At 38.7% G+C, this 123,181-nt stretch overlaps 8 protein-coding genes across 9 annotated transcripts; 5 read left to right on the forward strand and 3 right to left on the reverse strand.

The window, feature by feature from the left end:
* The first annotated feature begins 11,165 nt into the window (after nucleotides 1-11,165).
* Nucleotides 11,166-13,286, forward strand: waif2 (Wnt-activated inhibitory factor 2). Its single transcript, XM_039776775.1, has 2 exons — nucleotides 11,166-11,241; nucleotides 11,458-13,286. The coding sequence occupies exon 2, from the start codon at nucleotides 11,652-11,654 to the stop codon at nucleotides 12,429-12,431; it is 780 nt and encodes a 259-aa protein (XP_039632709.1). The 5' UTR covers nucleotides 11,166-11,241; nucleotides 11,458-11,651; the 3' UTR covers nucleotides 12,432-13,286.
* Nucleotides 13,287-28,604: 15,318 nt separating this feature from the next.
* LOC120544331 (olfactory receptor 1M1-like) lies at nucleotides 28,605-29,567 on the forward strand. Its single transcript, XM_039777979.1, has one exon. The coding sequence runs from the start codon at nucleotides 28,605-28,607 to the stop codon at nucleotides 29,565-29,567; it is 963 nt and encodes a 320-aa protein (XP_039633913.1).
* Nucleotides 29,568-31,773: 2,206 nt separating this feature from the next.
* On the forward strand, nucleotides 31,774-33,398 carry LOC120543551 (cytochrome c oxidase assembly factor 4 homolog, mitochondrial). 2 transcript variants are annotated; one of them, XM_039776652.1, is made up of 2 exons: nucleotides 31,774-31,922; nucleotides 32,979-33,398. In XM_039776652.1, exon 2 carries the CDS (start codon nucleotides 33,015-33,017, stop codon nucleotides 33,264-33,266), a length of 252 nt encoding a protein of 83 aa, XP_039632586.1. In that variant the 5' UTR covers nucleotides 31,774-31,922; nucleotides 32,979-33,014; the 3' UTR covers nucleotides 33,267-33,398. The 2 variants fall into 2 exon arrangements, with proteins under 2 accessions (XP_039632586.1, XP_039632587.1); XM_039776653.1 differs by having other exon boundaries at nucleotides 31,775-31,922; nucleotides 32,982-33,398.
* Nucleotides 33,399-36,364: 2,966 nt separating this feature from the next.
* LOC120544333 (olfactory receptor 2AT4-like) lies at nucleotides 36,365-42,566 on the forward strand. The gene is made up of 3 exons (XM_039777982.1): nucleotides 36,365-36,430; nucleotides 36,603-37,593; nucleotides 42,531-42,566. The coding sequence occupies exons 2-3, from the start codon at nucleotides 36,658-36,660 to the stop codon at nucleotides 42,564-42,566; spliced, it is 972 nt and encodes a 323-aa protein (XP_039633916.1). The 5' UTR covers nucleotides 36,365-36,430; nucleotides 36,603-36,657.
* Nucleotides 42,567-44,257: 1,691 nt separating this feature from the next.
* On the reverse strand, nucleotides 44,258-45,284 carry LOC120543563 (olfactory receptor 1-like). The gene has a single exon (XM_039776683.1). The coding sequence runs from the start codon at nucleotides 45,239-45,241 to the stop codon at nucleotides 44,258-44,260; it is 984 nt and encodes a 327-aa protein (XP_039632617.1). The 5' UTR covers nucleotides 45,242-45,284.
* Nucleotides 45,285-49,013: 3,729 nt separating this feature from the next.
* LOC120543564 (olfactory receptor 1-like) lies at nucleotides 49,014-49,988 on the reverse strand. Its single transcript, XM_039776684.1, has one exon. It carries the CDS (start codon nucleotides 49,983-49,985, stop codon nucleotides 49,014-49,016), a length of 972 nt encoding a protein of 323 aa, XP_039632618.1. The 5' UTR covers nucleotides 49,986-49,988.
* Nucleotides 49,989-65,428: 15,440 nt separating this feature from the next.
* LOC120544334 (olfactory receptor 2A12-like) lies at nucleotides 65,429-68,379 on the forward strand. The gene is made up of 5 exons (XM_039777983.1): nucleotides 65,429-65,502; nucleotides 65,623-65,846; nucleotides 67,334-67,511; nucleotides 67,623-67,926; nucleotides 68,086-68,379. Exons 1-5 carry the CDS (start codon nucleotides 65,429-65,431, stop codon nucleotides 68,377-68,379), a joined length of 1,074 nt encoding a protein of 357 aa, XP_039633917.1.
* A 3,992-nt stretch (nucleotides 68,380-72,371) lies between these two features.
* Nucleotides 72,372-106,427, reverse strand: ubl3a (ubiquitin-like 3a). Its single transcript, XM_039777233.1, has 5 exons — nucleotides 105,754-106,427; nucleotides 79,319-79,427; nucleotides 77,590-77,676; nucleotides 75,477-75,554; nucleotides 72,372-74,262 (listed from the first exon to the last, which is right to left on the reverse strand). Exons 1-5 carry the CDS (start codon nucleotides 105,778-105,780, stop codon nucleotides 74,210-74,212), a joined length of 354 nt encoding a protein of 117 aa, XP_039633167.1. The 5' UTR covers nucleotides 105,781-106,427; the 3' UTR covers nucleotides 72,372-74,209.
* Between the last annotated feature and the right edge of the window lie 16,754 nt (nucleotides 106,428-123,181).

Consider the following 123,181-nt stretch of genomic DNA (forward strand, 5'->3'; position numbering starts at 1 on the left):
TCAACAGTACAACCAACCCTGCATGACTTATACACACAGCTGGTAACCATAACAATGAACTCTGATCTTCAGTCCGAAGGTGTGGCTGAAATGTGAAAGAAAGGACCAACACACTGACGGTGAAGTCCTCACCTGACATACATTTTAAGCACTTGATAATACCAGCTGTTTTGTTCTTACAAACATCAACAAACTTCTAATGAGAGATAGTAGCCTGAATGTTTTATACTTATGATAAGAAATGATTTACTATTTTGTATTCTTAAAAATGTAATGATTACAAACTACAATAAACGTAACCTGATACAATTACAACTACATCTAAAAGAGCTAAATATGACATCACTTCAGTCATTTTCTGACTTAACAACGCTCCTCCAGACCCTTAGGAGACATTATACGACTCTTTCACAGGTACTTTCGGGTACTGATTGGTGTCCCTTTGCTTGCCTTCTGGTTTGTGTCTCTAACTTGACTTTTCACTTGTTTTTTTCTTTGGAGCTAAGTTTTTCAGTTTATCTGACCAACAAAGAGCAGATGCCCCAATACTTCAAATCATTGCCACTAGAGCACAAAGGTCAAGCTCAGAAACCCAAAAGACAACACAAAACTAAAACCTAAATGTGGTTATGCTGGAACTGTTCACCTTTAAGCTTTGTCATATTTTTACAGTTTTAATAGTTCCAGGTAGCTGTTTGTGATCATAATTTATTTTCACTTTGGTACTACTATCCCATTGACCTCCCTTTCACTGCTTATCCATCAACCTGCACTTTAAATTCTCCCATGCAGGCCTCTTTGGAGGGTCTCATGTTCACCCTTTATTGGACAAAATATCCCCTCTGACTTCCTTCCATCCTCATAGTTACATGAGCCCCTCACTTCCTTTTCGATAGCTCCGACCCCCTCAGGCTATCCAATGTCTGCATCTGCCTTTAAGTGGATTTGTTCCTTTAGTCAGTTTCCTCAATGCTCGATCTCTCAGCCCCTCTCTCCACAACGGAGGACATCTGATACATGATGCAGACGATGTTAATGTGGCTAGTGCTCATGTTAAAATAAAATCCCCATCAATCTCTCACACAGGCAAGGTTATTACCAACTATTATGGAAATGGCTGACAGTAAATAATAGTCACTTAAGAATGATTGTTAAAGTACAATGACGTATTTAAAACAGTTTGAAAGGACTCGACTGTTCTCAATTTTGGTTGGAGAAAAAATATAAACAATTATTAGATTTTGCTTGCGCTTGCAGACTACAATTGCAACATCTAATTCATTATTAGAAAGAGAGAGAGAGAGAGAGAGAGAGAGAGAGAGAGAGAGAGAGAGAGAGAGAGAGAGAGAGAGATGGGGGCTTGTGGGTCGAATGACAATCACGATCTACGTGTATGACGTGTATGAGGTGTAATTTTAGGTTGACCAGGTGAGGGTCAGCTGGGCTGGCAGACTTACCGGCAATCACTCTCCTAAAACAAGTCTGTTCACCTTGTTGGATCACAGTCACGCACACCTATGATTAAGCAGCCCGAACCATACAAGGTTAGGTTTGAATGGCACTCCAAACTTCTGCATTTTCAGCCCCGCTATCCTCATGCCCCTGGGATGGAACTATTGGTCTGTCATGCAGCCCACCACTTTGGTCCTGACTGAAATAATCTTAACAACTGTTAAGACATTTTGTTGAGATATTCATGGTTCCCAGAGAATGAATCCTACTGACTTTGGTGAACCTCAGACTTTTCCTCTAGCACCACCATGAGGTTGAGTTGACATTGTGAAGTTAGATCACTTGCTATGTAGCAATGTTAGATTACAACACAGAAAGTTCCAAAAGTTACACTTGCGTAGCATCAGCATGATTGCATTGTAATTTTAAGCTTGTTCTTGTTTTGTGTTTGGATCCTGCACATGGTTGGCTTGCTGAAGTTAGCATTTAGCTCAAAGCACCACTGTGCATCCTGACAGAGCTGCTATCATATGTAGACTTAGTCTTGTTTCTTTGTTTGTGAGTTTGGTAAGTTACATTTAACCTTATATCAGCTGGTTCTTGTCTTTTAAATCCTCAGGTCGTATTTACATGAGTGTAGTTTTTATTAAGCATAATTTTAGTTTCATTGTCATCACATTATCTTCCACAATGAGAAGAGATGTTGTTGACAAACTATGGAGGAATCCTCCCATCCCCTGACTAGTGTTTGCTCTCTTGTTATGATGTTCCCTGATATGAAAGCTGAATATTGCTGACATTATTTATCCCACTCCAGGGAACAATAACCCATATGACATACTTCGAACCTCAAAAGCAAATAAAAAATATTGAGGAGAAAGTCGCCATTGGGGAAATTTTTTTATTTACTTAGTTTATATTCTGTGGCGTCAGCATTCCCCGCTGCTGCCTGGGGCACTAAATACGTTGACTTAGAACTGCAACTCTTTTTTTCTTTTTTCATAACTGCCATAAAAGTATATTCATCTGACAAACCAATGATAATATAAGAAGGAGATAGTGTGTGTCTGGTGAAGCAGTAGTTTGGCAGAGTCGGGCTTGGGGTTCTAAAACAGGCTCACATAAAACTGTAGATCTTGCCGACCAGCCACAGGGGTAAAAGCTAAGAATAGGTTTCTCTCTCTCTCTCTCTCTTTTACTCTCCATATAAAAATAATGACCTCCCCTTTTTTAATAACCTCGCCCATAATGAATGTAAGATAATATCTTCCTCCTCCTCCATCTATCCATGCCTCCTTTTCTCTGCAGATGTCCCGTTTTGTTCTCAGACATAATGGCATGAGTATTTTCAGCACTGTGGTGAAACATGGATGGATGATGAAGACATTTCCCTCTATGACTGCTCATGCATGTCCTTCATCAGTTATCCCTCCGTGTAATTTAATGTGATTCTTTATTGCTCTCTGTAGGGAAATGTATTTTTACTTTCACAAGAAGAGTGCAGGATCAGCTGCAGAGCAGGTAGGCATTTGGTGTCGCGTTTAAGGCCACTTCAGCAGGGATAATACTTGCTGGTCCTCCTGTTGATAAGTGGTCTAGTCTAATTGGAGCTAGTTTTAACTACCTTATATACAGTTAGGTTGTTTAGTCCTGGGATTCCCAACCTAGGGATAGTTCACATCCCCTCAAATATTAGATAATTTAACCTCTTTGGTCATTTAAATAAAACCTACTCTACTCTCACAAGAAATGTGACAAGGGCGCCAGACACTACTTTTTATTAATGGGTCACAAGCCAGAAAGGTTGGGAATCTTTGACAATACATATATTTTGTAAGCTTATCATGTTTTTTATTTAAATGCATAATAACCAGTAACTACAGTTGTCAGATAAATGTAGTGGAGGAAAAGTACAATACTGCCTGTGAAATGTATGTAGTGGAGTAGAAGTATAAAGTTAGAGTACATGGAAATACTCTAATAAGTAAGTAAATACCAAATACCTAACATTATAATAAAGTACAGTACTAGAGTAAATGTACTTCATTTCACATCACTGTCTGGTGGCTACTAGCTTTTGCTAACTCTCTGACCACACAGTCCTGGAGATCTCACATCACACATTTATAAATGAGAGGCAAGAGCACTCGACTCTGGTTGCGGGTCATCCATGTCCACAGTGTCCTGCTGCCCTGGATGCAGAGCAGAACAACGGCAGTTTACCCTGGAAAGTTCACCCTGACTGTGGGTTGAAGTGATGAGCCGTCTAGTTGCTGATGGATGGAGGACACTATTCTGATTGCCAGGCCTTGCCAAACATAAATATTGTCTCTTACTGTGCCTCTTCGGGAGAGCCTGACAGCTCCAAGGTTTATTTAAAGACGTTGAGGGAGTGATGTCCGGCTTGCTTGGCCACAATCAGAATGTATTATTCTATAAAATTTTGTTCAAGTCCTTAATTTGTCCTTTTTATTTACTATATTTGGATAGCCTGGTGCTGGTATTTAACAAATAACGAACAAATTTAATCTGATGACCTCTATTGACTCTGGAAACTCCTAACTTTAACCAAACCCAAATCCTCACCCTGCCCCTGACCGAAGTTAATTCTGACCCCAGTGCCCAGTCCTACTGTATACTTAAACAAATAGACACCCTTTGGCCATGTGGTCGCAAGTTGAGTAGTCTATCATCAGCATATTATTTTATTAAAATGTGACCAAAAATACAAAGCAAATGTTTTGTTTATATGGGACCACCATGTTATTAAGCTCAAATGAGTGACTGAGCTTCTTTTTTTTCACCAAAGAAAGATAGAAAACATACAGTACATTATTCATAGTCCAATTATCTAATAGACAAATGAAAGCAATTCTCCTTTTTCCAAAACATTATATCTGTAAAGTGGTACTGAAACAGGATTGTCTACCACTGGAACTGATTAACCACTTCTAACAGGACTGGCAGCAGGCCAGTGTCTTGTCCTGACTCAGACAGTTGGTTCACTTTCCAAGGTGTCACCGATACACTTCACCCCTCAGCAGGAGTGTCTTAACTGCCATGGGGGCCTCTGTGTCGTCGGCCAATGACAACCAGAAGGACAAACAGCGGTCACCTGAACATAAGATATCAACCGTTTTGTAATTCAATCTATATAGAGACATTGCAAGCCAAGTATCCGTATCATTTGTTTGTTACGTGATCGTTAGAAACTTAATGTTATTATGGACTGGGAGGAGACGTAAACTAATCCATCCGACTACTGGAGGAGTCATTAATGTGTAATCCTAACTGTGTAATGCCATAAGGACTTTTGAGGGTTAAAAAAATACATAAAGTCATGAATATCTGTTTACATGCTTATCACCTCATATCACCCCCTGACTCCCTGATAATAGTTATTCATATTTAAGTCCTCACATCGTAAAGGTTTATTTTGTGGCCAAATAAACAAGAATAAACAAAGTAGTAGTAGTAGTAGTAAAGTGGTAGTAGAGGAACTACAAAAAAAAGCTATAATAACCCTGAGGAACTCTTCTGACTCATACATTTTGTAATTCAATCTAAATATCCTCTTAGCAGGTCAGTATCCACATCAACTGATTGTTACATTAACATGACACAGTCAGTGTTCTTTGGCTCTTGGATATTAATCAATAAACTATGACTTGTGCAGGTGAAGTTGAATACATACACAATGAATTCAAAGACCTTTATATCTATTTAGAGAGGAAAATATGTGAATATGTTCTTCACCACTACCCTGTACTATTGGTTTTTAGATCATATTACATTCAGACTCCAAATCTTAAGAGTTTGAGGACTATAGATTACCAATGAGTGATATACCCCCAGTCAAGACTGTAATGTGAAAGATAATTAATGCATCGCTGTGACTATAAGGCTAGAAAGAATCCTTCATCTGCAACCTTGAAATGGAATATTAACTTTCCATTATATGCAGGCAAGTATGATAGTTAATGGAATATGATATTGAATATTATAGTATTTAAAGAAATTGTTTTTATATCACATAATGATATATAAAGAAAAAAACTAACAAATAAAAAGTCATGTTACCACCAGATTTGGTTTGTTTTTAATATTCTTTTTTATCTTGTTGTATTGTTTTACAGTATGTGCCAATGTTGTTTGACTACTTGTTGTCTGACTTTTATGTTTTTAGACATCCCATATGGAATGTGTTTATGTCCTGGATCTAAATCATTGTCATTTGTCAATAAAGTATTGTATATCTTGTTTTTGCATTTCATTTTAAAACACACTGGAAAAATGCTATTCAAATAAAATCATTATTAATATCATTATTCTCATGATACAAATGATCCTATATATAATCCTTCATTTGTCTCTGAAAATCTCAGGATCCAACAAAGAGAATATATTCCACTTTAATTATATGTAATGTTATGACATGGATTCAGTGATTCCTCTGATCATCTATAGTTTTCCATTCACAGAGTGATTAACAGCCACAGCTAACTCCTTTGATTCAGTGACTTGGCTTTGTTTGGCAGGTTGTGTCTATCAGGCTATGGCTCACTCCATTACAAGTCTAAATGACTAATTAATGGTCCCAGGACAGGTGACACCTGCTCCTGAAGATCCATTTACACCCTCATCCCCACAGGGCTCTACATGGACTCCACTGTACTTCCTAACTTCAACCTCCATCCTCATCCCCTCATCTCTTATTCATCTGGTGGTGGAGAACTGTTTAAGGAGCACGTTTGCGGATAGACAGATTGAGAGATGGTTGGACCAGACAAACACGCTGCCTTTGGGACCACAACACATCCCCTGGCACCAGCATAGCAGCAGTATAAGTGTATGTGCCTCTAGCCAGTAATTATCCTGCACATACAAATTTCTTGAAGTCACTTAAATTGCTAACAGTCTCTAAGTCTCTACAGAGAGGGAAATACATGTTCACTTTTATTTAAGGTAGTCCTCAGGTTTAAGTCCTTTTCGTGCAAAACTTAAATGAACATTGCTAATCCATCAAAAGTAAGAAGAAGGGCAGAATGAATCAATTGAAGATGTAACACTGCAAAACTGTGGGAAGGAGAAAGCAGTTTGACATAGTAGTAAAATAGACCAATCTGTTATTTAAAGGTCATGATTTCAGAGTGGGCTTCTAAATGCAGCATGAACATGGGAGAAGTTGGAAAATGACTTAATTGTTTAATGCCTTACATGTCTTTGACAACCAAAACTGCACATCATAAGGGATGACAAGGAACGATCAGGTTGGCTATTAAAACAAGGTTAATGAATGTCGAGTGACGCAGGAAGGATGAGGGAGGAAATCAAAATGTGAGAGGGGAATTTGCAGTGGAGATATATTTTTACACACGCACACAAAATGTCATCTTGCATACATACTGCACAGTACATGCACACACAAAAACAGCATGCCACTGCTAATTTAGCATGTGCACCAGAGCACGACACAGTTGAGAATATGAGGAAAACTCACACACACACACACACACACACACACACACACACACACACACACACACACGCACACACACACACACACACACACACACACACACACACACACACACACATACACACACTATAGTGAGGAGATAGGGATGGGCAGCCTTGAGTAAATCAATTACAAGGTTCAGTGTCAAGTTGAAGGCCACGAGGAGGGCACCATAACAATATCCCAGCAACAGCCTGTGAAAAGTAGCCACCACTATATCAGTTCTCTGTACCGGCAGATAGAGCTGACACTTGTGGAGCAGGCTAAGGGGTCCTGAAAGAAGAAGAGGAGGACTGAGCAGATGACCTTGTTTGTTTGGAAGACAAAATACTATCCCATATGCTGTAATAGGCAAAACAACCTGACAGTAATATGGCCCTCCATGCTTATCAGGAGCACCAGCAGCAGTACCACTCTCCATCATTCTCTATCTCTTTCTGTCTTGTTGCCTCTCTGTCTCGTTCTCTCCCTCTCACAGTGTCTATATTTACACCCACAACATAGCCGTTTTTGTCCACCCATTCCAGATTTAGTGCTCTTGAGCATGACAGCGAACTGCAATCAGCTTATGACTCCCCAGTGCTACGGCCTCTGTTTAATACAAACACTCTGCCTAAATGTCTTCTATGGTTCCTATTGTCCTTTAAAGGAATAGTTTGTCATTTTGAGTAATATGCTTATTTGCTTTCTTGCTGAGATTAGAAGATCAATATCACTCTCATGTCTCTTACACTATAGTGGCAAAAGAATGGATACGTTTGTGCACATAATTAACAGTGGCTGTTTTTTTATGGTTTGGGGCCCCTTGGTTCTTATTAAGACATATGTCAAAGTTATGGCATATACTGATATTTAATTTAGACAACAGTATGCTTTTAACTTTGTGACAGCAGTTTGGGGTATGTCCGTTCATATTTCAACACGAAAATATGCACAAACCAAAGTCCATAAAGAAAAGGTTTTCTAGGTTTTTACAAGGCAGAAGAGTGGAGACTGTTATAGCAGTAGATTATTCCCTATGGTTTTTGAAAAATATGTTAAACAAACATATATGGTTGTAATGTTTGGGGCATCCAGATACTTTCAGTTACGTAGTATACCTGTGTACAGCTTGCGCTGTGAGACTAGCATATAGGCTGGATTTATAGCATTGTGGGACTAAATCAATGAAATAAACACAACAAACATTTTTTACTAAATAGTTTCTATTATACAATTGTAAATGTTCCCTTTCTGTTGAGAATGCAGATACCCATTTTGCTTTATCAGGACAGAGATGTTACTAGATGTCAGTAAGTATGTTTAATGACCAATGACAGCTTTCTCTTACTCTACATCTGCTCCATTAAGTAAACTAGAAATAATCTGGCGTAGCATTTTGTTTCCGCAGCATTTTTAGTTACTGTAAAAGTGAAAGTAGTTAAATCAGGCCCTGGGGTCAGTGGGTTGCAGTGCAAATAATATGGCCAGTACCTTACTGTTACCTCTTATGTTGGTTGCCATTCTCTACTTTAAACTATCCATTATGAATCAGAAATAGAGAATAGAGAATGTTAAAGCAAAGCATGTATATATATATTTTACATATACATTTTTATACACACACACACACACATATATATATATATATATATATATGTAATATCCATTGGGATCCAGCCCACATGTGTTTGCTTGAGTGTGTGTGTTTGTGTGTATATACTGTGTCACTGGAGACTCAGTTAGAGCACCTCTACACTCATATAATCAGGCCTAAAATGTCTTTAGTGCTCCTGATGTTTCCTTTCCAGTAGGAAACATAAACAACAGGCACGGTGGTGCTTGTGGATATCTGCATGTGTGTGTGTTTGTGATCAATCTTCTGCCCTCACTATGCGTGTAAATACATTGCTATGGTGCGAGCTAAACACACTTCCAATAAAGCAGTTGGACTGAAAGCAATAGTGAAACTGTGAAAACAGTATTGGACAACAAATTGAATTATAGTTAAAAGTGAGAAAAAGTTTAAATATAATTAACAAGAGTTAGACCACAGGTAAGCTATTATAAAAATAATTAGTAAATCTAGCAAAGTAGATTCATAACAGTAGAGTACATAGAGTACATAGACTGTCAAATTTCTTGCATTATCCCTCATGCTAGAAAATATACACGTAGAGTCCAGCACAGTAAAAGTAAAATGAGTGAAACACGTAAGTTAGAGCTTTGGGCACCCTTTTTTCCTGATCCCAGGGCTTTTGTTTTGAAACGAAACAGGAAGTGTTAAGTTAAAAATCAACAGCTATATTTGTTTTATTTCTGTGGCATATTCTACAGATATAGACACTGAAGTTGTATAAAGGTCTAATTTTACTAGTATGATGTCATTATGATTATCAACAGATCATGTCATCATCATGTATTTATGTTATAGAAAAAGGTTTTGAAGCGTGTGCTAAATTGTAAATAATAATAAAGCTAGAGGGCTTTTATTTTGAAACGAACCAGGAAATGTAGGGTATAAATATTCATATATATATATATATTTAATGTATGTGACATATTCTACAGATATATACATCAAAACTGTAGTGTAATGTTACTGGTATGATGTCTATCATTATATAATTCCCACTGAATATGTGGATGAGCTGCAGCCACACAGCCTGGTCACGGTTGCTCTAAAGTAATTTTACAATATTCTTTAGAAATCAAACCTGATTTCTCTGGAGATTCGCTACCGCGAGTAAATCTCCTCCGTTTGGCACGACTTTCTGACAGTGCTAATTTGCTGGCATGATGCAAACCTTAATGTGAAACTGAAAACTCCCTATTATTTCTTCTTCTTCTGTTATATTCCCAGCAGATTGAACACTTTGTGTGTTACAGTGAAGATGTATTTCCGGTTGACTGTAGTTCTTCCAAAATAACGACATTAAAAAGAAGTAAAACTGCCAAGTAGTATATATAGTGTAAGATCAAAAATTAAATGAAGGTTTTTAGTATGCACATTTCTGATATGCACGTTTACACAAACGAGGACACCACTCTCCAATTATAATATGGGATCCCAAATGGTTTGATTTAAACTTCCTTTGTTAAAAGGCTATTATGGTTAGGTCATCCTGAAAGTTATTTTGGTGTCCAATGTCTATTAGAAATGGGACCACACGTGACAGAAAGGAATGGATTGTGTTAAGTAGGATTTAGCCTTTCTTTCTTTCCTTAATCAACTATTTCCAGTTGTGCTTTACTCTATGTGATATCCATGGTCTTGAATCTATCTATCTTTATCTTCAACAGACTTTCTTCCTCCACATCTTTATTTCTTTTCCTTTCTCACTTTCCTTCTTTCATTCTGTACTCAGAACTTACTGCACTGCTCTGCCATTTGGAGCTATCCTTGGTGCTGAACCTTTTAATTTCTGTATTTCTTTTTCGCCCTCAGCTCATCTTGTATTTATTGTCAGTTAAAAAGAAAAAGAAAAAAACTAAAGGGCCTTCCTCTTTTCTTTTTCCTACCTTTATTCTTACAATTTGCAAGCTACTTTTTTCATTGCTTCCTTTTGAACAAAGAACAATACAAGTTCCTATAAGCCAAGTACTGTGGTGCTCTGTGGAGCTGTCCATAGTGCTGAACCTCTAGCAGGTGTTACAACTTCTGAGCAGACATTCTTTCTTTATTATTATAATATTGTCAGTGTTTCCACTTAAGATGAAAAATTAATTGAATTTAAGTGATGTGCTGTATCATGCCGCCCTCATATCAAAGCTCCAAGCCACCTTTTTGCTTAATCAGAGTATAATTCATTTCTTCCTAATTACTTATAGCTGACATGTAAAACTCCTTGTTGCTCCATGAGCAGAGACAACATGACACAGCCAGCCACATGTCAGTGCAGAAATGTAGTGGAGCAGAAGTAGAATGTGGCATGAAAAGAAAAGACTAAAGTAAAGTACAAGTACCTCAAATTTGTACTTAAGTACAGTACCTGAGTAAATGTACATTCCACCACTGACTAAAATTAGGATGACTTGGGAGTACGTATTATGGCGTGCATCTCTCTCTCTCTCTCTGTCTCTCTGTCTCTGTCTCTCTCTCTCTCTCTCTCTCTCTCTCTCTCTCTCTTTCTCTCTCTCTCTCTCTCTCTCTCTCAGTGACAGGCGTCAAAAATACCACCAAGGGAGCGCAGCTTTCTTCGCAGCCACACTCGGCTGTTGTCCACCGTACCGATGCGTAAATATCCCAAAGAAAAGAAAAGTCATCTTTACAGATCACCAAGGTGACTGTGGTAAGAGCGTTTTTTCTATTCTGATGGTTCAAAGTAACCGAAGCCGGACTGATTAGACTTTACATGCCTAGGAGGATTGTAGTCGGTCACCTTCTTTGCAAGACGCATCGGCAAAGAGCTTCTTTGAGACTAAAATGAGAGAGAATATGTGGATATTTCACAGTGCCGACAATTCAAAGTGTCTTTTTTCTATTTGGTGGTGTTTGAATTTCGCAGCAGTGGCGTGTTTGTTGTTTTCGCCTGTCAGGACGGATGATACCTGCCCGTCATCATGCATCTGTGCCAGAGACTCCGGGACTGTGACCTGCCGTGATGGGGAGGACACCGAGGTACCTGGAAACATACCGGAGTGGACGTCCACCCTGATACTCAAGGGGAAAAACATTTCAACTTTACAGCGTGGTGCGTTCATGAACAACGGGACGGAATTGGAAATGACGGCACTCTCGCTATCCTATAACGGGATAAAGGCTATTGAGCCTTACGCCTTCCTGGGACTCCCCCGATTGCATATGCTGGATATGAGCCACAATCAACTGGAGTCTATCTCAGCCAGGGCTTTCCACGGGTTACTGGAGCTGCGCTCCCTTTACCTAAATCACTCTATTTTGCCTCCGGCCACAGAGCAGCTCTCACATGCGCTCAGCACTTTGCGCAACCTCCACAGACTGGAGTTGGCGGGAAACATGCTAAAGGCTATTCCCCTATTAGATATGTATAATCTTCACGCGTTAGTGCTGATAAATAACTCAATAGAGAGCATAGGGGGGAGAGATGTAACCATTTTGTACCAGCAAAGGCGCATACGCATCTACTTGTCTTTAAATCCGTTTCGGTGTAACTGTGAACTGGAGGCGTTTTACTACTGGTTGAAAAACTCATCCCAGTGCCCGGATGCAGGGCGACTCCTGTGCAGCGAGCCGGAGGCCAAGAGAGGGGTTCCTGTGGAGAAGCTCCGGGAAGAGGACGTGGATTGTATGAACGAGAACCTTGAGGCGGTTTCATACGTGTTCCTCGGTATAGTGTTGGCTCTGATCGGGGTGGTGTTTCTAATGGTGCTGTATCTCAACCGGAGAGGCATCAAACGGTGGCTCAACAATATTAGAGAGGCGTGCCGAGACCAGATGGAGGTCTACCATTACCGCTACGAGCAGGACTCTGACCCGAGACTGGCCAACGTGGCTGTTTGACCTACTGAAACATCAGGCCAATGCCGAGAGGCGAACTGGAGTACGTTATCAAAGACTAGGGGGGTTCCCAGGCAGTCCTGTTACAACCAAAATCAATAGTTTATACAGCCGGTTTCATCATTTTTCAGCAGCTGGCCAATGAACTGCATGTGGTAGGCTATCCCTCTCACACTAGGATAAGCACAGAGCCAAACAGTTTAATGACTATAAGGGACTAATAAGTGTTCATCTTGCACAACTGAATACTACTATTTCTAACCACTATTGTATCTCCTCAAGAGAGGAATGCTTTCCATGCATCATGTTAACATATTAGTCTACTGCAGCTTGTCAGACTAACTTAGTATTATTTATCTTATTAACCAAGTGACAAATATACAGTAAAGGTATGTACAATTTCTGATTTGAGAAGCTGGAATGAAATAGTGAATTAATGTAATTACCAAAAAAATTGCAGCCCTTGCAAATTGTTGCAAACGAATGGCCTACATTCAGGAAACCCCACAGGGAGAACAAGGTATTCCTGTTTATAATCTACTGAGGGAGTGCATATTGCAAGGGAGAGAGAGACTGGGGCAGGGAAGATGAGGCATGGAAGCTGGTAAGTGCCATGTTCGTGCAAGCAGGCAATGCTGGAGTAAACTGTCATATTTCATCATCAAGAACATAGGCTACGTTACCAACCTTGTCTCTCTGAACAGCCTTTGATCACAGAAAAATAACACCTGTATTATTTGACACCAGGACAGTTTATCAGTGAAGTGGCAAAAGAGGAAATGACAGAATCTAACCATGCATGTGATTGTTGTAGGCATAGAAAATCAACCAAGACATTAATAAAAGGTCAAATAAAAATGGTGAGTTAGCAGTGTTCTTTATGTCTGTACATTTTATCATCACTGTCAGGGAATGTTGACTTCATGCAGCACTGTGCCAAACATTAACACAGGAAGTGTATTAAAAAAGTATTAAAACGTTTTTTTTTTATTTGCTACAAGCAGATAGTGAATGAGTGCATCTGCAAAAAGGTTTACAAAAGCACGCACATTCAGAAGATAAATACTAGGTTCTGGACAGAAGAACATGTAGAAGCCGGAAAAATAGATTCCGCACACTAGCTAATGCTCCCATGAACATACATTTATTGAATTACCACCAAGTGACATTTAGAGCGTCAAGCTCTACTTCAGACAAAGAATAAAATGAGTGCATCCACACCATGTGAAATGTTGAGCACATGTGTTCACATGTAAGTGAACCACAGTAAGATGTCACATCGTCATCGAGCACCTCTGGGCTCACCAGAAAAAGGTTTTGACTATCTCATCTGCTTCTTTTTACAGTCTTTCTCAATCGCTTTGGCACAATCTTTGAATGACTATTAAACTCTGTCAAACTATATGACTATTTATATGAGCATTAGGTCAGTTGTTCACATGACTACAGTCATTTATAATTGCTTTGGCACAAAATGCCCTGAGTAAGCCTTGCAGATCAAAAGTATAATGGACAAGCAGGAAAAGTTTCTGTATTTCAGTTTCTGGAGTAAAGTTTTGGAACAGTCTACAGGTGGAACAAAAGCAATGTCCAAACATAAAGCAATTTAAAAGCGGGTATAAGAACATGACTTTCACGGGTTACAGTGAGAAAGAAGGGGGTTGATTTTCATTAGGTTTTTACTGGGGTTCTGTTTTAGTTTCAGTTTCATTATTATTACTATTATTTGTATTGCTGTTTATTAATTTATTGTTGTTTGTTTTGAGTTTATGAAATATTTTCTTTCCTCATTTATGTGTAAATAAATGGTAAATTTAAAATAGATTTTGGGTATGAGAGAGGGAGATCACATTCGCAATTGGTAAGCGGGTAGATTTTACAAGCACTGAATTGCATGTACACACATGGGGTGGGAATTATTAAGTTTATACTTCTCACTCCTTTATGGATATGTAAACAGAATTGTCAAGTGTTCAAAAGTTATTATTACTGTAAAGCACCCAAGAGTCCAAGGCTGCAGAGGTCTGCATGGGGAGATATAACAGAAAGGCATGGCAATGTTACTGTAATCTCATCAGTACGGTGACGAATAAACCGTGAAGAATCCTGATCGACCTGAGATGTCAGTATCACTCTACAGCACGGAGCTCATGAAAACTCTTAACTCGAGGGCTGCATTACAGTAAGATCACGGGAATTTTCGAAACAAAGGTCAAACATCAAAAGCCGGAAAACAGCAGGAGAGTAGGAATGTGTGTGAGGATATTACAGTATTTTAAAACATGTAACAGAATCTAACTGATGCACATTAGGCAAAGATGTTTATGAAAGCATTAGGGATTTATTGTTATTATTATGATAATTTGTTTCATAAGCAAGTAATTGTTTGCCTTTTTTTCTTATGTAACCTCACATCAGTGGTGGAGGGCAATAGGCAAATGAATGTGTTTGTGCATGGAAACAAGTGGCTGACTATCTGGAATTAGTGTGATTTGACATGCTTTCACTCTCCTGTAAATCATAATAAATGTGATTATTACACCAGATCTAAGACGAGGTGAGCCACTTTAGATTAAAGAACAACATGCAATAGACAAGTAGATAAATAGATAAATAAAAGATAGATAGATAGATAGATAGATAGATAGATAGATAGATAGATAGATAGATAGATAGATAGATAGATAGATAGATAGATAGATAGATAGATAGATAGATAGGAATGGTCATAAACCAAAGTATTAGACAAACTGAAATGTTTACATGAAGATGGCGCTAGATGAAAAGTCAGAGCATCATCAAAGTTGATGTGCAACTACCTATAAATGTCTATTATGTGATATAGGTCAGGGTCACATATTCTCCAAATAGTGAATTATTAAACAGAACTTTTTTTATTATTTGATAATTAAGGGAGAAAGATTAGAGTAACATTTGACCATCAAAATTAAATGAGGACTGCCATCAAATAGGTGAATTGGGCAGAAAACCCAAAACACAGAAATGATAATGTTTATCTCTTACAGACACACAGAATGAACAAAAGCAGAGGATCTTAATTGACGTACCGTCTTAATGATTAATTTTAAGTGCTGGGCTTAATGGTTATGTACTATATTTCATATCTCAAAATATCTGGCCTAAAGAAATCTACAAACAGACACTAAACACACACTTGTGTTTGTCTCTCTGTTTATCACAATTTTAATCTCAGAGAATACATTATTTTAAAGCAATTTGCACCACATGTTTAATTAAATGCACACCACTGTATGTAACTAATAATTAAGGATTTTTCCATTGTTAGTTTTAACAGTCTTCAACCTGCGATCTTCTCTCTCTTTCCCCTGTGTGGTATTTGTCTCTTCAACCAGCAGCCTTTTTTCGTACTTTGGGGGTTTATGGGACATAAATAAAGAAGAAGAAACAACACAATGTTGTGCTGCAGTTGATTAAAAAGATAACATTTGTCTTTTCAAAGTATTCAGGCTTCAACTCTACTCCAGAGCTTTACACTCTCTGTGTACTTCACTTGCCTATGCTACATTTCTTTGTTCCTCTTCCATTTCGCTACATTCTCCTTACAAATAAGTGATTGACAATGACTTCCTCCTTGCCCTGCACGGCCCACCCTCACTCTCCCTGTCTATTCCCCTCTCTCGCTCCCCTTCATCCAGGTAAATGACTTTATCCAGCTGAGTGACTTTGTAAAGGACGCAGGGACAGGGTTTAAGCTGAGCCCAGTAAAAAGAAAAAATGGAAAGAGACAGATAAAGAAAAGGGGAGTAGAGAAAAGATTCATTAAAGTTTTTTAGTCCTTATGCAAAGCAATGACTCATCGTCTTGCTTTATATGTGAATGTCTGGGAGGCCAAAGCCCAAGTGCAAACTATGGGAGATGTCGAAAATGAAAGTGAAAATATTATCTTTACTGTTGAACAGCTGCTGCTATCAAAGAATGAAATCATATCTAAGCATCTAAACTTCAGGCCGCTATCTTTCCTCCATAGAAACACTTTCACCATGGTGTCTCACAGATCAATAGCATGCATCACTAGCTGAATGTGGGAAGTTTGTGATATGACATATGGAAAAGAGTCGGCCAGTTTGTAGTCTGTTTGTAGTCTTGCCCAGTGTCAAATATAGCCCACTCTGCATTTCTTGGGTATGTATGAAAAATCAACTCGCATTTTATCTATTTTACCATCTTATTAACCTGTGCTGTATTAACTCCTCCCTCGTGAGTGATGTAGCCTATTGCATCTTTTTATTACTGCTTGTTACTGCTTTCATGGTTGAACGGTGCAAAAAGATGGAACAGGTCAGTGTTACTTGGCTGTGTTCTGATGCTTGCATGGCTTCTTATATTGAATGGGGATACTGTTGATGTGTAACTGTGCTAATGTCTTGCTGCTTCCTGTAGCTCTGCATGGCGTACTGAGAAAGCTTATTTGTTGCTCTAGCTGTCTGTATGGTGTCTTGTTGACTTCTGTCTGTATAGTGTAACCTGTACTAATGTCTTGTTGTTTCCTGTTGCTCTGGTCTAACATCATCTGGCCAAAGGACTACAGTTGAAAATTAGCCGGCTGGCTAACACTGGCACATTTACAGAAATGTTAATTAATGTGTGTTGTCCTTCATAAAATAAAGAATAAGAATAAGTCTGGTGATTACTGGTTATTGATGCTGAATAGGCCTTGGCTGCCTTCTAAAGATATACTGTAGGAAGGGTTTTGGCATAGTAGGTGAGGAGAAGCAGAGGTGTTTCTGTGGGCAGGAGAAGGCTGAGGGTAAAATCTTTTTGGTTAGACGCTGCTGAAGTAAATTTTTGTCAGTAAAACTTTCAGAATATCAGCTCAGGAAAGTTTGAAATGACTTCTCCGTTGGAAGGGAACTGTGTGCTAGTGTCTTTGTCTGTGTGGAGTGCAGTGAACTGGAAGCAAATGTGATTTTCTATTCCCCCTCTCTCTTATTCTTTTTTTTGTTGCTACCACAAAAAAACAGTATCCAGAACTTTCTTCTTAATCTCAAAGTACACTCTTTTACTCTCAAACACAAATATGTAACACATTGTCACAGCAATCAGAAATGTATTGCAGTTCTGATTCAGTGTTGACAGAAATGTTCATACACAGTGGCTGCTGTAAATGACAGGGGTCAATTGAGGACACCTGATGGTGTACAAAGTGTACTAAATTCTCTGACATTGCTTTTTACTTTTCCACTACACTGGGTGTTATAGTACGTTACACATACAGAGTGACCTTCCCTTGATCACCTAATTATTGAGAATGATTAAAATCTATTTGAAAAGTAAGAAATAATTTTTTGCAGGTGGGTTACTTTCATTACAGTAACATGTCCTCCAATAGTAGGACATGTTACTATGTTAATAGTGTTGGTTTTATTACAATTAGTGCTGGAAATACGTTTTGGGTACTGAAAGAAATGTGTCTCTAGTATAGCCCAGCTGATAATGATATATTGGCCAATAGTATTTTTTTTTTAACAAAGCAAACAATCTTCATTCAGATCCATGACATTCTTCTTTTAAAAAACAATTGTGACCAAGTTACATACTTAGCAAGACATTTTACAGTTGAAAAATCAACGTGTCAGTGCACTCTGGTGGACAAACTACATAATGGTGACACTTTTTGCCAGTTACATCAAAACCTAGTTTGGCATTTCTGTACTGCAATTTGTTGTTACGACACACATACATCAGTACTGATATATATCTGCAATAAGCTAATATTGGCCAATACATGAGTGTCGTTGATTTATCTGTGTACAGCTCTAGTGTTAAAAACTGTTGAGTACCGAACGTTGGCTTGTTTAATGGCTCATTATTAATATGCTCCCCCACAAATTCCCTCTAATTGTTATTGTTAGAGTGCAGGCTTGGGAATCCTTCTTATGGGCTTAATAAGCTTAAATTTGAACAGCAGAAGGTTCAATGGTTTGTTTGTTTGTTTGTTACAGGCAAGGTCATTACCCGGTATTCAGTAGTAATGCCATCATAAATGGAGCTCATTAAAAAGACTCCCAGGAGTCGCAGAGGCAGGAGTGAATCCTTTTGTCTGGGGTCACTGTGCCCTGTTAGATGATAAATGCACCCTCTGGGAATATTATACACTGTGTTAACTTCTGTGAAAGTAAACTTGTATGAAAACATTAGTTTGATCAATAATCATTTTGATAACTGTCACTCTACTGCACCCTACCTCTTATCAGGAGACTGTGGACACCATATGTTATTTTGCTAAAGACTGAAAAACATCACATGCTTTGCTAAGAAAAATGTGTTTAGGTTCCGTTCTATATTGTGTTTGAGTGTACAGCTGATGAACAGATAATGAACAGCTCATGAAACTTAGCCAATCAGATACGGTTTCTTGTTTTCAGACAACTATGAAAGAAAAAATCTGCACTTCTGTCTCTCTTAGGAGTGGACATTTTCCTCCTGAATTCAGGGTTTTGTGCATTATTTTATGTTTTTGAGAGCTTACAGACAATTTTCCATGACACGTCATACATACAAAGCTCACACACAGTATGATTAGATTAGTAAGAAGTCCAACAGAGTCATATCATATCATCAAAGTATTGCGCAAGAAAAGAAAGATAATTATGCAATAATGCATGAATCCCAGTTTACACCTGCACTACTCCAGTCAATATTTCCATTTTCTGGCTACTCTGCAGTGTAATTATAAACCATGGGAACCAATTTACTCAAGTCTGATATTGTGAACTTCTGTCTGGCCTCTAAGCATGTGGATTTTGATCAGCACCAGTCCAGGTCTTAAAGAGGATGACTGCAGTCCTGGCCTGGGTTTCGATTCACCCTGGACTGTGGATAAACACAGTTGGCTGGTCGATCGGCCTTTGACCAGAAGAACAGATTCTGCCTTAACAAGCTGGAAATGTGTCACAGACCTATACACTTATTAAACCTGTTGACTTGTCTGTCAATTTCAAAGCAGAAGTATTCAATGCATGGAATGAGTGTATGAGAGAGATATACTGAGAGAGAGAGGGAGAGTTCTGACCTTGATCCCTCACTGTAGGACAAACATTAATTCCTCAGATTTCACACATTCATTTTCAATTAAGTTCTTTCCAGCGAGGTCACCGGCGCTGATTTTGGATTAGATAATTTGGTTAAAAAGAATAACAAATATCCTTCACATCCCAGGTTAATGGGATGATTGAAAAGGTGACGCTGATGTACAAGACATGATCCAGGCAACATGGCAGTTCTCAAAATAGGAACTAAAAAATCCCACTAAAGCCAATCATGAGTGCTTCTCATATGTATCACAGACAAAGTTACTGATGGCCTTATGGCATTGTACTTCATTAAGATCTGGATCCACTGCAGTTTTTACAAGTTGCTGTCTATGGTACTGAATACTGAATAATCAGCAGTGGCCAAGAGGGACTAATTAAGCGTTTATGGGCTGGAATATCCTCCCAAGGACAAGTTGGAAGTATAACCAGAAATCACTCCATCAATATTTGAATGAATATTAGCTGTGTAAGATGTACAGTTATTGTGGACTAATTATGCCATGCTCAGCAGCAGGATTTCCACCTTATTTTAGAACATTTAAGATATACCATTTTCATTTTTGTATTACTGTATACAGTGACCCTAAGACAATATACAATGTCCAGTTAAGATAAAGGAAAATCATCTAATCTGGTGTCAAAAATACCAATTATGGGTAATGTCTATGGATGTCCTGACTTTCACAGTTCTGCATTCAACAGAAAGTACAAACAGCATTAATAAGCTTGTTTTCTAAACAGAATTATATGCTATATGTCAGACAAACAGCTCAACATTTCTTACTTAGATTGTAAATCGTTGCCTCATTTTCTGTAGTACATTTGAGTAAAAGCCCACCACTGTGGCTTTAATTACAGTGACACCCAAATATATTTCATTACATTATTTTTTTTAATTACTGAAGCAATTCCAAAAATGATAATAAGCCTTATAATATTATATAATATATATAATTGTAATTATTCAGCCTAATTACTAAATGCGTATTGCTCATTAAATCTCATTCCCATCAATCACACCACCATCTACTGCAGCACTGCTAATAGGCTGCCAGTGAGTATGAGTATGGTGATGGGCTGCTTCTCATTCAATGGCTGGGAAAAAAAATTGCATTCTCAGCAGTTTGAATATTTCATGCTGCCCTTCACTTGAGAGAAGCTACTGTTATAACATTGGCCCGTTACCTCAGAGAAAACAGCAGCAGCTCGGACAACCTATCAGTCATTTTCTGAGCATTCGAAGAGCTCTTTCCTCTCGGTAAAGTCTCAAGCCAACTTACAAACTGCATTTAAACATGCAACCACAGTACATCGCAATACAATACTTTCACAATTCTTATGCTCACCCATTCGTATTTGTATTTGAAAATTCATCACAAACAAAGTCTTGGTTTCATGTTTTGAAACATAGCATTGGCTGACAGCATCCTATAATGCTAAACTGATACAGCTCCAACATTAGGTTCTGTGGGCTGTAGTTTACTTAGTTCAAAAGACTGCAACCTTGTTATGTCATTCAGTGGGCATTTGAGAGCACACTACTCCACAGCGCTGTGCAGATGGGTCTGCACCCTTAGCCTTTACCATTAAAATCTGCCAACTACTACCCTCATGTGGCCATTTGGCTACATTGCACCTGGACAAAGTAAACCAGCATGTTTTTATTTCCACATCTAGGAAACTGCAAAGCAAGCTCACATTTAATCTGCACCATGCACGACCTGGTTCACCATCTGTTCACGTATCCCAGTTTTAAGGTTACCTGAAATGGATAATAAAAGTGCTGATTCATCCCTAACTCACTTGCATTATATTTAAGGTGTACAAAAAATGTGGTCACACCACCATTGTGCAGTATGTTTACAATGATGGGAAATATGATGCAAAATCACATTAAAAGACACTACAGCATGTTCTAAAACATTACCACAGAGTTGAATCAACATCTGTCTCTCTGTACTGCAGTAATCTTTAAATACTTTTTACTCCCACTTATTAAAGAAATTAACAATTTCAGGGTAAGACATATATATTAAGATAAGATAGACTTTATTAGGATACATTTGTCTGGGGCATTCGAGAAAACAAAAAAATGTAACTTTAATTTTTAAAATATGAACACATATACAGGTGGACCTCAAAGCTAATCTGATTTCCTGTGTAGAAAATATGAGGCTCTCTTATATTCTAAGGGATTATACAGTACCTCTAAATACAATATAATGAATGTAGAATTGCCTTTGTGGCTGTGATATCATGCTGCGGATGAAAACAACTGTGTCTAATTTCATGAATATGTTAATTAAGTTGTTTTTTTTTTTAAGGTCACTCTATAAAAAGGACTTACTATCCACAGACACAAGGAAACTGGTGGGTCAAACATGTTTGGTCATTAATGGAAATAAAATAATTATAGGTACAGAAGCAGTTTTATTCTGTGCAGCAGAATCCAGTCCTCTTAGCAGGAGGGGAGAGATGGGGATTGATTAAGGCTGATAAAGTTACCTTGTATTAACTTACACCTGTACTATTACTGTTACAGTATAAACATATCTGATGCCATGCCTTGACAGAAACATTACTCATTATTTGATCAAATATTTTAATTGTGATATTTAATTGAGAGTTCAGTGCTTTGTAATTGAGGCACATGAGATTAGTTAGGCTAATCTAGAGTCTACAGTCACAGTCACATTTTTGTATTGGTTACAGGCAAGATCATTAGTGATTACATTTCAAATAAGTCTCAAGAAAATACCCATTACATTAGTCTGTAAAAGTATTGCAAGTTGCAAGTGTTGCTTTTAGAGGAGTTAATGTAGTTTTTTAGGTAAAGAGTGCGGTGGAGCACGTAGAGCTGAGTGCCATCTGTGCTGACTGTCATGTCCCCAGAGAAAGTTAATTATATTTAAAGTTTCACACATCAATTTCACACAGGATCTCTGCAGTGAGAGCACAAGTGTTCATTTTATATCCATTACCTTGGAGTGAAAAGAATTATAAATCAACGCCATGATTAAAGAAATGTAGATCAGCAGTTTGGGTGCAGCCATAAATCACAGGTGCTGCTAGTTAACAGCCGGAGAAGTTTGTTAACATGTTATACTCACATACAACTTTTGGAGAGTTTTGGAGTAAAACATTATATTTTTACAATGAGTACGTGTCTTTCTTTTTGAAACCCCTGCTTTCAAGCCGTTGCCAACTGTTTCCCAAAAGCCTGCACTGTAAGTCGCTATCCATGGTCCTGAAACTCTAAATCCACTGTTGGAGCTCTCATTTCTGCCCATATCAATTCAAGGAGGGTTTCTTGGCCCTGCCTTATCAGGAGCCTATAATCATAGCATCTATTTTTACCCAATAACCTACATAAATCAATGCCCAGCCGAGTAAGTTTGCTCTTGGTGCAAATCATCAAGATGGAGTTTGTCATGGATTTATTGCATTACAGGTTAGCCAAGGTCAGTGTAATATTCAAAGATAGATTGACCTGAACACACAATACAGCTGCATAGCAGGGAACCCAGAAGACATTAATTACATCATTATTTATTGCCTTTCTGTACTTATTTTTCATCTTGTCTGGCACTCTGGCACTTTTCCCCTTGGAATTTACAACTAACATTCATTTTATCATGCAAAAGGACATGATGACCCAAGACAAAAGAATCATGCCTCTAAGAGTCTCTCTAATGAGTCCCAGTTGTTATGGCATTACTGGGGAACAATGCTTAATGACTTTGCCTGTAAACAAACAAACCCTCTACTGTTGAACTTTTTGCCTAATTAATCGCTTCCCTTTATTCATTAAAATGGAAGGGAAACTGGAAATGCAACATTTTAAAGAGACATTAGTGTTACAGCCCTATAAATAAAAAGTAATGTGAACCCAGTCTTCTCATGTTATGTATACAGGAAGTTGATTGATTAGCACACAGTTTTCAAAAACTTCAGTCGTATACACTGCCAGTCGGTCCCGATACTGACCTTATTAATCGGTCAATTATCGGCCAGTTGTGTCTAATCCACATGAAATACAGTTTCTTTGTGGATGTCATTAAAGAATTCTGTGTTTCTATTATTACTCATCAGTCACAGCGGGCCACTGACTCTTTTTAGCACCATTGTTACCTTATGCCTGATGTTACCCTACATAAAAATCACAATAAATTTTCCTCAACGAGGTACATGAATTTTAAATTTGGGGGAAAAGAGAGCACTGGTATCGGATCTACACTTGGTGACAGCAGATGATGGTGACCTAAACTGAAGTACCAAATCAGTACTGGGAGAGAAAAAGTTGGATTAGTTCTTTTCTAATTATTAGCCCTCACAAACTTAGAAACCCACTTGGATTGTTCCTGGTTTTCATAAATGTACATCTACTCTCATGATCACATTAACATCTGGACATGAGGTGAATCCTTAAAGTCACATTTTAAAGATTATTTATTGGGCTTTTCCACGTTTATTTGATAGGACAGATAGGTGAGAAAGGGGAGAAGACATGCAGGAAATTGTCACAGGTCAGATTCAAACCCTGGACCTCTGTGTCAAGGCATAAACCTTTCAGTATATGTGCACCTGCTCTACCCACTGAGCCAAACTGGCCACTGGTGTCCCCTATATCTTTACCATTTTTATACCATATTGCTGTTTAATAACGACATTTCTGAAGCTCATGTGCTATACACCTCACTTTATATACCCAACATTGGATGGTACATTTATTGATTGACTGATTGTGGTTAGCCAGAACGTCATTACTAGCAGCCTTTAATTTATTCAGGTTGTTTAAAAGCATTTAGAATTTTCTGCTGCTGCACACAAGTAACTTTTATGTCTTGTGAGTTGTCAGCCCATTCTTCAATAAATTACGTTCTTTTGGTGATTCTGCAGTACGCTGTTTAGGTCCAATGCTACTGCAGCAAGTTACTGTGAACACAATTTAACAGTTAACACAAGTTAAATGGCACACTTAGAATACTAATTATAAAAAAGCAACTCCAGAAAGGGCTTCAATGGTGTGAAGAGGCGTAGATCGCAGGCCTATCTCTACAGCCCTTCAGAGAAGAGGTCACTATTAGACAATTAGGGATTTATACTTGAACTTTTCAAGAACAATAATGACTCATAATATCAGTGTACACCCATTCCCATTACACTCAAGTTTTAATTGAGAGAGTGCAAAACCTTCTAATGGATACAGCTGAGATTAATTAGGCCTAAGCCTGAACAGTAAAATGTTTGTTTGTTACAGGCAGGGTCATTAGCCAGCATCCTTTGGTAATGACATCACAAATAGGGCTCATTAGCAGGGTTCCCAGGAGTCAAAGAGGCAGGATAGAATCCATTTGTCTAGGGTCACTGTGTCCTGTTTTGTTTGGTGATAAAAGCCCCCTCAGGAAATACTATTCATTGTCAATGTCGTTACACTTTGTTAAGTAATTTATACATTTCAAGTTTATACATTTTTTGAAATGACTATGTTTTTCATTACTAAAAATTGTATACTGTAGTCATTCAATTAGTATTGCATTTTTAATAGTCAGGGTTGAATATGGGAGACCAAAGATGGTTATGAAACAGGTGTATTAGCAAGTAAGTCTACTGTTGTGACAGTAAAATCACAGCTTTGATCATTTTTTTATTACCTAGTTGTGCAATCTATTGTGTTCCAACATTTAGTAATCAAGCCTCAAATTACGTGTAACTGTGTAGTCTAAATAAACTTAAAGTAACTTGTTATTTCAGAAGAGGGGGCCCCATTTTCCCATCCATTTCCCTCCAAATGTGAGACTGTACGCCCTGCTAATAGATGCAGATGAGATTAATTACATTATTTAATTAAAACAGTAAAAGGCCTGCTTGTTACAAGAAGAGTCATTAACCTGCTTTCTCGAATGATGGAATCTCAAACTGAGTTCATTAAAACAACTTTGAAGTGTTAGATGCAGCAAAAAGTCATTTTGTCTGGAGTCATTATGTTTGATGATTGTTTGATGAGTATTGCACCATCAGAGAGGATGATGCTTGAGACTTATTTTGTGTTTCACTCACGTTTACCTCTTTCACATCAATGACCAAAGTTGGACCAGGGTTAATCAACTGGCAATTCAAACCAAGCCGGTCAACAAGGGTTGATCCCTGGTCATGACAATTCAGATACGACTTGGGTCACAACCCGGGGCAATGCATTACAATTATCTTAAGTGATAGAAATACGTGGGGCAGTTTAGACGTCATATTCAGTTCACAGCTAACTTGTCACATACTCCAGTCCAGCTGTACACCACCAGAACTAGTGTTTTGTAGCTATTTCAATTTGTCATTCTACAGTAGAGAGAGAAATAAACCTTATTTTATAATTGTTTCACAGTGATTACATTCTAAAGCACAAATAATAACCATCAAACACTCAACAGATGATTTTGTGGAAACAGTTGCTCTTTTCTCTTCTGCATTTCATTCATTGTAGCAGTAAACAAGGAAGTAGGCTACTCTAGTATGAATTTATGACCATTTTAAGACGAATGGAAAACACTTCTCTTTGATTGATATCATTAAAAGTAAAGTTAGGCGTTGCTGCCAGCTTTCTGACTCATTTAAAAAAAAGACAGAGAGACAAAAGGACAGAGCTTTGTGTCTGTGGCAAAAGAGAGGGAGACAGAGCGGCTGCGCTGTGGACGAGAGAATTAAACAAAACTTATGGGGAATTAATTGAACCACTCCACTCTGCTGTTGTTTAAGCTGCCTGTGAAAACCCAGCGTAAAGCACAGTGAGTGACCAAATATATGTTTGTTTTTTTCAAAGTGTGTGGCGACCTGTGATGACTGTGCTCCTATCCCATTTTCTAACTAATCACAAAATTTGTCCCGCCCTGGTTGTAATCGACCCTGGTCGTTGGGTTTGGGAATAAATCCAATTGCTGTGACTTCACTACGTTTCTCATGAGGTCACTTGTAGCAGTTGCAGAATGGGAAGTAATGAAGAAGAATTGTTGCCCTTGTGAGGTAGGTAGGCAGGTTCAGCTCTGAAGGCTCTGACACACCAACCCTTCGGCCGACCGTCGGCAGAAAAGGCAGTCGGACTGACCTGTCAGCTCCCCAAGGTCAAAAAAGTGCCTCGGAACACACCAAAGTGACACCGACTTGAGCGTACGTTCTGTGCATGCGCAAGACCTAATACGTCTCCATAACAGCAGGCGGCACTAATCTGTATTGTTGCCCAAAAAATTTAAACTGGAAATGACAGAACTTCTCTCTAGACCTAGTAAACACAGAGCATGCTGTTGTCATTGTTTTCATCAGAGAGTGTTGATAGTAGTCAAGAAGGATCGTTGTTGTCATTACTCGCTGAACGGAAGAAAATACGATGGCTAGTAATAAGAAGATACTGGCGTTGTCAGCTACGGTTTTCTTATGCACTTATTCGCTAACCAAGGGCTAGCACTCCACCAATCAGACTGGTCATTGAGTCCAACTGCCCGCTGGCCGATTCAACAAGTCAAATTGGCCAAAATGGATGGCGACGTCTCCTCCGACTGACGACTGCACGGAACACACCGAACAGACTCGAGTCACTGACCTCGCCAGACTGTCCGACGGCCAATAATCGGGTTGGTGTGTCAACGCCTTAGAGGCCCTTGGATTGCCCATCCAATGACTGTGTAGACTCCATAAGGGGCATCTGGAAGGCCAGTGTGCACAGGTTAAGTGGAAATGACATGAGTGTGATTGGATCCACTGGGATCAAGTGGCTAAATTTGGTTAAGTTGAGGTAAGGATCAACCCTTGTAGTGCAGCAGCTGGCCCAAAAATGCTCTGTATTTTGGACTCCTGCCACACTATGGGTCTCTCAAACACATTTTAGCCTATCCAGTAGCCATTAATTTTAGAAACTAACAATGATGTTGTCATCTTTCTAGTCATGATAGATCATTAAGGTCTAGACCAGCACCATTTCTGGTTTACATTAGGACAATTGCAAGACCTGACTGGTCATGAGGTTTCTGACCAGGTTTCATCGATCAGTCAGTTTCTATGTTGGAGTACAGAGAAGTATATAACAAGATGTTATGAGCGGAGTGGTGGGCGTAAGACGGGTTGTAACAAGATTTAGAAATATCTATGTTTGGATTTTGAATATTTATGAGCAAAATACAAAACTTTTTACACATCCTCCCAAAATCATGATGACAGAGAGTTACATCAAGGATAAATCTACCTTTGACTCTTCTGTCTCACTAAAACTGGCCTCCAAGCTAGGACAGTGAAAGCAGGCTTCTGTTTGTGGTCCTGAAAGCATGCAACCAACAATTATATATATATTTGTTTATTAATTCCTTATTAAAAGACCCATTCAAATGAAAATAGATGTGTCACACCCACTCCCAGATCAATTGACACTCTTACACATACACATTATTAGCCTGTCTGATGGAAATAAACGGTTTGTTTAAATAACTGATATTTGTAAAGAGACAAATACAACTGTTCCAAACATTGCTGATGGGGTTTCAGTGTCATAAAGTGTTATTAATTATAATCAGCATGTTTCCTGCTCTTGAGATAAAGATAAATGAGGTGCTAAGAATCACGAAACAATAATAACATGTTTGTTTTGCCTGCAAGATAAGTTAGAAGACATTACAGTACTCTCCACGGGTTAACCTTTAATTTCAGTAAAAGGGCACAGCTCATTATTGTATTGTTGATATATAATTGTTAGTTAGAAGACTATTTGTTATCTCTGGAGATCAACAAATGATGAGTAGGGTATAATTTCCACTGTATACAAGTCAGACATGCAGATATTCAATGGTCACTATTGGAGTCAGCATCATATTGTGTGTTACACATTGTGTAAAACGATCATCAACGAACAGGTGAGCCAAAAGTACACTGTATTCTGTGGCATGGTATATTCATCACTCAGGAGGAAAACATATGGTTTCAATGCCAAATGCATAAGTGTATTTGTGTCCATTTGAAGGAAAAGGATAAGATGCTTTTTTTCACCCTCTTTTTCCAACCAGAGAGCTTTTACGCACTGTGGACTAGACACAGCCCGTTAGCACGCAGCCTGTGGACTTCAACTATGTCTTCTCTCACAACTGTTTCAAATGACTCTGTCATCATTCATCCTCCTGGCTTCTATATCATCGGATTTGAGACATTTCCCTACATCAGTGTCTACATTATCTTTCTCGCGTTTGTCTATGTGGTTACACTAGTGTTCAATATTTTATTGATCTACATAATTGCCTGTGACCACTGCTTACATACTCCAAAATTTCTGGCTGTTGTCAACCTCGCAGTAATTGATATAATGTTAAATACAAGCACTATTCCTAGCATGCTAAAGACATTCCTCTTTATGGACAACTTTGTTCCATTCAATATATGTCTGTTACAAATGTATGTCTACTATGCTACTGCATCTCTGGAGTCATATGCACTTGCTATACTTGCCTATGACAGGTTTATTGCAATATGTTTCCCTCTGCGTCAGAACTTATTCAATACACTGCCGATCATGTCTTGTATTGTAGGCGTGACTTGGGTTTACAGTCTGGGACAACTAGCTTATAGCACGGCGATCATGACTCGTCTGTCTTTTTGCAGTTCTGTGAAAGTGTACAGCTATTTCTGTGACTATGCACCTGTATTTAGACTCGCTTGTAATGATTACACATTGCAGTGGTCGGTAGCTTCAGCTTCTAGTATGGTGAATCTGATGGCCCCGTTTATTTTTATTATTCTGACATATATCAGCATCCTGATTACTGTGTTCAGGATGAAATCAGTAAGCAGTAGGATGAAAGCTCTCGCCACTTGCATTGAGCACATAGTCCTTGTTGCTGTATTCTACATTCCTATGTTCAGCATTTTCTTAATAGGGCTTTATGTGCGAACCATTGACCGAGATCAGCGTGTGCTGAGCCTGTCCCTGTCCTCATGCATCCCACCCTGCATCAATCCTATTGTATATTCTTTAAAAACAAAAGAGATTAAAACCAGAGCCCTGGCCCTGGTCCATAGGCTGAAAACAAGCCCATGACAACTTTCTTTCCTATCCAAAAGCAATCTGTGGAGGGTTTTAACACTCAACAGTCAAGACTGTGGTGTGTGTGTGTGTGTGTGTGTGTGTGCGTGTGCGCGCGCGCGTGTGCGTGTGTGTGTGTGTGTGTGTGAGTGTGTGTGTGAGATAGAGAAAAGGGGTCTTTCTACATATCTGTCATTGTGGAACTGATAAAGCAGGGATGGTACATGTAGATTGTTTCTTAATTTTGTTTTTTATTACATATTCTGCCATTATTTAAACTCTCACCAAATTAAACAAGTGAACAAAATACATTTTGCTGACTTATTTAGACATAAAATATACCTGGCTGTATTTGAATGTAACTGTATGACATTTGTACATTTGACTGCTACCAAATGGCTTTTACTATCGGTTACCTGAAAGATTTGAAAGAAACTCTGAATGGAAGTTAGTGTTTAGTAGGTTAGAGCTTAAAAATGTTATTTGATTAAACAAATAAAAAGGTAGTCTGAGGATACTTGGTAAAAGCAGGTGTAAGTTAAATGAAATGTTTGGGTACATTCAGTGTTTGTGTGAAGTTGTCTCTCCAATTTTAATTGTTTTTATTCCTAATAGGTGCAACTGAGATTAATTAGTCTGATTTATATACTGTACAGTGAAAGGTTTGTTTGTTAGAGTTGAGGTCATTAACCAAATTCTCTGGTGATGGCAACACAAACGGGGCTCATTAGAACTATTTTGTTTTGGCTCTGACTCTGAAACAAGACTGACTAGTAACATCAACAACTTAAAAATTAATTAAAATTGTCTACTTTAGTTTCTTAACCCTCCTGTTGTCCTCGGGTCAAATTTGACCCATTTTCAAAAAATTTCTACATCAGAAATTTGGGTTTCTTTCAACGAAATTTTCACAAAAAAATAGCGTGGATGGTTCCGTACAACGCTCTTCACAAGTTAAATAAATGATCAGTTCACTACTTTCATTGATTGTGGGTGTTTTATTTAATTTTATAGCATGTGAAAAAGAAATGATTAAATAATGTCGAAAAAAGTGACAAAAATGTCAGAAAAAAGCTTCAAAAACTTCAAAAGGCTCAGAAAAAAATGGACATAAAACTTGGAAAAAATGACAAAAACATTGGGGGAAAAGCGACAAAAGTGTTGACAAGACAATTTTCAATTTAGACCCAGAAAAATAAAGAGTTGTGTGGTCGACGGAAGGACAACACAAGGGTTAACAGACCCCTACAAAAGCTACAAACGCTGACTTTTTCCAATCTCTAACTACATTGTTTTGTGAGGTTTTAGTAGACTAAACACATTATCATATGGCGGGCATGGACGTAAACCCTGGTCTTCATGTGTCAAACTCCTGTATGATTTCAGTAATTTCATTGTTTTTAATCAAATGGTTGAAATGTTTAAAATAAAAACAAATAAGTCTACAACTGCAACTGTCTCTCTTTTTTTCCCTTTTGAAGTTTTAATGGCTCAGTTTACTCTGTAAGGGAACCCAATCAAACAAGATGCTTGCTTAAATTATTCCCCATTTAAAAATAGTTAGGGCTATGTTGTCACATTTTTCTTTAAGGTTTCAATCAATATCCCACTTCTAAGCAAGACCCATCAGTCACATCATAGCCTATTGGTCTTCATGTTATCTGAGATAGGCCTACCCACAATGTTTTTTTGGTTAGTTTCTAATTATTAAACAACTCAAAACATTATAAAATAGGCTATCAAATAATGTTTTAATGAGTAGGCCCACCTAAATACACAACATTTGTAACAGGCTTTAAGCATTTATAGTCAGGCTAGATGAACTAAGCCTACAGGCACATTATACATGTATGCATAGAACAGAATAGGCCTTCAACATAATAAGCTCTCAATAAGTGAGAGGACATGGTGAGGCGGCCTGCGTTATTAGCATAGGTTATTATGGATCACACGTAACTTCTAAGAAAGTCCCGCCCTACGAAGCAGCTCGATTGGTTGGGGTTAGGCATTGATGGCCTGTCTGTAGTGGCTTTAATGTGTATCTACACAGCATTTGCGCCATTTAATAATTGCACTATGAACAATATGTTCATTCATATATCCGTTTATAGGTAAACTTCAATTTAATCACCAAATTACTTCATTGTTAGTTTTTTTTCTCGGTATGAAGCGTTTTCTCGGTATGAAGCGGAACTCATGTATGCATCAACGGTACTATTTTACGGTTACACTTTCGTCCTCCGCTCAAATGCGTCTTCCACGGTAAACAACAGCGTTGAGGTTGAATCCAATGTTTGGTCCATATGCAGGGTTATGGAAACTTAATTTCCGTGTCTCGACGGACAGACCCACCCAAAAGAAAATAAACAGGTAAAAACAAGAGAGGGTTATGTGGAAATTTGTGTTAGCTAGCTCCGTTCTCGATCATGTTAGCAAACGTTAACCGATGTGACATTAGGTAACGTCAACGTTATGCTGGTGTTAATGTTAGTCCAGCTAACGTTAAATGACCACGGTAGTTTGACACCGACGAGTATTTTCAAGTTGTAGAAGTATTCTCATCTTTACTGTACTTAAGTAAATTTAGCAAGTGCAACCATTTAAAAATAATTAATTACAAGTAAAAGTCCTGGTTTCAAAATTACACTCAAGTAAAAGTAGCTACGTTACAGACAGAGGTAAACATCTACTTTACTTTACTATCAAATTACTCACTGTGCAAAATGCCCCCTTTCAGAGTGCTATGTATTGGGTTAGTATTATGTATTGGGTTAGTATTGCATAATGCATTAACATGTAGCTAACGTTAAAAACTTGCATGTAGCAACTGGTCGCGGTGGAGCTCATTTCAAATGTTCACGTCATCGTCATATGTTCTGTATGTCTAAATCTGCAAAGGAACTTTGAGTCTGTGGAGTGAAAGTGTGAAGTTGCATAAAATGGAAATACTCAAGTTAGGTACAAGTACCTCAACATTTATATTTACATATACAGTAACGTTACACTACTTGAGTGCACTACTTGAGTGTACTCAAGTGTACTTACTTTACTACTGTTGCATAAAGATGTGTTACATTGCACAAATTATATCATTGTTGATCAAGAACAATAAAAGCCTCACAAAAGCCTTGTCTGATATATAGATGCAAAGTGCATTATGATGCAGGGTAGATTTCCAACACACTCAACCAATCATAAAGATTCAAAAGATGAGAAATTATTATTAATACTGAAATGTAATAGAACATTACTGATAAAATGGAGCAGTACCTTATTAAGTGTTTAAATAGGCCCTCTCAAAATTACTATTAAAATTATATCAAAATTATATTTCACTGTAAATAGGCCTGAAAACAGATGTATGCTGAAGGAACAACTGGAATGTATTATCACCTGTTTATTAATAGCATCCTGTGTTGTTCTCAGCAGACCCCCTGGGTCAGCACTGTGCATTGAAACAGGATGGCGTCCTCTTCACCCCATGACCGCAGCCGTAAAGACGATGATGATGATGACCCTGTTGAACGGATGATATCCCGCACTGGCTGTGCTGAGCTACACTATGCTGTGCAGGAGTGCATGGCTGAACACCAGGACTGGCGTGTGTGCCAGAGCCAGGTCCAGACTTTCAAAGACTGCATGATGAATTTCCAAATTGCCCGGAAAGAACAGCTCATGAAGCAGCTAACCTCCACTGAGTCTGCGCCCAGCTGAACTCCCAACACCACACACACAAACAAACACACACACACTGGCTGGGATGTGTTGACAACATGTGCTTGAGGTGGAAAGACTGTACCTAATTTAATTGTTGTTAATGAAAATAAAGCTACAAAAAAATCTGGATTTTCAAGTGTTTGTGGTGGAGAGCCTAACCGAGAAAAGCTCAATATTGGTTTATATGTTGGCTGATAAGTAACAGAACAGCCAAAGACATGTTTGAAGTCATTTAGAAACCATGCCCTACTGTTGCGCGTTTGGCTGCAATGAAAGACAGGGAAGTGGCAAAAGATTTCACAAGTCCCCCCGTGAACCAAAAAGGCGAAAAGTGACTACTCATTATTGTGTGAGGTAAATGTCAATTTATCTCTTTGACTTATGATAACAAATTACATAGGACAAATATAGTAATGCCATCGTTAATGTGTACCATGCTGTCAAAAAAGTTCTAACACTGCTTAAGAAACGAATGAAGTCTGAAGTTAGCCAAGCCTTATGCTAGCGTTTTTTCGCTAGCACTCCATGTACCTAAATGCTTAGAAATGCTTGTGATATCTTGATAGCTTGTAGAAATCTTGCCATAGTCATGACTTGAATTTAAGCTAGTTTGACTTTAATTGTCATCTGTAACTCAGATGTAATATACTGTGACCATGCAGGCATGTCATTTATGTTGATTTAGATCACCAAATATTATTAATATATAACTTTGCCTCGGTTACTACTAAGTTATTATTGCTAGCGTGATAACGTTATGTTCCTGTCCTACCGCGATTTACACCTGACCAAAACACACTTTTTACCCGTATGCTGTCGGTCGCATTATCATTGTCTTATCGTGTATTTTGACAAAAGACTGAGTAACTTTGTTAAGAGTTCAGTTGCTAGTCAGGACTCAGGAGACTGAAGAGAAAAAGAAAGGTAAACACTGGTCAGAGACTTAATAGGCAACATGGTCACTCAATACAATGGGCATTTTTTAGAGGCCCATTTACGATATAGAAGGTAAATATACACTGGAATATTTCCGTAAGGGCCTTTTACATATTGACAAACATTGATAATAACATGTATATGCCTGTTTATGGCTCAAGATAGCATATTCGACCCATAGGGTTACACTGTAGAGTAATCTGATGATAGTATCCAATATGGTGCCCATGATTTGGGTTGGCCAAAGTGCGTAGTTTCTGTCGCCCCCATGAGGAATTCTAAGTAATGACAATAACACTGTCGGCGCGTCCACATCATGCAGCCTTCTGGGATCGCGCAAGCGCCCCCACCCGTCCTCCACACAGTTGCAAATAGCCAAGAAGGACACGGAGGATTAAAAAAACACGATGGACTCTTCAACGCTTTCATTTTCTCAAAGGCGGAGCAGGATACCCAGGGCTCGGTTTACATCTATCGCCATTTCTAGCCACTGGGGGAACTCATATTAATGTTAAAAAACCTCATAAAGTGAAATGTTCATGCCATGGGACCTTTAATATCAAAAAGTTATGCACTTAAGCTTTAAGGTAGATACAAATTGCTTATACTATTGAATGAAACATTTACTGACTCAATTCCAGTATAAGTATAGGCTTAGTGACTGGGTGGACCAGGTTTAAAAAATCTATCACACCAAAAACTCAACAGCTAAAAATACTGTCCGAGCAACACTGTGAGGGGTCTGTGAGCTACAATGCAATAAATCAAAGCTTTACCATAAACAACATAAGCTAGGGACTTCAAAGCGCAGCAAGTATTTTTGTTTCAGTAAACATTTTACTTGTGAGAAAGGGGACACCACAACAACAATGGTAACCTACATTAAAATTGTGAATGGAAGTCAGTGATGTTTACAATTACAAACTTTGGAACAAAAAATAAATGTAGTCAGTATGATAAGGATGTTGAGCTTAGACTTGTCACCTAATTAAACAAAAGGAGGACATAGGACAGTTGGTGGAGTGTTGAGTCAGACTGGCCTTTGGCAGGTTAGAAAGTTTGCTTTGAAGTTTTGATGATTACAATTGTTAATAGGTGTATAAGAGATTAATTAGTCTTAAATTGAAACAGTTAAAGGGTTGTTTGTTACCGCAAACGTCATTAACCAGCATACTCTGGGGATGTCATCATAAACTGGGCCGATTAAAACTACTTTGTTTTGGCTCACCATGGCCTGTTTAATGATGAATGTACCCTCGTGGGAATATTTTGCAACATACAAGTCATTACATGTGTGTCACTGTGTATTCACTTTGTACAAACATTGATCACAAAATGTCTTGTAAGTTCCTACACTTGTATTGAGCGTATCATGAAAGTGTTACAAGTGTGTGTATATATATATATATATATGTATACATACACACACATATACACACACACACTGTATATATATATATATATATATATATATATATATATATATTTTATAGATCTTCGTCAGTACGGATATGACATGCCATAATGATTTCCTAACCCTAACCCAGCTATCCACTAAAACCATGGCCTGTTTAACGGTAAATGTACCTTTATGGAACACTATGCTGTTTACTCACTTTGTACAAACACTCTTCCCAAAACCTTTTGTAAGTTCTTATATTTTGTAAGTTCTTATATTTTGTAAGTTCTTATACTTTTATATATTCTGTCACAAGAGGTCACTGAAGTCATTGTGATCAGGGTGGCACAATAGTGCTATTTGACTGGACTCTGATTTATGCAGCAGTTTGTACGAAGAAAGTTATAAAGTTGTCATATTTATGAAAATTAAAGTATTGCAGCGCAGTGTTACTGCAACATCATGTCCATGATCCAAAACTCATGTGGGCAACTGACCTACTTTAATTTATTTTGGGACACATCGTATCAGCTTTTTTAAAAGGAGTGTTGTAAGAGGCTCAAACTCATCATCACCCAAAACAATAATCAGATGTTTGTTTTGAGCATAATAAGTTTAATCATAGTAAGCGACAATCCTGCTATTTATGGATCAAATCAAGGTTATTAATAGGCTATTGTTACATGACATCCTCAGTAACAGCTGTGAGTTTTATCTCAAGGGATCAATGAGGAAAGTATATCTTCCACTGTCCACACAAGTCAGACTGCTTTTGGATGCAGCATCAAATAGAGCTGCTGCTAAACAATCATTTAGAGAATATCTGGTAAGCCACATTCACAGATTTTTTAGCATATGTATCTTACTGAAAATATGTGTTATACTGTATACCACTATGTTTAAATGTGCTTATTGAACTGGCATGTAAATTATACATGTGGTTTATAGTCTCTTTAGAAGTATAATGTACAATATGACATGATTTCTCTATTCTTTAGACTGGAAAGTTTTTAAGCAGTGGTCGTCCTCCAACGCAGCCTGTGGACTTCAACTATGTCTTCTCTCAGGACTGTTTTAAATGACTCTCTCATTATTCATCCTCCAGGCTTCTATATCATCGGATTTGAGACATTTCCCTTCATCAGTGTCTACTTCATCTTTCTAGCATTTGTTTATGCGGTTACAGTGCTGTTCAATAGTTTGGTGATCTATGTAATTGCCTTTAATCATTGTTTACACACTCCAAAATTTCTGGCTGTGGTTAACCTGGCAGTAGTTGATGTAATCCTAAACACGTGCACTATTCCCAGCATGCTAAAGATATTCCTCGTTAAGGATAACTTTATTCCGTTCAACCTCTGTCTGTTACAAATGTTTGTCTACTATGCTATAATATCTCTGGAGTCATGTGCACTCGCTATACTTGCCTACGACAGGTTGATTGCAATATGTTTCCCTCTGCGTCACAACTCGATCAACACATTGCGGAGCATGTCTTGTATTGTCGGCCTGACTTGGTCTTTTGCTCTGGGAGTAACCACATTTTCAACATCTATAATGACTCAACTGTCTTTTTGCAATTCTGTCAGAGTGTTCAGCTATTTCTGTGACTATGCACCTGTGTTTAGACTCGCCTGTAATGATTACACAATGCACTGGTCTGCAGCTTCTTTTCTCACTGTTTTGCTCCTTGGAGGACCCTTTACTTTTATTCTTCTGTCTTATGTCAGCATCCTGGTGACCGTGTTTAGGATGAAATCTTTAGACAGTCGGGTGAAAGCTTTGGCCACTTGTGTTGAGCATATCATCCTGGTTGCTGTATTTTACATTCCTCTCTTTACCATTTTTACTGTCGGATTTTATCTGGGTCGGATTGACCCAGACCAGCGGGTGCTGAGCCTGTCGCTGGCCTCTTGCATCCCACCCTGCATCAATCCTATTGTATATTCTTTGAAAACCAAAGATATCAAAATCAGAGCCCTTGCACTGGTAAGAAAAATATGATTAGACTTTGAGGGTAGTTTGTGTAGAAGGTTAAAAAGTCAAGAGCCGGGACTCTTTCTCAAAAAAACCTGATTTTGCAGAAGAAAAAAAATACTTTGGAAAACCAGAGTGCCGGAACTGATTTCAACTCATTTCAAAATGTAATATATTGTTGACTGTAAAAAGAGCTTCCCCAGTATGCCAAACCTAAATTATATATATTAATTACTACTTCACATGTTTTTGTCTTGCCTTTTGAAGACTGAATGCATCAATTGTCTGCAAAGTTAAGGCCTGTGTGCTCTATTTCTTTTAAAAAGATTAAATTCCTGCCTCATCATCCTTAAATGGCTGCAGCAAATCAGTTTCAACTCTACTTTTTGAGAGACTAATAAAACAAGATGTTCAAAAAGAAAAATAATTAAAAGCATCTCTCATTTGAAAGGAGTGGGAGATAGCCAAGCTAAAACTAGAGATGTTCTGATACCGATACCAGTATCGGTATCGGCTCCGATACTGCCTAAAACGCTGGTATCGGTATCGGGAAGTACTGGAGTTTATGCACCGATCCGATACCACGTAATGAAGCCCTAAAGAAAATCTACGTTAAAGTAGTTTATTTATGTTCTTTTTCATTATAACTATAAAAGAAAGTTCTGGGGCATTCCTTGTTTGCGTTTGTTCATGTTTCACAAAGAGTTTAACCTGAGCCAGACCGACAACAAAGAAAGAAATCATATCACATCCATACAGAGATAGTAGTATACAGATGTTAAAACATAATGAAATATATGACACGCTGGTATCGGATCGGTACTCGGTATCGGCCGATACGCAAGTTCAGGTATCGGAATCGGTATCGGGAAGCAAAAAAGTGGTATCGGACCATCTCTAGCTAAAACTACTGGCTTTTTCTCTTGTAGCCCTTTCAATGACATTCAATGAAAACAGCTTCACAAAAACAATATGTATGCATTCATAATTTAGAAATAATATTAGCAGCTAACATTTCATTAATTTTCTAAGCTTATATGTGTCCGTCCAGACAATCAGTCATCAACAATAGAGCACTAAACAGGAGTTTACCAGTTAAATAAAATCTCCACAAAACCGTGTTCCGCAATGGAAATGCAATCATTGACACATGATAGGGTGGTTATTGAAGCAATTTACCACTTGAGTTTTTTTTTAAATATATATATATTAATCAAATCACAAAATTCACACTCATATTGGTCATTAGATTATCTCAGATAACACATTCTCTCTAGTTTTGACAATATACTGTACTGTATATGTTAACCCCAAGCATTATAACATTTAAATGAATATGGTATTTAAATAAACATAATGTCCTATGTACTTGAAGATAGGGACATTTTCACAACATGCCTATAGTAAAGGGAGAATAGCCTTGTGTGTTTACTGTATATCTTTGAGAATAGTGTGGCACCATGTACTACAGTAGATAACTCTTACACATCTTGTAAACATTGATATTAAATAGATTGATGATATCTTATTTAGCCTGTACTCTCATACAATTAAGATATAGTATAACAACACATTACACTGTACTTTAAGCAAATGGAGGACATAGACTAGAGAATGGTAATATGATGAGTGCCTGCCCTCTAATGGGTTTTTGTGTACAGTGCAAGCTGTACCATTTATGACACTCAGTTATTATTCTGTGACAGCACTATGGTCTACTATGGTTGTTCCTAAAACTGTATTATCACTTGTTTATTGTGCTCAGTTCAAGAGGACATGCTTACTTGTGAATTTCAATCAGTTTGATTAACAAAACAAGATGTTAACTTTTTTGGGGAAAATAAATAAAATCATCTCTCATTTGAAAGGAGTGGGAGATAGCCAAGCTAAAACTACTGGCTTTTCTCTTGTGGCCCTTTCAATGACGGTGCACTTTCAATGAAAACAGCTTCACAAAAACAATATGTATGCACACCACCTATTTTCCTGAAGTTTGAATTGTTTTTAAACTTACAGTAATTGCAACTGAGATTAATTAGGATGACTTTTAAATAGTAAAAGGTTTGGTTGTTAAGGGTGCAGTAGGTGAGACTTATAAAACTAACTTTGTCATATTTGCTGAAACAGACCCTATGTTCTAGTAGAACTACATGAATCAGGTAATTAAACCTACAGCGTGTAGTGCGATTTGCAAAAATCCACCGCTCCCTGTTCAGATGCACCAATCAGGGCCAGGGGGGGGTGTCTAACTGCGTGTCAATCACTGCTCATGCACACATTCATTCTCACTTGTGGGGGGAGGGGCTTAGGAGACCGTTTTGGGCTTTATCAGAAAGGGGGGAGGGACTGAGAAGTTGTCGACAAATGTTTTGGCTAAGTCCTGGATCTTCGCAATCCTACCTACGGCCCCTTTAAAGTCAAAGTCATTAACCACCCCCAGTGTGGGTCAATGTTTCATTTAAACCAGGCAACCTGGATGCAGGATTCCAGATACAGGCAAAGAAAGGAATAAGTAAAGTAGGTGACCTCTTTAAAGAAGGGATTCTAATGACCATTGAAGAAATCTCTCTAACATATGACATTCCAAGGAATTTTTTTTTTTAAATATCTCCAAGTGAGGAACTTCATTTCTTCTATGCAAAACCAATTAGTTGGGACCTTAGATGAAGTTATAACAAACAACTGCAATGAGAGGTGTTTGATTTTATTAATATATAACTGGCTTGCATCTGACTCTAAAGAAACATCGATAACCAGACTGGAAACATGGAGGACGGACTTAAAAGAGGACATTTCAGAAAACGATTGGAAAGAAAAACCTGTGACGCATCTCAGAAACAAAGATTTAAAGCTACTCCAATATAATTGGCTGATGCAGACATACATTTAATCCTGTCCAATTAAATAATACAAAAGTAATATACCTGACCTTTGTTTTAAATGCAATTAGTCTAAAGGAACTTGGGGAGTGTGACAAAATTAAAACATTCTTTAGGGAAGGTGATCATTAAAACTCATCTTGTCTGAACATTCCACTTGACCCTAAGGTGATATTGCTGCACCTGTATCCAACAAATCTAAATCTGAAACCCCAACAATATAAATGTATTGATTTCGCTATACTACAGGCAAAAAGGACTATAGCTCTCATATGGAAGAAAAAGGAAGCACCTACTGTTGGTGCTTGGATCAAGAATATGGCACAATGTATGTCCATGGAGAGATTAACATACTGTATATATTTAAAAAAATAAAAATAAAAAATAAAAATTGGGGGTGTATGAGGAAATCTGGAAGCCATTTAACCAATTTGTGAAGGGGGGGAGACACGGGAGCTTCTACAGAGGGAATATGCAGGACAGGATACCTAGGTTCAGGCAGGTGATGAACCCCAGAAGGGGAAAGGAATGAGGCATGTCTTGGAGGGTGATAACAAACATGCAACTCTTATTTGTTTTTGTATTTATGCATATCATGACTTTGCTAGAGGTACCATTGTTCTGTACATGTGATACTGTCATGTAATTTTATTTCTTTTCTTTTTTTTTTTTAGCTCTTATAGTATAACAGATGTTAGGAGAGAAACTTTGGTGTGGGTTGGGTCATGTAAGTAGACTTACTTGTACAGTAAGTAAACACAAATTCAATCAATAAAGACATTGTTAAAAAAATAAAAAGTCATTAACCACCACTCTGGTGATAGCATCACAAATGGACCCACTAGAATAATTTTTCTGTGACAGCACTATATGGTCTACTATGGTTTTTCCTAAAACATTATCATTTGTTTATTGTGCTTATCACAATCATCTTGATCTTGACACTAGCCATTCTACAGCCCTTTTAATACAGAACATTTCTGATGTTTAGCTCGTTAGCTTTTAAAGTAGTCACTCAAATTTGAATATATAAATTATTACTAGTTAGCTATGTAGCTGTTGATGCTAAAATACTGACATAGTAGACACGGCAAGCCATCCTGCCTCTGTTATGGTTTTTATATTTCAACTGTAAGGAATCCAGTAAAATACAAGTGCAAACCACTAGATGGTGCAAGCCTACTAGAATTGTAGACTCCATGTTTTATCTTCAGCCTGTAGGTCTTCATTTCCTTTTTTGTTAAGACTGTTTACATCATATCAACTTATCAGTCATTATTTTACCAAGCTTTAACTTTGCAAAAACTCTGCACATATGTAAGTGGTTACATTTTCCGACCCTCTGCATGGATTTGAACGGAAGTGAATGTAAGACAAAAGTGTAGTGTGACTGCCGCCTTAAAAACAGTTGCACTTTTTGCCTCCACAGAGCAATATTAGCAAAGACTATTCAAAGTAAATATAGGATCATGTGTAGGGAAATTAAAGTGCCAAGCTGTAAAATAAAGAAACATATCAGATAGTATGGGTTACAGTTTTTTTCGATTGCTAAACGACAGTGGGCACAACTGGAGTCACATGTGCAAAACTAAGTCCAGTCTGCACAGCAGCAGTTCATGTGGACCAAACTCTAGTTAATTTTTCATTGCTTGAACACAGTTTTCAAAACTCTACACACTTATCCCATGACTTTAACCACAATGTGCACAACACTGTAGATTTACAGCACTTTGTTCAAATGCTAACACACTGCTGCCAAAACTGTTAACCACACATTCAAAACAGAATAGAGTTCAGTCTGGTGCCTATCAAACACTGCTGATTGGAATTTTAGCTGAAAGCCTAAGCAGGTGTCTTGTTTTAGACTAGTTAGGGAACATATATGGTATTTATATAGAGAAAGCTCAGAAAGCCTTTTTTTGTATACAAACACCAAATAAGAATGAAACAATTATACACTGTACCGTTTGAGAGAAACAGGTATAAGATATTGATATGATTAAAAAAATAATAATAAAAAAGAAGCATAATCAATGAGCCAACAGTAACCAGTAAATAAATCCAATACAGGTTAAACAAAACAAGATAAAAAGGTGTATACATTAACTGGTCTTAACTATTATACCATCATCACCTACATTTTTTAGGAGAACCATCACAGTGAGGGCATGGCCAATCAAACAAAGGAAAAGAAAAAACAAGATTATTGCTATTGTAAGATTTGATCATTTCCAGATGTTAGGGGATACTTTATCATAATAACAAGTAGGGGTGACCCAGAATAGTTCAATACTCGATGCTTTGATCGAAGGAGTCTGATTCGACTGCCAGTCTCACAGTCGAATCTTCTCAGAGGCGTAAAGCCCCAGTCCAGACCAAAGATTCGTGGTGAGACGAGTTGAAACTTGCAGCTACTTGCAACGTGCCGGTCTGTAACGCTCCGAAACCTTCCAGTTCACACCAATGCGACGAGACGATGCAGTGTATCATTTTCATAGCAACGACTCTTTGTACTTCCTTTCTAACTTCCGACTTGCAGGCTTTTTTTGTAGCTGTATATCATCTGTTGCGTCTAAATATGAATGTGGATAATGTTAGTGATAGTGAGATGCTTGCTACAGCTGCTTTTCTAGTGGAGCTAAAATGGCAAAAACAACGTTTTATTTCTCTGATGCCCTGATTTGTTCTAAGGATGCTCGCTCTCTTCAGACACTCTCTAGCTAGTCTCGCATTGCCAGACCTTCCTATACAGTGCTGCGGAGGAGGGTCTGGCTAGTCCACACAGCTTTCCAGGCCGAAAAGACATCTGGCAGAATTTCCAGCGGCACCAGAGCAATCCCAGAGGTGTAACTTTGTGGATATAAACTACTCTCTAGCTCGCTCAACCACATACCGTGCTCGCGGCACTCGTTGAGTTCTGACAGCTGCAACTTTTCCCTGCAACGTTCTAAAACAGTTTTGTCTCATCGCAAATCTTTGGTCTGACTTTGAATTGGGCTTTATGAAACGACGTACATACCATTTTGGCTATATGGGGGTGCTCAATGTAAGATTTTACATAGAACTACTTGTTTTCCTTTTTTCTCCCAATAAGTTAATATGATATAAATATCAACAGATTGCCCCCATGGCCCCCCACCCACATGATTCGAAAATCAGTCGACTATAGTCAAGACTTAACAATTCTGATTCGACTATGAAAATTATTAGTCGGCGACACCCCTAATAACAAATGACAAAAACTCTTTGGTCACAATAAATAGTTTATTCACTGATTTTAGATGTTCATAACTATATTATAGTATATATAATTTGTATATGTTTAGATTTTTTGCAATGGCATAATTACACAAAACCTTTTGTTATTTCACAAAATGTAAGCTGGGTTGGCTGTTGTAGACAACAGTATTGGCTACATTTTCAGTTGAATTTCACAATTAAAATTGTAATGCACACACCACACAAATTCTTTCAGAAAATAAGTTCTCCCTTTAAATATTTCATGTTAGATCCAACTCAACACGAAAGCAGTAGAAAAATGTAATTCATATGCTCATTATGATGTTCTAAAAAATATCATTCATTTGGCATGTTGGGCTTCTACTAAACCTTTGGGGAGGAAAATTATAGTTTACATTGTTTGATTTTATTACTTTTTGTTACAAAAGATCTATTTGATTTATAGATTTGTAGATTTATACATAACACAATGTAACAAACATTTGTGTGATGTTAGAAAGGATCATTTACAGGAAAAGAAAACACCAAAATACATGGTATATAGCATAGACAAATGGTCACATTATGGTTAATTTTTGTGTTGTTATTTTGGATTTCCCCCTGATTTTTAATAACCTTTTCACAGACTCTTTGATTTCTTGTGTCTGCAGAACATAAATGATTGGGTTCAACATGGGAGGAAAGACGGAGGTCAGAGACAAGTTTATGATCCTGGCATTTGGATGTATTTTTTCCATCAGGGTAAATGTGATTAACAGTGGAATGAAATATATTGCTACCAATGAGAGATGAGCTATGCACGTTTTAAAGGCCTTGAGTCCTTGTTGTACTGTGGCCACTTTAGCCAAAGTATAGACAATATATAGGTAACTTAACAGGATAAAAATGAATGGAAGCCAAAAAATAAGAACAGGATACAAACAGCCAATGATATAATTGGGGAAATGGTCATTGCATGCAAGCCTGTATATCTGGCCATGGTCACAGAAATAGCTGTTAATAACGACAGATTTACAGAAGGAAAGTCTTGTAAGAAGGCCAACTGCAATGAGTACAGCAATTATAACAAAGACCCAGAATGAGGCAATCAACGACAGCATAAACCTGTGGGTCACCTTCACTTGATAGTGCAGTGGGAAGATGATAGCTATCAGTCTGTCACAGGAGAGTGCAACCAGATTAAATGACTGCATAGAAAGGCAGGTGTAGCAGAAAAAAAGGAATGTCAAACAGTCGTTGTAGGGGATGTAGGGATGGTTCAACAGAAAGATGTCAAGAAGCTTCGGCACCAAAGCAGAGTTACCAAACAGGTCCACAAATGCCAAATTAAAAACTGCAACATATTTTGGAGTTCTCAGATTATGATCCAAGTATATTACGGCCATTACAACTGTGTTTCCCAACACTGAGACAATAAAAACAAAAAACAGAAAGACATAGTAATGGTTAATATTTGGGAAGCCAGATAAACCAGTTATTATGAAATATGCAGGATGCACAAAAGTGGTGTTTTTCTCAAGAGCTGAGTTGAATAACTCCATTAAAAAAAGAAAAATCCACACCGCAGTGATTTATGTAGAGAAGTGTCCTTTTCTGTGCTTCAGCATCCGCACTGTGCTGTTTTATGTATGAGCTGCTCTCTCTCTCTCTCTCTCTCTCTCTCTCTCTCTCTCTCTCTCTCTCTCTTTCTGGTGACAGAACTCTGTCAAGCTTTACCTGTTTTGACTAAGAGAAGCAGTCTTCTGCCTTTCTGTCAAATAAGATCAATGTCTATTCCCGTGTCTTTTGTATGAGATCATCAGACAAACCCATTTCAATTAATCTTACTGACTCACATTTACTTAGCACAAATCTGTAGATCATCTACAGTATAACATATTTTATCTTTAACATAGTATTTCAGTGACCTTTCAATTACTTTTTTGTTTGAAGTGACTTTAATCAATATATTTACAACAATAATGTATCAAATGACATTGTGAAAGGAGCCGCTTATAGTGATGAACATAAAGAAAATGATCACCTGAATCTACAACTCTACTCAGCTTTACGGAACTTTATAATGGGTTTCAACTTTACTGTTTTGGTTCACTTTCCCGGCTTTCAAAGCATCGTTTTTGGCCGCAGCAGGCAACTGTTTTCATTCAAACTGGTTTAAAACCCCACTGTAGTCTCGCATTGCCAGAGCTGTCTCCACAGCTCTGTGGAGTAAGGTATGGCTCTACCATGCATACATTCCAGGATAGGAGAAAAAACGCTCTGGGTTGTTTGCATTTCTTTAAACCAATGACAATCGTCTTGGGTGGCGCTAAGCTCCAGACACAGCGATGCTGGCTCTGCAAAATGGTGGAACATTTTTTGGTGGAACATTTCCCAGATGTTTAATCGGAAGTTATAAAACTAGTCGACTCTAAAAGTAAGAAAACACGCACTGAAAACCGTCAAAACTGAGCACAATTTAATATATAAGGTTAAAACTTGTATGCTTTTACACTCCATTACCTCACATTACAATTCAGTTTAATATGAAATAATACTCTTGAAAGCACACACCAGCAACACAACTGTAAAGCTGCTCTCTCAGCGTCTTCAAATATACAAATGCAATGTTGCACAATTGTTCGTTAAAATACACAACAATCACACAGTAAGAAGAAGATGTATTTATTGCAGATATTACTCGTAGCAGCAAAGAAAACGATTACAATAAAATGGCTTAAAAAGGAGCCGCCAAACCAAGCTGAATGGCTAACAATTTTAAGAAATATCTACACTATGGAAAAAATTACATATTCGTTAAAACTACAGAGGGAACTTTTCCTTGAAAGATGGGCACCATTAATGACGGTGATGGAGGACTGTTAGAACTAAAACTCTGATTATATCTGCCAGGTGAACCTGTATACAACCCATGTTTTGTTTTAAGTTGATGTTTGTTCTGTTTATGTTGCTTATTTTCAATGTTGTTAAATATTTTTTATTTCTTCTCTTCCTTGTAATCCTGGACATGTTCTCCTGTGGACTTGACCTTGTATGTAAGAGCGTATGAATGTTATGACCCCTTGTAAAGGATATTGCTTCCGAGTGATAGTAACTGCTGTAACAGGAGATCTGAAGAATATTCAAAATAAAAAATAAGTAACAAAAAAAAAAAATACACAACAATCTATCAAAGGCTATTTTTGTGAATATGACAATGTTGGCATTTGTTGATTATGTTTATATTTAAGAACGCTCCAAGGCCCCTATTGTTGCACATAGCTTGCTGGGCGCTCACTTACTGGGCGAGGCAGAGGCACACAGCTGAAAGCATTAGCGACTGTTCAGGAACTGTCAAATATTAGGTCTGAACACTGGACTACTGTCTTGATCAGTGATATCCTTAAAAGACAGACTGAGCTAAAATCCCAGCTAGCAATTGTATTTTGGAGACTGCTAGGTGCAGTCTGAAGTAGCTTGGATGTCAAAATTGGGTTGGATTTGTTTGGTTTTTAACCAAAACCATAGAACATAGATCGTTTACTGGCCCGTGGCACAATTCAAATTTTCTAAATGTCCTATAATTCAGCCCTTGCTGAAAAAGCTAACTCTAGGTCTATATGATCAAAAAGTTAGTAGCCTACTAAAGTTAATTTCTAGCTATGGTTTTGGAAGAAAATGAATGAGAGCGGTATGTACAGTATGAGAGAGTAAAGTCAGGTTCTAAGGCCCATCACATCAATAACCTACTTTTATCAGCTAATAATGTTAACCTTTCCATTCTGGTTTGCCTCTTTTTGAAAACAGAATTTGACACACTTCAGAGCTAACCTGAGCATTGGTTGGCTGTAAGTGGAACATATTTCTACTGATTTCAGTTATACCTCTGGCAGGACTTTCACTACAGGCCATGGTAACTCTAGAGCCTCTCTGTTGGGTCTCACAGGGTTGTGCTTAATCTTTAATGAATAAAATAAAAACTGTGGCCAGTCTCTGTTGTCTTACAAGAAAGTAGTTTATTACAGCTCTGGGACCAGGATGCCAAAACTCCACACATTTGCTGCATAGATTATAGTCATTCAGCTAGATATACAACAAAACAAGGTGACACAGAGGGGCGTGTATTACTATTCTTAGTTACATCTTGTCATTTGCTACCAAAACAAGCATATCTCAAGAAATTGAGAAACCCCAAAGGTCTTCTAATCTTTACAACTAGACAGTCTGAACCTCCTCTGATGTCAAAGGTCGCTATGCCTCTCTTGAGTTATTCGACAGATGATTAACTGTAGCAGTTATTCAGCAATGTACATGTGCAACTTCAGTCATTTTCTACCACAATATTGTTATTGATATGCTGCCTCTTTCACATCTTTAATCACATCACATTATACCTGCATACATATAACACAACCGACACAAAAAGCAACGAAAACGTTTTATAAAAGTCTGGTCTCTTTAAAACCATAGTAATATGGATTAAGGCATGTTGCAATGACATTCAAAAAAGACAGAGCCTCACGATTGATTTAAGTGGCCAAAATTGGACCTATGATAACCTCACTCTGGATAAACATGCCCAAACATTTTAGCAAATCTGCATTGTTTATCTCACAACATTTTCAAATTCAAGCATTCAGCTCCACAGAAGAATATTTTTTCTGTAGCTGCTTTACAATAAAGTTTTTCAGGAAAAGTCGGTATGTCCCTGAATGACCGGAGAGGTTTAAGTAGTGCTGAGTTAGAAAACACAGTTGATTAATTCAGACAAAAAAGCAGACAAGAAAACAAAATGGGTCTCATTCCTTTTAAATATGACATATCCACAAACATAAAGAAGCAAAATATTACACCATTCGATTGCAATAACTCTTTAATAATAATAACAATAATTTATTTTAGGAATAAAATCTGTTTTTTGGGGGGATTTTGCACCAAGAGATGAAAATGAAAACTATATACATATACAGCAGACTCCATCAAGACATGTGCAGAGACAAACTTTGAACTTGTTTGCATTACACAAGCATATAAGCATAAATTAAACCAATTAGCAGAAAACTCTTATTGTAGGTGTGTCATACTGTAGACTGGAGTTATTACGGTATTGTGTTATCTTTAAAATAGTTATTTTATTTCAAGATAAATTATTGTAATGTCAATTTTATGAAATAAATTTATTTAATGTTAATATTTGTGGGATGTCAAAAAAAAAGTATCTAGTATGTACAATAGCTGTTGCTTATTTGAATTTTATCAACAAGTTTTACTTTAATGTACATAATGTCCTAAACACAAAGCCTAAAATAGATACACAAATGGTCACTTTAGGATTCATTTCTTCACCGTAATTTTGGATTTTTTTCTGATTTTTAATATTTTTTTTACAGACTCTTTGATTTCTCGCGTCTGCAGAACATAAATGATTGGGTTCAGCATGGGAGGAAAGACGGAGGTCAGAGCAAGGTTTATGATCCTGGCATTTGGATCTATTTTTGAAGTCATAGTAAATGTGATTATTATTGGGAGAAAATAAATTGTCACTAATGAAAGATGAGCTGTGCAGGTTTTAAAGGCCTTTACTCTTTCCTGAACTGTGGCTACTTTAGACAATGCATAGCCAATATATGAATAACTAAACAAGATAAATGTCAGTGGCAGCCAAAGAATAAGAAGCGGTAACAACACACTAATGACAGAGTTGGGAGTTGTGTCATTGCAGGCCAGCCTGTATATCTGGCCATGGTCACAGAAATAGCTGTTAATAACCACAGACGTACAGAAGGAAAGTCTTGTAAGAAGGCCAACTGCAATAAGCACAACAATAATAACAAAGACCCAGAATGAGGCAATCAACGACAGCATAAACCTGTGGGTCACCTTCACTTGATAGTGCAGTGGGAAGATGATAGCTATCAGTCTGTCATAGGAGAGTGCAACCAGATTAAATGACTGCATAGAAAGGCAGGTGTAGCAGAAAAAAAGGAATGCCAAGCAGTCGTTGTAGGGGATGTAGGGATGGTTAAACAGAAAGATGTCAAGAAGCTTTGGCACCAGAGCAGAACTACCACACAGGTCCACAAAAGCTAAATTAAAAACAGCAACATATTTTGGAGTTCTCAGATTATGATCCAAGTATATTACGGCCATTACAACTGTGTTTCCCAGAACTGAAACAAGATAAACAAAAAAGAGAAAGACATATATATACTTAATATATGGTATGCCAATAAATCCACTTATTATGAAGTATGCAGGACGCACAAAAGTGTTGTTTTTTCCAAGAGCGGAGTTGAAAAAGTCCATTGTAAACAAAATCTCAAATTTACAATATATCATCTGAAGCTCTGTGTTTAGTGATTAAAACTCAGTACTCCACCTCAGCACTATGTTCTGTTAGGGGTAAGCTCTTCTTTCTAGCTCTCTTTCTGATGATGGAGCTCTGACAAGCTTTAACTGTTCTGGCAGTCGATCCATTGAGTCTATTGTATGTAAGCATAAAAAAACATTTTCAATCCATAGAGACAGAGCGCATTTAAGTCCTGCCCACACATGGAGAAAACAATTCATCGCTCTACCTTGACTTTGTAATGTGTGAAGGTGCCTCCTTGTCAATTCCGTCTAACAAACAACAGAAAAATGCCTCAAAGCTGCGGTGTGGTTGAATGCACTAACAACAGAGTAAAGAACCATAACAAAGTTTTTATAAGCTGCCAAACTAAAAAACTGAGCTTTTAGGAAGACAAAAATGTAATACAGGCAATAAAACGTGAGGCATCAGCAGGATGAGATCCTGACACTCAGTATGCCTAACGTGTCCAATGACATTTGTCATCACATGTGTCAGTTCATAGGTGTGATTGGCATAGGACAAAAAAGCAGGAAAATATACAGCGCACCCATGATGCGGTGACAGCCCCTCCCCCCCCAACCTATCCTTTTAGGAAGGCTATATACTGTTTGTTTTTCTTTGAGACATTTTTCATTTAACTGTGTGGTCATTTAGAAGGCTTACTGAATGAATCTGCCAGACTGTCAACCTGCATCCTCAGCATGCGTTCTTTATGAGATGTGTAATAGTACTGTTCAGGCATGAAAACGGGGCAGAGGTGAAAAAGGTGAGAAGGATATCACCCCTCTGGGGGGGTCCGGGGGCATGCTCCCCCGGAAGAAAATTTTAAATATTCCATATTTTAAAGCATCAATCTGATGCATTTTGAGATGCATTTTTTGCCAACCAACAGTGTAATATTTCAATATGCACTCATTAAAGTTAATTTTACTGGCAAAACAGTTGAAGTCCTTCTGACATTACACAATAATAAAAGTCATAATTTTTAAAAACTAAAACGTTTTGAATTAATTTTTACTTCTTCCAACCATATGTTAAATTAAGAGTCAATCTGGATTTACATATTGCAATAATATCATAATCCTACAATGAATCATTGTGAAAACTAAACTTAACTACTTTGGCCAGGTCATCATCAAACAACTAATAGTGGCTAAGACCTACTATACTATTTGAGAATATACAGATTTTTGATGGTTCCTCCAAATACCTGAGGAAAAATGTCTTTAGCACCACATAATAAAATTAACTGTTTTAGTTGAAAAGGAAGCTACAGAAATTGTGGCCAAGGTATTGTATATATACAATTTCACATGATCACATGTTTTACTGTAGTTGTTTTTGAAACTATTTGTCTTAGTCATTGTCACGTTTAACCCTTGTGTTGTATTGCCTTGTCCTTCCGGGTCAAAATTGAAAATTCATTTTTTAGTGCTTTTTTCTGGCCCGCTTTTAGCAAAAAACATTTTTAAAGGTTTTTGTCAAAAAAGCTTTCAAAGCTTTCTTTATTCATGATCAATAAACCGAATTTATATGACATTATACATATTTTTTTTAAGTAAAAAAGCAGAAATTATTAATTATTTTGACTAACAGTTAAGATCAGAGGATGTTGAGTGGATCACAGACTGGTGTATGTTAAAGTTTAGTCAGGATACTGTTTTTTCTTTTCAAATATATATATATATATATATATATATATATATATATATATATATATATATATATATATATATATATATATATAAAATTGAATATAACAAACCAAAATTCAATGCAAGTTATCATTAATTATACCTGCATATAACGTTGTATGGAACCCATAAAACATATCCATGCATCCATGATAATGTTCTGCAATTTGGTTGAAAGCCATATTTTTTACATAAAAAACATTTTCAAAAGGGTCAAATTTGACCCGAGGACAACACAAGTGTTAAAAGTCCATATACATTGAGGATACTCAAACATGTAGCTATTTACCACTTAAAAAATTTTTTGTTGGAACGTGAGGACGCTGACGTGAATATCGCCGCTTCACAATCCGCGAAATTGATATTTTGTTGTGTTTTCTAGTAAATTAAGTTTTAGATGGTGTTTGGTGTTTTCTAGTAAATTAAGTTTTAGATGAGGTGTTGGTCATTCAACACCTTTCTATCCCCTGCTGTGACTTATCAATTCTGGACTCTGTGCTGCTGCCAGACTGTGTAGCGTAGCTACGTTACTCACCGTCGATCAACGGTTAGCTCCACCTGGCTAACGTTAGTTGTCAACCTCCCGACTAACTGTTACCGCAAACTAGTGATCTAGCGAGGATTATCCCTTCAGACCACAGTGGACTTCAGTGGACTCTCCATCCAAACTCCCAACTGGACCTTCGTCTGCCACGACTGCCAGACTCTTTCAAGTACATGTAGCCTACTCCCTGTCTCCGCCGATCACAAACTGGTCAGCTGTCAGTTTAAGCCAGCTAGCTTCTGTTAGCTTCCACCAATGGCTTGCCCAGCACATCTGTGTTCGCTGAGTAGAGCTCTTTTTCCCGGCTTTGAAATTAAGATTCCTACACCAAGACCCACCCTTCAATCACTACTATTGGCCAGACGGCGTCCATTATGCAAGGTAACGTAACCTGATTTGTTCAGGTCTTATCCCCTGACCAATCGGCTATCCTAACCTTAACACCCCCCCTCCTAAATTTTTTTTTTGCGGATTTGCATGATTTACGAGAGTCTCATTTTCAGGTCGGATAAACCGGATTTCCGGATTGATCTGATTCACACCCCTGGTCAGTTTTAGGCTAGTCTCGCACTGCCAGACCTATCTCCACAGCGCTGTGGAGTAAGGTCTGGCCCCTCCACACATACATTCTAGGATAGGAGAAAAAACGCTTTGGTTTGTTTGCATTTCTTTAAACCAATCACAATCATCTTTGGCGATGCTAAGCTCCGGACGCAGCGACAGTGGCTCTACAAAGAAGGAAGGAACATTTCCATCCCGGTAAAGAAAACGCCACATACAATATTAAATGAAGTTAACTGTTATTTAAATTAGCTGGATGCATGTTTAAACGTATTTGCTCTTACCAGTGTATTGCTGTGTGTACTTCATCCATAGCAATCCCCGTGAATCGGTCCCAAAACGTCCAAGTTAGATAGTTAATAAACAAATTCTTTATAAATCTTTTTGCCATTTTCAGCATGTAGCTTGCTAGCTCGAAGTTTTTTGTTGTTTCCCAAAGCGAAGAGATTTTGAGAACGGCAACACAGAGAGAGCGGAAGCGGAGGGACAGATAATTGCCAGGTCAGGCAATTATTCTGGAAATGTACTTCCGCTGATCCAGACTGGTTTTAGGCTTACTATATTTCTGAATGTTAAGCTAAAATCTTTTAACAGTATACAACTTGTGTTATAGTGGAATGTGGATAAATCAGAAAGCAATGCAGTATTATGTTTGCAAGTGCCTTGGCTTGCTAACACATAGTTAAGCTAATTCAACACCATACTCAACAACACTGTGTCTGCTGTGGAATCCTTTAGGTTTCTGGGATGAAAATTATCATCATCATCGTCATGTAATTTAACATGTAGCTTATTATTTACAAAGATCACAGCTGAACAGTCATATGCAAAAACAGTTACAGCTGTTAGCAGAATTGTACGACACACTAATATCTGTTAAAATACTATAATTTACTTTACATTTCATTTTTCAGCTGAAGCTTTTTATGAAGCCGCTTACAATAAGTGCATTCTACCATGAAGATGCCACTCAAGAATTGCAAGAATCATGCAAAATTCATCAAATAGGCAAAACATAACAAATGTTTCTTTCTCTCTCTCTCTCTCTCTCTCTCTCTCTCTCTCTCTCTCTCACACTCTCACTCTCACTCTACGAGTGCACAATATAACAAAGAAATATAAGCAATACAAAACAGCACAGCGGATAGGGACTGTAACATAGCTGCTAGCTTGAAAATGCCTCTCGTAGCTCTTGCTAGTTTGCATTAATTCTGGCAAAGTGGGTGATTGTTTGCCTTTCTGGATGATTTCAAGTTTTTCCTGAAAAGGCAATCTTGAAAGGCGATCTTGAAAATTAAGTCCAGCCACACAGACTTCTTCGCTGACTGCCGTCATCTACTAGGACCCATGTGGAAGGTATACGCGAATGCCCGGAAGATCTGGGGAAATCATCCCACCCACAACTCACACACATCACAATATGATTGGCTAATCCTTAATTGTTTTGTTTTATCTCTATAGTGTTAAACTGGAGGTGAAGTTTCACCATATTGCATAGTTCAAATCCAATGTCCAAGGTAAAATAAATGTATAAGCAAAAGTCTGTGAAGTATATAAGGATATTAAACGCATTTTCTTAAATTCTGGTGATCTCAAAAGTATCACCAAATGAATGGGCACCCCCAACGTAATTGAAAATGACACCTTAAATGTTTTTCTACACTGTTTGGTTCCAAAATTAGACACTTTTGAACATTAGACCTGAGGGACTGGCGGCCATCTTAGTTTTGACCTCTAATGGCTCTCAGAGGTCAAATCTCACTTCCCTCCACATCGGAAAATAATCCTTATGGTATGCTCTAACTATGTTAGAAATGTCATGCTTTTCTCACAAAATGCACAATTGTTATGCTTATCTGCTCTACTAAAGACACCTGTCATTATCAAATGCATGTCCCCATTCACTTGCATTACACGGCCATTCAGTCCAGCTACCTGCCTCGCTAGGGGGAATCACAAAAATTCTGATTGGTCTATTTCCCCGACCATTATATTGAACCACTGTTTGCCAAAAATAAGTAAATCCAAGTTAACAATAATCTAGACAATATTAATATTATTTCAGTGAATAAAAACAGAAAAATAAATACATAAATAATTTGAATACAAAAATTATTTTTCATATTTTTTCTTAGGCCTTTACTTAACATCTTGAAGGCCCAGAGGGTTCCACTCTAATAAATACTATATGTTCATAAAGTCTTTGTTTTGCTTTTTCATACTTTAATTATGATTGTTTGATTCTTACAGTCATCATGAGTAAGAAGTCAACAACTGAACTGTTCTTTACTCTCCTGTTAAAAGTTTCAACAACTCTGCCTAATGAGGCTGTTAATGAGTTGTTTGTTGACAGTGCTCTTGCAAGCTGACGACACATCCAAAACAGTTAGACTTAGTCCCAAACTGCAGGGGATACTCAAGAGAGAAAGGGTGGGGTGAGGGGTAGGGGGTATGTTAGGAACTTTCCATGACCTGGATTATTTTAACAGTTTAGTTGAGCAACTGTATTACTTGTTTGTTAAACTAATCGGAATCATAAGAGGACAGCTCTGCATTAAATCTTCATCAATGGAGCAAACACTTATTTAGAAGTTGTAAAATGTACACTTATTCTATTCCCCAGGTGTCATAACACAACCAAATTCAGTCCATGAACTGATACAAAAATCTATTAATCAATTTTAACATTCTATGAAAACAATATATTTTAAGTTCCATATTGTATTTTGATGGATAAATAAGCCAGAAATGAATTGGCAAAAATAACATTGAAAGTATATTCAGCTGTTTATCCCTAAAATTTGTTTTAATTCAAATCCAAAATAAGTCCTTCTGTCTGTATGCACCAATGATCCTTTAGCTGTTTATAATAAAAACTAGACAATTCTGACATAATATCTTTATATGCAATAAAACTGCACTCAGGTCAGGTGAAAGCAAGAGGGAGATCCTAACTCCTGCCTTGGAGAAAGTGCATTCTAAATTCCTGTAACACACACATTCATAATTCTTATTAATTTCATTTGGCTCAGCGTGCTGTGCCTAAAACAATATCAGAACCTACTCAAGAGATTACTGAAGCTCCAGGGTAACGAGACATATAAACTCAAACTATTACATGGAGTATTATCCACAGGGATTTACTATTAGGATATAATAAGATAGTCGCCAAATTAATGACATTAGCTCCCTGGGTATATTACAGGTGTTTAGAATCTCCCACAGAGACAGATCTCCTCTGAAAATAAATAACAGAGGGCAAAATGGCGAGATCCATCCACTGCCTGCAGGGAACGGTTCATTACACTATTTTACATTCTGCAAAAGAAAAGCTCACAAATTAGCCTCTTGAGGGAACCACCAATATATACAGTAGGGCTGCAACTAATGATTTTATTCGTTATCAATTTATCTTTAAGTTAATTTGTTCAACAAATCAATTGACTGTTTTGTTCTACAATATGTCAGAAAACAAGTAATTATCTTCATAAGTAAATAAGATCAAGAAAATGCACACACCTCAAGCTGGAACCTACATATGCTGGGCATTTTTATTTTAGAAATTACATAAGACAATCAATTAGTAATTTTCTGTCATTAAACCATTAAATCTGTTTTAGAAGGTGCTGACCCCACCTCTCCATCAGCTCCACAAAAATTATACTGAATTGCCTATTTTACAAATTTTTAGCATTTTGTAAAACCTCTTTTGCCCAAAATGTTTTTTCTGTGAAAGGAGCCAATCTGTAGAACTGGCTTCCTACAAATATAAAGACTCTAACAAAATTGTCCACCTTTAAAAAATAAAAAATAAAAAAATGCTTTATCAAAAGCATGGTTCATACAGCAGCAGCAGTGTGATCATGCCATATGAAATGTATAGATGTGTGTATGTGAGGTGTGCATCTGTGTGAGTTTGAGTGAATGTGTTTATTTACTACACTTATTTGTATTTCTGTTAACTGGTTTATGGACCTTTTATTGTATTTACTGTAAAAATTTGACTCCTTTATTATTTTAACTGTTAAAAGCCCTTCTAGGGACAGGTGTTGCGAATTAGCCATGGCTATAAACACTGTGATACAGGCATTGGATTGTTCTTTATGTAATAATCTATGTTTTTTGTATCTGTCCCTATTCGAATAAACAACAAAATAAATAAAATAAATGTAAACATCAGAGTAAACACCAAGGAAAAGGTCGAGAAGAAGATCTTAAGCTAACAAGACCATCACTGCGGCTATGTCATGAGTCATTTACGAGTCGCTCACCAGGATAGTGAAATCAATGCACCAGTCCTGCTGACTCTTAGCCTAGAAATCTAGACGCACCCTAGTGGGAGCAAATTTAATTTGCAGCCAGGGGGGTCAGCAGTCTTCTGGAAGAAAAAATAACAAAGAACGGCACTGAAATCATTCTTAAAAAAGGAAGATGTGTTCGGAGTTTTGACGACCAGATACAGTAAAAGTTTAAAGTTTAACCTATCAACTAGCTCTGCTACCTTCTTCGTTGCTCTGCCTGGTTGTAGCGCTATCCTATTACGTGCAGAGGGAATTTGAAAGACAACCATTTATCCCGCCCCTCGGATTGAGCTCCGTCAATGGTGAGTTCCCAGACCCAACATCTTGATATGGGTCTGGCTTGTCAGGCTAGCTGACTCTTCTAGCCTGGCCGCTTCAGGTTTTAAAATGTAAACATCGGAGTAAACACAAAGGAAAAGGTGAAGATGGCTATCAGCTACGACCTATGACTCCGATCACAACTACGTGGACAAGCAAGACCATTTCCCCTGCTCTACATCAGAGGGGGCACCAAGGCAAGCGTGGAGGAAATTAACACTGACTGTGACTTCTCTGCTGGCCATCCTGCTAGCCAGTGTGCAGGCATCTGTTTCCAGCGGAATGTCGGTAGCAGTGGTGTCCTTTCGCCGAGACTTAGCTGGATCCTGGAGTGCCGACGCCATTTAAGCGGGTGAATCTTTTTCTTTGTGCCGATCTGGCGGCCACATTCTGCTTTATAAGGAATCATGCTGATGGGATAACATTTCACTGAAATTGTACCTCATACGATTTCATTTGAAATTTTACTCATTTTGATGAAATTAGCGCAGTGCCCGTTTGGAGCGTACAAAGTACTACTACGTTGTGTCGGCTCTCGGAAATTCAACAGCATCTAGAGTGGTGAGCCTTCTAAAAACTCTGAGAAGTATATGACGCTCAAAGCCCACCTGTTGAAAACGTTTGAACTGTCGGACGCTGAGAGAGCCAGCAGGCTTTTCTCCCTTCAAGGACTGGGTGACAGCAAACCGTCCAAGCTCATGGACCGTATGCTGGATCTCTTGGGTGAGCACAGACCAGATTTTCTGTTCATCCAGCTTTTCCTGCATCAGCTGCCTTCCCAAGTGAGAGCTGCACTAGCCAACACCACAATCACTGTCGGAGACTGGCTGAAGAGGCTGATACATTTTTCCTGGTGAGTCAGGGAAGTTGTGTGGCCACGCTTTTTCCCGCGCTCATCGCTCCTGTGACGCTGGGCGACTCCACCCTTGACGCTGCAACAACTTCTCGTCGGCAGCAGTCTTCTGCCCCCCAACTGTCTTCAGGCTTGTGTTTTTACCATGCAAAGTTTGGAACCAAGGCAAACAAATGCCGTTCACCATGCAGTTTTGCAGTTTCACCTGTTCTTATACGTGTGCGCTCAGCGGGGCTGACTCCATAAGCCTGTCTAGCATGCTGTCAGCCTCAGATGACTTCCACCGTCTGCTTACCGGTTTCCCAGCCCTCACTCAGCCCACTTTCTCCGCATCTGCTGTGAAGCATGGTGTGGAGCACCATCTCACCACTACTGGTCCGCCTGTCTACGCCCGTGCTCGGCGCCTCGACCCAACCAAGCTTGCCGTGGCAAAGGCTGAGTTCGCGAATATGGAACACCTGGGCATAATCTGCCGATCCAACAGCCCGTGGGTGTCGCCCCTCCACCTCGTCCCCAAACCTGGTGGCGGCTGGTGCCCCTGTGGGGACTACCGGCGGCTTAATGAGGCAACGACACCTGATCGCTACCCAGTCCCGAACATAAAGGATTTTTCAGCACACCTGGCTGGTAAGGTGATATTTTTCCAAAGTGGACCTCGTCCAGGGATATCATCAGGTGCCTGTACACTCACTGGACATTCCCAAAACGGCAGTGATCACGCCGTTTGGTCTTTTTGAGTTCCTGCGCATAAACGCAGCTCAATCTTTTCAACGCCTCATGGACTCTGTTTTGCGGGACCTGCCTTTTCTTTTTGTGTACTTGGATGACATCCTGGTAGCGAGCACGTCCACGTCTCAGCACCTGGCACACCTCCGCACCCTGTTTGAGCGGCTTAGCCAACATGGGCTGATTGTCAACCCTGCCAAGTGCCAGTTTGGTCTCTCCCCCATTGACTTCCTGGGACACAGAGTCACTAAGGACGGTGCAGTCCCTCTCCTATCAAAGGTGGAGGCAGTCACACAGTTCCCACGCCCGCTCACTGTCAAATCCCTGCAAGAGTTCCTCGGCATGGTGAATTTTTACCACCGCTTCATCCCTCGAGCCGCTCAGCTCATACGGCCCTTGCACGAGGCCTTGAAGGTAAACCCAAACACGCTGTGGACTGGACTGAGAGCAGGGACAAGGCTTTTGCTGCCACTAAGGCAGACCTGGCGAACGCAGTACATGCAGTGATAAACGTAATACATATATACATATAATTTACTGTCCTTAGTCACTTCATGTAATTATGACGTTAGACCCTACGGGGTTTGTTGCTGGTCAGCGCCTTTTCCCTGTAGAGTTGTTTTCTTCCTAAAAAATAAACGACACACGCACTCGTGTGCTCAACGTGAGAAATTGCCTCTTGTAAATCTACTTCAATTTCCACACTGTCACTGTTATTCGGTCTATATAGATTAGCATAACAAAAGTAGAAGTTGTGTTGTCAGTTGTCATAATCGTATTAGCAATAGTAGCAGTAATAGCACAGTAGTGGTAGTAGTAGTTGTAGTAGTGACAGTAGAAGTAACAGTGCTGTGGAAGTAGTATTGGTAATAGGTGTTGCTAGCACATTACACTTCCTATGTTGCTTGAATGGCCTTCAAAAGTAAAAAGATCCTAAAGGAATCATCATGAATTATAGAGTAAACTTGATTTTCCTCTATTACAAACAGGTCTGTCAGCCCTCCAGCAGGGTGGCCCAGGAGAATCCTACCACAATGCTACTGTACCTTCACATTTGCCCTCAGGAGAGACCTGAACTGTTTTTCTCCACAAACCAGGCTGTTTCCCAGAGGACAACAGTCTTGCTTAAACATGTTATGACCAAACTGAATAATTGATCCTGAGAGGGTTTAGCCTCCAACACAGAGAGACAGAAATATTTATCACACAAATGATGCAGCTTATTGTTGTACAAGTACTTTTGTTGTTGTGAGCCTTATGTAAGACGTACAGGAGTTTCCACAGGGTTTTCCTTACACTATGCATTCTGACATTTCTGGCCTTTGATAGAGCTGTATTTTCTTCATTATCTTGATTCAGTCTATAGTGGAAATACAAAAAATAAACTTTTGCAGCTTGTGTCCTTTTTTGCAAGGGAGAACTTTGTGTAGCTTCTGTATGGTAATAAAATAGGTGAGGTGGTGGAGTTTCCAGCTTATAAACTCATGCTGCTAAATTGAGACAGTGGTACCCTCGGTCACATTCAGGTCACCTACAGTTCCAGGCCCATCATGACCAATTTGGCAACACTTCATTCTAACTTGTCTTACATAAGCTTACATAATCAACAACAGCAGAGAGCAGAAGCCAACAGGCAAGTGTTATTTACATAAACTTCTGGTGTACTTACAAACTTTCCAATCCATCGTTTTATGAGTGCATAACCTATTTGTACTAGTGTAGAAGTTTGGTATCATTTTGGGTATTATTAGTGGGGTCATTTACGAGATACAAGCCTGGATCCATTAGCCCCTGCGCTAAGCTATTCAGCTGATAACGCTAACTCGTCCAATATTCGACCCAGGTGAAAAAAGCTTCCGGGGGGGTGTTTAAGTCGAGGTCATGGTGCAAAGGACCCTAGGGTGAAATTACTCCGAAACATCACTTTAACACCTCCAGCATGACACTACGTGACACTACACCTGTGGTTAAATTGTACTACTTAATCCTAATTCTTCTTGATCGAGAGTCATTAAATGCTTCTACGTAAGTCATCAAGACTCCTGAAATTTCTTCAAGTCTCTGAATTTTGGCTCTCCAAAATTCTACGACAGGAGACATTGTGTCTCAGTGGTTAGCATTTACATGAAAGCCCTGCCTTCTTGGCACAGAGCCCCTTAACACTCATTGGCAAAGGACATCAATAAACTTCTAGAAGAAAACGTAACTCTAAAAACAAAGTTGTATTTATCAAATGTTGGTAGGCTTGTGCCTATATCTATATCCATGTTCACAGCAAATCGTATTACACAAACTATAAACTTCTCAAACTGCCAACAAAAAATTCTGGCACGCCAGAAATGCATTGGATAACCAGATTGTTGATCCTTCAGGCAACTAATTAGGCACCTCAACCCCCCCCAAAATGAACATCAAATGATAAATGATCTGCCAGGTAGATGTCGGAAATCCACAAGACATCATTACATAACGGCCTTTGGGTATTCTTAATACTGTATGGAGCACATGTTTTAAATTCATTCAGTGATTTAATGTTTAATTTAGGCAACCAAACCTTAGCTTTTTTCCATGTTAACAGTGAACATGATCTATTGCTGAGACAACAAACAAAAAATAATTATTAAATGAAGCAGATTTTGCAAAATCCCCTTAAAGTTGTCCCAAGCTTAAAGAATATGGTTGCAATTACTTAAGTATATCTTGATTCTGTACTCACTGCCAATATGTGCTTCAGGAGGTCTTTGGTCACAGTGATCGATCCACTTCTCCATTCTGGTCCTACAGACTCCCCAGCCCTAGCCCACTGTAAGAAATGGAGGACAAAATCCATGCATTCTAGTTCAACCAAAGACATGATAAATCAGTCAGCCAGTTTAAGTGAATAATCAAAAGTAACAATTTTTAGTATTTCTAGTGGTCATTCATGGAGAACTCCAGGTGACACTGAAAAGTTGGAAATCACAACTCACCTTGACTGAATGTTTGACGACACAGCTTGGCCTTTTTTATTTTCTTCAGCGTTTTGGTCTGACTCAAATAGGCCGAAACAATTTAACAGTTCACTGTGCTGTTAAAAAATGCCTTAAATTATTAAACGGTGAATAGAATCTTGACCACAAGGGGAAAGAAATATATCAGGAAATAGCTTACAGAGAGTATAACAGTATAACGCCAGCTTATTAAGTCATGACTGGCTGTATGCATGTGATGTGATAAGATGTATCTTATAGGTTGGCATTTTCCATTATTTTGACTTGTCATTACATGAAAAGCACAGGTTTAATATTAACATAAATTATTCTGTTCCTGTTGTGCACTTTGCACTTGAGTGGAACATACCTACACCTCCTGTGCATTTATCACAATATGCTATTGTCAAATATCAAGCCAAATGCCATATTTGACATGGACAACGGAGTAGCTAAAACAAGTTTAAGTTGGACATATTTGCGTGAAAAATTATTTAAATGATTTGTTGATTATCAAAACAGTTGCCGATAACTTTTCTATTGATTGACTATGTACTAATCGTTCTTTCGGTTGTTCATGAGCTCTAAGTGGACATGTGGAAACAACATGGACGCTACAAAGATGTGATGTATTTTATTGCTAAGAGCTTAAAAACAGCACGTTTATATCTGTTTTCTACGGAGTCTTTATTTCCAGTTTGAAACGTTAGAAGTGATTTTTCCCAGACTTGTTGTTGCACCAGTAACGTTGACGTTACATTCCCTAGAACCACTAAAATATTGCTTTAATTGACCTGACTTGTTATCAGGGTTAATGCTAATAACGTAAATAACTTTTCTAACTAATTTAGATCACTCTGGAGGGCAACTCACTGTTACAACCTAATACCATATTACAAATTACATGTGAGCAAAAAAAATGTATATGCAATACGTGAATTGATTAAAAAAAGGTTTCTTACCATTTCGTCCGCCATGTTACTGCGTAATATGCCGCCAACTCGACGGTAAGTCGTAGCAATTAAAAAAAAATATATAAAATCTTTTTGTCTTTCCCTGTAGTTGTTCCAACCGGTTTGATTCACCAGGAACTCTTTCTTCTGATTATTCCGAGACCACTGAATGCAGCACAACTTCTGTTTTGTTTTTGTTTTTTGTTTTTTTATCTGCATAAAGTTGGTTAACTAGCTAAATTACAAAAAAGTATCTTAGCTAGTTCAGTCAGCAACCACCTGGTTATCAGCTAATTGGTGATTTACAAAGAGCTTAACATTACAGTTAAATAACTACGCAGGGAATACTTTAAAGTTAGCCCCATCAGTTCTGGATGCTTTATGGCAAAACGTAACGCTAGGCTAGGCTAGCCTAGTAACGTTAGCTACATTTGACAACATGTCAGTCCTAGTCATTGAAGCATTTTTGGAGATCTAGTGTCTCCGAGTATGTTCTTTAGTGCTGCCAGTAACGTTAATGTTAGCAGGCCAGCACTCCTTAACTCTGTTTTTCATCCACCCTCAGTGAAAGACACTTGGATAATTAATATTTCAAGTTTACACTGTTATGTTATATTAAAGTAGCCTATTCATATTTCTTTTACATATTTCATACCTCTTTTTTACACATGCTATTTAGTATAATGTACATACATATTTCTGATATTTGTTTAGCCTATTTCTTATTCTGTTTAAATATTTCTATTTGTTCTGATAATTTCTCTATAGTCCTACTCTAGAATGGAGCAAATGTAAAGAACCAAATTAAAGTATTTTTGATTGATTGATTGATTGATTGATTGATTGATTGATTGATTGATTGATTGATTGATTGATTGATTGATTCAGTCCCGTACTTTCAGGTTATCCTGTCCAAAGGTCGAAAAGGTTGCCTGACCAAAAAACTTTACCATCTGACATTTTGTTGTCGCAATCTTTTGTAGCATATATGCTATTATTCCATGACACTGTATGTATATATTCTTATGTTTTTACACTGTGGGAAGACACAGGCACTCTGAACTTGAACTTAGACCGGCATATTTAACAATATAATATATGTATAATATGTTTTGCAGTGTAGGCCTACATTTATTACTGTCAGTAGTATATTTTGTCCACACTATTAGCCTACTGTCTGTATGTATGCATATCTATACTGTGTATTTTGTGCTGTACTCACTATGTAAATCCTGCTCTGTGTATTTGTTTGTAGTTGGATTTTTGTTTTGTTTTTATCCAAATGAAATGGAAACTAGAAACATTTCTTCACCCTGCCCATTAAAGCAATATCTCATTCTAACTTTTCCACACCAACAGATGTTCCTGTTTATTTTTTGTAGAGGCTAAATATAAAGTAGATAAAGTAGAGCCTACCCTGCATTTTCATATTGTATCTACCATATCATGATGTTACATGGTTTATGGTGCCATGGATGGGAGTTGTAATGACAACAGCACAGCGCCAGGCCCGTATTAAGACAATGTGGTGCCCCTGGGCACTATACCTCAAAGCCCCCCCCCAATCTTTCAACAATTTCAAGTGAATAATCAGTCCCTCCAGAAAAATGCGATTATGCAATCGCATAATTCAATGCATAATCAGCCAAAGTCCGCATATTTATGCGGGGGCCGCATTTTTTCAAATATGCCGCACTTTCGCCGCATAAATTGCCGATTTCCGCGCAAAATATACGATGCTTGCATGATTTCATAATCCCCGCATTTTCGTTGCAAAAAAGTCACATATATCTTAGCAGAAAGTTGAAAAAATGTTGCGTTTACTTCACACAAGAGCAGCCATTTCCCTCTGTTGCCATGGGAACGTTATGAAGTGAAGTAATTACGCGACGTGAAGATCATCGTAAAGCAGGTGTTGGAGGTTGAATTTGACATGTACTTTGAGTCTCTTAAGTTGGTATCCAATAAGGAACCTATCTTAATATCCAATGTCTACTCAAATTTCTTTGTTTAAGTGCTCCTGCTGTCTATATTATTAACGATTTTTGAAAGTCTTTTGTATTTCCCTCTGTTTAGACTATTACTTTTATTTTTACTTTCATATTATATTATTTGTATATATTTTTGTATTTTATTTGTTAACGTATTGTGATGACTGAATATCTGTAAACTATTTTTTTAAATAAAGTAAAAAAGAAAAAGCAGGGTGTTGGGGGAATCACTTTTTTCTCTCTTTTTCATCAAACCGCAGTTTTTGCAAGTTCCCGCAATTTCACCGCATAAAATTGCATAAATATCCCACATATTCCATCGCATTTTTTAAGAAAACGTGCCACATAATCAAGGATTTTTGCCCGCAACAATCACAAAAAAACTATTTTTCTGGAAGGACTGAATAATATAACAATTTACGGAAAATATTGTTAAAGCTTGTGTCATGTGGTGCCCCCCCACTGGTTGTGAATGGTTGGTGCCCTTATGGATAAGGGCACCAACATTTATAAAACTGAGCGGCTGCTGCTTAAGTCACACTGTCAAGGCTGTCCAGGGAGGTAAGCACTGATATGCATCTCAACCACTACTCATTTTATAACACATAGCAATCACAACCGCTGTCAATCATGTGCTGTACTGTACCAGTTGTATTGTCTGCATAATAACTCTGCCTTCAGTATGTTTCAGGTGGATGAGAACTACACGCGTGTATCAGAGTTTGTTATCGTGGGCTTCCCAAGTCTCCAACCGGAATATTTTGACCTAGTGGGGTGGTTTTTCTTCTTCCTTTATGTGACCACAGTGGTGGGCAACCTTCTGCTGGTGGTGTTGTTTTCTTTGGAGCACAGTCTCCAGAAGCCCATGTACATCATCATGGTCAGCCTGGCCCTCGCAGACATTGGTAAGTAGGCGATTGAAACACGGGTCGAATGAAACATTCCAGTTTTCTCCGAGTGCAATTATGATAGACAGACTTCCGGTCAAAACATAGAGCATGTTAACCTCCTTCTATCAGCCAAATATCTTCCTGTTATTTCCTTTTATCACGGAGTTACAGGCGATAAACAAGTTGTGATGGTCAAAAGTAAACTTAATTAGCGGTAAAAAAAAATTGATTATTCATTAATTAATAAATATATAATTTAAAGTTTCAACTGCATGCTTATTCAGTAGACCATTTAGTGTTCTCCACAATCCCAGACTTTCATTTTGCATGCTTGTTTACATGGACGGTTGAAACAGGCTGTAAGTCCATGTATTTTAAGTAAATGCACAAATCTGTGTTTACAATAATTTATGGAGGTGAGACATGGAAAAGCAGTTTTAGAAAGATGAAAATATATTTGGGCCCCACCAGGTAGGGAGTTTTCCCATGTTATCCTATGGAGACTGACGGGCTGTGGGTCGTTAAGGGCACTATTTGGATGTGCAGTGGCCTAACCCACGTAAAAACCTAGTGAAACGACATTTCCCACAATAGAAACGTGATATAAATGGGAAAACTTAACTGTTCTAGCTATAAAAAAAAATGGCATGATATTTCAAAAACCGCTTCACGATGATTTGATTCACAGCAACAATTTATCTAAAATAACACCTTTTGGGAGTACCAAGCATGATATTGAAGTTGTGGGAAGTTTATATGGCTTAAACTGTATGTTTCATTCGCCCCCCCATGCCGTTTCAATCGTCCCGACCAGGAGGGACGAATGAAACATTACGCACGTCCCACTTTTGCTGTAATAATTCCTGAATGGTTTTGTTCAAAGCTGAAAATGCTACTGTATTTGACAGGTGTAGGTTGCTAGTGACAAACTATTAGCTTTTATTGCGATACGATTGCTTTGTAAATTACGTTTAATTAAAATGTGTTTCAACTGTCCCGGCTCTCCCTATGGTTTTCGTTTATGTGTCCAGCCAGACATCATCTGCTTTCAGGGCCTAGTGTATTTGCTACTGCTTTCATAAAAAATATTACTACTATGGCTATTTTGTACCATGCATGTTTGTTTGTTGTTGACATTGAGTATAGTAGAGACAATAAGTAAAATGAGAGAAATAATTAAAATATCAATAATTGAAGTGCAGTCCAAGTTTCTGAGGTCAGAATGAACCAAATATTGGTGTAAAAATAAACATGCCAATTTTGTTTCCAATAACTAGTGTGTGGGATTCCATGCTGTTGAGTGTATGCTCAAAAGTATGTATGTCTGCCCTTTATTTTAAATTAATGCATTAAGTGTGACAATAAATCATAGATTTGAAATGAAAGTGATCCTGAAATTGCATGAATGTAGTCTTCTACATTAAATAGTTATTCATATAGAACAGCAGCTGTCATGACCTGTCTTGTCTTGTCATTTTTCACTATCTGTCTTTTTCCTACAGGCTTTACTACAGTGGTTTTACCCAAACTAATCGCTCGCTACTGGTGGAATAATGGTAGTCTTGGCTTTCATACGTGCCTCTTCCAAAGGCACATGATCCACTATTTTGGCTCCTTGAACTCACTAATTTTACTGATGATGGCCCTGGACCGATATCTGGCCATCTGTTTTCCCTTTAGGTGAAAAACAAGCAATTTGATTAATTTCCCCTCTAAGCTCTGGAATAAGAATAAAAGCAAATTATTCTCTTTTTTCTCTCCTCCTCTTTCTACCTCCCTCTCTCCCCTCAGATACCCGATGTGGATAACAAACCAAACCATGACAGGCCTCACGCTCTTCTGCTGGGTGGTGGCACACATCTTTACTGTCATCAGCACCATCAACTTTACCATGATACCGTTTTGTGGGCCCAACAAAATCAAACAGGCATTCTGCGACACCTTGTCTCTTACAGCTCTAGTGTGTGGGGACCCCAGCCAACTAATCAGTGCCGCCTATGTTTCAGCGATGTTTATTCTTTATGTTCCTTTAGCTTTCATCATCTTTTCCTACATTTGCATCATCATCTCAGTATTGCACATGGCTAGTGGACAGGTGTGGTTCATCTCTTTTTATCCTAAAATAATGGTGTATTTTTACATCTAGTACATTTGTCAGACTAACAGATACTTTCATATGTTCATTTTAAATTTGTAACTTATTTCTGTCTTTTTGTGTTCTCTCTTTTTAACCCTCATCTGCTGTTCTTCTCAGGGCAGAATGAAGACATTCTCTACCTGTGCCACCCATAGCTGTATCATTTCTATCTACTACCTACCACGTTTCTTTGTCTACTCTACACCTTTCTTTCCTAACCTGAAGATGACCCCTGACAAGGGTATAGCAACCACCCTCTTCTACAGTCTTTTCCCTCCACTGGTCAACCCGTTCATCTACTGTCTGAGAACCAAGGAGATCAAGCGAATATTAACAGACTGGGTCTGGAGATGTAAGAGCATTATGCCTTCAAAGCATGGCCAAATTGCAGCTGTCACCAATTCACACTGACAAGTGATCCACGCTTTTGTTGTTTATAAATGCTTGCATTATAATTTATGAGTCAGTATGATAATATGCATGAAAATAGGTTAAGTAGACTGACTATACAAAATAAATGGTTTCAGTGGAAAAACCAATGCATACGTTTGTGTACCTTTGTTTTGTCCTGCTTTTACTCACCTGATCTGTATGTGTACCAAAATGCTTTGATTCCAAAATAAAAAGTAATTCTGCATTTACTAGTGTCAAGTCCTTGTGTTAAAAATGTGAATATATGCCACAACAAAAACAACATGATCCTTTGTAAGTCCTATTATTGCAAACTGAACTGTTAAGATGTGTTTTTGGACTAATAGTCACAGATGACATTTACATAGTTGGAAGCACCATATTGTCTGCTGTGGTTGGACATACTGTAAGAGACAGACACTATTTTAATCCATATTAATCAGAACACAGAGAAAGAGAGAAGCTGCAGACATATTAGATACACCCTGTCCAAACCAAAACAACAGAAAGTAGATTTATTAAAAAAAAGCCTATATACATACAAATATTGCTAAACAAAATGGTAAAGATCTCCAGCTATTTAGGGACAAAAAGGAAGAAAAAAAATCTCCTCTTTGTGCAGAAGTATACTCAACACAAGTGTACCATATAGTAAATGAATGCATACTTATGGCCTTAAACACAGACATGTAACAGCTTTTTGCTTTCTGCACTGCTGAATGATGATTGAGTTTGATTTAAGAAATTACGATTAATATTATGATGACAGAACCTCAGGGAAGCTGTGTTTATAGAAGGACTTAAAGAGTTTCAGTCATCCTAATCTCAAAACAGCTATATCATTGCAGTAAATATGTGTTAAAGAGGGCTATGGATTCACACTATTCTTATTCAGTTCATCCAAATATTACTTTATCATTTTCAACAGAAATGTGCGGAATTTGATTGAGAAACATCTAAATATAGCCCATCTATGATATTCTCTAAATATGAAATTGATTTCTATGCAGGGTTATTTCAAGATTCCTGAGTATTTCTAAAGGAAATAAATGAAATACAAACAAATTTGACGTGCAATCATTTGACTGACAACATGAAGTTGTGAAGATGGAGATAATATAAAAGGACCACCCTAATCACATGATATATTGAGTAATCTTCAGTTACAATTGAGGCAAACATAAGCTACTTTAAATATTAAGCAAAATCGTATAACATACTTTAGCTATTACACAGAGGAATTTAAAAATAAACAACATCACAGATTTCCTCCAAAGCTATAATAAAGGCAATGAACTGTGCAAAAAAGGTGGATAATCAATGTGCTTGGGGAAAAAAATAAATGTATTAATATATATGTAGATAATACGGAGTTTACTTACTCCTCAACAGAAACAACAAAGTACTTTGCCAGAATCATCCACCTAAAATAACATTCGCCACCAAAGCACCCTCTACTGTGCATCTATAGCACTGGTGGTTTTAAATGTTGCTATACCGATATTCTGCCAGAAGATGGCAACATCCTCAAACCTTACAGTGGCCTGTCATGGGTCACACACTGAGCAAAGAAAAGTCTTGCCTCTGTGCTTTTTGGCTTATGTTTGGTGGATTTTACCCCATACTTATATTTGTGCCTATATAATCCATCCAAAGATGAATAATGAATGTGTGAGTGTAGCTCTATGAATGGGATTTCCTCATACATGCCCACCCTGCCTGTCCTATTCTTTTACAGCCAGTTGTTGTAGTCAGACACATGAAACAGTATGGGCTTTGTAAAGAGGTTGTAAATGTCACATCTATTTAAATGACACTGCAAAAATGTTTGTTCATGCAGACTGTTACACTACCTTTGAAACAATAATTTGTCTGTATAAAGAGACTGGAGTATTGTTCAGAGGCCAGGCAGCGTGTGTGTGTGTGTGTGTGTGTGTGTGTGTGTGTGTGTGTGTGTGTGTGTGTGTGTGTGTGTGTGTGTGTGTGTGTGTGTGTGTGTGTGTGTGTGTGTGTGTGTGTGTGTGTATGTGTGTGTGCGTGTACCAGAAGAATAGCTGTATTCATGTCACTGTGTATGCATGACTACAAGGAGGAGAGAAGGTGGGGGGGGGGGGATAAAAACAGGGAGGAGAGGAAAAAACTACACAGACAAGAGAAGTCCAGTCATCATTTTTTTAAAGCAAATCAGAACTCCCCTTATACGATGCTACCATGTCACAAACTTTAATATTTGATTTCTTTAATCTGAAACTGTCCCCACAGTAATGTAACATCTTTAGTTTGTTCAGTGAAAGTATGTGAGGCAAAACACATCTGAAAACGTGCTCTCAAGAGTCCTGAGAAGTAAGTAAGTAAGTTACAGTAAGTTCCACTCCATTCTTCCTGCTGCACTTTGGCCTATTGACTGTTGTGCAAACTGGACAAGTGACTTAACAGCATCACATGGTTGTCACAGAAAAATGATGCAATTTTATTTTATTCTTTCTTGCATTAAGACTATCATCTCTATCATCTTTACTGAATGTTGAGTGAGTGGAAAGTAAGCAATGTCTTCCTCTTTAGACAAGCATTGGTAAGTCTGATTCTTTCCTGTAAATTGACTGTCCACAAGTCCACGAGGTGGCTGTGGCTCAGGTGGTAAGAGCGGTCGCCTTCCGATTGGAAGGTTGATGGTTCGATCGCTGACCCTGCAGTTCCATGTCGAAGTGTCCTTGGGCAAAACACTGAACCCCGAATTTCCCCCGATGCTGCACCATCAGTGTGTAAATTAGCGTGAATGTTTATCTGATACATGAGCCATGTATGGCAGCCTCGGCCACAAGTGTATGAATGTGCATGAATGGTTCCTGCACTATGTTAAAGTGCTTTGAGTAGTTGTTAAGACTAGGAAAGTGCTATATAAATACAGTCCATTGTTAAAGGATCCTTTATTCAAGTAAAAGTGCAATTAAAAGTCCATTCTACTCAAGTAAAAGTACAGAAGTATTATTAGTAAAATGTACGGTAACTGTAAAAAATAATGACCCCATCTTACTGTTATTTTATCATTACATAATTACATTGTTAATACTGATACATTAAGGCATAAGCATAATTTTTCTGAGCTAGTTGTAACTACTTCTACATTAAGATTAAAAAGTGGTAGTAAATCTGGGGGTTGTGAGATGATTATTTGTTCTGCTGAACAAATTTGTATTAATTGTTTTGGGACTTTTCTCAAGTTATTTTTGTGGAATATATTGGATATTTTTGGGACTTTGAATAGCTACTTATATGAAGCTATCTGAGGAACATGAAGGGGAAATGATTTCAAATGCATCACTGGTCAATAAATCTGTACTGTAACTGTAACAAGGGGTTTTACGTGTGTATAAAATCAAACGCAGCCTTAATTCTAACTTCAAACAGCTTATTTCCTGACCTCATCTGCTGACAGTGTCCCAGAAGAATAACAAGAATTATTTCAGCAGGAATACTTCATATCTTTACTGTCAGCTTGTAGAACATAAGCCTGATCTGTCCCTCTATGACATCATGTACTCCCCCATCCCACCTCCATTCTACATAGACATTCGTTTGTGGCTTCCTCTTTATGTAAATGATGCTCTGGCTTAATACAGAGAGTTGCAAACAAGCCTGCTACTTCCTCTGTGTTTGCGTAAGAGATTGCAAGCACATGCACATATACAAATTTGCATCGCCGTCACTGTATATTTTGAGGTTCTTTGAGGCTCTTTTAAGGGGGCTTTTATGAAGTGTTTCTGGCAAATGAGCAAGACAAACGCAACTGTTAATATTATTATATAACAGGACGTGTCCCAGAAGTTAAAATATGATATGCCTATTTCACAGCACACATTTTGACGTACTTGTTGTAGAGAAAACCCAGGTGTTACCATTCAATGGCATCTGATTTAGCTGTCTGCTAAAAATCTTGTCAAAATCAGGTGATGCTCGAGAGTTTTTCAATTTAAGTCATGACAAAAAGGCAGCGCACTTCAATAACCTTTATTTAGTTTACAGATGTATTCCATTTTGAAGTTTGAAGGGGGGAGAGGGAGCATTAGTGCTATTTACAATTGGTTTGAAAACGTTTATCTCTGTACAGATTTGAACCCTGATCAATATAAACAATATTTTTTTTAAGACCTAGTGCTGTTACAAAGCGATTCTTTAAAGCAAAGGGGGAAAAAAAGGATTACATGAAATTATAAACAAATGAAAAAATAATAATAAAAGAGCACAGAAGAATGAAAATAAAAATAGTCTGTCGATGATGAGGGAGGTTTTGCCGCTGTTAAGCACAAGACATTGTCAGCGAGTGACTGTGAACTGGCTAGAAGCTAACCGTACACACAATCATAGACTAAACACCAATATACTGTATATCAACAGGATCTAGAGTCATCATGTTCTATATAAGATTCATATTAAATATATTCTACATGTTACCTTAGTTTGGAGCATTACTTCCATTGGAAAAATATAAAATAAAATAAAACGTTTTATACATTTTTTTAATCTGATAAGGGACCACATGCATCAGTTGTGCAAAATGGACTTATTAATGCAGAGAGAGAAAGAATTAAGGAGAGAGTAGGAAGCGAATTAAGACAAAAAGTTCATTTCCCTGCTTGGACAGCAATCAGTCAGAGAGATCCTGCACAACACGGTTAAAAAAAGGAGCACAATGAGCATATGGTGCACCAGGGAGGGAAGAAAACTGACATGACGTTTTATTAATCACAACACTGGTCGGTCAGTAATATGCGTGGACTGTCAAAACACAGTCACAAATGTCAAGGACAAACAAATAACCAAAACAAAACCACCAACACTGACTGGTTGTTTGTCTATTTGTTTGTTTGTTAGGCTTTGTTTGGCTAAGAATGTGTCGACTGAGAGAGTAGGATGTGTTCGGTATACAGCGCTCTGCAGACATAAAATAATAATGTCTCTCTTGTGGCCTTTAAGGGCACATACAGAGGAGGGCAGTAAAGAGGACACAGGTGCGTATATAGGTTTGTGTTTGTTTAGTTTTTTTGTCCTGCTTTCAGTTCTCTGATCAGGCACGTCTAAGCTTTGTCTACTGCACTGAGGGAGATCCCACAAGCACATATGGTTGGATGTGTGGACAAGATGTCATAGTGTGTGTGTGTGTGTGTGTGTGTGTGTGTGTGTGTGTGTGTGTGTGTGTGTGTGTGTGTGTGTGTGTGTGTGTGTGTGTGTGTGTGTGTGTGTGTGTGTGTGTGTGTGTGTGTGTGTGTGTGTGTGTGTGTGTGTGTGTAGGTGAGTCGTTAGTGGTTAAAATGATCAGCGGTCTGTATTATAAAACAAGGCCACACACAAACTTGGGCACTGCATTAATATGACAACCAGCTAGAATGGGGAGGCAGTTAGAAACTGCCTTTTAACAGACTGGCTGAGGATGGCTAGATAAGGTGTGTGTCTATTGTACGGTATGTGTGTGTGGCAGAAGGCTTAAAAAGGTTTGCATTAAGAACAAAAACACCCACATACAAATCCAGTTCCTTCCACTAATTTTCAGTTATGACAACAAATCAAGTACAACAAAGGAATCAACTCTATCATTAATCAATTTCCTGCTCCCAACTCTGTGCCTTGAATCGGGCTGAGCCTGCTGCCTTTCTATGTGTGTGTGAGAGAGGGGCGGGGAGGTGGGGGAAGAAAAAGCAAAGAGTATGCGTTTGTCCATATGCATATCTGCATTGTGGACAGGCTCCAGGACAGGGGACAAGCTCATTCGGTCCAGGATGTTCAGGGCGAGAATGGATGAGAAGGATGGAGGGCAGGTGGCGGTGGTGTGTATTTACAGAATGACACAGCAGTTACTCTCCCCGGTCTTCTCTCTATTCCTCTGACCTGAAAACACACACACACACACAAACACACACAAATCAATTATCATCATCAAAAACTGATTCTACACAGTCAGACAAGGTCATCATCATCATTCAAGTACACATTCCTGGTAGATTACTTTGTAATGTGAATGCTTTATTTCTACTGTTTAGCTCGCGATTGAAAGACAAAATAGCTCTCAGAGTATCATAAACCACTGTGCAGCATTTTGGTGTCTGATAAGTCTTCAAACTGAACATCCTGGATTGTATTTCACATCTCACCGATACCTGAAGCAACACACCAACTTAAGTTTTTCTGTTAGACTTGTCTAAGACGGTTTCATCAAAACAGAGATAACAAAAACTCTACCACTAAACATCCAGGTGATCTCAGAATTTAGAGATGTGTTTAACATCGTTACTTCCTTGCTACTGACAAAAGAGGGAAAACATGGCTGTATTTGTGGTGTGCTAGCAATGTGGATTGTCTTGTGTTTTTCTAGAACACAGTAACCATTTGAAGAAAAAAGATTCAGATTTTTCCTTAACCTATAACTAAACTTTGCCTTGTAATTGTTCTTCCACAATGCACAGGTTTTCTTCTGAAGTAAACTAAGGTAATTGTTTATTTTACCTTTTTTTTCCTTCATCTTTTTAAAATTATTTACCAGGAATAATACCTATAACATTATCACAACCAGATGTGAAAGATGAAAGGTGTTTAGGACGTATAGCCTCTGCTAATTTGCAGTCCTTGTCCCTGGTCAGGCTTTTACAAAAACAACAACATTAACAACAAAACAAACAGTCGGACCGTTTCCTTGGGCTTATTTTACCCAGAATGCATAGCAAATTGAGCACAGTCAATAACTAGAGTTTGTGCGACCTTAGATGTTCATCTGAACTGACTATTTGTTCGGTTGAAATCAGCCTCTGTCTCTACATACATACATACATACATACATACATACAGTACATACAGTACATACATACATACCTTCCATTACGCAGTCACAAAAAGGAGACTTGTCACCTAATATGATTTATATCTGCTGTTTATTCTACACAATGTGCTGTATCTTGGGGATACACTTAAGGGAGCCAATTATTTGCACCAGTGGCTGTTCCTAAAACAGAAGCCATGTGTAGAGATAAATAATGGCTGGGAGCAGACTGTTTGGAGTTGTTCAGTGTGTGAAAAGGCCTATTGAAAGGAAAGAAGGGGCTGGTTACCTTGGGAATTTGGCTCAGGCAAAGTCTCTCTGGCAACTAAATGCATCACTGTGGTCTTCCCCAAGGGCAGTTTGAGAGCTAGCGGGGGAGAAGTGAAAGAGAGAGAAAGACAGAGAGTTAGAGAGGATGCAAAGGTTATTCAGTGAGCTGCAACATATCTGACTTTACAAAGTAATTCGCCATCATATCATCTTGAACAGCTTTTTAAACTTTTAGAGTACAAATCATGCTAAACTGGAAAGAGTTAAGCTACAAAAGAGAGAAAAGCTAAAATGTTTATTTTTTCCCCTCTGAGTAGCTGATTTGTCACCTGCTCAATTCACTAATAAAATCACTCTCAAGAGAAAAGAAAAGTTTCAAATGCATTTACTTTCAACAGGACTGGGAGCAAAATAATATGTATACAGTTATGTGATCATACGTTATTTTTGTTGTCCAATGTCCCAATCAATGGTTATCAGAATCAGGTATTGATAATTTAATTTCACACACAGGAAGAGTTTTATCTCACGTAATGAATGCAATTGGAACACAGCAATTGCTTTGATCATTTGTGATTTTTATGCATTTGCCGTATAATGACATGCAGCATATCAGAAAATGTATTCTATTTCAAATATATCGTCATATCCTACTATCAACTCCATTACAACGCAAAAAAAACAACCTGAACATAATCTTCACTATGAAGGATTACCTACCTATTTTAAGCTATTAAGCAGTTGATTCTTATACCAAAATGAAATGAATGAAAATCAATGGCTGCCAGGAAAATAGGTAAAATGCATTCTACTCATATATTATATGCTTTGTAATATAACAAGTAACACTAGTCCTACTGTGATATTTGATGAAACTAGAATTACAGCCTCATGGCTGTATGCCTCAGCCCACCAGTTGAGTTGCAGTTTATATCCATATCTGTCCAGACTCATAATATATGGAGTGATGACTTTGAAGGAATGTAATATTGACATGTATGACTCCAGTGAATAATTTCCAGTGAGAAACATGCTGTCTTCACTTAGAGACTATTTTTACAGAGGAATACAGAGAACTGATAGAGAGCTTTGTTACATGGTGCAACGCCAATCACCTGAAGCTCAATATCAACAAAACCAATGAGCTTGTGTTGGGACTACCAGAGGAACAGGAGATCCCCTTTCCTGGTTGACATTCAGGGAGAGAAAGTGAAGAGGGTGGACTCATATAATAACAATAAGTACGTTGGGGTCCAAATCAATAAAACCAAAGTCAAATTCCTTGTATATGTTCACATGCTTGGCCAATAAAGAGTATTCTGATAAAACACAAAATTGTAGCCATGACCGTAGACACTGCTTCAAATATAGATGTTGCTTCAAAAAGAAACTATAAATTCTAATATGTGGATGCTGCAGCACAGAAGATCTATATAATCAACAAAGTTTCAAGGTGGACACTCAAGATTGCGGTCACCTATTCAGTATCCGACCAAATGAGGAATATGGTCACAATCTCCCCTTCTGTTCCTGACGTTGAATAATGTCCAGAACATTATGATGTCACAGTGGAGTTGACCTTTGACCTTATCAAATAAACTGCGAGTTTTGGCTCGACTTGCAGAGGATTCTGTGTCGACTTGCAAACACGTTAAACCAACGATAAGGGAATTATCAGATAGATGGCAGTAATTGGATGAGTAAAAGGGTTAGGGATAGCATGACCCTATTAGCCACACAAAACCCCAGTCCAATCAAAATTGGGTTAAGTAGACTAAAAAGCCTGAAAGGCAGGGAGAAGTGAAGTGGGCTGCCATCCTCTTGCTCTCTTCGCTTTTCATTTTCACGCCCCCCTCCCTTCCTGTCTCTTCTTTGTGCTGCTTAAGGTCTAATGCCAGTCTTGCCCATTTCCTGACCAGTCTCTTTCCCCTCTCTTTCTTTATTTCCTCTCTCCTCCCTCTCTCCATCAAAGCAGGCTTGTCCGGAGCACTGAGGTACCTCTGTTCTGTGGCTCAGGAAAAAGATGAGAACCGCAAAGAACTTTCCAGCAACACACTGCTGTGATTTTGTATGCATGTCTATGAGCACGCAATACTTCTTTTTTGAGAGGTGTACTTTCTGTGTTTTCTCACCTCCTAGTGTTACGTTGCCATGTAGAAACCGGCCCTGGTAGATCAGCCTCAGGATGTTAGGACTGCTGACCTGCTCTTCCTCCCAGTCTGAAAAAAAGGGACAGAGGCAGATGGAAAGAGAGAGTTAAAGAGAGAAATTAACAAGAGGACAAGCTTCATATATTTTCCTGTTCCTGCATCTCATCTCTTCTTTGTTTTCGTCTACATTGTCATTGAAAGTTTGTAATTCTTTGCCACATTATTTTATCTTTTTCCAATGAAACATCATCATTGTATAATCTATAATCTCACAACCTTTTGTTAATGCTACCTGAGGTTGAATATGCTTTAAAAACCACAATAAAGTCGATAACAAGTCAGTTCTTTATTGAACATCGAAAGTTCCCAGGTTTTAGTTGAGCAACTTAGAAAAGGACAGAAGGAATTTAATTGTTAAGAGGTTCTACATAAATACTGTAAACGATGTAGTGAAAAGAAATCCTCATCATTGCATGGTGAAAGAAAGAGCCCACCAACAACCGCACTGAAGATATTTTAAGACATTTAGGGCCTTTATTTTAGATCATTATATACGCACAATGTATAATATGTGGGCTCTGTGGGATGCACTACAGAATGTGAGGAAGAAGGAAAGCAAGAGAAGAACATGAGGTGTGGCCTGGGATGAGCTAAAGTGACAAAAGTGAAGGCATTAAATGAGAGAGAAAACAGCGGGGGGAGTTGCACAGCATCCGCGTCTGGCCACCAGATGTTTGTCTCCAGCTAAATGGAGGGTGTTGGTGCTGACTGAGAGCCTGCTCTTGGTTTCACAGGGTTCAGATCTGTTGTCTGGGAGGAACACTGGGCGCTTCCAAAACTGACCGGACTGAAAGCAAAACTGCTCTTGTCAAGGAGAATCTGAGTCCTTTAAGTATAATTTATAGTTTTCTTTATGCACTGTAGGCTTCTCCAAAGCCGGAATACATTCACAGCACCGTGGGAAAAGGTGTTCAGATTTGAAAGTGGTGTAAGGTCGGCAGTATCAAATTAATTCTAACAGTACTGTAGCAGTAGTTAGGGAGTGGGTAGATTACAGAAAGGAGGTGGCTGTACTGCGATCCCACATTCCTGTATGCAATGATAATCAGACTGAAAGGAGGAGCCCACTCTAATTACCCTACACCAAAGATCGGCACGTTCCCACACTGCTATATAGACCTACATCTAAGTAATTAGCAGTGGGTTTGAATGTGATCTCAGCTCCCTGGATGCACAATATAGCTCCTTAGCTGCCATTATCTTTGTTACAGAAAATACAGCCAGGATTAGTTAGATCACATAGTTTCTGTGCTTCCAAACTTGCACACACTGTATGCTAGCCGTCTACACAAGAAGGCTAGCAACATCAGTAAGGACCCAACCCACCCAGGCCACAGTCTGTTTGTCCCTTTTCCATCGGGGAAGAGATACAGAGCCATCAAACCCCACACAAACATACGGAACAGTTTTCTACCCTGGGCCTTTTCCCAAAGGTATGGTTATGTGACTTCAGACTCATAAGAAAAATAAAATAATAGTGAATATAGTCACATATGAAGTCAATGTCTGAGTGAAGAAAAGTAAATGGCTGAATCACCTCAGGATGATTTTATTGCCTTGAGACTACACATGTAGATGTAACTTATGCTACATCTTCATCAACTGCCACTGCCAGTAACAATCACTGAGGTATCTCAATGGAGCTACTCACCCATTGGCCAGTTGTCATAGACGTGTTTGGCAATGTCCGCTGCTGAGTCATTGGGAGAGAAGAAGAATTCTTTCGTCTTTCCGCTGACTAAAATAAGCCGCAGGTTTATCTGCAACACAGATAAAAAAAAAAAAAATAGATACAGTATATACATTAGAACAGTATATGAGAAACATCAAATGGAACATAACACAAGAAACCGTACCATATGTCACATTAAACACAGTCAAATCAGGAAGCGCACAGGTTCAAGTGAAGTAAGTAATTTAATAGGAAACAGGAGAAGGATATGAGGACCCTGAGCAGTGTCCTTCCGCAGGATTAACTCCCATCTGTCTCTCCAACTTCCTCCTCGCTTTTCTCCCCATCCCTCTAACTCTGTTTCTTCGTCTTTGGATGCCAATTCTGTCAATTACTGACAGTTTGTCACCTCTCAACTTTAGCACTCAAAAGTCAGTTGTTTTTCTTTATCTTGTTCCTCTAGCTGGAGTTCAAACCCCATGTGGTAATTGTTTAAACGTATGCTTTATTATATGATATTCCTTGTAAGACTAAAATAGAGGTTTACACATGTAACTGCAAGTTAGAGGCACTACTACGCATATTTTGTCAACTACTTTTCTCCATTTATACTCAGAGAGCCAACTGCATTTTCCAATGACAGTTTCATTGCCATTTCATTTTTTGTTATAATTTATGAATGAGACTGTGTGTAATTTCAACACAATCAAACTTGGCTCTCACTGTGTAAAACAGGCCACAAAACATGAACAATTAGCTAGAATACTACAGGCTGTAAAAATGTGCAACCTGCCCTGGATAGCTTATCCCGGTAGTCAGTGGTGACAGTATATAACAAATGACCATAGTCAGATACTGAACAGCACCTCTAGAGATGGTTGGGAATTGTCATTATGGGGTCTACTGCATGATTTATAAGATGGGGAGAGGTCTTAAAGATTATTTAGATTACTGAAACCCGTTGAACTGGATTAGTATCACTCACAGAACACTTTCTTCACTGACAGTTGTTTCATTATTATTGCTCACACTTCATAACGATAATGGTCCTGACTCCAGTTGAAAAAACAAACATTTTACAAAATGCTGTGAATAAACGATGAGCAACGACTTGATTATTAAACACCTCACACTGTATGAGTATCAGCACATGAATCTGAATTTCCAAATTATTCCAAACACCAAATCCATCAATAAAGGGAAAACACAACATTTTCCCAGTGCTAAAACGATACTTTTAAACAGTGTCTGAACCTATAGATTTAAAAATATAAAAAAACGACAGGCGGTTTATTGCTAAGGCCACAGGGTCAAAATGAAATCATTTATTAAAAATTTAATAACAATAACTTATAACAATAACTTATTTCACCAGTAAATTCCTGTTAAACAACAAAAACAACCACTGGATGGGAAAAGGGTATTTTACAATAACTTTGAATGCAGCACGAGGCACTTTCCTCTCCATTGAAATACAGACAAACTTTTACACATTTTAGCTGTCAGCATTTTAACCGTGTTTACTCCAGCTGCTAGCTAACGGTAGGCTAACGTTATCTGCTGCCAAGTGTAGGGTTAACTAGCTTGACGTTTAGGAGCATCAGAGAGAAGCGCAGGCATTTCAGTGGCACCTAAATAAGGCTCCAAAATCCGCGTCGCAATCCGGTCCGGTAGATAGCGGTCGTTAAGGCAACGGGGCCGTATTAGCACCGGTCTCGGTTATGTGTGTTTAGCAGTGATACAGTATGCCTTTAAGAGCCAGCGCAAAGGTCTGTGGTGTGTGTTTGCTTTCTACTTTTGAGTGTCTGGCCTGCAGTACATGCAGGGCAAAAGCACGTGTGTGTCATTGTTTCTTAGGTGTCTGTTAGCCCTCTATACTCCCGCTGCCCCACCAAACCCACCTGCTGAGCGACACACACACACGTGTATACGTACACACACAAACACAGAACCGACTGCAGTGATGTAACAGAGCTGACAACAACGGATTGAAACCGAGATCTCTGTAAGCATGTTATCAAATCAGCTTATAGGTTTAAGAATGGAAGCGCCATACAGAGACATATAGGCCACACACATCCTGTACATATACTGTATACAAAACAACACAACATTCATATATTATATACATTTGAACTTCTGTTTTTTTATGTATGCAAAATACCCTGGGCCTTACAAATACACTGTATGTATTTCGATTGACATTTGAATCGTGATTCAAGCTCTACAGATTCAAAATCGATTCATAGAATTCCAAAAATCGATTCATATTTTTTTTATAAATTGTATGTCTACTGCATTCACATGGGAAAAGTAACTACATTTACATACTGTGAATCGTACATACTGTGAGCCTGAAAATCGATATTGAATCGAATAGTGACATTTTCTGAATCGTGCACCCCTAATGCAAACACATGCAGCCAGACAGAGACATACAAATGCTTCTTCATATGTATGGACTTATTGTATTGCATTTTTACTGAAAAAAACACCAGCAACAATAAACTGCAATTTTCTGCTGTGATTCACAAGGGACAGTTTCAACTATACCAATGAAATACAGATAATAAAGTAAGAATTTGCAGAATGCTGATGAGTGACTGGCTGAATAGGAAATGTAAGTTATTACATCTGCAGGTTTTTTTTGTTTTTTAAATAAATACACCCTGAAGACAATACCCGAGAATGACTCTAAATGAGACAGACGAAGATGGAAATAATGAGGAAGAAACACAGAGGAATACCCTTTACATAAGCAAGGTCTTGCTCCATCCTGGCTGAACATCTGATCGTTACCATGGTGTCAACATGGCGACAGCGAGTGGTGGGTGGCTTAACCTGATAACACCTACAAGATAGCTTTACCCCTCCTCCCTTCTCTATCCTGCCCATTTCCTACATTGTCACATCATATTGTCTTCCTCTCCTTGGAGCAATGACTGCATCCCTTCCCTCCATCGCTCTGTCTGTTTGACTCGGTCTCTCTCCCCACTCTGCCAATCTCTCGCTTTGCACAGCATACAGTAAAGGAATGCAAAAGGCCAGAATAACAAGAGGCACTAAGCTAGCTTCAATTAAACAACATCCTTCTTTGCTTTCTCTATTCTTAGAAGTCACTTTCTATTTTAAAAATAGAGACAGGTGACAAAACAAAAGAATAACCTAAATAGAATGAGACTTAACAGATGCAGATATGCTTCCATACAAATTAGAAAGGTCATTGAATGGTTAATGAGTATTCAAATGATGCAAATCAAATGCTATGGCCTTAGCAGTCACCATATTTGACACCTACAGAAAATCTTGGAACAACATGCTACTAGCCAGCACTCTCCACCAGCATTAAAACCTCAAGTAGAGATCAATGCCAAATAACACCAGAGCTGTTCTGGTGGCTCATGGTGGGGCAAAACCTTACTAGGACACTTTATGTTGTTTTCTCCTTGAATTTTTCACACCCAATTTTTCTTATTTTTTACTCACATCACGCTTATTATTTTGATTATGAATTCACCGGAATCAAGGTCTTAACTCTCTCTTGCTCTTTAACCTCTCCCCGAGGGTGCCTGTGCCTTATCCCTTCCGCAGAGGGGCTGATAATGAGGTTCCACAGCCAGCTCAGGGAAGTATATTCAATTACCATCTATTTTCTGGAATAAATACAACAGCCCCAGGTATGGGGGGGGGAAGTGTTTCATGCATTCATGCATAAACATACAGTACATAAATATATCTGCAGGCAAACAGTCAGTTACTCAGCATGTCCTTGCTTACAACCAGTCTCCATCTGAGCTCATGATGTCAGAAATCAGCTGTATGAAGGCTTCAGCAGTTTGCAGAGCTTGTGGAGAAGTGGAAGATACTAGTGAGTATCTCACTTCTTCAATGTGAGCATGTGAAAGTATTTGTAATGCTGAAACATCCTGGCTCAGGGACTTCTATTCCTGGCTATTTCTGTGACACAGCTCCCTGCTTGTCAAGCCTCCACTGCCGACATTCAGACATACTACAATAATGTGACCCTGCTGCCAAGTAGTGGCATGGTGTAAACATTTGAAGTAAGCAAACCCTCTTGGGTAAACACTGTTTGCACATGGTGGAGAGCAGGGAATGCAATGCCATCTATAATTATTCCTAGTACCACTCTCAACTCTTTCTCAAGGCAATAGTGTGTGTGTGTGTGTGTGTGTGTGTGTGTGTGTGTGTGTGTGTGTGTGTGTGTGTGTGTGTGTGTGTGTGTATATACCAGAAGAATAGTTGTATTTATGTCACTGTGTGGACACAGCGTGACTGCAAGGAAGGGGGTGGGGGGTGTGGGGGGACAGGGAGGAGGAGAGAAAAAACACTACACAGGGGCTCACTGCTCTTTAGACCCAGCAGCAGTTTTAAAATTATAGAGTGGGAAGCCTTCCTGTGGGAATATATTAGAGTAACTTTATATGTAGTCTGCACAGTAAGTTTAGCTGCTGCTGTCAGTGTGGATTCCTAACTGTATGAATGAGTTTAAGAGAGGAGGTGGGTGATTAGCCTGACTGGGGTCTGTTTAAAACAAGCCAGCTGGATCCAGCAGCTAGCCTGCTTGAACTTGCCTTTTACGGTAAATCTGGAGAAAATTTGACTGTAAACTCAAAAATGTATCTATGCAGCACATTGATAATACAAATCCCACATGAAATATAAGCCGCTGATTTTATTGATAATTACCAGTAGGCACTTTTCTTTCTGGCACGGCTGTCAACAAACTTTAATGACTATTAACAGCTACAAAATAGGAGACATAATAGGCCATGCTGCGGCTTGTTGGGCTGAATGTGAACAAGCCTAAAGAATACAAAGAAAAAGAGCAGCCTGAAAGACACTCGTCACTTTTTTTTTCTAATTAGCCCAAACTGAGTAAATAAAACAGCTTTGCAAGCTTTTAGTGATTTTGCAAACACATAAAGAGCTACTGCAATTATTAGCCCCCATTAGCACACAAATTCTATCATGGAGCCATTGTTTTCTTTAATTAAAAACACACTGAAAAGGGTGTTTTTAGAAAAACACTGTACATGATGGAACAGCAGGCTGAATGCAGCTTCCTCAGATGTTACAATAGCAAGTGAGCTCACAGGAAAATAAACTCTTTTGACTTGTCAAATAACCTCATTTAGAGTTTGACATATTTAATACAATATTATAAATAAAGTTGTTTTCCTTTGTGTGTGCACAAAAACACAGACAGAGCAGTTACGTAACAGAGGCTGACTGATGATACTGTGAAAAAAAATAACTCAAGGCAAGGATTTGTAATCTCCGTGCGTCTGTGTGTATGCGTTTTACAGTGTTGGGGATACAGCATTACTGCAATCAGTTTTAAGGTATTTTCTTAAACATTTTTTTATCTTTTCTTTTTCCTTCCTCAAAGTGTGTTCTCTTTTATGTTACTTCAAGAGCTAACACATTACTAACTGGAGATAACCATAGCAGCTGATACTACCAGCTGGCTATTTTCATCCTGACAAGGGGCAGAAATACGTCACATTATATGCAGAGGACAGCATCTTCAAAAAAAAAGCTGTGAAGGTTTGATTGCAGTTACATAGAAAGTCTGACAGAACTTCAGAGACCCAGAAAGATATTTTTCTTATTTCCGAATATATCAACAAATGTCTTACACTTCACTTTAGAAACTTGTGGGTGAGGCTACGTCTATGCTTTTGTACAGATTGTAATTTCCTTAAGTGCTATCATATCATAACTATGCTCTTTTCTTGCATGTAATTCATTTGAAATGAATTTTAAAGCAAAGTTAGGATAAGCTTGTAGGCTACCAAAATACAGCTTTGATGTCAAGGCACATAATCCATACAGTATGTGCTTAGCACAAACATCTGCGTCACTGTAGTCAGCTAAGGGATGCAACAGACCTTTTCACTGCACAGTACGCCCTTGACCCGGCTGAAGTTTTATATTATTAACTTTTCCATCTTTATAGGGCACTTATCCATAATGGCTAGTGTGTTATGGTTTGTTTTTACCTACTCACTGACCACTTGTATTACACAACACACACACACAATATGCAAAACATTAGTTAGCCTATCTGTTGTTTCCATGAAGGACAAAGGTTGACAAGAACATTTAACAAATAAATAAACTGTGAAATAGAATAAGGCAACAAGTGAGCTATTCCAAAATCAATTTTCAAAAGAATTTTCAACTGTTATCTGACTGGTCAAGATTTATTCCACCACTGCTGATTATGCCTACAGTCATGCTCTGCTGGTTGTCATGCCAACACTTGTGGTAACCAGGGTGCTAGTTAGTCATCAGTGGCGTTTTGTCCTGTTTTTCTGTCTTTATGCATGTACACTATGTGGAAGCCCTGTTAGACAGTGCTCTTATAATCAAAATAATAATGCACCATTTGATAACAAATCAAGCTGATCATTAGTGTGGTTACAGGTACTTTGTTAAGGCTTGAGGAGCGTCTTTTAAGTTGTCAGTACAATATTAATTGCTATGCTCTGTGTATATTTAATATCATATGCACATTTGTGTCGGAACAGATTTTTCGGTCATGCTTCAGTGAGGTTAAAATTAAACATTTCTAACCTGATTAGCTACAGTAACTCAGTACCAGCAGGCAATATTACATCGGGAAAACACCATTAATAGTAGAGTTTCCTCAAAGACAAGAGCATTTTATCATTTGTCAGAAAACTGTGCATTACTCAAAGCTGGAGGTTAAATGTGACACACACACTGAACGTAGTGCTCTTTTCTTCTATCTGTTAAATCAGCTTGAAAAGAAAAGTTGATTCTTCTTGCAACATCAGCCCGGAAATGACTTAGCAACCATTTCAGCCAAGGCAGATTATCCTCGTTCATATGTTGCTCCTTGACAGTAAATCCAACTGTTTTGATGGATTCCACAGTCCAAGTAGATGGACAACTTGATATCACATCATGTTGTACTTTTGCACTTCCAGGAAAAGTTAGCAGAGATTTGCTCACTCTCTCTCATGCCATGTTTGTATTTTTAGTCGATCATTGCACAAAAAATGAACAGTGCTTGCTTAAAGGCAAACAGGTCTTACACTACAGTACATTGCTCAGCAAAGCATTCACAGACTTTCCATCTTGGCAACAGACACGACCACTCAGCATGAACATTACAAAAATATTTCTATCTTCATAGAATTTTATATCTTTACATTACATTTTTTAGTTTGCACTTTGACAACAATTCCTTTCACAAGTTGATGCTTCAGCTACATGGCTGAAGCTTGAAATGTCAGCTTTAATTTGAGGGTGATAAAGTCATGTGTCTAACAAGCAAACAACTGCTCTTAACAGCAAATAGGATACTGTGTTTTTTGTGTCTGTTGCAGAAAATGCAAATAACCCCTAGGCTGGTACTTCTGGTGCATTCATTCAGGCGTGGCAGCAGGGCCTGAATAATCACTACAGTACAATAATATGTCTTTATCTCTAGACACAATATTAAAATCAATCTTATGACTCTACCATAGTACAACCAGGAATTTTACTTTCATCAACAGAGGCTGTGCAATGAGGGGCTTGATTCTAGAAAGAGGAACACATACAGTATGTGAGAATACTGTTCATAGACTATAGTTCAGCATTCAACACCATTGTGCCCTCCAAGCTCAGAGACCTGGGACTCAGCATTCTCCTGTACTCCCTGTTCACACAGGACTGCATGGCCACACATAGCTCCAACACCATCATAAAGTTCGCAGACGATCGTCATCGGGCTGATCACAGACGGCCTACAGAGAAAAGGTCAGAGCCATCTTGATGCCAAGACTACAACCTCCATCTCAACATCCGTAAAACAAAAAGGAGCTGATTCCAGACTGCAGGAAGCGACAGAAAGAAGGCCACAGCCAAATCTCCATCAATGTGACTACAGTGGAGAGAGTCAGTGGCTTCAGGTTCCTCTGGGTTGACATTAGCAATGATCTAGTCTATATCCTTGACGTTCCACTTCCGGGATTGCTCCAGTGCCGCAGGAAATTCCTCCTGATGCATGTACTTCCGTTTTCTTTGTGTTAGAATTTTAAATTTCGTGAGATTTATGATGACTATTGTTGACTGCTCCTCAGATCTCCACATGGTAAATTGAGACAGCTAGCTAGACTATCTGTCCAATCTGAGTTTTCTCTCGCATGACTATTTTACAGTGGCTCCATGCGGAGCTTAGCGCCGCCCATAACGATTGTGATTAAAGATTGTTTAAAGAAATGGCAATAAACCAGAGCATGTTTTTCTCCCATCCTGGAATGCTGTGGGAACTAGCCAGACCCTCCTCCGCTCCGCAGCGGGTAGATGGGCTGGCAAAGCGAGACTAGCAATGATCTGACCTGGATTCACCATACCAACACCATCCCAAAGACTGCTAGACAGTAGGGATGTAACGATGCATCGTGAATCGGTTAAAATCAATTTAAATGTGTAAAGATTAGAACCGGTTGAGATAAAAAAAAATTTACTGCGATGCAACAGCCTACGCCGTGACCCTAGTTAACATACAGCAGGTAACGTTGGCCTACCATTAGCTGGTAACGTTAACTGGCTCAAACACGGTTAAAATGCTGAGAGTTAAACATTGTAAAGTGTGATTGTATTTCACTGGAAGGGGTTCTAACACCGGCACGTAACGTTACAACAGTCTGCAGCCGAAGACACAGAGGAGACTTTGGGACAGCATGGACACTGCCGCTGTCGCATAAACAACAGTGACCGGAGTGTTGCGTTTGGGTCCGGCTCCATAAGCCTTTGTTGCATTCAATGTTGTTGTAAAATATCCATTTTAGCCCTATATCTTAACTTGCACTATTTTTTTGTGTCTTCGATTTAGATTTTGCATTTACTTGTGTTTTCTTTTACTTATTTAATAAACACTGTTGGAGGTGCCTGAGGCCTAAGATTTTCATTTCCATCAACAACTTCTGTTATTGTTGTGCACATGACTAATAAAGAACCTTGAACCTTGGTGAACTCTGAAGCCATACATGTGATCCTGCTGGCCTTGGATCAAATTCCAGTAAAGTTTTCTTCTCTTTTATGTCTGTTTGTGTATAAAGTGAGCAGCCTGTGCAGTGGACATAAAACACAGACCTCCTTCCTGTTGGACTGTATTAAGGCCATTAATCATTAAAGAGAGGCTCCATTGTAAGAGAGATTGTAAAGGCCAACAACACAGACCTTTATCAGAAGCACTTTCTGGTGCATCATGCTAACTTCCTTCAGCAGAGGCGGCTAATGGCTCCATTACAATTCTAATAGTGTCATAAAATTAAGGTTTATTTCCTTTATTATAGCATCACATATTATGTGGCAGTTTAATTGCACGATGCAAAGAAACCCTCAACTTACGGCTCCTCTGCAAACACTAAAAATACATTATATTCTAGAATTATTAAGGGAAAACTCAATATTTGACATTGAGGATTTTTGTTTTTTAAGGTGTTCTTTTTCAGACTTTAACTCTGATCCTAAAAGTGTTTTTGCATAGTGGATCTGCAGCTGTGAATATTATTATCCACTGATGCATCTATAACTCTCGGTTTTGGATCCAGGAGAGAATGAGCGACAAAACTCCCATCTCCCTTTAGTTGCTCTCACTACTATCAGTCATATGTCTCATTACACCGTTACCCCATCATACCTCATATATCTTTCCAAGCCCTTGTCCGTTTGTACTGTCATTCAAAAAGACTTATCCTTTGATACACTGATGTCCTCATCACAACCATAAAACCCCTCTCCTCCTCTTTTCCCTCCCTCTCAGTCCTGTCACCAGCATGATGGGCAGTTTCCTACTCTCCAGCCGGCACTGTACCTGACAGCTCTCTGCTCTCTGTCCACTTTCTTCATCCCTCCCTTCTCCCCGTTTACGAAAAGATAACCCTTTAATCCATCAGCTGCTTCTGCTGTCTCTAGAAACAGGTAGCGCTCCTTTTCATGCTGTCATATCCCCTCCTTGCTTAACTCGTGCTCTTACCCAGGGCTGCATTCCTCTCTCCTGACAGACGCCAGGTAGGTGCCTTTGATCACAGGCTCTGTGTCTCTGTGATCGGAGCTGTCACAAAGAGGTTGACGCAAGGTTTACTTCGCATGGCTGCCTCCTGCCTCTCCCTCAACTCTACGTCTAGCATTTCGAAATGGCTGTTCAACAACACAGGGACAAATAAGTTAACATGCCAACTCTATTGAGAACTGAAAGAATACTGAAGTAAATTACTGTACATTACCTACTGGCAACCCACACGCTGATGGGACACTGTGTGTGGAAGTTGTGATGAAGATGGTGCAATAGCTGAAGGAAGGCACCACATGCTGCAGTGTTAGCTAGCCTGATAAAGAGATGTTAAGGAACAAGCCCAGCTAAATATTTACACAAAAGCATGACCTCATTCCGATGCTACTTCCCTTTTTCATGGCAAAAACCAGAACAGGAAAACCATGCGAGCTGCATAACAACCATTTATGGAGATATTCAAGTGAAAATCAGGAGCGACAAGAACGGAAAAGATCGTGTCTGCTCCACAGACACTGGTTATTTCTGACTTTTTGGTTTGACTTTGCTTAGTGTCAGGGCTCTGACATTTGAGGTCACAACAATCGTCCACACACCACCACCACAAGTTTCACCACCACCACATCTTTACCGACTCAACACAAGGAGTAAAGACGCTTCATAATTGGCCATAGAGTATGAGAAGTAGATGGACATGTAGTAAAGTGAGATAGAATGTCACTTGGCAGAAAAAAAAGATGACAGCTTTACTTTCGCACGTCAGACCTCAGCTGGGGGAGCTCCGCTGTCCTCATCTCATCAAAAAGAACAAAACTCCAATAAATACTTTCAGAGGGAGAGAGGAAACATAACACAGGCCAAGACAGTGGCATGACACCAAAAGAAAAAAAGAAGTGGAGTGCTATCACACACACCACCTCCAAAGTGCTGATGCTGTACAGACGCCATGCTAGTGATGGCGAGGTCTGAGACTATAGGAGGACAGAGGAAACGCTGACACTTTTGGAGGCAAACCCGTGGGACCGACAGGGGAAATGAGAGAGCGAGAGAGAGGGAACTCAAAGAGGATTCAAAGAGGGAACAACGAAGGTCAGAGAGAGGCGGCGAGAAGAGTAAGCGTGAAAGTGAAATCCACTTAGTTCCTTCGGTCATCCACTAACTATTTGGTGTTTTGCATTCACGCACATTTGCTCATATATGAACACACATGCACTTTGCGTGAACACTCAAAATGCCTGCTGGGAGGTGGACTGCTGAGGAGCTCTGCTTTTGAAGCTGTGGGCCGAGACGTGAAATTGCTCTTATATGCTTCAATCGATTTCCCTCTGCACTTCCCTCTGTCAGCGTCTAGACCGGGTGTCCCTCTCTCCCTAACACAAGGCAAGAGATGAGATAGAGAATGGGATGACAGTGACATAAAGATGTATCTGTGGTTGTCATTATCGGTTGACAATTTGATACAGGTAGTGAAATTATGTTTTCTCTTGTTGGTTGACCAAGAAGTCTGAAGGTTAGCACAAGAAAGCACCTCTGGAGCTGATAAGGATTGCAGCAAGGTAGATGTTTGCCAACATGGAGATTTAAACCCACATGCTCCAGTTTAGAGGCAGTTTATCAGCTAATAACATCACCCTGCTTCGCCGTATACAAACTGTGTGAAAGCAAAGGAAAGCAACAGCTATTTTAAAACTTTTTCGAGACAGTTGCACACCTTTACCAGCGTACATTCTGACATCGTCTGTGTGGGGGTGAGAAAGTAAACTGGGTTTGAACTTCTCTCTCAAGTTCTCTTTTTTTTATTTTTTTCATTCTTTACAGAATTATTTCTGTCACTTTTCGTGTGTACAGCCAAGTGCATCACTGCGAATGTAAAAGTGTGTGCTGTTATCCCCAGGTATAAAAAACATTGTGTATTCCCCTCTCCGGACAGCACTACTACTTTTCTTTGGCATGCATTCTTAACTCATTTTCTTCTGACATTCAATGCAGACTTACATGATGCCCTCTGTATCAAAAATGTACCCTTCTCTTATTTATGAGCACAATGAATAGTTACTTCCGGTCTATGGGGCAAATGGAGGTGCAAGTGATTGTTGGGAAGCAGAAAGAAAGAATGAACTACTTCAGGAGGCAAGAATATGTTCAGCAAAAAAGATTTGATAATACAACGTTGATAATTCAATAATAGTTTGAGGTAATTGTTCATACATAACCACTTTGGAAACTGATTTGAATCATACAAATATCAAGGTCTTGATTTAACAAAACCACTACAGAATTTAATTTGACTTTCATTGTTGCTTTATAGTGTATTCAGCTCTGCAGGCCACCGTGGCAACTTCTTTCTTTTTTTGTGTTTCAAGGAAAATACTATATGCACAATGAAATACTGTTAAGCTGGAAGCTGTTACGTCTGTATTAAGTGTTGTTAGTTTAAATTAGCACTGGAATGGATTTTTTTTTGGTTTTCAATTTCTGTGCATCTCTGTTTGCTAAATTAGACATTATGTGCCCAGCCTTTGTGTCAACATTCTGTCTGTTTAGGCACTGGGGGGGGGGGGGACAGCTACCAGCAGAGACACAAACCCAAAGGCCAACATGCCACATGTCGTCATGCTGCTGTTGTGAAGGGACCACACAGAGGGTTGATGATCCCTGATGGCTGTGATGAAAGGACCTCCTGTCCTTTACCTCCTTCGTCCTACCATTTGCTCTGCAGCAGCCCTGTCTGCTCCCTCCTCCTCCTCTCACTGTCCATCACTTCCATCTCAGGGTATCTCACTAATGTGACTTCCTCCCCCGTGTTTTCTCGACCCCCTGCTATGTAAAAACCCTGGAGTCAAGTAAAGCATCCCCATGCTGCTCTCCACCTCCCAAGAGAACTACATGCTCGGTGGTGACCTCTGCCTTCCCCTGTCTCCCCCCCTTCCTCCCTCCTATTTCCTAGGTGGTCTCCCCAGCCGTGTGTAGCCAATGCCCTGCAGTCAGGATTCACATGATATGTAACCTTTCAGGTTGTTCTTTCTAAGCACTTTCCGTTTTCCTGTGTGCATCTAACATGAAGGTTTAGGATATTTGGAATCTCTTTTTTCTTTACACATTAATTGATTTTATACATTTTTACATCCACACCTGCCCCCCATGGAATTGTGAAATAGTAATGAAATGATAATTATTTATTATGTTGATAATATTTATGAATCAAAATCAATTGACATAAAAACTATTTTGATAGTTGATTAATCGGATAAGCCATTTACTTAGCAAAAGTCACTCACAGGTTCCAGCTTCTAAAATGTGAAAATGTGTTGTTTTGCTCGGTTTATTTATGGTAATTATTATATGTGGGATTTGGACCGTTGGTCAGACAAAATTAGCAATCTGGAGATGTCACCTTGTCCTCTGGGAAATGGTGATGGACCGGTTTCATTATTAATCAATAAAATAGTCAACAGATGTATCAATAATGAGAATAATCATTAGTTGCAGCTTTAAAAATCAACAAACGTGCTGGTTTTCCTCTTGGAAAAAAGGGGGAGTTCTCTGCGCTTCTGCAGACCACAACAATCCGGTGCAACCAAGGCAGGACACAACAGAATAAATAGCAAAAAATTGCCGGTGCAACACGGATGTCTTCTACTTGATGATTTTATTTCTTAAGGTGCATAACAGTGACTAACGTTTCAATGTGCTGGTTTTCCTCTTGGTCTATGTGGGCAATTACAGGTAAGGGTTTGGATGAAGACAGATAAATGTAACTCGGTCCAGTAAAAAAAAAAAATCATCTGTCATGCCTGTGTATACTGCTGCTGCCAGGTGAAAATGTAGTGTTGAGTTTTCAGCCTGAAATGAAGGGCTGTCAGTTGAGAAAACCTTTATAACATAATAAAAAAATCAAAGTGAATGATTGGCAGGTAAATCCAATTCTGTATCTCAAATCCTGTTGTTGTTGGTTGATGGTTTTCAACCCCACTGACAAATCTAATTCCCTTTCTATTACTAGCTTTGTCCCGTTCCTCAGATACTATAAAAGCTTAGCAGACATTTAAAGGAGAAACTTGATGTAACATCAGAGAGGAGAAACGGTTGGGAGACTGCAGTTACATCCACAACACTGCGTTTTCTTTTTCTCTCCCAGAAAAAAAAGAGTTCTGCCTGCAGTCACAACTCACGTGATGCCGTGTGTGTAGCAGAGAATGTGTCTACATGTGTGTGTGTGTGAGAGAGAGACAGGCACACAGATAGAGACTGCTGGCAAGCTAAAATGCCCTCTGTGCTGGAATTTACCAGATGGCACTAGACAGAAAAAAACAGGGGTATTACTACCCCCCACCACACACACACACACACACACACACACACACACAGGAATAGATGCAGGTTTACATGCAATGAAAAAGCCATTTATAAAATCTTATGAGCATGTGTTATAGTAAACATACAACTTATTAGTAGTATCGTAGAGATATAAAAATAGAACACAATATACTGTAATCCTGTATAATATGGTGTGATCTAATGCAACAGCCCTGCAATAAAGAATATCTTTGTGAAGCCTACAATGTTACATTTTTGTTAAGACTTTGCTTGAAAGGTGAATATATACTAATGCCATTTTTTCAGGCTGTTTGAGGTGCTGTATTAGATTTCATTGTAGGTATAACCATTTTACAGCTACACAATATAATGTGTCATTGCCTCAATAATTAGCAGAGTTAATTCAACAGAGAGAATCCACTAACAAGCCCACAGAATGTGAAATATTCACATTTAAGACAAAATTAAAGTGAAATGAATTGAATAAATTATCACAACAGACACAAACTTAGTGTGTGACTGTCTGTGTTTGCAGTGTTTAAGAGATGCATCTATAGGGGTTTCCTTTTTGTTTTCTTTTTCACTGTTATCTGGTTAGAGATCTGAGCCACTGGTTATGTTTGTGTTGTGCACAACAGCAAAGAGGCAGCCTCAGAGGGGAGACAGTGGAGACAACCGCTTACACAAGCAACAACAGAAAGGAACAGGGCAGCAGGGAAGGGGGGGTGGCGGTGGCTGGGGACCCAATCAAGATCTTTGACAAACATTGTTCCACCCCAAGGCAGAGAAAATAATATGAATAACGATGACATAATCAGCCAAGGGGTGCCGTTTAGGGGATGTTTTGCTGACTGTTACATGACCATAGTAAGGATGTTTACAGCCATGCTAGTTAGTATAATAAAGAATTGGCTCCTCATATATCCACCTGACTTCACAAGAATATTTTGAGAATAAAGCACACTTTGGCTTCACATATATTGCCCTGTTTATTCAACACTGTGACATTTAGATTAAAAATTAAACAGGATTAAAGTACCTGCCATCTCTAAGCCTTAATGGTTCCAGTGAGCCTTAAACCACACTGTACTATGAACTGTAACTGTACCAAGTTCAGCTGACTCAGCTATTCTGTGGCAAGCTAAAAGGAAGTCAGCTAAACTTAGCCAAGACATTCCAGCTTTACTCACGCACAAACATCCGAGCTTTCAAACCCACTAGCCCAGAATACAGATTTAAGAGTAGGTGAACACTGCTGTTTCGCTGGAAACCCTACGTTTAGCCAAATGATATCTTGCACAGAGTAGCCACTTCACAAAAATGTGTAATTAAACTAAACGATAGGTTGATATCTAATTTCCTCTGTGTGGGTCAAAGTTCTGCTGCTTCTCTCAAGATAAACCAATGCATCCTCATTACAAGAAACGGAGAGAAAAAAGTAAATGAAAAGTTCTCAATCATTCTAGTGCAAGGTCCAATGCTTATTACTGCTAGCACATTTCCCCCCCACACACACACACACAACCCCTGCTGGGATCATTAGAGACATTCATAGAGTACTCCATAGCATCCAGCATGCAATGACAAATTTGTGCAAGACAGCATGAAGGCCAAATATACCCTCTCTCAATGCTTGCTCTTTCTCTCTACATCACACACACACACACACACACACACACACACACACACACACACACACACACACACACACACACACACACACACACACACACACACACACACACACACACTCTCTCTATCTTTAACTCTTCTGTGACTATTTCCCACTGACATATCTCTCTATGAGTGTGTGAATATCAGAAAATCTGAAAAGATACACAAAAAAGGCTCCCATATTGTTTTCTCTGATATCACAACAACCTTTAAGCAACAAGCCAAAAACATTTCCTGCTAATTGTCTTTTTGCATCACAGCTCACAAATTCAAAGACATAAGTACACAATCAATGAACTGCTGTCACATCCTGTTCAACATAAAGCTGACAATCTTTCAGCATCAGGCTCAGAATCACTATCCACACACAGGAGTTTGTCTTTGTAAGTTTAGTGCAAGGACACCAAAAGCAGTGTATTTACACTGAAGTTGTAGAAAAGGATTTAAAGTGGTTGCGACAAACAAAAGGTTTAGATATAATAACAATATTAAAGATTAGCAGGACAATTGCTGTCTATACAGACTGTTCACATAGTGGCAAACCCCTGAAAGCCTCAATACTAAAGCTGGCTCACAGTATCAGCTGAGGATTAAGGCTCTAATTTAGTTCGTGCATGGTATTTGTGACACACAAGCTTCTGGAGGAGGAACTCTGAGATAGTTACCTAGCAACGAATAGTCAGTTAAAAGGGTTGGAAGTGTGAGGACACGCTGGTTCCAGAATCGTTTTCCACATCCCAATTTGGAATTTTTGTCCTCAATGTCACTTTACATGAACACAGGACTCTACCGCATGCTGAAACGATCCTATAGGTTTATGTTATGGCTTATGTGGACTGCTCTAAATACTAAAATACCCATGGTTTTGAATTAACTCATTGTTTGAGTTTATCATTTATCAAGCAAAAAATATCTAGATCCAGCTCCTCAAATGTCATGATTTGCGGTTGTTTGTTTTATTTCACACAAAATTAAATATCTTTGGTTTTGGACTGTTGATCGGACAAAACAGGCAATGTGAGAAAGTCAGCCATTAATGTAGAGATTTGTTATTATTTTCTGACATTTGAAAGACTAAACAATTAATGATTAACCACAGAAATTAACAGATGAATTGATTATGAAAACAATCACAAGTTGCAGCTCCTATTAGCGATGATAACATGAAGACAAATATGCCGCATTGCTGAGTTGGGTTTGAGTACAAAGCTTGTCGGTTTATTTTACATTGTAAAAGCATGCGAAAGTGATTCTTTAATTACAGACAGCCACAACAGAGTAAAAGTTGGTTTAAAGGCATATGTGTGAGGACTAGAGGCCAGCTGATCCTGTTGGCACATCCAGTAGATGAGGCCTGACCTTTGGATGACTGCTCTGTGACTAATGTCAGCCATGTCTGGGACCCGACGAGTCTCAATATTGACCCTCTAATTCCCTCAGTACGTATAGTCTGTCTGGCTGCGCTGGCACAGGACGTTCAAATATCTGGACAGAATATCTAAGCCTTGATTACAGGTGAACAGCTTTAAGTCAAACACATCCTTCTTCATTTATAAACACAAACCTGCCCACAAAAAAAACCCCCCCCCACACACACAAACACAAAAACAAAAACAAAAAAAAAACAAAAAAAAAAAAAAAAAAACAAAAAAAAAAAAAACACACACACACACACACACACACACACACACACACACACACACACACACACACACACACACACACAAAGTGTGTTTTACTCACTTGAGACCTTTTGTTTTACGTCTGTTTAAATTAAATTTGGAACAATTACAGCTACTACAGAAAGTCCCTCCTGTTAGTCCTGTAACATCAGTTGAAAGATAATAACATTAAAACAAAAGGCTGCATCATGATCCCTGAGTCTGTCAATGCAATCAATCCCTGAAATCAATACAGCATGCACTGACTACATTGATTGAGCACGTTATTTGTGCAAAATTTCCATTAGAAACTTATTATCTAAAAAGGAACACATAAGCGAGCAACTCCCGGTCTCCATTAATGAGTCAAGTTAGTTCACATTACTGATTGGCAAAAAATGTCTGTGAGTAGAATATTTAATGAAGCTAACATGCCGGTTCACACAACTGCCTCAGTTGATGTGAGAAATGAGCAAAAGGTTTTTTGCAGTCAGTAAAATAAGATCTTTCTGAAGTAAAATAAGTTTTTGTTGGCTGTTCATTTTCCTCTCTGCGTGTCACAGAGTGACACATTCTTCTCAACTCAAGTTTCTCTTCCTCCTTTCAGTTTCTCAATTCAGCCAGCCCACAACATCCTATGAATTTAATTTGCTTTAGTATCAGAAGGCAGTAACTCATTTCTCATTAACTCATTCAGAAGACTGCAATTACAAAAGAGATACTGGATGGCAGGTTATTTTGCTCAATTGTATTTGAATTTAGCATTTGCCCACCACTGGCCACCAGAATTATATCCCTGCCATTGTGGAGAAAGCTTTCAGCAGCATCCTGTCAGGGATAACATTTTCATTAAAGATCACTGGACGAATACTATTTGAAACAAATAAACAAAAAGTCAGAGAATTACCTTATCTTTGTGATGGCTAATCAGACTTAACCGAGAGATAAGGGACTAAATGGCACAATGCCACAAAACCACTACATGCAAACAATGGCCTTTAGGCGCAGCTCTAGTTTGTGCTGTTCTCTGGAGCAAAAGTGAACTGCGAAGTGGGTGTTACTCCATTGGCAAAGCCAATAGCAAACATGTCACACTTAACAGGAAGAACAGGTTCTGCTTTAGGTTTATGCTCATGCATAAACCTAATACATGCACTTATACTTCAAAAGTGGCTGCAGACATCCAGAGTCTAGTTAGGACTTTTTTGTGTTAGCGCCATCTGAGATCTCGCATATTACTATACATATTACTTACACCCACTTATTTATGTCATGCTCTGACTCTGTAACACAGCATAAAAGCTGAAGAGTGTCCTTACTTTACTTTTGTCCTGAGGTGTCCAGCATGTACTGTAGAGAACTGTTTTGCAATGAGCTCAGTGCTCAGGAATCAGTAATTAATAATTAATTTATTATGAACTTGGTGAACATTACACTGCTATCTCTGCTCCTATGATATTATTATTCAAGGACATGAAGACATACAGCATACAACAAGTGCCTATTCACTGTCAAGAAAGATCAGGACTAGAATCAATAGCGTAGACCAGAAGTCTCCTATTAAACCGGGACCCCGGGAGCCCCCAAAACAGTGAAGTAGTTCAACACATTCCTGAGCAAAGCCATACCTGCCAACACTGCGGCTGAAAAGGGGGATTTTCCGGCAGAATAAGCTCTTATCCCAACACGCACACACTGACTTCTTCTTAGAAACCCTCTGGGTTACTTACAGCACTAATTCAGTCTTCAAGCTGGGCTGTTTAGAAATACAAACCAACAACAAAGGAGATGGGGTCTCACTTTCAAGCCTGGTGAGTGAAATCTATCCTGAAGATTTAATCTTGGTGGTTATTACAGTTGGCTCTGTGAAGTGTGTCTCTAGCCTAAATTATCATAAGCATTACAGCCAAAGAAAACCTCTTAACTTTAGTAAACTTGAAGTTTTAAAAGGTCCCGTGACATGGTGCTCTTTGGATGCTTTTATATAGGCCTTAGTGGTCCCCTAATACTGTATCTGAAGTCTCTTTCCCGAAATTCAGCCTCGGTGCAGAATTACAGCGACTACGAGACAGTCCCACAATGAGCTTTCCTTACTGTACGTACACACCGCCGCCGACTTGAGCTGCAAAGAAGCTCAGGCCGCCCGGTCGAGGACGCTTGTCAAAAAGTACGGGGAAGCTTTTTGACGCTTTGGCCACTCTGACGTGGCAGCATTCAATGTTCGATCATGTTCAACACACGATTGAAGAAACAGCACAAGCAGCCACTGCACGGCCAATCCATTGACACTAGAAACCTTTTATAAATTGCATATATAATGACAGAATTTGTATTGTTTGTTGGTCGCAGCAGTGTCGGTTAGCAGTTAGCTCGCTCGTTAGCCGCTGAACCGCAGCAGAATGCAGGCAGAGTGAGCAGCCGCCAGCTGTTGATCCATGCAGGACTTCACCGTGAGCGGACTGTTTAGAAACGAGGTGACCGGCAGCCGGTAACATTAACTGGTCCCTATACGCAAACAACGTCATATCGTAAATGATAGGGAAACCAGAAACGGCGATTATGAGCTTTTCCTCCATTTTCACGGAGCTAATGTTTTGTAGGAACGAAAGTTTACATCGTATGTTTCTCCGGGATCAGCCAGGGCGAAGGACGTCTATATTCCGATTGGTTGCTGCTGTTTGCCGCTGCTTGCTGCTGAACCGCGTCATAGCTCATTACCATAAAGTTGACATACTTTCAACTTTCTGATTGACGCTCTGGACGCTCAAAACGCCCAAGACGCGACGCCGACAGATTTGACGCTCCTTGCAGCGGAGAGAAGCCAGCTTCCATTGAAAATGAATTACTTCCGGTATCTTTAGAAGCTCAAGTCGGCGGCGGTGTGTACGTACAGATAGTATGTGCTATTTCTGTGTCTGTAGCTATTGAGGAGGAGAAAGGTGGGGTAAGGTGGAGGGTGGGGGTTTGGCCTTGACCAACTGCCACTTTGCTCATTTGAAAGCCATGATGCCTCTCTCTCATGTGTGGGCCAAATTCTCTGGGCGGGCAAAGCAAAGAAAGGGGAGGTAACCTTGCTCCTTACGACCTCATAAGGAGAAGATTCCAGATCGGCCCATCTGAGCTTTCATTTTCTCAAAGGCACAGCAGGATACTCAGGGCTCGGTTTACACATATCGCCATTTCTAGCCACTGGGGGACCATAGGCAGGCTGGGGGAACGCATATTAATGTTAAAAAACCTCCCATGTTAAAAAGGTCCCATGGCATTTTCATGGTCCATGGGACCTTTAACTTGGTTAACCACTGCAAACACATTAAGGTATTAGTTAATGTCTGAGAGTGTGTGCGGTAGGCTGCAGACGACAGGAAAACATGAATTTTGCAGAAAAACTGAGTGACTTCGTAAACGTTATGTACAGAACAGCAAATGCAACCAGGTTAGGCTGGATACATACACAGTATAGTAGCCTAACTCTACTATGATTACAACCCTAGTGCAGGTAAAACATACACACACACTGTGCAGGTTCAGAAGGTCAAAAATTAATTGGCTGTCAAGCAAAAAAGGTTATATTTATTGCCTCCTGAAAATGTGATATTTCAGATTTGATATTTTTCACCACGGAGAGCATTATGACTGGAATATTATAAATATCTGATCAGCTGGAACAGACATGGGGGGGGGGAAATGAAAAAGAGGATTGATAGGTACAGTAGGTATCATTATTCATAGAGGGCATCACATAGGATGCACATGTACAAACACATGCGACACTGAAGAATACACAGATAAACAAAAACAGTTACATAAGAAATCAATGGATGAGAGGTTCTCAATAGGACTTCCTGTGTGGCAGACGTGCATCAATACAATTTAATTAATTCTACACAATCAGAGACACACACACACATTCACAAAAGCGTTGCTAATAAGAGCAAGGGTCAATACAACGCACGGTCTCATAGCCAATAAAAAATAAAAATGACGTTAAACAACGATTCACTTCTCTATTATTATTAACCACGATGTACAGTAATACCATTAGGTAGTCACGTCTTTCTTAGAAGTCGAACAGATCTTTCTTTTAACTCTGAGTCTTCAATTTCCTGAAATGCTGGAAATGAATATGAATGGAGCACAACTCCTGCACCTTCAGAACTGCTATCACAACTTTCCGTGGCGCTGCGAGGCCGACATGTGACAATGTCAGAGTCGATATATCAACGCCTGCACCCAGGCAGGATGATGTAATCCTGATTTGTGACTCAGACTCACAAAACATGGCATCAGCAACCGCACACATATTCACTGACATGCTTCATCCAGCTGTCAGGATATTTAATAGTGTTCTTTTTTCCCCCTGAATGTGTCAATCAAAGCCCCATCAGCAGCTCCTGCCCGAGGCTGAAGACCGCCTGTGGACCTCTCTCCGTCTGGAGCTACTCGGTGTCATGAGTGCTGAGCTAAGCTCGAGTAAGACATGGGACAGAGACTGCTGTTTTCAGCAGCAAGGATTCCCCATCTATTGTTCTTTCATCCGCGACTGACACACCGCTGACCTTCGACCCTAACCTTTGACTCCTTTTTGTGGGTGTGTGTCTGTGTTTCTGTGCGTGCCTCAAGGGGACTCTTTAACAATGTGGGAATGAACAATAAACTGCTTTCAACGCATCAAAATTACAATTACCCAAACGCTGGGTAGCAGAGGTAACTAGCTTTTAGCCACATACTGATACAGTAATTTTTAAAGTTTAAAGTTTTGTTTATACATCTATTGATACATTTATTAACTGTGGTCCTAATTTGGCAATTCAATTATAGATAACAATAGAGTAGAAATGATTAGTCGATTAGTCAATTATTGTCAATAATTAGTTATTTCTTTTAAGCAAAAATGTCAACAATTCACTGGTAATAGCTTCATGTACAATTTTTGCTGGTTTCTGAATATCTTTGGGTTTTTGTCAGACAAAACAAGACATTTAAAGACTTCACCTTGGGCTTAAGAAAGGACTTGTTTTTACTATTTTCTGACATTTTAAAGACTAAATGATTAATCAATTCATCAAGAAAATAATCTGCAGATTAATCGATAAATGGGAGGAAATGTCTCGGTTGCAGCCCTAAATAACAACCTACATATCACAATAATTATTGTTATCTAACTTCTTTAACAATGCTATTTTTTGGTTCCTTATAAGTCAAGAGTTTACAGTATGATCCAACACACTTGTCAATAAGACCTTAAGGTGTGCAAGAAAATTCATATGTAATTCCACCTGACGTATGAAGGGTTAATATGTTCTATCGAACTTCCTGGTCTGGGTGAGGATAAGTGCTGTGATGGCCACCTCCAACACAAATGAACACATACTCTTCATTGCACAAATGACAGGGTGTCTACCAACTGAGTGTGTGTATGAGTGTGCATGTGTGATAATAGTGTTTATTTCTTCATATTGAATCAGGATCAGATGTGTGTGCCTTTAGTAAGCACTTCCAACCAGGAGGAGAAGCCACACAGTCATGTTGTTTCCACTGTGGGCTTTAGCTAATGGTTAATAAATTATTTACTAATGCTTTATACATCTGTTATAAGAACAAAGACAGTTTGTTCTGACAGGTTCTTGTTTCTGAAGCTTGGACACAAGAAAGAATAAAGAAAATTGCTCTGTAAGAATTAGCAGAAGTGAAATGTGATCGTAGAAAAGTGAAAAAGTGAAATTGTAAAAAAAAAAATCCATCACAAGATCAAGAGGACGTCTTCAAATGACTTGTTTTGTCTGACCAACAGTACAAAACAACAAAAATATTCAGCTTACTATAAATCCATAAAAGTAGACAAAACCTGCATATTCACCTTTGAGAAGCTGGAACCATTTCATCTTTTGGCATTTTGGTTTTAAAATAGTTGCAAATTAATTGACTAATTAATGGTTTCAGCTGATTACCAACCAAGGGTTTTTTGAATTGCTTAAAGAAATGTGTGTGTTTATTCTTGTCCTGCTTCTGTACTACTCTCTCTCTCTCTCTCTCGTCTGCTCGTTGTTACAAACACCCACATACCTGCAGCGCACCCCGGCCCAATCCTTCCACATACTCACACCGGCATCCAAACCTCAGATATAGAGCGTCCCACTGTTGCCATGGGGACCATTTCAGCCCTGTCGGCACTTCTGAGGTTTGCCTGGAGCGAGGCAATTTGCCCCCTCCTCATCCTTCACTCTTCCTATCCCTCCACCTCTCCTCATTTTTTCCTTTCCAAGAAGGAAAAAAAATCCCATTCTTCATTCTCAAGGGGGCATGACTATTCCTTCTCTCAGATTCATTCACCCACAATGTTTGGCATCGGCAATCTCCTCTCCTCCTACTCTCACTCCCACTCTACACAGCCTTTATAAGTATGTGTGTGTGTGTGTGTGTGTGTGTGTGTGTGTGTGTGTGTGTGTGTGTGTGTGTGTGTGTGTGTGTGTGTGTGTGTGTGTGTGTGTGTGTGTGTGTGTGTGTGCACTTGCTCCTTCCCCAGACTGAGAGAGAGTAGGGGGAAAACGAAGGGTGCATCTGCTGCTGATTTCAACCACACAGGATGAGTTAAATGCAGAAAGCTGATATTTCCCCAAATTTCCTTGGGGAACACAATAAGCTAGTGTACAGATTGAGCTAAGCCACAAAAGGAAGCAATTGCTCTTAAGATTTTTCGCTGGCAGAAATCCTGAAACGTCTTACTTATGTGCAGAATTTGACCTTTATGTTCCTGCTGCAGGCATACTAATAACAGGAGCCTGAAGACAGCATCTCTGGCAGGAATAAAATCCATTTAAAACAATGCTTGAGAGTTGGCAGTTGTAAAAAAATATTAATTTTTTTTCCGATTAACTTTATGCCCGAAACTGGCAATAAATGTTGTGAAAATAATTTGATACTTCCCCTACAGGGAAATTCTCACAGCACATATCAGATTGAGCTATAAACCAGCTGGCAGGGATTCAGTGTGTTGCTTAAAGACACTTCAGCAAGGTGTCTGGAGGCTTTAACCAAAGTTCTCTGGCTGAATGATAATCCTATAATACACAAGAATAACACTATTACAAATGTAAACTGACCCTGCATAACACCGCAACAGAAGTTCATTCGAAGCCACACACATCCACACAGATGGTGACATAACACAAAACCTTCTATAAATGTTATCTAGATTTAGCCACCAGCCATAAGAGGTCATAAAATTAAAGATTCGGCTCATGATTACGTCTATAATCCATGGAAATTCCTTGCGGTGTGCTATATTTAGATGTTTTAGCTTTGACCGGACATAAACATAGAGGCCTGCTCACCTCTAACTTCCTTCCAGTGTTATCCCAACAACATAATGGACCTGCTGTTCAGGGGATCAGCTGAACTTCAACAGGAGTACAGGCACAGCTGATCTCTGCGTGGAGGGGCACATTATGTGGTTTATCCTTTCTATACATAGACCTGGAAATATTTTTAGAGCCACCACGCACTAGCAGTAAAGATGACCGACATAAAGCTGCCAGACAGAGGGGAAATATAATGTCTAAGACTGGGTGAACCCAACTGAACGCATTTTATACGCCTTTTAATTTGTGGAATAGCTTACCCACGAGATGCGGACATAAATCTTTATGATGAGAGTTCATAACAGTCACACCACAGTCAGTCAGTACGCTAGAGTAGAATAAGTCATAAGAGGATAGTGTCTTGAGAGGGTGGGGGTTAGCTAATAAAGTCACCTGATGATGACCACAGACTTTATAGGTTACAGTTTAGCCTCCTTTTAAAGCACCACTACATCAGTAGCTGGGGATAATAGGGCTAGCAGCGATGTAATTACTCATTTCCAACCCTGTGATGCTGGAGTTTCACAAATTGTGTAATCCGTTGCAGTGAGCATCAGGGCAGCGACTAACTATTGTTTTCATTACTGATCAAACTGTCTATTATTTTTCCAATTAGCCTAATCATTTAGTCCATGAAATGTTAGAAAATACTAACTGCAGCCCATCCCAATTTCCCAGAGCAAAAGTTGACGCCTTCTTTATGCTTGATAACTAAATAGGCAGTTATGAAAATTGGCAATTCATTTTCCCAGTTGATATATCATTTCACCGTTTGATCGCTACTGCTCTAGTGAACATCAAGTGTACATTCATCTTTGTCAGGCTTCCATTATCACAATTTAGTGCAAACTTTTCAGATCTATCCGGGGATAAATGCTACTACCACATAAAGATAATGTGACACACACAAAATAATGCAGACTTGATGTTCACTGTGCTAGATTACAGGACATCAAGAATTGTTGGGAGTGTGCTTATAGAGTTTCATACTGTGGAGAAAGAAATGGGAGACAATGGCTGCCTGGAACTATAGGAAAATGTATTAACAAACAATTAGCAAAAATGTAAAAGGTTCATGAGTTTAAGTGAAGGAGGTAAAACTTGCAAACACTGATAAGAATAAAATCACTAGGATGTATAGTTTATAGCCTGATCAAAATACATAGTGATTACCAAAGTTGGACTAGATACAGCGACGTTCTCATGTCAAATTAATGAAACCAGAAGTAGCTCTTGAAGAACACTCTCGCTGCTCTCATCCGCATTTTATGGGGGTCAAAACCTTGAGGAAATAAATGGATGTAAATGGTTAGCTAAGTGTGAAAAATGGACAGTAAATTCTCTCACCATGTCCGCTGGGGTGCTGCCCGTCATCGTGAAGGTTTTGCCCGGTCCTCGGAGGGGTTCACACACACACAACACAAGATGAGAACACAAATATCCCCTTTTCGTCTTCCTTGTTGGAGCTCAACAAACGTTTTTTTTATGGTTTAGAGCAGGAAACAAAAACACAATGTATTCCCGGTGACTTGCTCTCTCCACAGTCACTACACCGAGGTAGTCAAGACGTTTTACGACGCTTCCTTCTCTCTATTGCACAATCATTTCGTTGATCATTTTCCACACAAATTGGGAAATTCTGAGGTATAGTTAATGTTAGCGTGATAATCTGTCGACCCGAGGGCCTCCTCCGACCCTCCAAACATCAAGAATATCCTGCTTTAGAAAAGGTGCCTACGCCATGCGAAAAACCCAATAACGTTACTGCTGGCACATCCGGACACGGATCTTTTTCTCTCTTGGTGAAAAAGAACACAAAATATCCGCAAGGTTAAAGGTTACCGTCCGCCGATTAACTCAAACACCTCCGCCGGTTGGTACAAAAGGAGTCCCTTAGCGAAATCTGTCGGTCCTTCTCTTTAAAACGGGAGTTTGTGATGATTGTTGGTTATGTTACAGACTGCGTTGCTGTACCTTTCCGACCCGTTCAGCTGCCATCCTGCCTTAGAAAACTAACGTCAAGTTAGCCACGGAAACAGACATGGGATTTCCGGTTAAGTACTAAAGGGAAATAAAACCACTTTAATCCTTCACATACGCAGTATGCGCATTTCTTTTTGGTCATTTTGCAAACAAGGACGTAAAAGCAGTAAAAAGAAGATTATATAGAATAAATAAAATATGTAGAATAAACAGTAAGGATAAATATGAATACCCTAAGTAAGTATGGACAGTATGAACATGCCCAGCAGGTGCAGTAGGCACAACATATATATATATATATATATATATATATATATATATATATATGTATATATATGTATGTATGTATATGTATATGTGCTTCCCATAATAATAAAGATGTACCAAAAAAGTAGAGACTCTATGTAGATTTCTGTATTGTTGATGCTCTTATACGCCATAGCTCTGTTATAAAAGTGAGGGAATAAAAATAGAATTGTACCCCCATACCCAGTAGAAATTATATATTGTAATTAATTCATGATGATGGAGAGAAATAATTCATTAATGAATGACTGAACACATAACAGGTATGTGTGCATTTTTACAGCAGAGTGGTTAAATGAGGAAAATGGGGTTGCATTAATCCAACTCTGGATCCTCAAAAGTAGATATTCATCATCATATTCATCAAACAATCACATTATCTAAAGTCAAGTTCTCTGCCATATAGATTTTGTATGGCTGTATCCTGAAAAAAAGTATCTAACAAGCAAAGTGAGAAATGCTTGGCTTGCATGTGACTAACAGCCTCACAGTGATGGAGGAAGTATTCAGATCATTTGCTTAAAATGTAAGTAGTAATATGTGTGGACAACAGTGTTACCTCAGTGTTTCTTTGGTTCCTTTTGTGCACCATACAACACTCACACACCGCCTCATGCACACCTTACACTACTGGTTTTGCTGACACACACTCCTGTCAATATTAATATAAAATTATAATAATAATAATTTACTTTTGTTAAATAAATTGCTTTTGTTAAACCATTAAAAATAGAGAAAAAAAACAGAGCTCACCCAATTTCAGACTCAGCTGAGGGGCTGAGGCTGTAGAACTCAATGAAAAGAGTTAAACTATTGAAGTGTGTCTACCATATTTGTCATGGCTCAAGAGCCAGGAGACACAATTACAAGTAAAAGTCCTGCATTCAAAATTACATTTTACAAGTATTAGTAGCACAATTTACTTAAAGTATCAAAAGTTGAAGTATGCAGAATGGCCCCTGTCAGTTTTACATTATTATATTATTGAACCATTATTATTGATGTATTGGGATTAACATGTAAAATGTACTTGAATGTTTTAGTTGGTCATTGTGGACAAAATGCAATGTATTCCAAAATGTCCAATACACTTTGATAAATGGCATCGTGTTTAAGGTTTATTCAGATGTTTCATGCATAGACTGTTAATACAGTCTATGGTTTCATGTCAAGTTTATGTTTTATTTTGAAGTCAGAATTACTTTATATCTGGGTTTAATGTTTCTTAACGTGCCACTTGATGCATCCCCTTTAAGAACATGGCAGCAGTCCCCAGATTTGGGGAGACAGTGCTGGAAGTAGTGGGAGCATGAATGGGAGAGAGTACAGTTTGGGTGGAGGAATGACTGCACACACCTCCTGAGAAACAAGCATGGACGAGGGTTTCCTTCTTGTAGAAAGCCACGCAGAGAGGAGAAGGTGTGTGGATAATCAATGGTTCCTTTCTGGGAAAATAGAAAATTCATGACACACTGATGATAATATGCTATACCTCATCTAAACACAATAATTAAGCTGTAATTGTCTGTTTTGCTGCTGTAGAAAAATCTCAATCAAACCTTTTCTAACAAGTAAGTACATTTTACTTTATTGACCACAAAAGGGAAAACTCATTTTCTGCCTGTCACATATGGGAAGGTTAAAGGTCAGGGTCAGCTGCGGAACAGCACTGCTAGAGCTGGATTTAATGTCTTTTAACCCATCTTGGATTTACAGTAGTGCTCAACACTGACCTGTTTACAGTTTTATTTGCAGTCATGCATGGTGGCAGTTGGTCTATTAGAAGTGATCAGTGACTTAGAGGATAGACAAGGGGACAAGGCTGTATATGTTCATCCTTCTGTAATGACTTAATCAATAAATCAATAAATCAGCCATTCAGTATCCAGGATTGCATGTGCTGTCATGAAGAGTGAGGAATGTCTTACAGAGTTAAAATTATAAAATAATGGCCTTTGTTAAGCAGCCTGCGAGACCTTTAGTGGCAAAATACTGGATTTAATGTTTGTAAGTTAGCCTAAGTAATATAGCCTATTACATACAGTATAAGTATTACATACATACATAATGGCTATGATTATAAAGAGTTGGAACAAGACGTGACAGTTTCATAATATTAGTTCAATATGGTTGCGGGGTTATTTATAGCATGCATCTAATACATATGCAATATAATATCCTGTCCTTGGTCAAGTGCTCTGCCTTGTGTGTTTTTGTTTTTGTGTTTGTGTGTGTGTGTGTGTGTGTGTGTGTGTGTGTGTGTGTGTGTGTGTGTGTGTGTGTGTGTGTGTGTGTGTGTGTGTGTGTGTGTGTGTGTGTGTGTGAGTGTGTGTGTGTGTGGGTGTGTGTGTGTGTGTGGGCCCTGTTTCCATCAGAGGTCAAGATGCGTATCGGCAGCAAGTCTGTCCTCTCTCTGGTGGACTGAGTGAAATCCATTGTGACATCAGGAGTGGCTTTTTCTCTGAGATCTGTAGGATTAACTACCTAATCTCCCCACCATAAAGGGAGAGTGGAGAGGGGGTAGTGAGTCTGACACACACACACACACACACACACACACACACACACAACACACAAAAGCATAAGCATGCCAGCACAAACAAAAGTGAGATGTGAATGTGTTTTTGATGGCTGTATTTTCAACATTATTTTTTAAAGTAATTTATTAAGGTCAGTGTATGATTTTCAAATAGTGAGCCAAGTAGTGCAGCAACTAATGACTATTGTCATTATTAAATAATCTCTTCATACGTTTCTAATGTTTTTTTTTCTTTTTTTTTTTAACATTTTTAAAATTTAAAATTTCCGGCCTTTATTTTTGACAGGACAGCTGAAGACATGAAAGGGGAGAGAGAGGGGGAATGACATGCGTCGAGGAGTAAACCTGTATATACGGGTGCCATTCTTATGATGAGTCAATATGATGATGTAGAACAGAAATTACATAAGAGCAAATTGTGACTTTTGATAAAATACAATTTCAAGTGACACAAGAATGAAAGGTGGAAACAATATTTTGTATACAGTATTATTCCATCATGCCATATATGAAATTACTAAAATACATGTTTCATCACTTTCAGACAAGACTTACTTGTCGGTGCTTATAAATAGTTAATTAACCTTCTACCACCCACTGTTCTACCCGCTAGCACTGTGTTTACAATCACTGACTGCTAGTACTATAATAGCTTATATTAATATGAACATGACATTTTTGTATTGATGTATTAGACTCTCGTCTTTTCAGTCATTGTCTTTTTAATAAAGGATGGTGTGTGTGTGTGTTTCCCTCCTCAGCACTTGCCTGTACTTGTTCGACAGTGCAGGTCTGTGTAATATGAACTACCAGGTCACCTTTACAATCCCTTAGTTCCTCTCTTTAAGGTCTGCTGATCAAATATAAATGTTACATTTTGTGTAAAGACAATACAACTCTGTAATCCTCTAAGCCTCTTGACTATGTTCTCAATGTGCTCAGACCACACACGACCATATAGTACATATTAAACACATATATAGAAATTGGTCATGAAAAGGAGTTTTAGTGTTTGAAAATTCAAAGGGCATGATTAGAGTTTAACCAGTATATTGTATCCACTTGCACGCTGTCAGAGCAGAGATAAACTGTGATCTGTTTCTGTTTCCAGGGTCACTACAAAACAGTTGCTGCATTTTAGCTTTGAAGGGCAGCGTGCATGACACCCTTGGTGGTTACCACTGCTCCATATATAAACATTGACGCTCAGCACAGCAGTACTCGAACATCCCATTGTTTTGCTTCCACTGCCTCCCCATGTTTCCCACAGATTATTAACATGCAGTGTATGCCATTAGCTATTCTGAGATCCTGCAGCAGACTTTGAGCTCAGACTACAGCCCAAAGGTCGGTGTTGGTAGCCACTGATGCAAAAGACAACCCAGAGGAGATGTGAGCAATTATTTCCCCATCATAACCACAGTACTGTTTTATGTCCCCTTCCTGCTTGTCTACTCTACAGAGATCATTAGGAACACTGGCAGTGTTATTCTGAAATGGTAAGGTCACCCAAATGATAAACCAAATCTCACTTCCTCTAGTGGAAAACAACCATGCAGATAGTTTGGGTTTAATGTGTGCAATATCATCTCTGCGATCACCCCAAGAAGTAAATGAAATTATTGAGACTATTTCTTCTATAAAGTGATTGAAATGTCTTAAAACTATTGGTTGTCTTGAAATTTGGTTCAGACATTCATGTCCCTCTTGGGATTAATTGTAAGGACTTTGGGGTCCCACAAACTATTAATCTAGTGCCATCATCCCATCAAGTTTTCAAATTGTCAGAGACGCTACCTTGGTTTGTGACCAAATACCTGCAAAACTAATGCCATTCCTTTCAGCCCGGCTGTGCTTTGTGTTTAGTGCTAATTATCAAATGTTAGCATGCTAACACACTGAACTTAGATGGTGAACATGGTAAACATTACACTTGCTTAACATCATCGTGTTAGGATAGCCACTGTGAGCATGTTAGCATGCTAACATTAGCATTTAGCTGAAAGCACTGCTGTGCCTATAACATCACAGAGCGCTAGCATGGCTGTAGACTCTTGTTTTTAGCTATAGAGGAATCTGGTCTGTAACAAGCTGCCATTACTGCTGTGGCATCTCACTTGCATTCACATCTAGTAACGTTACAGACAAATTTCCTCTGAGGTGTATAAGAAGGTCAAGCTTATCTAGTCTATGGGAATGATTTCACATCCTGGCCATGTATAAAGTGTAGTAATGGGCGAGCATTAGCATTTGTTGTCTTTTACTATTACATTGATATGAATTAGGTGTAAATACTAAGCTAGCTAGCATTACTTTCTCTCAAAGCTATCACGAATAATGTCTGAATAATATCCTTATCCACATTGCTAATCTACCATCATCAGCTAGAGGGGTCCAACCTTCCATACTTTCACTTAACTGTTAATTAGCCACCCGATTTACTCTCTCCTGTCATTGTCATGAACAGCTCTCATGAACCCATTCTTTTCTGTGACTGACAGTTCTGGTACAATGTCACCAATCCTCAGAGAGCTGCCTCTATTACCCAGGATCATGTCCCTCTCAAAAGCAACAGTCTAAACCTGAGTTGGATTTGGTTTAGATTTACCAGGAGACAGCCTAAACCTGAGCTTATCTACAACGAACTGTTATTGCGGGGATCAGGAGGAGGTGGGTGCTCCACTAATCTGCCCACCTGTCAACACACTCAGTGGTAAACATACACAGGGATTTGTCCTGAGATCCCTCTGATAGACCTTTAACTGGAGGCTAAATCTGAGATACAAGATGTAGCTGGGATTCCAAGTCACTGCGTTGGAGTGTTTGTGTTTTTGAATCAGTGCTGAGAGCAGTTGGTGGTTTGTTGGGCGATATACAAGCAGAGAAACAGCACTCACAAATTGTTAAAAGCCTCCTCCCCTCTGCTGTGAAAACAATTTGTCATCATCTCACATTCTTGCCATCTGTCTGTCTGACACAGAAGGGAAAAGTACAGGCTTGTATTTTGTATCTCTGTGCACACCTGAGAGTGTAGATACTTATAGTTCTCTTCCTGTTTACTTGTTAGTGGGATATATTTAGCATGTCATGTGTCTCTCTGTTTGTGTTGGTACAATATGTTCCATGGATGTTCTATTCAGTCTACATTAGCTGGCTCTTTCCAACTTTTGTGTGTGTGTGTGTGTGTGTGTGTGTGTGTGTGTGTGTGTGTGTGTGTGTGTGTGTGTGTGTGTGTGTGTGTGTGTGTGTGTGTGTGTGTGTGTGTGTGTGGAAGAGAGAGAGTTTTTTTAGCTGCTTTAACAGGTTAGATGGGTAGGTCAATAACTACTATTTTATACAGACATTCGTGGTTCCCAAATGATGTATTCTCTAATGATGATCCTCTGTCATCTCCTCTATGTTCACCGTGAGGTTGTTGTGTTTGTGGTTCAGTGTGAAATATTTCAACACTTTGGAAAAACTGACAGAAATTTGGTACAGACATTCATGCTCCCCACAGGATGAATTCTAATAACTTTAGTGATAGGATCATAAAATCTCACAAATGCCTGCACCATCCTCACACAATCTGATACTGTCACACATTTTTCTTGACACTTTTATGCATAAACCCTTTACATATAGGTTACACTTTCTCTGACAGCACCATATGGCCAATTTATACCTTAATTTCACCACAACTTCCATTTCTGTTTTTCTTAACAATGAACAATACAGCCTCACAGCTGCTAGCATAGCTTTAGACACATTTTTCTTTAGAGACCACAGTGATTCCCTTAACATGTTATGTATTTTAGTTTTGTCTTAATGACAGTTACTCAGTTGTCTCATCTATAAAAAGGTTCAGACAGTCTTTCTTTCTTTCTGCAGAGACTAACAGAATTTAGCAGAATAGAATAGGCATATGACATCAGGAAGGCACTAAACCTTTAAAATGATATTGTAAGAAAAAGAAAATACAGTTGTCACTGTGTCAAGCCAGTACATATTTGCAGTGACTATTATCACCCTACCTGCCTACTAAACAAAAACACAGCATCTATTGTTGTGATTATGTCTCAACCCTTTTCACATCAGTGATTATAGTCAGACAACGTTGGCACACAAACACATTTTTAGAGCAAACCTCAGGCAGCGGCAGTGCCAACCTCTGTGTACCTGAGTCAGCCTCCAGTTCCTTCTTCACCTCCCCCTCTTTTGTTCTTCCTCTTTCCATTCCTCCCTCTCTCATGGTGACTAGGCAGGTATAAAATAGAGGGTGAGGCAGCGTTATCAGCAGTGCAGGAATGGTGTTATAGCTACGATGTGGATGTCAGGCAGTTGTTATGAAACTAAATAGCTGTGATTAGATGAGCAGCGGTCTTCCCAAGAGCTCAAAACAAAAACAAGAGGACTGCGAAGCAGCATCGACGGTGACAGTTTCTCTTCCGCATGGTTAGGCATCCTGTTTGGTCATGTAAATTTGTGATACAACAGAAAACTAGATTCTCACATTCGATATATTGTATATCATACAAAGACCATGACAGTTGCCTCATTTGGTCTTCATTCAATGAACATGTGTAATGTTTACATGTTATTTTTTGCTGGGCTCAGTCCTCAAGTAGCCGTCGATTTTCAGGTGGTGACTTGATTGGTGTTTGTGCCAGGATGTCGCTTTGCGTCACATGGGGTGGGGAGGGAGTGTTGTTGCACGGTTTTGTTTTTCGACAGAACAGAACAGTGTTCGCAAAGCTGAAAATAAAAAACACAGAGGATGACTAAGAAATCCATGCCTGACTCACAAACAGTGTCACGGACATAATCTGAAGGGTAATACAAAGGGAGTTCAGTATGTCAACAAGCTCCTGGTCCATGTATTGAAAAACTGTGTTGTCCACACATACAGTGTGACAACACACAAGATACACAACTGTGATTTTATGGCGTTTAAAAAAAAAAACTTTGATGCAGGTACTTCTTTTATTTTTCCTTCTTCTCTCTGCCTATTTGCTGTATACTACACTATAAAACAGCAGTATCATAAAAAAAATTATTTAAATACATAGCACAAACATTCTCATGATAAGTTATATTAAATCTCCTTCAATAAGTTGTCTATGCATGGGGAGGATTGTGTGTGTTCCCTCTGCTGTTGGCGCCTCACTTCCTCCTTTGATTTCCATCAGCTGAAATTCACACCACACACACACACACACACACACACACACACACACACACACACATACAAAGTTGATAAGGCTGCAATGGCCTAAAATGATGTGTGATTCAGGGTTTTTGAGTTGACCTAATGAAAGAGATCCTGAATTAAATGATTACTTCCTCATGACTACTTCTTCTACATGATTACTTCCTGAAGACAAAGAGTACAGGAAATGTCACGAACAGTCATGCAGCTGTTAATCAGTTAAAGGAACAACCTGGAATATTACTCGACAAGGTGCACATGACATTATGCATCCATATCTACGTTCTCAAAGTTAATATGTATTGCAATGGCATTGTTGGATTTCATTATGACAGAGGTGTGTCCTTAATATGGGTTCACTGTAATAATGGCTTTTTACTAATTTCCAATCAAGTTGTACATTTTAATCAGTATGGTGATTTTAGCTGATAACCATTCCATTAATGAATGTGCCAAAAATCTGCGTCCTAATCCTACATAGAAGACATTGGGTTATGAGAATCTGATAATAAAAACCCACTGGCACATTTACTCATACAATCCCTTTGAAAGTACACACTTTGATTTTGTTAGAGTGCCCAAATCCTCAATCTTCCTCCCAGCTCACTTTGGAGGGTTTAGGACTAAACTGTGAATTGTGTTAAGTTTCGAAACACCACCATCAGTGAGTTGGGAGGAAAGTTTCCCTGGGGCACTACCACAAAGTCACTACATCTTTAAAGAGCAACTTAACAGATGCTGGTTGGAAGCTCAGAAGTACAACAGACTTTCAAACTTTCAACCAGAGAGGGCAGTTACAACTGCTTTTCAGCCTGGCATGAAGTTGGTAGACCGGAAGCATCCCTGTGTTTAAAAAAATAAATAAAAATAGCTGCATTGGTGGGAGTCATGTAGTGGTGAAAGAATGAAACCAGGTTGGTTTGAGGAATACATCCACAAGTTTGAAGGCTTATCAGACACCAAAACACTGCCCAGTGGTTTATAATAGACAGGATTTTACAATTCTGGAAAGTTATCACTGTAAGAGTAATTCTATTTTTCATGGTGACCATCACACAGTAAACAATAAGCATGAGAGTATAAAGAGTGGCTCCATTCAAATAAATGAGGGGGCTGTATTTTTTCACGTAGGGCTAAAGTCGTTCTGAACGCAGCCTTAAAGCCAATTAATTGATTCTTGGCCACCAGTGGGCGGTACAACATCAAAACAAGCTGACAGATGCCAGCACATAGAACAGAGCTGTCATTAATGTTATTAGTAACGTTAACTTCTATGAGAAGACAAAATATCTGCTGCCAAAAAGGTCTACATGCATGCTATATTTAATCTAACAATAACTTTCTTCTCTCACTTTTCTAACTCTCTTCTTGGCCTCCTGTTTGGTGCTGGGAAGATGTCAGAGCTAAAAGCTTCAAAGCTTCTCAGAGCTGTAGAGCTGTGGGTCTGTTACAACGAGACACCCCTTTCATATTATACATTGTCTTTCAGTGTTAGTATCAAACATTGTAATTAATGCAGGTTTATGGTCTATAAAGTCTTTGCAATGTTTAAATTCTATTGTTACTATTCACTTTGTAATGTACAGTAAATAGTTTAACCGCCTGGTCTAAATGTGCATTTCTTGCAAGATTTTGTATGGAAGAGTGGCACATTAAAAAGGTTTCTCGTGATGGCTTGTTTGTTCAGCATGTTAAAGCCAGTACTTTGAGTGCTGAGCTAGAAAAAAAATGCCTTATTTGCAATTCCCAACTGGGAAATATGTTTATATTGTCTCTGTGATTACAGTATAATCAGTGTAAATCAAACCTGTAATATGTTGATGACCTGATTAGGATTACCTTATTGAGCCTTTCCAGTCTCAACATTCTCCACAAACTGAGGCAGCAGCAAACAAAAAACAAATTTCACTCATAATTGTTTGTTGCTGTTGCAATTCGTTATAAAAAAAAAAGTGAAACTAAGAGTTTATATCTCTGAAGCCAGATTTTGTCAACGCGATAGGGTCACAACCGTGCAAGATGCAGTCATGAAACGCTACAGGTGAGTTGTTAACATCAAAATGTAGGCCAAGTTAGAAGATGGGTTTGGTCCGAGGAAGGGCAGCTAGCCTGAATTTGGCGTGATCCCACCGCAAGATGGTCTCTAGTTTGTTTTTTGTATTCACATCCTGTTTCCCCTCCTCCCTCTCCAACTTTTTTTCTCCCTGCACATCTTTCTGTTAATGAAATCTTTTATGGTTCTTCTCTCAAAATTAAATTAAGACAATACAGAGCAACTCCTTTGACATTTCAGTTTCATCTCAAGCTTGATTTGTTTGTCTGAATAATGAAACAGCAGCACACTCACACACAAAATACAAACTGATGGAGACACTCAGTGGAATAAAACAGACAAAGGTATTGATTATTGATCAATAAACAGATGTTCTACACTGCTGTTAGGAGCACATTTCTTTGTTTCTTTCTTTTTCAATGTTTCCAATCTGTTCTCCAGTTTTTCAGTGCTAATCACAGCACTCCCATTTTATTCACAGTGTTTATCATCATCATTATAAAATGTCACAGTTGAGCTTTGTTGTCGTTATTGTTCTTGGCGTGTAACTCAAAACCTACATAACACCCAGTGAGTAAATACGTCTATCTGTTTCTTTGACAGATAAGAAGCATGAGGCTGTACTGTTCACATTTGATCCCGCAAACAATGCTCGTCATTTCTGTCAACACTTTACTGTGCAGATGTTTTGTAAGATGTTTTATTGTGCGTCTGTCATCAAAACTTGAATGCTAACTTCTACAAAATTTGATTATTTTCTTAGTACAAATGTAAACCTATCAATCCAGGACTTGTATTTCTCCATGTCTGCTAAAGCTTGCTGACTTAAGGTTGAATTGTTTCATGGTTAATGGGGTACAACCTTGGTCCAAACTTAGATCTGTAGAGGGCGCTTAGATACACGCAAAAGAACAGATTCATAAAGGCACAGTGCAAGAAACTGATGACAAAGTTATTATTTTAACTATATAGCCTACTGAAAATGGAGATTACAGAACACTTTTGTCTCATTGGTTTAGCTTAACTCTTGGGCTGCTGTGTTACTAAACCATGGTGTTTTTTTGTCGTGCCCCGATAAACGCCCCCATAAGTTGTTTGTTCTAGCAGCAACTACTAGCCTACCCATATTTACGTTTATAGTGGCAGTGCCATGGTATCGTTGGGTCCTAACCTGACACGTCAGATGGTTTGTTAACACAGAACAGGTTTTCGGGTGACATGTGATCCTGCCTGATCTTGTGATAGTGCGGTAATCCAGTTGCCGTGCAAGATGAGTAGTAGGGATAGACCGATTATCGTTTTCAATTTTATTAACTATTAATAATCAATATGGGTATCGGCCTTGAAAAACCTGTATTGGTCGATCCCTAGTTAGTAGGGTCCACTTGTCCGTTTAAAGAGAAGGGCCACTGAAAACCAAAAGTCTGAGTGATCACCTTTATTCTATGAATAGTGACAAATTTGTTACTCATCTGTATGTTAATTTAGTATTAGGGTGGATTTTTCTGTAATTTATGTGACTTTACTTCAACAGAAGACACTTCATGGTAAGTGTTGTTCCACATGGTGTTAGTCACTTTCTTTAGCTTTCTGCCTACGCCTGCCTACCGCCCAGAAGTCAACATACAGTTTATACACATAGTTCAGTTTGTACGTGTAGTTCAGTTTGTCCTACACATAGTTCATATAAACAGAATAACACAAGCACACCTCTACATTCACTGCCACAACACCCATACTGTCTCATACAAAAGACACACACACACGCACACACACACACACACACACACACACACACACACACACACACACACACACACACACACACACACACACACACACAGAAAAGAGGCGTAAGATGACTCATGAAAATGTAACCCTGAGTTCAGGATGACAAATCTGATTTCACAAGAACTCAACATTGGTGTTTGGAACACTTTGTCCACTTAAAAACAGAGGAACATGCATAGATGCACTAAACCTTCTTTGTTAAACTTTCTGCCTCTCTGCGGAGGGTATGAAGTGATTAAAGAAGCTGATTCGTTAGACCTGTTGTATGATGTAAATGTAAACCACCTTTATGTGTACTTTTCAGAAATCAGAATCAAAATCAGAATCAGAAAAGGATTCATTTTGCCAAGTAGGCTAAGTAACATTTACAAGGAATTTGCCTTGGTAGTTGGTGCGTACATAAACATAAACATATTAAACATTAATATGACAATAATTACAGAAACAAAATCTGGCTGGTGCTTCTCAGGAGAAAGAAAATAAATACAGTGAAGATTCACATACTATAAATGAGACCCTTATATTCGTCAGAGAGGCTGTGACCATGGTAAGTAAGGTTCACATAAACATAGGGTAGTCTTTTCCTTTCTAATAGCATCACCCAGTGGATGAAGAGGTTTATAACAGTATTGATGGTCTATAGTAAATTGATGGTGCAGAACCATCTTTGAAAGGCTGTTTCCTTCAGATCAGAACACTGTGTCCCGTAAAATAATTTCCTCATGCACATTTCTTTAAAATAAAGACGGTCAACGAGTGTCCACCCTCAGTGCTCCAGGCCTGAGTAACCAGCCCTCACATGATTGGTGCAGAGGTGGGCTGGTACTCTGAAGAAGCACCTGATTGGTCCCTCATTTTGAATCATGTTGACATTTAGACAGTAGTATGACTGAAATGCTTTTTTCATTGGAGATACTGATGACTCATGCACGCACGCACAAACACACACACATACACACACACACACACACACACACACACACACACTACAACTGTAATTTCACTAAATGAAATGAATAAAAAAAAGAAAAAGAAAAAAATACATTGAAAGTATTCTGTCAGATTGGGTAAAAAAATATAGATATTTCACACTGTGTCACCTTTTAGATCAAAAAATGTAAAAAAAAAATTGTCCTTTTTTAAAATCTGAAAAGCCTTGTCTAGTTCTTAGTCAGTGTGTAGGCCTTTTCTCTATATTAATAATACCAATATTGAATATGGAAAATGTGGATTATTTTTAACATTGCTCCAAGACACATGCATGTATTATTATTATGAGATAAAACCAAACATTGTTATAACGAGTACTTGCCATAGAAAATAAAAATGATAAAAAGAAAGAAAAAACTCACTGACTCACAATCCAATGGGACTTTGCTTCTCTTATCCAGAAAAAAAGCAATTAATCAAAGCATTGTGCCACACTTCTGTAGAGCCTTGATATGCTCACTTCAGTGAACACAAACTGGATATAGGCAAAGGGTTATGATGTGCTTCTCATGCTGGCTGCAGACTCCTGGCTGTGCAAAATGTCTTTTAAGAAAAGTGGTAGTTTTCCAGAGATTTGCTGTTGAGTAGAAATTACTATCATCAGTTCTGGATCTTCATTAGGGGGTGACTGATCATCAGTGCATTGGTCTCTGCTCAGACTTTGGGTTCTGAACTTACAAACTTAGCCTATTTGCATTTTAGTGACAAATTTCTTAGGGAATCGACCTAAGTGTTGTCTCAGGCACATTTTCCTATCAACACAGGTGCAAAAGGAGAAGGAACTAATTCATTTCAATGTATTTATAGTATCATGACATAACGTAACAGACGTTATCGTAGGACAATTTACAGATAGAGTACGTCTAGACCACACTATAATTAACAGAGACCCAACTATTATCCCTAAGAGCAAGCATTTGTTGTGACAGTTAACAGGCAGAAACCTTGGACAGAACCTGACTGTAGGTGGACGTATAGCAGTGAGTATAATGGAATGACATGATGAAAAGTGGCAATTCTAGTAACAGTAAAGATAATAGAACTATGACTAATAATAATAGTAGTAGCAGTGCAGCTTATGTGAAAGAAAAGTTGAATTCCATTTCAGTCAAGGACCTTCATCAGGTATCAAATTCCCAACACAAAATAGCAACATCTTTATAATAATATCATTAATCATATATTATCAATAATTACCAAATCAGTAATTGGTGTGTGTGTGTGTGTGTGTGTGTGTGTGTGTGTGTGTGTGTGTGTGTGTGTGTGTGTGTGTGTGTGTGTGTGTGTGTGTGTGTGTGTGTGTGTGTGTGTGTGTGTGTGTGTGTGTGTGTGTGTGTGGCAAGTACAGCTGACAGGAATAGGGAATATAATGTTTTCTTTAGTTTAGTATTAATCAATAATAACTTTCTAAATATTCTAATTCTGATCATCTGTGGTGGACTAAATCCTGGTCCCAATAAAAGGTGATAGACATGTGGAGAGAATGACATGTGCGCATGGTTTTAATAATGTTGACAAATGTACAGCAAAGCTGCTTGTCAGGGCAGGCTGATATGTAGGGGATGGAGCATGCAGGTTAGAACTAAACTGGTGTATGGCAGAGGTCTAAAAGTGTCAACACACAAAGAATGGCTTCATTTGATGGCACACAGAACACAAAAACAAGCCACCAGCATGTACAATAATGCAGAACATGTATGATAATTATACTTTAACCATGGAGGAGGGAAAGTGTTGTGCAATTTACAATTGTATTTTTCTTTGACTCAATAACTTACTTTGTCATCTACAAAGCAGATGTTAGATATGAAATAGGCCACAAATCATTTGCATGATTGCTTGATGTTTACAATAAACGTCACATTTTCCTGGAGTTGACAATGTAACGCTTGCGGCACAGAACAGACCAGGACCCAAAAGCACAACACAAAGATTTTGCCAGCTTTAATACAGAAACAGGCAAAGGTCAAAGCCAGGAGATCAACCAGAAAGACAATCTTAACCAGGTAGAGGGCAGACTGTAACTCATCAATCTGGGAAACAAGCAGTGTTTCAGGAAGACATAATTAGACAATCAAGGCTGCAAAATAGGGTGGATGTTTAGACAATCTGGCAGAGTTCTAGTGGAAATGAACCGGTTTACATAGGCCTACTACTTGGTTGATTGGGGGGAAAGGGAAGCAGGTGAGTAAGTGGGTGGGGAAGTCAGGTGGTGGTTACAGCGGGACAGGGATTCTGTAGGACAGATAGGAATGGCTGGATCAGGAATGACATGAGAGTTAGTAACAGAGCAATGCAACACAATGAATGTTGTGATCTGGCTGGAGTTGTGACAGATGTGGGGTTATATGATTGGGAAGACTGAATAATAATTGCATTGCTCTGTTGACAAAAAATACCCTCTAAAGCAAGGACACAGTGAAAACACATCACTTTTAATGATTCAGGATAAAGACAATTTTTCATGATCTGTAAAGTTCACATTTACCTCCAGGTGGTGATAGAATACAGGTGGGACATCAAATAATTCATGACCAATAAGTGCTTTTATCAATCTTATTAGTTTTCAAATATTAATATTCTTGTAAACTAGTTATTTTTAAGTATCAACATTAACCTTGAAGCAACAAAACTTGCCTTGACTTTAACTATCTTATCTTTACTGATGGATTTGGAGAAAAACCTAATGATTGTTGGTTATTTTTAATCATCAGTATTAAATAAAAAAAATACTTTTGTAAAGTACATTTTGCTGCTAAGGCTCTTGTGTTTTTACTCTAGTACAATTGTGAAAACAAGACTTTTATTTTTAATGGGTTATTTTCATGTGGTATTGCTACTTTTACTTAAGTCCAATACGAAGAGGTAAAAACCCTAATATACTTATAATATATATCTCAATCCTTCATCCCCTGACCGATTATTTAACGAAGGCCTGTTATTCAAGTAAAATATCTGGATTGAAAATGAGTTACAGTTTGGAAACACCTCTGACCTCCTCTTTGATGATGGACTTTATCGCCAGTTTCGATGCAGTTGCAGTAATGTGACCACTAGGTGTCACCGGAGACCATTGATTGAACGCAGTGTGTACAGTGGACACCAGGTGGCTAGGATTAAGGTTTTGGAGCCACTGTGTAGCTAAACCTGCTATACTGTATGCGCACTTCTGGCCTGTACAGGCCCATACAGACACTGATCAACAGCTGAGTGCAGCCACCAGGCGCTGCAACTGTTTCAGCATAGTGTCCCCTTTTCCTGCTGAATCCTGCATGATCCACTGCGATATGAATAGGACAATCTGATGGCCAATTCAATTGATGTGAGTGTAAACATTCACCATTTTAACTGCTTTCCTTAATCTGCTGTAACTGTAGGCAGGGCACTGCACACGGGAACAGTGGGGAAATAATAATCAGCAGTGACAGCAGCTTGCAGCTGTCACATGTTTGGTAATTGTACATTGTCTCCAGTTAGCTTTCCATGCAGCTTTTCTATTTTTCAGGACAATAACAGATGTAGACAATACATCCACTCAAGGTTGGGGATTTAAGAAATTTCACCATGGCTGTCATCATCAGCTAGATTCAAATTTAATTGGAAAAGCAAGCATCATCAATAAGTGCGAGGAATGATCAGGGATAGCAAGAGGCTATGTCACCTTCAGGGACTGGCTGGGCTTTATCAGAGCGGTGCAGAGGTCAGCTGCTGCCCTGTGTCTGCCTGTCCTCCAGCCTACTTGATACCAAGCCTCATTCAGCAGGCCAAGGCTGACATTAGTGCTGAGACGGAGCAGATATGCAGCACAGAAGAAGACACATCCTTGTAATTTACACCACAGATCAGAGACATGTCTGTGCTGCTCTGCTCATTTCTATGAATACTTGTGTGCGCTCAGGCTGGCAGTTGGTAACCCACAGTCTGA

The sequence above is a fragment of the Perca fluviatilis genome, chromosome 16, assembly GCF_010015445.1.
Source record: "Perca fluviatilis chromosome 16, GENO_Pfluv_1.0, whole genome shotgun sequence".
NCBI lineage: Eukaryota > Metazoa > Chordata > Actinopteri > Perciformes > Percidae > Perca > Perca fluviatilis.

What these genes read in the sequence shown, in the direction of transcription:
- waif2 (XM_039776775.1), top strand. Translation starts at nt 11,652, where the DNA reads ATGAACAACGGGACGGAATTGGAAATGACGGCACTCTCGCTATCCTAT.
- LOC120544331 (XM_039777979.1), top strand. Translation starts at nt 28,605, where the DNA reads ATGTCTTCTCTCACAACTGTTTCAAATGACTCTGTCATCATTCATCCT.
- LOC120543551 (XM_039776652.1), top strand. Translation starts at nt 33,015, where the DNA reads ATGGCGTCCTCTTCACCCCATGACCGCAGCCGTAAAGACGATGATGAT.
- LOC120544333 (XM_039777982.1), top strand. Translation starts at nt 36,658, where the DNA reads ATGTCTTCTCTCAGGACTGTTTTAAATGACTCTCTCATTATTCATCCT. An exon ending in AAATCAGAGCCCTTGCACTG is followed by an intron (nt 37,594 to 42,530) that starts GTAAGAAAAATA and finishes AATCCAATACAG; the next exon opens with GTTAAACAAAACAAGATAAA.
- LOC120543563 (XM_039776683.1), bottom strand. Translation starts at nt 45,241, where the DNA reads ATGGAGTTATTCAACTCAGCTCTTGAGAAAAACACCACTTTTGTGCAT.
- LOC120543564 (XM_039776684.1), bottom strand. Translation starts at nt 49,985, where the DNA reads ATGGACTTTTTCAACTCCGCTCTTGGAAAAAACAACACTTTTGTGCGT.
- LOC120544334 (XM_039777983.1), top strand. Translation starts at nt 65,429, where the DNA reads ATGGATAAGGGCACCAACATTTATAAAACTGAGCGGCTGCTGCTTAAG. An exon ending in CCTGGCCCTCGCAGACATTG is followed by an intron (nt 65,847 to 67,333) that starts GTAAGTAGGCGA and finishes TTTTTCCTACAG; the next exon opens with GCTTTACTACAGTGGTTTTA. An exon ending in TGCACATGGCTAGTGGACAG is followed by an intron (nt 67,927 to 68,085) that starts GTGTGGTTCATC and finishes TGTTCTTCTCAG; the next exon opens with GGCAGAATGAAGACATTCTC.
- ubl3a (XM_039777233.1), bottom strand. Translation starts at nt 105,780, where the DNA reads ATGACGGGCAGCACCCCAGCGGACATG. An exon ending in GCAGCACCCCAGCGGACATG is followed by an intron (nt 79,428 to 105,753) that starts GTGAGAGAATTT and finishes TCTGTGTTGCAG; the next exon opens with ATAAACCTGCGGCTTATTTT. An exon ending in GCCTGAGCCAAATTCCCAAG is followed by an intron (nt 74,263 to 75,476) that starts GTAACCAGCCCC and finishes GTGTGTTTTCAG; the next exon opens with GTCAGAGGAATAGAGAGAAG.